The 144,179-nt window shown below is 33.2% G+C and overlaps 4 protein-coding genes and 1 long non-coding RNA gene across 5 annotated transcripts in view; all 5 read left to right on the forward strand.

Annotated features, from left to right (window-relative positions):
- LOC123553199 (uncharacterized) overlaps nucleotides 1-624 on the forward strand; it is a 1,402-nt gene extending 778 nt beyond the window's left edge. The window contains exons 2-3 of the long non-coding RNA XR_006686672.2: nucleotides 49-166; nucleotides 505-624. This is a non-coding gene — a long non-coding RNA (uncharacterized LOC123553199). The remainder of the gene's footprint in view (nucleotides 1-48; nucleotides 167-504) is intronic.
- Nucleotides 625-24,411: 23,787 nt separating this feature from the next.
- LOC123553171 (ankyrin-1-like) lies at nucleotides 24,412-74,040 on the forward strand. Its single transcript, XM_053524210.1, has 15 exons — nucleotides 24,412-24,907; nucleotides 30,082-30,194; nucleotides 30,860-30,916; nucleotides 32,533-32,795; nucleotides 40,190-40,373; nucleotides 45,963-46,196; nucleotides 51,553-51,645; nucleotides 52,537-52,625; nucleotides 52,815-52,955; nucleotides 58,857-58,968; nucleotides 59,874-60,013; nucleotides 66,335-66,447; nucleotides 72,400-72,615; nucleotides 73,369-73,427; nucleotides 74,011-74,040. Exons 2-15 carry the CDS (start codon nucleotides 30,135-30,137, stop codon nucleotides 74,038-74,040), a joined length of 1,791 nt encoding a protein of 596 aa, XP_053380185.1. The 5' UTR covers nucleotides 24,412-24,907; nucleotides 30,082-30,134.
- Nucleotides 74,041-75,682: 1,642 nt separating this feature from the next.
- On the forward strand, nucleotides 75,683-94,520 carry LOC123560740 (transient receptor potential cation channel subfamily A member 1 homolog). Its single transcript, XM_053525112.1, has 8 exons — nucleotides 75,683-75,873; nucleotides 76,215-76,358; nucleotides 78,250-78,450; nucleotides 81,110-81,280; nucleotides 89,959-90,027; nucleotides 90,525-90,731; nucleotides 91,511-91,665; nucleotides 91,878-94,520. The coding sequence occupies exons 1-7, from the start codon at nucleotides 75,736-75,738 to the stop codon at nucleotides 91,643-91,645; spliced, it is 1,065 nt and encodes a 354-aa protein (XP_053381087.1). The 5' UTR covers nucleotides 75,683-75,735; the 3' UTR covers nucleotides 91,646-91,665; nucleotides 91,878-94,520.
- Nucleotides 94,521-111,911: 17,391 nt separating this feature from the next.
- On the forward strand, nucleotides 111,912-114,142 carry LOC123553164 (uncharacterized). Its single transcript, XM_053524211.1, has 3 exons — nucleotides 111,912-111,998; nucleotides 112,978-113,184; nucleotides 113,966-114,142. The coding sequence occupies exons 1-3, from the start codon at nucleotides 111,912-111,914 to the stop codon at nucleotides 114,110-114,112; spliced, it is 441 nt and encodes a 146-aa protein (XP_053380186.1). The 3' UTR covers nucleotides 114,113-114,142.
- Nucleotides 114,143-140,325: 26,183 nt separating this feature from the next.
- Nucleotides 140,326-142,670, forward strand: LOC128548768 (leucine-rich repeats and immunoglobulin-like domains protein sma-10). The gene has a single exon (XM_053524212.1). It carries the CDS (start codon nucleotides 140,679-140,681, stop codon nucleotides 142,668-142,670), a length of 1,992 nt encoding a protein of 663 aa, XP_053380187.1. The 5' UTR covers nucleotides 140,326-140,678.
- The last annotated feature ends 1,509 nt before the right edge of the window (nucleotides 142,671-144,179 follow it).

Consider the following 144,179-nt stretch of genomic DNA (forward strand, 5'->3'; position numbering starts at 1 on the left):
TTCAATGAAAAGATACGCTATCTAAACTTTTTCACATTTGTTTTTCAGCAAAAAGTGAGGAGGATGTTATTTACCCCTAACCACGAGGGAGAAAGAAAACAAGAAATAGAGAAAGAAGAAAAGAAGCAGGATGTGCTCTGGCATGCAGGGATTTTACGTATAGCGAGTACATGTTACTTCAGCATTTATTTATTACAAACGTATAGTAAACAAGTTTTCAAGGCTTTTCAAAAATGTCAAAACTATATACAACTGCATTATGTCACATATGCGATTTAGCCACTAATTTCTGGAAAGAATATAAATGTCAAAGGCTGTAAGTTGTAGCATCAAGTCACATATGTTATTTAGCCACTAGGTTCCGGAATGAATATTTTGAAAACGGTAAAAGGAGTACATTCGTTAAAATATCAAGTCACATATTTTATGAATTATCTAAAATAACACATGAGCTAAACATCAGTTTTATTACTTTCATAAAAGATTTGTTTCTTTGTTTTCTAGGCTATGGCGTTAAGAAACATTGATATAATAGAAGAAAATATGTTAAGGTTATCAAATCAGCTGAAGATAGTAAAACACCAAATAAGAGAAATGAAAGATGATTTTTAAATGTGAAAAAAAAATGAGTAAAATATAATTAAATCTACAAAGTTCGTTGACATTTTCTTTACCACTTATTTTAGTAAAGATCAAGTTTCCGCCTTACCGCACACAGTGTAATCTACACCGATTGAATAGTCAATTGTGAAAAGGTTTAAATATAACAACCGTTAAATTATCACTTGTTATTTGATCCGCTAGTATTATGATACTGATGACTTGTTAATTGAATAAATTTCTTTACGTTCAGTATAAAGTGGAAATGGGAGTGGATTACGGTTATTCAGTTAAGAAATCTATTATGTTAGAACAATAAAAAATGATTATGAATAATAGACATTTGCGAATTAATCCGATGCCGAATCCGAATCTGACTTCGGGTATACTGTAGGGACTTTCTCAAAACATTTAGTGGTTCAAATGATAAAAATAGTTGTTGACTAACATTTTAACATTGAGCTGTTTTTTTGTTTTTTTTTTGATTAACCATATATTTTTGTGCTCCCTGGAGGACAGTCATATAGTTGTCGCTTTGTCCGTCATTCCGTCACACTTTTGTCCGGAGTATAACTTGGAAGGTATTAATGGCGTTTAATTGAAACTTCACATAATTATTTTTCTGGAAGTGTTATCAAGGGCTATTAACGTAGAAATGGTAAAGAGCGTTATAGGAGCTCACGGTAACTTGTCAGACTTTTTGGTGCGAGCGTAGCAAGTAAGAAAAAATACATATTTTATATATTTTATCCAGAACAAGCAATAAATTACTTATGCGAGCGTAGCGAGCGAGATAAAATGCACATTTATATTTTTCACACAGAACAATAGATAAATAACACATGTGCGCGGAGAGAGGGAGAGGAGAGAGAGGAGAGAGAGAGAGAGAGAGAGAAAATGTATATTTTATATTTTTCACCCAGAACAGAAGTCAAATTATTTGTGCTCCGGCGATTTTAGGGTGGGGGATGGGTCAAAGAAGATCTCAGAAGTTTACTCTGTTGCTGTTTGAGGAAACCCAGCTCCACGCCCTGGCAGTCACATTCTTTAGACTCACAAAAGGAACGTTTTCATGGAAACATATTTAAATCAGCTTAGCACTCTTGTAAAAGGCGATTCTCAAAAAATCAGTTACGGTTATAGATTATAAGGGAACCATTTTTCCCCTCAAGGCCATATTTACCATATTTAACATAGCCAATGATATGACGGCCACCCAATAAAATGTATGCAGAACAGCCATATATAATAAGGAAATCTGAAAGATTCGAATATTCTATACAAGTAACTTGCGGTCTGGACGTAATGAAATTAGGTTGAAGGTAACATTGCTTTTATGTAGTCCAAGTGTTGAAAAGGGAGTAAATAAGGAGAATAATTCTTTATTTGGTTTGCCATCTCAACTCTGCATAGATGACCCAATATTTCATGTATTGAAAGAGCAACTACAACATGTACAGAATTCTTCTGTTATGTTGATAATCTGACTCTTTGATTAAGAAAAGATCTCATAACAATAAGTAAGGGCTGTGACGGATGTACTGGACATTATAATCACAGAACACATCGGATGATGTGATTTATAGTTCAGATTTTGGGAAAGAAATAAGAATGTAACTATAACACGTTTTCGTGTTTTGCAAAATTCTTCATGGAACCTATTTAGAAAATTAATTTTTATATACATAATGACGTAAAGATCCGTAAGAGTTAAAAAAGAAACATTTTTATTTGCCCCACAGAACTACAAAGGTATCCGGATAATATGCATCCCTTATTTAAAACTTAACAATGAATTCACTTAATAACGAACGGAATGATGCCAGAATTAGGGAGAAAGATGTCTACTGTCCGCCCTTTTTGTTTTCACGGATAATAGGTCATAGCGTCTGAGACATGTGGCTTTTTCTTAACACTTAACAGAATAGTGTTAACCAAATTTCATAACGACCAAACATTATGAGGCCTAGAAAAGTGTGTGCTTCTGGTTTCCCGACCTACACAAATTAATGTAACCTAAATGTTTTATGGCCCTTGAGAATATTTAACAGTCTTTGAACAGTGTCAGTGATGTTAGAATTCAACTTACTGATGCTCTAAAGGCACACTCTCTTATTTTTATTCATTTTATGAAACAAAAATAATTTCCGAAAGGTTCAACTCAATTGAAAATTATCAAAAACACCAAAATTACCGACCTACCTGCCCAGTTTTGTGAGCATGTTACCAGAAAAAGAAACAACTTGACATTATTTTGTTAGCTCTAACTACTAAAAACAATAGATTCAAGTTAAAAACCTCATATTAAATCGACCAACACTTTGCTGATATTTCTGATTGATTTAAATTATAGCACATAAATGTTTTGAGATTATCCCTCAAAAAACAATATGAATATCGGATTACAATCTCGGAGTCGGTATCGGATTAATTCGCAAATGTCTATTAAGATATTGATACTTTCGCATCCGATTAGATTAAACAACTGAAATTTGACGTGGTGCTTTCCTATATTGTATATTATAGTATAAAATTACTTTTTCTTGTGTTCATGCATGTGTGAACCCTGTAGATATTTCTTCTTTTAAAATAATAATTTGCCGTCTTTGCCAAAGTTTAGAAACTACCAATTATTGAATCGAAACTTTAATTATCGAATAGAAAATGATCTACCTAAGAAAAATAATGCTCAAACTTATATGATTTGTTTAGAAATAAGAAGTTTCAAATGTTACTGCTGTTAGATTTGGCATTTAGCCTACACAACGTTAAAGTACGCGCATAAATACAGGGGTGAACGGTATGTAAAAGGTCTTGGTTATACCTGTCATATTGCTTTGAGAAACTTCTCGTTCGGTATTCATTTACCTTGCGGTAAACGTTTTCCATATCACCCTCTCATAAATGCAATATCTATAAAAGATAACTGTGATATGTGATTATCATGTTAAATACACGGACCACTTTAAACAACAAGATAGTGAAAGTACCTTTCCAAAACATTCCATTTCCAACTGAGTGCATTTTATATTCATAAAATGGTATGCTCGTATACAAGGTCGTTGTATATGTTAGATACACATAAAAACCTTGTTCAGTTTGTTTTGAATATGGTATAGTTTTCATCTTATTTTTTTCCCTGTTCATAACGCCATACTCCCGATGCATTTAACTTAAACAGAACTTAATGGACCAGGTTATACCAAGTAAAGAATGTACACAATACTATGAATACTCGTGTGTGCTGTATTTAACTTCATTTTGTCTATCGATTTCTGCTAATATTCACGATTTCCATCTTGAATTCCGATTTTACGTTATAATCTATGAATTCACGATTTCACGAATTCACGATTCAAAATAAATTCACGATTCTTGATTTCACTTTATATGTTCCGATTTTTCGATTCTCACGATTTCCATTATGAATTTAATTTCACATTTCTGCTTCCAAATTCACGATTTCCACTTCACTTTTTCAGATTTTAACTTACGAATGCAGTTTCAATCCACTCTGTGAGATTACGTTCACTTCATGTTCCACGAATTCACGATTTGGGACTTTATTCAGATTAGTTCAGATATCAGAGTTGTTCCATTTCGAATCAGATAACGAATTTAACTTCATAATTACGATTTCCACTTCACGAATCACGTTTGGTACTTCATGATTCCGATTTCACGATTTACTTCACAATTCACGAATTCAACTTATGAATTCAATTACTTCCGACAATTTCATCAATTCATGGATATTACGATTTCCACTTCACGTAATTCACGATTTAAGCCACTTCAATGAATTCACATATGTTAACGATGTCAATTCATGAATTTACGATTTCCACTTCACGATTTACATCATGAATTCAAAATCACTCTGTCATTCACGAATTCACGATTTCACGATTTAACTTCACGAATTCACGATTTACTTCATGATATTACGATTTTTCCTATTAAATTCATGTGTCAATCTCACGAATTCACGATTTACTATTTCAACTTCAACAATCACATTTCACTTTCCGAATTCGTATTCACATTTCCACTTCTGGTTCACATTTCACGATTTAATCTTCATGAATTTACGATTTCCTTCCGAATGTAGATTTAATCTAGAATTCGATTTCTTTCGAACTTCTGCTAACTATTTCACACGTTAATTTAATTACGATTACTAAGATTAATTCAAGAATCACGATTTCCAAATTCACGAATTACGATTTCACGATTTTAACTAATGAACCATTTCATCATCGTGAAATCGGAATACGGAAGTGGAATATCGAAATATGTATAAATCGTGACTTTGATAGGTGAATCGTGAAACTGAATTTCATTGATAAGTATCGTGAATATCATGAAGCTGAAATCGTTTGAGTATTAATGAAGTTGAAACTTCACAGGGTCTTCGGTAATACTAGTCATAAACTTAGTGTGGGCTGTAATTATTTATGGCTTGTTAGTTATAAGATACTAAATTGTACGATATTTCGTTCTTTTATAAGAATAAGCTTATTCTTCGGTAGTAGATTATGAAACGTTCGAGTGAATTAATTATTAAATGTCATTAACTTTTAAAACATGGGTTTGGTCATTGCTGCTCCAACCGGCTAGTGTTATTTTCCTTTTGAACCAACACTATATGCTTATTAAATACCATCTCTATCTCGACTTTTTATCGAATCATGCTGTACGATGCATGCAGTTATAATCAATACACATACCGCTGTGAAGTACAGTTGAAAAGATGAAAGTGTGTCCTTAAATAGACAAGTACATGAGGGTTTAGTTCAAGATTAGTTCAAGAGTAGTTCAAGGTGGTTGCATTTGGTCTTGAAATAGGAACATAATTTATAAAATCTAAAATATAATTATACCAAATGACCGGAAAAGTGGGTCTTACATAGTGTGCTGCTCCGTTTCTACTTATAAAAAAAACAAAAATAAATATATATAATTAACTTAGTATCCGTATAATTTCCAGATAAAGTCAGGCGGTTATATTCAGCATTCCATTCTATTACAAATCATAAAAGCCACAATTTCCAGAAGTTAATCACAACTAATGTAAAACAAGACGGCAATTTTGTAAGTTTTAAGTCGTTTAAATAAAATAAATACTGAAAATCACCTACTTTGAAGATACAAGCTATTAATTTAACAGGGTTACTGTCACGTTACGTCATGATCTTCTGCTGTACATATTAATGTTTTGGGCCTTATTTAACAATTTAGTGTCAAATCAGAAACAGGTTTACGTGATTATCGATAATAGTGTAAAACAAAAACCAACTTTAGTTGTTGTTAATGTTGTCATACACCAATTTCCGTTTCTGGATAGACATGAAAACATTAGATGCTTATGACATACTACACACTTATCTGGATTGTGTGATACCTGAAGCTAGATTTGCTATCTTTTGATAAGCATCGTTGTCTAAACTATTTGAACGATGATAATTTAATTTATAAGGTTAACATTAAGAATTATATTAAAATGTGATAATAAACAGAAATAAAAGAATATGAGGGTTGTCCCAGAAAATGGCAAACATTTTTATTACAGTTAGTGCTAGTCAGCGCACACTTAATTTTACCAATACTTTATTTCAAATTAATGTGACTGTCCCGATATTATGCATTTCATACAAATAAAATTTTATCGTCGTTAAGTATTCACTGTCATTCATTATATAAAGAATACTCAAATAATTTTAGAGGTATTCAATTTTAAACTCTATAATACTGTCGAGTATACATTGAAATACCAACAGTTAAAATTATTATTTCATGCGTCGTATATTTTTGAAATACTAAGAAAGAGTCACGCTTTTCTAGGACAATCCTTGTATATAAAGACCAAAAAAAAAAAAAAAAAAAAAGAAAAAGAAAAAACGTTTTCAATATTTCAATACAAAAGTCCAATTGAACCTTTAAAAAAAAAAACAATTGGATTTTGGACAAAGATGCTCAAGTCTTTATATTTTAACTCCCTGGGGCCGCAATGCGACTATATGCGTTATATTTTCTATCCCCGTAGCGTCAATATCCGACTATACCCGTACGCGCGTTATCGGGACTCCCAAGGACGGCGATTGACGAGTGTAGTCAGGGCTCCGAGATTATTCTGATTGTGACATGCACTTGTTAATTTTTGATGGCAAAAACAAAACTATTTTACATACTGGGTATTATTTCTTAGATGTTATAACTAGTGCTAATTAGTTCCCTTGTTAAAATAAGTGTTTACAATTATGCGGCCATGTAAAGGCGAAATCCACTGTGTTTCGTTCATACTGTATTTCAGAGGAGTAAAATATAATGTCGTCTGCCAAAATTCTTTCTTAAAATGAAGAAAATATTCATTATCATGCAGCTTCTGACATATCAGTTCTGTCCGATAATGATTTAGACGACGATCAGTTAAATGAATGGTCGGAAAATGTTAAGCCTTCTGAAATATTCGTATACTTTCATCTAATACGATAAAAACGGAAAAACATGAACACAAAAAAAAACATATTTTATAAAATATTAACACAACGTCATTACATAAACATGATTGCAAATTTAATAATCTTTCAAAGGTAGATATTATAACTTAACTGCCTCAGCGCGTGTCACAAAACGTTTCTGTACATGTATACAACCATGATCGATATTCACACAAAAAAGGGTGTCAAATTTAAGTATGCTAATGTATATACTCTTTGTAAATATTGTACATGTATTTCTATCTATTGGAATTCAATGTCTTTACGTGTGAAAAAGTAAGCGTACCAGAAACGTTCAAATATTTTCAACGCAGTAGGTTCGTTAAAATTGTGAATATTTCGAAGTGAAAATATTTTTCTATTTGGATATAGGTTAAGGATGAAAAAGGATATAAAGTATTTTTTTCAAACTTCGAAGATTTTGTAAGTTTATTTTAATTTATTTTAATCACCCATGATTCCCTGCATAATTTCAATTGATTTCATGTGCTTGAGATTGTGATTAAAACGTTACGTGGTATTTCTTATCTCGCCACAGCACATATGTTACAATATCGGCCTCAGGGAGTTAATATTGTCTAAAATATTTAACGACAGTTATTCAATACATTTTTAAGACTTCAAGGACCTCCGTAGTCGAGGGGTTAAGGTCGCTGACTTCAAATTACTTGCCCTTTACGATGTGGGTTCAAGCCTCACTCCAGGCGTTAAATTATTCATGAAAGGAAGCAATCCAGCTGGCTTATGGAAGGTCAGTAATCCTACCCAGGTATCCGCTCCTGGTGAAATAATGCCCGGAGGGGCACCTGGGGTATTCTTCCACCATCAAAGCTCGAAAGTCGCCATATAACCTATAATGGTGTTGGCACGACGTTTAACCTAAAAAAATAAATAATTTTGAAGACTTCTGACTCAATGTGTATTTCATATTGTACTTTCAACTCTAAGAAATTTACCTATACATCAAATGAATTTACAATACACGTTTTAATTACGAGTTGCAATACTGTCCAAAATGAAAATAAGAGTTGTTGAAAAATCGAAATATTTAGCATAAAAAATGTTCTATGTTCTGTATGAAATTATGTGTGTAAACATGATCATATCTTAGCGTGGTGTAAAGGCAATTAATTTAACGTATTTTGCGAAACATATATAAGAATCGACTTTGTAAAAGGCCTCACCGTACCTTCAGTCAGCTGTTACATTTCTACCTCTTCAGAACGTTCGGCATGTCGTTTCTTTGTGCTAATAAGTATACTGTTTATTTCTTCAGCTTAAACATTTCAGCTTGGTTGGTTCTAATACTCCCGTTTTATTGACTTTGGTTATTATATAAATCACCCCTTTGATATGGTACCTGAGTTTTTATTTTGTCCTTCCAGCCATTTCTGTGATATGCAGGCACCATAACTCAAAAATGTGATTTCTTCACGGAGGTGTATAACTAGGTTTCATTTCCACTACCGTCCGTCAAATCGAGCCAAGAACATTTTCATTCATTTCATGCTTGGCGCCATGACGTTTTCTTATTTTACTTTTTTTTTTAATAATATGACCAAATATGCTGATGAGTCTGAACAGATGTCCTCTCTATACATGCTGAACAGACATTGAATACGTAGGTTAAAACGGTGAAATTTGCCTTTTCTTCAACATTTTTGTGTTTAATTTAAACTATATTTACGCAAGGAACCTCACTCTACATAGGAAATCGTAAAACTTGTATTTAAGATGCGCTGGACGTCAGAAACATTCGTAAGCTCGTGTGTACAGGGGACTAGGTATTTAATGAAACATGGTCTAACGAACAAAATAATTCCAACTCACCAGAACTCGATGCGGTGTAAAATCGGTGTAAACAAGGACCATACTGGTCAATATATCCTTGGATTGATAATATTGACACTTAATTTGGCTTTAATATGTAAAGACAGATCACATAACAGGAAACAATTTGTCCTTTGAAGTCGAACGTGTTTTCGGTTATGATCCGTTTGACGTAAGTTTTTCCATTTAATTCCGAAGAGAAAACATTCAATGGACAGGAAAGTACCCGCTTAAGGTAAAGATGGTAATTGTAAATTAGTTTAATCATATTTTATTGCTTTCTTCTCATGGTAATACAAATGTACAATATATGCATACAAAAGGCGAACTAAATTTTAGGCATGGATATACAGATTAAATATAAATGCTAAAGGGTCGGGCCACAAGCTTCCCAGTAGTCATACTGCAGGTAACTAAATGAGCACAATTTTCGTTGTATTTTCGTAGCATTTGGATGCATGAAAATCAGAAATATTTGAACTGATAATGAAGTTCAAAACATATACTATTATATAAGAGGAAAAAAAATAAAACAGAGAACACTATACAGTAAAACCTAATTTATAAGGAACTCTGGTATTATAAAGAACACTCGGTTATATATGGAACAGTTTTCAGTTCCCCGATCTAATTTCTTCTTTATTGAAATTGAATGTAAAAATCCTCGGTTATAGGAAACTCGGTTATAAAGTACATTCGGTTATAAGGATCCCTTTTTCCAGTCCCAACGAAATCTAATGGAAAACACCTCGGTAATAGCAAACAGACATAAAAAAAATAATTGAAAACTGGAAATAAACAGCAGAATCGCTGATGACGTCTGAGTAACGCCAGCACTTACATGAGCTTTCATGCACACGAATAAACACAAATTATTTCATTTCTATGATATTCATGGATACCATTAATTTTAAAAAGAAAATATATAATAGCATCATTAACACTTACCAAATACTAGAAGATGGTAGACTTATATTTACTCAAAAGTATGTACTAGAGCTACATGTATTAGTTAACAATAGTGAACGAAAATATGTCACGGTCATAGTCACGGTCATACTATCCTAAACAAATGTGCTAATTACGCGTGATTAACAATGGCAAACAGGTATACACAAATGCTTGTAAATTAGCCTCTGGTCCGAGTACAAAGGGCACTTGCAGAAGTAATGTTCTGCGTTTTCTAACCGAAATCCGCAGTTACATGTAGAATTGTCCCGTGTAATGTAGGTCCGCATTGAGATAGCTACAATTGTTTCTGATTCTCGCATGGTGTATTTGAAGAAATCTGTTACCAAATAGAAAATAAGACGGAACTTCTGGCGGTTTGAACAATGTTTTAAGTTTGAACTTGAACGTTGAAAGTGTTTGATTACTATGCGTGTCTATATCTAAATTGTTCTACATTCTAATAGACGATGGTATAACTTATTTAGAATAAATTTTTGGACGTCGAGCAACTGTGGCATAATTATCATTATTTATTTAATTATATGTATAAGTGCCAAGAACTGTTTCTGGAAATATAAAATTTAAGTAACCATGTAATTCGTGATGATTTTATTTAAAATCTAAAATTAATTTCTGCATTTTCCTCTTGTCTGACAATCACACACATCCAATTTCATAAAGAAGTTTATCTACAGAAACAGATCTAGTTAAACCAGTCACTATTCGAGCAGCGTCATACTGAATACTTCCAAGAACAAAACATATTCTTGTATAACGTACAGTCAATTATGGCCCCACCTGTTGGTTACAGTTTTTCTATAGTTTTATATAGGGAAAAACGTCTTGTCAAAAACAAAAGAGCCTAGGGCTTTGATATTTGCTATGTAGCATCATATAGTGGACCTCTAAAAATATTGTTCAAAAGGATTCTCCTAAAGTGAAATATGACCTGGCCCCACCCAGGGTGGTCACATGTTTTATATAGACGTGTATAGGAAAAAAACTTTAAAAATATTCGTGTTTGAAACCACAAGATCTAGGTTTTTGATATTTAGCAAGTTGGTAACATTGTCTTGTGGTTCTCTACCAAAATGGTTCAAATTATTACCCTGGGATGAAAAGGGGCCTTGCTACGTGGGTCCCTAGTTTTACATAGACCTTTATAGTAAAAGAACTTTAAAAATCTTGTTTTCTGAAATTGCAAGGCATAGGCTTTTGATATTTGGTATGTTGCATTGCCAAATGGTTCCCTCCCAAGATTATTCAAATTATGTCCCCGAGTTGAAAAAAGGCCCACCCAGAGGGTCCCGAGTCTTACGAAGACTTACATAGGAAAAACATTGAATATGTTCTTGTCTGAAACTGCAAGCCTATGCTTTTGGTATTTGGTATGTTGCATTTCCCAGTGGTCTACTACCAAAATTGTTCAGATTATCCTCTCTGGGGTGCAAGAGGCCCTGCCATTTGTTGTTTCAAGTTTTACATAGACTTACGAGGGATGTTCGAAATGAATTGCTTATTTCTATCTGGAGACTTCAAATTTCAAGTTAGCCCAAAAGGGCTCATTTCATGCCCTCGAAGTACTCCCCGTGGCTAGAAATGCAAAGTTTCAGCCGATGTATCCACTTCTTGAAGGCGTCACGGTACGCTGATTTGGGCACAGTAATAAGGTACTGATGAATGGCAGATCCAAGTGCCTGTCGGGACTGGTATTCCCGCCCAGCAAGGAATGATTTCAATTTCGGAAACAAAAAGAAATCACATGGGGCAAGGTCTGGGGAATACGGGGGGTGAGGCAAAACAGTTACTTTTTCTTTCTTCAAAAACGCCGTAACTATTGCGGAGGTATGAGCGGGGGCATTGTCATGTAGAAGACGGACATGTTTAAAACCAGTGGCAGGGCGTCGTTTCTGATAATACTTTTTCAGTTTCTTCAGTACTACGTCTTTGTAGTACTTTCCGGTGATGCTTTTGCCCTTTTTCACCGGCACTTTTATTGCGACTCCTTCACCAGAGAAGAAGATTGCATACAAAACCTTCTTTGCACTCAAAGAACGTTTGGCATTTATTGGGCGTTTGCTGTGTTTAGTGGCCCAGATCTTATTGCTAACATTTCTGACGGGCTCAAAATAATGGACCCAGGTTTCATCACCTGTGACGACATTGGCAAACTGCTTTTTGTCATATTTTGGAAACATTTGAAGCAGCTTTTTGGCCACTTTAACCCGTTGCCTCTTTTGCTCATCAGTCAACAGATGTGGCACCCATCTAGCAGAAATCTTTCTGACTTTCAAATGCTTCTTCAAAATAAGGTGAACCGTTGGTAGTGATATGCCTACCTTTCGTGCAATATCACGAACTGTAAATCTGGCATCTCCTTCAATGATTTCCTTTATTTTGGAAACGATTTCTTTACGAGATGCAGATTTTGGCCTACCTGATTTCGGTGCATTTTTGATGGACTCTACACCAGACTCAAATTTCTTTTTCCACCGCCGAACTGTGTCATAAGACACACAAGAAGGTCCATAAGCAGTAGAAAGTCCAGTCATCAGCTGCTTCAAAGAACAACCAAGTTTTGAGCGAGCTTTGATGTAGGCCCGTTTTTCATCTTTCTTGTCGACGCTTCTACCAACCATTTTTACTACAGTGGTCAATGATTGCGTGTATTCAAATGGCAAATTTTATGTCTTACACGTAGTCTAACATGTACATTTATACACCGTTGTGTAGGTATTGAATAACCCTATACAGGTAGATTTTGGTTTTTATCGTGCCCCACGTGGATATCGATCTAGAGGACAATAAGCAATTCATATCGAACACTCTCGTATATAGGAAAAAATTTAAACATATTCTTGATTGAAAAATCAAAGCATACAAAACTTAAAATATAGGAGAACCACTTCAAAAGTTATCAGATCATATTTTCCTGGACTGTTTAATTATATTTACCAGATGATCCTAAGTGATAAGGAGTCACCCGACTGTGACTTTGACCTACTGACCTACTTTATTGTTTTTAAGATACAGCCTTAAAAGTTTGATGATATGTACAGTTTTGCACACCAATCTTAAAACACACTTTCAGTGGCCATGAATATGGCATGCTGACCTATTTTTATTTGCTTTTTTTGCTTTAGCAAAGAAATTTGTTCAAATATACATGTATGTTGATACTGATCAAAAGAACTTGCTAACAAATAGAACGGAACGTAAGAAATGAATCGCTTTTGGAGTTCATGCAAAACTAGCGACGGAATATGACCGGCAAATTAACCATGAATCACTTTCGCATGAATTCCTAAAAGATAGTAAACCTTTGCAAATATAAGCAGATGCTGGTTTTTAAAAGCGCCCGTGTAGCTTGTCTTTTCCATAGGGAAATTATTTTGTGATCTACTACCAGGGAACACTGTTTGGGCAAAATCCTGATTTCTTTTACACTGCAACATTTAAATGTATGTACAATGTATGTGAAGTATTCTACCGAAATCTACATGGTAGACGGCGACGAATTTTAAGTTCCAAAATAACTTCATCATTTCAGTTGCCAATGAATTGGTCATGAAATATGAAATATTTATAAAAGCCTGATTTGGGGGTTTTCAACCTGAGGAGATATTTCACGTACTGTCCATAATTAGTATTCAAATAAACGTTTGACGTTTACATAGAAACGAGTATGGCAATATTGTTGGACACAAAACTTAAATACGAAATGATTTTGATCAGATACTGTCAGGATATCATGTTCTTTTGAAATGATACGCTTATTTTATATTTTTGAATGGGTCTACAAAGTTTTAAGAAATGTGTCAGTTTTATAAAAACATACTTTAGTACAAATCATCAGATCCTATATGATACATATACCTTTCTCAATAATATTCATTTTAAAGTTTTAAAGTTTGCATTTTGAAAATAAAGACTTACAAATTATTCCTACCAATCTTGTAAAGCATTATGTTCAACTGTGGAGAAAAGTATGAAAAAAGGTTGCGCAAACTAATGAGTAATGGCCCTTTGAAATATGCCCACATCCTTACAGAATGTAAAAGCGATAACACAGTCATAAACTATCTTAAAGATTCTATTTTATACACACTGATTCAATGTCACAGAATAATTACCCTACAGCATCTACAAAGACTGATTATTTATATAATTGTTTGAGCAAAGCAGGTGAATCATGCATCCCTTGTTGATCTTTAATATGTTTAAAAGTAAGTAATTAAGGCAAAATCAAGCTCTGTGTGCTATTTGTTTATTGAGAAGTCTGGCTTGTGTATTTATTTTGATATATCTTTGTCAGTATAATTTATTTGTTACTTTGATTGTACAGAACTTGATATAGTGATAAATGATACCGAATCATATTAGTGCCACATTAAATCCCGCCCTGCTAACATGCAACAATGCGATAATTGTACACCTCGTCTAAACTGTTATATATATGATATTGAAGTACTCTCGCCAGATTTTAGGACGATACTTATCGTCTTCTTTTATTCTTGCATCGGAGCTTAAATAATGATACATAGTTGCGAGCATATTTATATTAACCTAGCTTTAATTCAACATGTTCAACGAAAACATCTTATGTTGCCTTTATATAATTTAAAACCCGTTTACTATATTTAAAGACACATCTGACAGTTTCCTATATGCATTTGGACAAAAGACTTCCTATGGACAGAATTTCTTTAAACTCTGTAAACGGACTAAAAATCAAGCTTAAAACGGAAAAAATGTATTAAAAAGGTATCGGTGCTTGAACTTCAATTATCTGCCCTTGAAAATAGATTTTTTAAGTATTTCCGACTTTCAATGGCAGACAATTCCTGACTAAGGCTTGGTGCTTTATTTTATGTCTCTGTTTTTTATTTGATTCTCTGTCAGTAAATACAGTTTAAAGTAGAAATTCTATCCGTAAGAAAAGTTCGCCCCATGATAATATGGACACTGTGGCAAATGTCACTGACTATGAACACGACAAAATGATACTTTAAAGTCCTAGTATTTTTCATGAACCAAATTTCTTTAAAGTTTATATACTGAATTCAAATGAAGTCTAAAACAGAAATATGAATTAAAATGCAAAATTCCCCTGCCTTAATCCTGAATTATGTGACCTTGAAAGGGGCAGATATTTCAAGATCAAGCACCGGTACCTTTAATTTTCAATACATTTTCCGTTTTAAACATGATTTTCAGTCAGTACACAACGTTTAGATAAATTTCGTCTGTCAGATGTGTCTTTAAACAAGCTGACACTTTAGTTATCAAACATAAATGTTTTTCTAGAAGTAACGATGTTCTTTTTCAAAATATGTTCAGGCGATTGTTACACACGCACACACACACGCACACACACAGCCGTATTTTTGAAACATGAATATTTCTACCTGTAAATTTTAACAGTATTTCTGGACATATTCCACTGACAAGTCTATTACAGCTGTACTTAAAAAATGTTCAGGTCTTTAACAGACGTTTTACAGCTGCAAAACAGGTTTTATATTTTCCTACATCTATTACTGTTACGAAATATAATTTTAGCCGTTAGGTAAATCACTTGTTGCTATCTGAAAATCTTATAAATAGATGATAGCTTGTTTTTATTATAATATTTGAAAAAGGTTAATAGATATAAATAAATACTGCAACCACACTTATCCAATGGAGGACAAAAAGGTTATATATGAATGCCAAGTGCGCTATATCTTCCAATATCAGTAATATTTAATTTACGTATTGGACACAATGTTATGAATAGAAAACTAGCTATACAATAAATGAATTTTATTTGAATTCGCTAAACGATTATGACAACTATCTCTCTTTGAATTTCAAATTTAATAAATATATTTTAAAACGCCCATCCCAAGCATAAAAATCAGTGGACTGCTGTATTAGTAATAAGTTAATAAAATTGAAACTGTATCTCGAATTTATATGTACAACTACATTACAAGCTACGAGGGTAAGATGTTTGGCATACATTTGTAACATAACCTTGACGTTAAGCCACCAGTACGAATTTTTAAAGGTGTATAAGACCTGTATTTTTGTTCAAACATTCCCGATTATTTCAAACTTACGCCTGTAGATTTTTTTATAACAACATTGATTTCACAGCTGTAGATTTCAACTTACAGCTGTAAAACGACTGTAAAACAGTTTGAAATATGTAATGAGCTACAGCTGTAAAAAATGTAAAAAATATTACAGCTGCAAAAATGAAAACGTTACAGCTGTAGAAATGTTATTATAAAAATCTACAGGGGCATTATTTAAAGTGGCAAAATAAGAGGTACAAAAAGTTTTAGGATAAATTGTAATAATCTGAAGAAGGGTAGCAACTACTATAAAAATGGCAAAATAACTGTTAAGTAAAGAATAATATGTAGTATGTTAACAGTATAGCAACTGCAAAATCCAAGAGTAGTAAACAAAGTAGAAACTGTGCAGATCTTGTTTATAAAACTTTCTTTGTCGTGAAAACATATGACAATCTTTTACTTATTTCTTTTAAACTTATTGGCTTCCATTATAGTGTAAATAGTTAATGTATGTACTAATATATGTCCTTTCACAACTATAATAGATAAATAAACAATTGTACTCACTCTATACCGCTTTAAGTTCCAAAAGTTTCGAAAAGTTGATGTCTGTGTGAATTTCAGTTATATCCCGCCAAAATGCATTAATGATGGCTGATATGTTTCCCTCCAAAATGTTACAGCTGCAATTTTGAGATGACAATTTCACAGTTGTAACTTTCAACAGTAAAACATTTACAGTTGTAAATTAATACCTTCATGTCTTACACCTGTAAAATTCAATGGTATTTCTGATCATTTTTCCATTTACAGATTTGTACAGCTTTAACTTCAAAATACAGATCTTTTACAGACGTTTTACAGCTGTAAAACAGGTACTATTTTCGTACAGACAGATACTGAAAAGAGATAAACGAATGTTCGAATTTCGGATTAACGCGAAACAGAACGGACATTTACGACCTTTCAGTGTACATACCTTTTTACTAAATAAAACATTTAAGACACAATACAAATATCAACATATTGGTTAATTATTTCAGGTGGCTATATACAATCATGTTAACAAACTCACTATGAAACCTATCTAAATTGCCCAGTAAACAAAAAGATAAACACAATTTATGAAAACAACTTTCAACTTTATTTCTTTTACTCAGGTCATATGAATGAAAACATGAGGTTAATAATTATATAAAATCAATTCAACATTTAAAATGATGTCACAATCAAACATACTGATGAAAAGGAAATTTCTTGTTTAACGCGAGAAAGTATCTTTAAATATGTTAAACACATTTCAATTATTAATTGATAATATGATAGTTTTAACAAACAACTTAAGCGTTAACGGGCGGTCGTCACAACAGTTTTATTTGTTTACATAACGTTTAAACCTTAATTAACAGATACAAGTTATTTTTACAACTTTGTTATACATAGTAACAAGGAAAGACAGCAAAACAAACACGACAAACGTGTATAATAATATAAATCTTTGGTTAAAATATTTTTTTTTAATATGTGTTCAAATATCTGGATGGATTGGGCACATCAGCACGCGTAAATTCGGGTAAGTGTAAATTATATCTTTCATAAAAAATGTGTTCTTTTCAAAGTAAATATGTATTTAAAGTATTGGACCCGTAATAGAGTATCTCCTTTTTGAAGAGTATTCAATTCCTGCCATAAACCTACTTTGACTGCAATTTTTAGGGGGGCGTAGGTTCAAACCCCACCGGGACCATTTTTTTTTGCATGTTTTCCTTTTTACTAGTAAGTTTTTACTTCTTTCAAGACAAATTATGGATGAATTGTACAAAAGTGGAAAATTCACATTTTATAAGCGATCTTTTGCTGTTTAATTTGAATTTACCTTTAAATCAAGCGGGTAGAATTAGACATATTTAAAAATACTGAGTTACGTGCGGTAAAAGTTCTCTAATTTGCCTTCATTCGTTAGATTACATGTTGTGGAAGAAATGCAGGTAGGTGTTACTATTGCCCAAAGGTTATTTTTGAATGAAGTGAGCAAAATTCAAAAACAGACCCACCGGATTCGACCTTAATTTTTCAATTTTTGGAGTTAGAATTCTAATTCTGTCTCATTAAATCTGTTTACTTTAAGCACCTTAGACAAAGTTATTTTTAAAGTTTTATTTTGTGTTTTAAAATTCTTTAGCAATAGTTTGGTGTTTCTTTTATCAAAATTAATGTTGTAATGAATTCTCTGCAAGCGATTAATTTTGTCTCTTCTTGAGCGTGAGAAAATACCATATACATGTATTATATAAAATTTACAAAAAAACGGCACGGTGAAAGTTGTTTAAAATTTGCAACACAGTGTGAAACATGGCCAGCTTTAAGAATATACAAAGCAAATGCCATTTTTAAAACATAACTATTAGGGGTCCAATACCTTAACAACGTGTAGTTGCAGTTCAGTTACCAGGGTTTTTCGTTGTTTTTTGTTTGTTTTTTTTTTTTTTGTTTTTTTTTTTTGCTTTAAGTTTTTTTAAGTTTTGTTAATATTAATAAGAAGTCTGATGATCATTTATGACCATGGCGGACAATTTTAACCCGATTCATTGTCTAAGATTATTTTTTAATTCATGTATTGATATAATGTAAACATTCCTAATCCTAAAGTGTTTTTTTAAATACATAATAATTCTTTTAATCTAAATTCATGTAAACTCACGGATATTTTAATATGTTCTCAGTCAAGAGTGAAAGTACAAAATATAAAATATATATTGTTCGGGAATAAAACGTTTTTGGAAGATTTGTTCAGTTCATTAACGACCATGTGAGTTGCGTTGCACAAAAGGACCTACAAAACACAGCCTGAAAAAAATATGATATTTATCATTACTTTGCCAATGAAATGTTTTAATGCATCAAGGCATTTAAAAATTGAAGCGTCTTATTTGTGTGCGGACAGTTTATGAAGCACAATTCGTTGTGTCGGTATGGAGCGCGCGATAACGCGCCATAACGAATATCTGAAAATTTTGAATGGCGTTTGACATTACGAAATGTGCTACATAACCGTGCTCACGTCAACGCGATAACGAAACATTACATTTCGTCTTAGCGCGCGAAAGGAACTTTTGTTTATGGCGATCACGCCATTGAGAATTAAAATGTTTTGTTCTCTCGCGTTTTATGTTTCTTAATATCGAATTGCTAGTTTTGTTTTGTTGCGTTTTGCGCGCCAATAGGTCGTCCACATAGGCATACTTATAGACAGTAGAAATACATATTTTTCATTGTATAAATTTTCAGATTGTGCGGAACATGCGTAAATCACATTTGAAAATTGATCAATCATCTATTGAAAAAGGACCCAGGGGGTCAATTTCCAACGGGGTCAATATTTAATGTTACACCTGCGAATTACGATAGTGCCCGCCTATACTTGAGACAATGCTTGGAGAGGTACCTTGGTTCTTCCTCACCATCAAAGCCATACTTAACTTACGTTGTGTCTGAGTAACCTAAAACCTAACAAAATATTTACTAATTCGAAAGTTTAATTTTCTATCTAGCCTCCTTATCTTCAACATTGGAATGTTCGTCCGCCTGCCAGTAGTTCGTAAGATTAATGTGTTTTTATGGTAATATCTACACACGCTTTTCTATATGGTACTTGAAGGTACCCAGTTTATCGAATCGAGCAAGTGTCAACGCGTAACATTGTATTTACATTTTCTTAAAATTACCTTGCTATACAACTATGTATGAACTAACCTGGCATCTAGAATTGCTCCAGAATGATAACGGATCTTTGTTTTAAGATCTATTCAAACCCTAATTCCATATGTCCGTGTATAATATGGACATATCTTCTTGTCAAAGGGGCTCTAACTTGGTCAAAAACCTTCCAGATATGACCTGTTTTCAGTTTGAACACTATCCGGTCGCCTTCTATGAACTTTTGTCGCCCGAGCTGTCTAGGTACCTGATCATGGTAGTGAACGGTTCTATGCCTACACGTTAATGGATAAATCTCCTTGCCATATAGTTTGAATCGGGTTGAGAATCTTTCTGACGTAAGCAAAGACAAAAACTGATACGTGTAAGTGTAAATATCACCAACCTGGCACTAATGCTCGCCCATAGACATGGGAGTTTTAGTTCAGCTACAAAAAATGATACGACTTAAGGATGTACGAGCGAATTTTTTCTAACGTTAAGAAATTTTTCTTACCCTGTGAGCTTGAAGAACACTAGTTTCTAAGACAAACAAGAGCAGAAAAGACATAGGCCACCGAACTCGTTTTAATTTTATAGGGTATTTTCTTCACCCACTGTTTACGCATTTCTGAAATTTTGTAAAATTGAAAAATGTTGGTACTTTATAAAACATATAATATCCTATTTATTCTTATAGGGATATCAGGTCTTACAGGTTAATATGAATATATGGTGATGTCAGTTTTATATAAGCATAAATGTCAGTAACAAATCTCTTTAATTTTTAGATGTTGACATAATTACCCCACCCACTTTATTTTCAATGGAAAAAACGTATTTAGATCTACAAAAAAAATCTGACGTTAAGATTTTCAAAATATTTTGCAGCATTAATGATACACAAAAATGCTTCAAAATGGAAAGAAAAAAAGTTGGGGTCACCGTGCATCTAAGAGATTTATCAAGAAAAAACTGTTAAAAAGTGGTGAATTTTGATATTTTTGTTTTAATTTATATTTTCTAGATAATATAAAGTGCTATCTTGAAAACTTTTATTTTCTTTATAGCTTAACATTATATGTATCAGTCAGAAAAATATCAAAACCAAACATGATCTACTTTAATAGATATTTGAAATTACCTACCCCTACCCCATTGTAAATCTTACGTCAATTTTCGGCAAATGTCAGCCAAAAATAAGCGTGAAAATTTTTTTTTCGCAAAAAGCATAATATATTTGGTTAAATGGTACATTATTAGCCATATTTTAATTATTTAGCATTAATTTTTGGCAAAACTTTTGTTAGAAAGCAATATTCGAAGAAACATTTTTCAAAATGGCGGATATCCTGGGAAAAAACGCTCGTACATCCTTAAGTCAATTGCAGAAATTTTGTTTTTCTTAGCAAACTACTGTTCGAATAGAATCCCAGTATTACTGCGACCGAAAATAAAAAAATCTGTCGATTTTGCTACCTTCATTTGTCGTGTTTGCCGTTTTTCACCCACCCCTGCCATGCCGCGCTAAAGCACAGAACGTCTGATGTTTTGTATTAATCAAGTTTTACGCATCGCCCTTGTCAGTCAGTATTTTGTCGACAACTGGAAAATACATGGCAAAATACAGTCATGACAAAGTTAACAATGAGATAAGGGACTAAAAATTGTAATTCTACCTAAACGTATGTCAAGAATTAAACAAAATATGTGTTTAATAATGGTCCATCTGCCCTAAGATGCTATCCGCAACCATAATTCATCTAAACCAAAGCACTGGTGTATCGAAATGATGGCGAGATTGGACAAGTGAGTGCGTGAGCCGGATTTCACGTTGAATCGACACAAAAAGGACTTATATTGCTAAAAAGAAGTTAAACTAAAAACGTCAACTGTCAAGCACCTCTAAAATCATTGTGTAAAATGTATATGTAAAGGGTAAAATTATTTGTGGCAAAAAAAAAAACATGCAAAATATGTTAATAAAGAAAATATTGCAGATTGAAACTTTTTCAAACAACTCTTTGGAAGATTAACGTTGTAGTACGTACTGTGCTGTGGAGGAAAGTCCACACAGTCGATTAACATGTTTGATAGTAAGCGGTGTTTGACGTGGTACACATTCAAGTTAATCGGCTTTGTTCAGAAAATAAGAATAAGTCAAACGTGTATGACCTATTCGACAACGACAAAGAAGAACTCCCTCTCTGTAAACAGATCTGTTCCCTTGGTGCCATTCGCCTAAAACATGAAGTTTACTGAACCAAGCTGTGTTTTATGATGAAAGCAATTTAGATAAAATGTATTTATTTATATTTGTCTTAATATCAGTATACGGTAAAATTAAATTGTGACAATGAAAAAAAATCTTTGCTGCAGTATCAGCATTTTCGTTTCCATTAATGCTAAAATATATTAGAATCCAATAGAATAAGAAAGACTTTTTTGATATAAAGTGCATGAACTCTTATCAATATTATTCGGTTATAAATAGACCGTACAACAGAAAGTGAGTTGAAAAAAAATAACTTTTCTCCATTATACTTTGATACAAATATCAATAAATAATAAAAATCAATAGCTTTTGCCACAGCTGAAAATATTGTTGCGTTTTTGCTTTTTTTTTTTTTGGCAAACGATTGATGAAGATGACTGACAGCAGCTCAGCCAACCTTTAAATCAACTTTTCGAGCCGTCTGTTTAAATTAGGAAATAACCCTTGTAAGTTGACTTGATTTCATTATATTTGGATCTGATTATTTAAAGTATCAGATTCAGACTTTTTAAAGGTAGTTTTTAAAACAGAAACGATGTGTAATGGAAGTAAGGTCCATTGTAGTGTATCAAAAATTTCCTTTTATATCATCGAGTTCAAAGTCAGTTTCTTTCATTGAAGACTTTATCCGAAATCCTTCAGATTTGATTTGTTTTGGATTTTTCTCATATAAATTGAACTACTTGCAATGTTTATATTTCACTTTTGGTGGAAGGTTAGTGACCTTCTGGAGGGGGATAATAAACTTGGGTTCAAAAATGATTTTATAAGCAGGATTACGTTTGTTTGCAGCCAACCTAAAAAAACAACAAAGACAAATCATATTGTCTCGGCGTGTTTAATGAGATGGTTCGTTTGTTTCGACATATAATCTTTCCGCAGGCGATGTTTTAAATGCACTAAAAGTAATGTGAAGACCTGAGTTATGGACGGTTTCTATCATTTATAAAGAGGTTTTCTCGCTGAACCATAAACACCACAGACGTTATTTAGCTTGGAACTAATCAAAGTTCTACAAAGTCGTAATACCGTATAGCGGGTTATTTCTACGGGGGAAATATTTCTTTCTGCGTTCCTGCGGTCTCTCGGTAGTATTGCTAAAAATGTTTCCAGCAGAATATTCATCAAGCAAAAATTTTAAACGCAAAAGAAACTCTGCATTTCATTCATCAACTTTGTTACGTGAAATTTTATCCGAGGTAATACGAAGTTCACAATACCTCAGAAAACGTTTTTCTTTTTTTTGTGAATTTAATAAACTGAGTAAAATTCACTTGTCATTAATAAGTTATTTTTATTAATTCTTCGTGAAGATCTTCCGAACTATGCCTTAGTTATCTTTATACTTGTGTTACTGTTATGCCGATATACCGTAGTTTGCAGCTGTAGAGTGTACAATTAGTGTTGGACTTATATTTGTTCCATTCACATGTTATTATATCCTACTTTGTATTTATTAAAACCAATGCTAACTTTACAGCAGTTACCGGTAACTTAATTTATTTTTCTCATAAGCTATCATTCTCACGACGTCCGATCATGTTGGGAGTTACCTCCTCCTTGGTATCGAAAACACAGAAATTTCTCTTCCTTTTATGTGAAAACGCAAAATTTAAACACGCAAAAATTTCTTTCAGAATTTCTGGGACCAAAACGCAGAATATTTTGACCGCAGAAATAGCACGCTATATGGTAAACCGTACGACTCTCCATTCAGTATATGAAATAACCTTTAAAAACTCAATGACTTCAAACATTTGGCTTTTAGATATTTTACATTATGGTATTAAAGAAAGCTGTTTATGAAAAATAATACAAAGACATTTTCCTTCGCTAACAACGGGTAGTTTTATACCATTAAAGAAAAGCTCAAGGTCACAGTGTTTGTTTTCATAATTGACAATAGTTTTTTTTTTTATTTGAAACCATTTACAGTTGCCCAAGTTTGAACGTTATAGAAACACTGTGAATTGGCGTATTTTTCGAAAAGTAATATATAAAGAATCTTCGACATATAGTAAACAATCTATCCCTAGTAACAAAAATTTAACAATATTATTGATTCCGATTCAACTAGACCGGTGAGACAACGATGGATCGTCGTCAAGACAATATCAGTAAATATTAGTTTTGTATAACGTGGAATTACAATCATATCTATTTTAACGTGTTTAAACTACGTTGAAAGGTTGAACTGGTTCTCGTTCTGTTATGAATGAGCTGATTCATTGTACAATAAAAATCTAAACCTATATTAAAAACATGAATATCAATTTCCAAAACGTATTATCACCAAACAAATTAACATATCGAAAAATAATTATATCGTATTGTAATTGCGTGACAATAGATCTTATATCAACAATTCCTTTCATATCTGCGTTCAACGTATAAATAGCAGACCTATAATCAATAAAAATCCTAATGTTGTGGAAACTTTAAGACAATCAATAATCTCCAATATCATAGTGAAGGAACAGTTTCATATGAGTGAGTTATGGTGATTTTATCTTCATTTCTGCATACAATACGCCATAATTCGTTAACATAAAATAGCGATTTCGGTGAAATGAATGAATCGGTGTTATAGGAATATGACATTACTAATTTGTATTCGAGTATTTGTGTTTTATCTAATATATCGATAACATTTGATCAACTTTACAAAGATCTATACATGAGGAATTCCTTTCATCTAAGTTTACGCGTATATTAAACATAGCTGCATATAATGTACAGTGAAACATCGCGCGCTCGAACGGTACTGGAATAATTAGCTCGAGTTACATGTAACAGTGGTTCTCGATATCGAACAATATACATGATACAGAGATTTCCCTGGTTCTGATAATAAGTTCGGGCAAAAGGTTGTGTACGAATTATCCGATTTGGAGAGAATGAAGTCTGACTGTATTCTGTTATAGTTGTAAACAGAGTACATTTAATCTCACATCAGACCGATGTAGCTGGATAAAAACTTGTACACAATTGTAAGTAATTGTCATTAATAGTCGGCTACATATGGAACATTGAGGACATTGATAAACATGTTCTTTCTTAGTCTTGGAATTTTAACATATTGCAGCATTTCCTGATTTTCAGAGAAACGTATATGTTAGAAGTTATAATGAATAAGACAATACGAGACGATACTCACATTTACGAAGATTTTGGAACTGTAACTTGCCCGAAAATTCTGTTTGCACCTGTTTCTATAGATTTCACCGAACATAATATGCCAAAAATTAACATAGGTGAAATTAAACGAGTCCAACACTCAGTTAACATTAAAAATTAAATTTTATTAATCTTTAGAATGAAACCGATAGTTACAAAAGCACTTTCTGGTCAATAGTGGTTTTATGACGATTTTGATTACGTTATCGCGTTGTTTCGATAAATTTCAAGGGTGATCTTTAAATCGAAACATTATTTCAATATGAAGACAAGCTCTCAATTATCTCAATATAAAGGGTCTGCCATATTTAGTAAGTTAATTTGCACGATGCATGAGAAACGCATGTGCAACAATATTAGCACGTTTTTTAAATGTAGAAATTTCTAGCATTACTGACGAAATCCTACTAGGTAAAACACAATTCAAGGATATCGTTAAATCTTTGACAACAAGTAACAAACGCGCACCAACAGGTGAAACGGATATTAAACAAACAACAAATTTCCAAAACGGTTTTTCAATTGATTGTAACATTAGCGGTTTAATTTCGAAAGAAAACGACGCCGCGAATAAGTAATAATCAAGAGTGAAGATTCTTGGTTAAAACGGTCAAATAAGGTATACAAATGCAAATTTTCCATCAATAGTAAATATGTACTGCACAAGATTAACACTCAACATCGCTTTATTTGGAAAATTATTGTAGAATACAATAGACACTTGCAGTTGCATATACGAAGTCTCCAGTTACAAACATTCCAGAACAGCGGTTCGAATTCCAATTAAAAGCTCTTGTGGTCAATTTAAAACCAATTAATAACAGTGAGATTTTTACGTAGTTAATGAACTTTCAGTAACAGTACATGACACAAATCTATTGAAAAGTAAACATGCATTGCTTAGGTGCCATGCACTGACACGTCAGATCCCATTTCAGCAAAACGCCTTATGCTGTTACTTTGGCCAGAAAGTCACCATCAAAAATAAATCAATATAAAAAGCTGCATTGTGCCTAATTCAAAATGCTGGCATGTGAAATTTCGTGTAAATACCTGCATTATTGACAAAATAGTAATACAATATAAACTGACCGATTAGGATTTTGTTGAGTGTATTAATTTTATTTAAACGACTTCAAACAGTCACTATTTGCCATCTTGTTTTTCATTTGTTGTGATTAAATTCTGGAAATTGTGTTTTTTATTCTCCGCCGATGATCTCGGGAGGGAATTATAGAAATGGCCTTGTCCGTCCATCAGTCCGTCCGTTCATGCGTCCACATCCATTTCTCAGTAACTAACACGTAGTATTTCATGAAACTTGAAATAAACATGAACTCACAAACTGCGAGTTTTCTTTTGGATTGGTCAGTTTGCCTTAGAGTTAATTCCCTTTATTTAATGAAGAATGCCCAAAAATTTCGGCTCGCAGCCATATCTCAGTAACTAGCGGGTAGAATTTCATGATGCTTGAAATAATCATGAACCAACATACAGCGATGATGCCCGTCAAGCTTTTGTTTTCTTTTCTGATTAGTCAATTTCTCTTACAATCGTTTCTCTTGATTTAAAAAAGCCCCAAAATGTCCTAGTAACTATCAGGTAAAATTTCATAAAACTTGAAATAAACATGCACCAACATACAAGTTTTTTTTTATTGGTCAATGTAATTGCCCTTTAATTGTTAAAAAATCTAAAGATTTTTACATAACAAACCAACCAATTGGTAGAATTTCATTAAACTTCTTTCATTTGTTTCCATGAACATGAACATATGATGCTGTGTTCCCACACCGGGACACCACCTTGCCTTGGCTACATCTCCCCCCCCCCCCCCACCCCATCCCTCCCAAAAAATAATTCCTTTGTTCAAACCTTCCATGAATATTTATCAACATGCAAAGTTGTACTGTTCCTCCACCTCGTCGTTCCTTAAGCACCTCGTCAAAATTGATAGTTTTAGTCTTTTAATCGAATCGGATGCGAAAGTATCAAGCTCTTATTCTAACACGACCAGCAAATAACCTACATACATGTAGAGCAAAATCTATCTCGGGTTATTCTGCAATATACCACTCGCGGGCAATGATGTCATCCGATTTAGGTGCGTAGTACGGTCATAAAAAGTAGTTACCACATTTTTCTAACATTTTTGATACAAATGTACTAGTATGTCGTGTTAGAATCGGAATAATAAGTTCCCAAGTGTGATTTATCGTAGAATAACCCGAGATTTTCGTTCTTATACGAAACAATATATCACTCAGGCCTACGTCCTTCGTAATATATTCTTACGCATAAGAATTCAAAGCTCTGGTTATTCTACGATAAACCACTTTTGGGAACTTATTATTTCTTAAATAGCAAATATGAAAAATAATATCACGTGCGCAGACAAACAGAAAAAGCGCTATTGCTTATGTGCTATAACATTAAGGAACATATCGCATGCGCAGAACAGAACATAACGCATGTGATAGGCTTATGATCTATAATTTCATATCACATGCGCAACAGTGCTATTTTGGATTTCTGCGCATGTGAATACTAATTGGGTGATTACATACTTTTGCACTGATAAAAGATTGCAACGATCAAATATGACGAGGCGCTTATGTACATAATATAAATATAAATTTAAATTTTGTTCTAGCATTCATGCATGTTTGAACCCTGTCGTTTTAGTTTCATTTTAATGGTAGGCTCACCCTGCAAAATGAAAAAAGGAAAACACATCTTTGAAAACATATTTTTATTTCAAATTGTCACCTTATGTATGATGATCGGATGGAAAAATGATAATCTACGGAAACGAGATATCACGCATACGTTTCGTTTCAGTAGAAAGTAAGAAGTTATCGGGTTTTTGTTTATTTCGAATATTACTGATGTTGGTTTCTGCTCTGACGCAACAAGGTGAAACATATGGAATTTTAGATTATGTGACTTATCATATTGCCAACGAAAATTCGCCACAATTTTGGTGTATTCTAAAGACAAGACTCTTACTTCTTTATTGGATATGGTGTTAAAACTAATCATTTTCATTTTCCTGTAAATATTAATTTTTAATAAGTTTTCGGTATGATAAATTAATATGAATCAAATATGAATATAGACCTCTCCTGGTTTCATAGTCAATATTCATATATCTCGAGGTGAATATTTGCAACATGCTGATACATTCATGCCTGATGGGACCGATCACACCTAAGACGAACGGTCAGTCAGTGTTTAATAAGGGTCCACCCAACTTTTTAGGGGTAGAATAGCACTATACCCCCGGTATATCGCTAAAATTTCCTTTTATGCTACCAACAACGAGACAAAAAATGTACATTTAAGTGTTGATCAAGATAAAACAACCAACCAAGCTCCCATGTCTCGTTTAATTCTTATCCGAATTTGTTTACAGTTCACAACTGACACTTGTTCGCCAATTTATTCATCCATTTTCCATCATTGCACCTAGAGCCACACTATCAAGATGTCTGTTAAAGATAAGTCTCATCCTTTAAATTAATCTGAGTTTCCGTGATTTCTCATTATTTTCCTTGACAACTGCTAGAATTTCTGACATTTTACACAATACCGAATAAGCGAAAATATCACTGTAATCTATGAAGACGTTCATACCGCTCAGTCATACATGGTTATAACATGAACATGTCAGATGATTTTTTTGGTCAAAATGTGAAAAAGTTGTAATCTATAACTCTGATGTAAAAAAAAAATGGCGCCTTTTAAAAATCTAACGGAAGTGACTTCTCCGTATTGGCCCTCTCTTTTGAACCAATCAAAATGCTTGAATTCCGTATTGGCCATGTTTTTCTCGTATTTCCCTGTTTTTCTCATATTGGCTCAGTTATGTTTTGTATTAGCTCTGTCTGTTTCATATGATGTTTGCAATCGATGTAATACAGTGTGTAATATTGTAAAGTTGAATAATAATACATAATACGAACTTATGTCATAGCGCATCTAACGTATGGGAAAGTCAATTTTTCTGAATTTAATTATGCATGTATCCCTTAATGCAAAGTATCTCTTTGTATTTAATGTATCCTCGAGATCCAGTAACTTTCATAGACGGACAATATAGCTTCTCTGGTCCCAATCAGTTAATAAACTAAAATGTCACGACTGTTTTGTGAGGCATGAAAACGGAGATTTGAGTGTATATATGCAAATGTTGAACCGGTACGAATGTGTAGTACAATTCAGGTTCGTATATAAGGGCTAATCTTATTAGTGTTTAGTGGACCTGCTGTTCGTTTATACTGCTAGGCGCTTTGCCATAATTGGTCCGGTATATTTTTCTTAAATTTTAATAGAAAAGTCACAAGCTATTTTGTGGTGTTGATTTAGTTTGTATAAATTCTTTCTACTATATACAATTTTACATAGTAGAGACAATTTTAACAAGGTCTAAAATGTCAACTGCGCTATTTCACCAAAATGGAAACACCCAAAAATATTCAGTATCTATTCCACTTATTAATAATAATAATTTAATCGGCCTGTTTAACATGCATGGTGCATAATGTATTAGAGAAGGTTTACAACCTCTAATTTTGTCCCTTAACTGTTCTTTATATGAAAGTCGTATTCTATCCGCTTATCCTGATCACATTTTAACACACAAAGACATCCTCTATGCAACATAGATATTCAATAAGCTTTTATTTTCCAATGTATATTTTTACCAAACGATGGCTTAATCATTTCTAAGGTAATATGTATTAATTAAAATTACATTTCTGTAAGTAAAAAAAAAAAGAACCGCAAGCGGACTGTAAATACCCTAGTTGTCTGAATGATTGTAATAGAAATTGCCATTTTGCCAGCGCAATGTCACATGTATCGTCTAAATATCTAAGTGAAATTTAAAGTGTTTCTTTAGATATACATACTTTTATCACGCACGTATGTGCAATATGTTTGTACGTGTATATGCGTAAAATGTCATGTTTTGTTTCACTAATAGCTAAGGAGAGATTTCCTGGAAGAACAGAGCTCCCCGAACACAGTCATTGAGCCATGCAGCGCAAAGTAGGCCCATACAAGTTTAGTCAGGATGTTTCGATGGTCAAACAACAGGTACAATTTAATTATATGCAACCGAAACATATTATGAACAATTTTCTTACATTACGGATAATTTTGACCTTTTACATGCAGCTATGCGCATTTTCTCTGACTGAGGTAAGATCAAGAATTTATAAAAAGATCACAAATCTTTTATATGGCATGCGAATTGCACAAGAAATCCAAGAACGTATGTTCTCAGCTGAGACCGTAGGTTCTCGGCTGAGAAACTAGATTCCCGACCGACAACCTTACTCCAGATCAGTGTTTCAGAGAACCTAGTTTCTTAAAATATGTGTGCAAATGGCCCAAAACATGTGCTTTCAGTCGGGATCATACATGTAGCTTTTATTTTCAGCCCCAGATCATAAGTGTGTGATTCACTGACGTTCTGATGCAATTGTTATCAAACCGAAAACATAGGTTTTTATTTGCTGATAGGGTGTGACGCATTCTCGGCGCCCTGGTTTCAATTTGCTAATTTTGTATGAGAGACGGAGTGAAAAGATCAGTACGATATTTAAGACACTTGACCTGCTGACTGTCGTCACAAATAAGATGAAGAATATTGATAATTTGACCAATGCAGTTATATTATCTTTAATTTGAAAAGATCGCACTAAAAAAGAAACTGTTTTGAATGAATATTATCATTAATACGTTCGATCATATTCCAGGAAACAGAAACAAAGACTAAAAAGGATGAACGTGAAAAAATTAATGAACTGTTCAAGGTATCTATACTTTGTTTTGTCTTTTGAAATAAAAACAGTGTTTCTGGACAAATCCTTTGAATGACACCGCAGCTACATTAATAGTTTGTGTGTAACTAATGTGGAGAATATAATCATCTATAATCAGTTGTAGCACTCATTGGCATATACTTTCGCATAACCAAAAAAAAAAAAAAAAAACAACACCATTATGATCAATCCGAAAAGGGTTCCCAGTGACATGTAATGCTATTAAAATAGTTTTTCTCAATACACCATCAATACTATAAATACTAGTAGATTTTAGGTTAAGCCCTATATTTTTATATATTCGAGACATGATGTAACATGTTATGAATATGTATTACAAATATTGCTTGTATCATAGCTCGGTGTTTTTTCTTAACAAATTTGGTGCAGGTAATTCGTAAACACAGAATACAGGGTGCGGTAACTTAAGTGTGCAGGTATTTAATACCCGCACGCTAGTTACCGCACTGTTGGATAGGAAAGTATGCCAGCGTGTCTGGAACAGTAGACAGCGAAGTGTATTTTTTGATGTTTTGCTCTAGCATTGTTTTACTTATTTTACCTGGGCTTTACACATTTGTAAAGCAAGGATTTTAAGTACCAATTACACTGCTGTATATGACAATGTGGAACGCCTACAACTACCATATATGGATGGATATGATACAAAACAGAAAGAACATTAAAACTCTCGGGTAAACGATTTATACTCGGGGGGCTACAAATCGTTTACCCTCGAGTTCCAATGCTCTTTCTATTACTCATACATCGTTGGCAGATATCAGAGCACTACATGTTATACTGCAATCGATAAAATTAGGTCTCTTCCAGGATATGCATTTGTATTGTATGACAATACTGCATTCACTTGTTGTAGTTGCAGACGTCGATATCTACTGTTATTACATATGTATATCAGGACAGTTCTGTTATTTATTTTATCATATTTTTAATCTACATAATCATATTTTTGCTCTTGAAAAACAATGTTGCTTTCAGATTCATTGTCAATAAAAATATTCTGAAGCAATATTCACCCTTATATGAATACTTGGTGTGAGGAGGTGTGCTCTCGTAAAACGTATTATCATTTGAGCCGCGCCATGAGAAAATTAACATAGTGGGTTTGCAACCAGCATGGATCCAGACCAGCCTGCGCATCCGCGCGGTCTGGTCAGGATCCATGCTGTTCGCTTACGGTTTCTCTAATTCCAATAGGCTTTAAAAGAGAACAGCATGGATCCTGACCAGACTGCGTGGATGCGCAGGCTGGTCTGGATCCATGCTGGTCGCAAACCCACTATGTTGGTTTTCTCATGGCATGGCTCATTTATAATGAATCATTTAAAAAGTTTTCATCAAAGAACATAAGCTAAATTTCAGCTAAATTTGTTAACTATTTTATATTAATATAAAACAAAGCCCACATCTTTAAGTACTTTTTGATGAATTATGTTAACTTTGTAGTTTACTAAATTCATGACCATCTACGCTGGAAGCCAGCTATTACTTTTATTTTGGTGCTTTATAAACACGTTAACCTTAATCATTTAAGTTAATATCATTCCTGAGAAATCCATGTAAACCACTTTTTGCCTTTAAAACAGAAAATAAGAAAGGGAGAAATCAAAGAAGTGAAACAAATGCTAGATGAACCATCAATAACACTAAATTCTACGGACAAAGATGGAAACAACCCACTTCACGTCGCCATCGATGCCAAAGGAAAGGCTTGGTCGTTATTTAAACTATTACTTGGAAAAAGCTCGGAAACCAATACAATTAACATGAAAAACAAGGAAGGTTTTACACCACTGCATCTGGCGGCAATTCACAACAATGATGAGATTGCAGTGCAACTTATCGAGAAGTAAGTTACTTGTCGTGTTCAATTTTGCATATTGGTATAAAATTATGCAACGTTAAAGCGTTTTGTCAAAGTTTAATATAAAATATCAATATAGAATTATAAACTTGCACGTAATAATATTCTCCGCCCGAGTAATTAAAACTATGCTTTAGTGATAATGATTTGATTGTAACACTAGATATATGAGAACGATTGACAAGTAGCTTCTGTGTATAACATGTTGTGAACACGAGGCTCATTGGCGCTGTTTGAATGATCTATTGAAAATCAATTAGTTTTTTGTGATAAATTGTACATAACCGGCACGATTCGAAACATAATGGGATAAGAACTGTTTACTTTATTGGGTTTATTGTCGCACCGGCACAATTTTAGGTCATGTGGCGACTATCCAGCTTTTTAATGGTGGAGGAAGACCCCAGGTGCCCCTCCGTGCACAATTTCATCACGAGCGGGCACCTGGGTAGAACCACTGACCTTCCGTAAGCCAGCTGGATGGCTTCCTCACGTGAAGAATTTTACGCCCGAAATGATTTTTCGAACCCACATCGATGAGGAGCAAATGGTTTGAAGTTAACGACTCTAACCACTCGGCCAAGAATTGTTGACAGCATTAAAACTAAATATGAAATGTATTGCTACCTATTCATCTACCGGTCAAACAAAATTCTAATATAATCAGACAGACATGTAATTTAGAGAAAAGGTATTAAGAAAATTTTCCAAAAGATATTAACGAACCTATGTTTAATTAAAATATTTAATTTCAGTATGACACTAAAATAATTTATTACATCTATTTTAATCATCGGAAAATTAGAGTGAAAATATAATATAGAATAGTATTTGTACAGGTAATCTTTTATCTTATACTAAAACAAACAATTAGAATTGAGCCGTGCCATTGGAAAACCAACATAGTGGCTTTGCGACCAGCATGGATCTAGGCCAGCCTTCGTATCCGCGCAGTCTGGTTAGGATCCTTGCTTTTCGCTAACGGTTTCTCTAATTGCTATAGGCTTTGACAGCGAACATCATAGATCCTGATCAGACTGCGCGGATGCACAGGCTGGTCTGGATTTATGGATTTATGCTGGTCGCAAACATCATATAGTATCTTTACCGGTAATCGTTATTCTTATAATAAAAGCAAACAAATGTTATCCTTTTTATATCTTTTGATAATTGCTATACTTGCTTTACCCGTACGGAACGTTCAAATGGAAATCATATACCTGAAGCCTTTACGATAATTGCTCGTTAGCACAATGCTCAATAATCGGTTTCTCAGTCACGGCTATAGGTAACTGTTTCAAAACTGTTCTGGTACATTTTATATAAAGTGTTTAATAAATGCAAATAAACAATACGCAAGGTAGCAATAACAATTTAGCACATATTCATTCCAGAATTCACAGTAAAAGAAGCCTTATCCATTTTTACATATATGAACAAAAATCTGTTGAATGATTGCTTAAAAGCATAAAACGCAAACACGAAATAAAATAGCTGATCCGGTTTGATCGAATCAGTACATGAGAAGTAGTAGAATGTGCAACATCCCTCAAGACCCCTAACACTAAATACTATCATGTAAATCCTGTATTATTTGCGGTGTTTTAATTATTGCTATCTTTCGCGAATTGGGTGCATCGCGAAATCATGAATTCGGGTAAATATCCTTCCATAGCATACAGACTTATCTGAAAATATGTCCAAAATACGGTCAAGTTCAGAAATGAATACTTACCGCCTGTACATCAATGTTTATTGAATGACCTTCAAATCGTTTCACATTTCAATATATCATGAACATCATGTAGAGTTTACTGCTTAAGGTTAGATTTACATGTAGCTGGCAGTATTTAACGGAGAGTATCTCCTTGATGCACTTCGTATGTGTCAAAAACAGGCAGAGCGCGTGTTGACCGAGGGAAGATACATATCATCCCTTATCCTCTCAATAAATCTGACTTTTTTAAACATTTTGTTTAGACAGTAATAGGGATTAGCGGACAATTTATCACACCATTTTACTTTATACTTGTACGTTAAGTATTTATGAAATGGCTGTAAGAAACTTTAAACTTTTTATCAGCTATCAAGTGTAATAAGAATAATCGTCAGTAAATTTATTAAAGGATGTAACGGCTCATAATTCTTTCAATCTGTGTGAATAAACTGACCGATTGCTAATAAGAATTAACCGTTACGGACCATGTGTATACGAGTCTTTGGCATTCAGAAATTCGGCACGGTACTGAAAAATTGGCATTTATATAATCACGACTTCTGGATTTGAAATTTCGCTAATATAAGATAAGAACCTTCGCAAATTTAAATTTCTGATCCTTCCGTTGCTAATTCATAAATCCGCGAAATAATTCAGGGTGCCGGAATTCGCGAAATAAAGATCACGCTAATATAAAGTGATTTACAGTATCTAATGTTCTCCAACACAAGATCTGTGCAAGAGGAGGCTTCTTACAGCCAGCGTACGGTACTTTAAGACTACTGCTGTAATAGATAAGAAAATATGTAAAGCATAACTACACCACGTAATTTATTTATTTTTTGAGGTGGGGGGTGTTACCGTCGCAACGCAACACTTATAGGTCACATGGTGACTTTCTGGTCACCTAGGTAGAACCACCGGCCTTTCGTTAACTGACTCGTTTCGTTCCTCACATGAAGAATTCAACATGTGGAAAATAGTTATGTACCAATGATCTGCGTCATAGGTTCATGTTTAAAAGGTCCAGTAGAACAAATTTTACCGAACCTAGTACTATGGACGCATTATTAAATATATCTTTGGCTAAGACTCTAGTCGAAGAAAAGGAGAATGATTTACTTTATGTAATTAAATACAAATACATAATGCACCTCGCTAGAATCTTACTTTATTGCTTGATTATTGTCTAGTAAGTACAGACGCACAAAGCAACTACATTGTACTAGTTAGAATTAGACCTTTCTAACGTAAACGTAATTACGAAACGGAATACTGAATCCGTAAAATTTTTGGCTAATTTGTGGTCTATGGGAGACAATTTCATCCAATAGTAATGCAATAGTAACCTCCCTTAGACCATTCTTTGCAAATAACATTTACGGATTCAGTATTCCGTTTCGTAATTACGTTTATGTTATAAAGGTCTAATATTAAATAAGAAAAAAGGTAAACTTAAATCGTAATCATTACATTATTCAACAAATACACAACACGTTCTGCAAATGTCTATCAATTTCAAACGACAAAATTGTTAAAAGGTAGATGCATGAAGTTAGAAGTAAAATATATAGTGTTGAATTCAATAAATGAAATTTTCAAATCGTAGTTATTAGTGTTTATGTAAATTTTCGCAATATAATGATAACAGTTAAACATAAGATATGAGAAAAAGGGGAATGAGAAACGATCTGTTACATAAAATGCTATGAAGTGTGTTGATTTAATACAGAGATATATTATGACAGTTTCTTAAATGATTGTATAAATCAATTATTGTATATTCCATTTCTTGAAAAAGGAATTATAACAAAACTTTAAAGAAAACAACAGTATGATTTACTAAAGCAGTCTATGTCCAACATGTCAAAGCTAAGAAATACATGTACTTCAGATATGTATGTAATTGCAAACCCTAATATTGTCATGTCAAGCTCAATTTCCTTCAAGATTATTAAGAACTTTCGAGGTTTTGATAAGAAAATACTTTTATTGTTAAATATACGATATTGATAATTTAAATCAATGCCTCTTACACACATTTTGAATTTTGATCTATCTGGTTGTGGTGTTTTATTTACATGTGGAAATAGTAAAAATATCGTTCAAATATAATTATTTATTTTGCCTCATACAAGTATCCTACATTTCTATTGGTCAATGAAGTCGCGTGGAGACATGATATATTTCATATCCTGCAAGCTCATTTCAGATAATTATCATGACTTTTGATTAAAACAAAATGGCTGCCACATCGCTGGCGTACTTGAATCAACTCAGATTATAAACTAGCTCCAGTAACAACTCTATCGTTTCCGAGTTTAAATTTAATGTTTTCTTGCCGTTTTCATCCCATTTAGTTTCGGCTCGTGAAGTCTGACAAAGGTTAGCCGGTGTAATAGCGGAATAACTCTGTATGGGAGACACGTAGTTAAAATCTTGTTTTAAGTTAAGTCATCGTGAAAGAAAGGAATTGACATATGTGTTACTCAGCAGTAATAATCTGTGTAAATGAGCTTTTGTGTTTTGTGATAAGATCAAAATACAGGTCATTATTCATTTTATGGCTGGTGTTAATCAACTATAAACAAAACATGATGACCAAAGAAATGGTTGCAGAATTCAGTGTTCACTGTAAGTAGCTTTGTTAATTTACAAAATGTGTTGATTCTAGCATGTAAGTAAATGGTAGTCGGCAAAATAAAATCGTTACACAGCTTTTTGTTGACATGATAAGGGATAAACTTTTTTTTATTTGTACTACATACTTTGAGTAAATCTGTTTTTCTCCGGTTTCAATTCATTGCTTTATACTTATTATCGTAGAAAAACCGTGGTATTTTTAGTTAATTGTTACTGAAGTTATGACAGAGTAATGTTTTTATTAAAGTTAAGTTTAAGATTGATTTGAAATTTATAAAACTAAGCCGTACAGCTTTAAAAAATTCAAAATAAAGGCATAACATAATTACGTGTCAATAGTCAATGATAGTAACATTATAAAATTTAGCTTACAAGTTAATCATAGATATATATTTATTAACTCGTTAATTGTTCCAGTTTCAAGAAATCCAAACTTAGTTTACCTTTTTAATCAAGTGTCAAATGTTTGAATATGTGACATATTGGTGAATATATGAAACGTTTATTCTTTAATCTAACAACACGTTGTGTTGGTACAAGTCACTTTAACTCTTTTGATTTAATAAAAAAAATTGTAGCAGCAACGCTACAAAACATCTACTTCTACTAGAGTACTCCTCAAAAGTCAATCTCTTCAAGTTACAAGGTGAGCTTTTGTGATCGCGCAGCGTACGTCGTCCCTCCGTCGTGCGTACGTGCGTCCGTGCGTAAACCTTTGCTTGTGATCACTCTAAAGGTTACGGTTTTCATGGGGTCTTTATGAAAATTGGTCAAAATGTTCACCTTGATGATATCTAGGAAAAGTTTGAAACTGGGTCACGTGCGTTCAAAAACTAGGTCAGTAGGTCTAAAAATAGAAAAACCTTGCGACCCCTCTTCATGAAAATTGGTCAGAATGTTCATCTTGATGATATCTAGGTTAAGTTCGAAAGTGAGTTACGTGCCGTCAAAAACTAGGTCAGTAGGTCAAATAACAGAAAAACCTTGTGACCTCCAAAAGCCATATTTTTCATGGGATCTGTATGAATGTTGGTCTTGATTATATTTAGGTCAGCTTCGAAACTGGGTTACGTGCGGTCAAAAACTAGGTCAGTAGGTCTAAAAATAGAAAAACACTGTGACCTCTCTAGTGCCATACTTCGGAATGGGTCTTCATAAAAATTACCCAGAATGTTTCTCTTGATGATATCTATGTCAGGTTTGAAAGTCGGTCACGTGTCGTCAAAAAATAGGTCAAATACTGAAAAAACTTTGTGACCTCTCTAGAGGTTATATTATTCATGGGATCTGTATGAAAGGTCGTCTGAATGTTTATCTTGATGATAAATATGTCAAGTTTGAAACTCGGTGAACTGCAATCAAAAACTAGGTCAGTAGGTCTTAAAATAGGAAAACCTTGTGACCTCTCTAGAGGCCATACCCTTGAATAGATATTCATGAAAATTAGTCAAAATGTTCACCTTGATGACATCTAGAATAAGTTTGAAACTGGGTTACGTGCCATCAAAAACTAGGTAAGTAGGTCAAATAATAAATAAAACCTTGTGACCTCTCTAGAGGCCATACTTTTCATGGGATATACATAAATGTTGGTCTGAACGTTTATCTTGATGATATCTATGTCAAGTTTGAAACTGGGTCAGCTGCGGTCAAACACTAGGTCAGTAGATCGAAAATCTTTTGACCTCTCTAAAGGCCATTTTTTTCAATGGACCATCATGAAATTTTGTCAGAAATTTTATCTTGATGATATCCAGGTCAAGTTAAAAACTGGGTCACATGAGCTTAAAAACTAGGTCACTATTTCAAATAATAGAAAAAACGACGTCATACTTAAAACTAAGTCATGTGGGAAAAGGTTAGCGATTCATGATTATCATGGTCCTCCTGTTTAGAATTTTTGTCCAGCTCGCTTGCGAATGCGAAGACATAGTTGTCCAAATGGCTGTTTGGCGTATGTACTTGCGTCCGTGCGTCCGTCTGGATGTGTTTGTCCGGAGTCTAACTTTAACATGTATGGAGCAGTCTTATTTGGCATGAATGTTAACCGCATAGAGACGGAGTGTCACCAGAAAACCCAAAGTTTCTATCTGAAAGGTCAAGGTCTCAGCTGGAGGTCAAAAGTCCTGCCAGCTTTTGTCAAGTCCATAACTTTGATACGTAAGGAGCAATCTGTTTTGCTTCTGTGTTAATGTTCAACTATATAAGACGGAGTGATACGCGCAAACCTCGGGTCCCAATCTCAACGGTCAAAGTCACACTTCGGGATCAAAAGTCAATTTAGAGCTTGTCCGGGTTGTTACTTTGCCATGCAAACAACTTTTTTCAAATGGTTTAAATGTTTGCTTTAATAAGACAGAGCGTCGCGTCGAGATTCCTACCTCCAAGGTCAAGGTCATACTTTAAGATCAAAGGTTAGGATATGATGATGTTAGTCATTCTGATGACAATTGGCGTGCTCGACATGTTGCTCATGGGCATCTAGTTTTAATATGCTTTTTGTCATACATTTTTTCTCGTGTCTTTTTTTCGACAAATGATAATTATTTATGTATTTGTATAAAAGTTACTTGCAAAAAAAAGCACATGATCGTTAATGAAAGCAGGTGCACGGTTAATAATCATTAACATCAGAAAGAATTTGAAATACCTATTTGTCTTCTTTTATAGGTAATCTGTTAATAATATATTAATAACGATGTATTTTTTATATTTAAGTACACGATTGTGATACAGTGAACTGAATCAATGCTACATAAAGTTTAATCTTTATCCTGCTTAATTTCTAAAATGGACTGGTCTGCCATCCGATACATATCTATTATATATTTATTATTCGTAGTGTTCACTGAAAAATTACTTACCGAGTAGTGGAATGTGCAGACCATGATCAGCCTGCTGGCAGATAGACAGAAAATAGAAAAACATGTTTACTTACTATAACAAGGTTAGTAGTCATTAAAATTAGTCATCTGAGAAAAGAAAGTGCCAATTAACTGACAATATCTAAATGTTTCAGGCAAGCTGACATGAATAAAAAAGATAATGATGGATTAACACCCATTCTAACGGCTGCCAGTTGCGATAGCTCAGAAGTAATCGAAGTGCTACTTCAGAACGGTGCTAACCTAGAGGATAAAGACCATCAAGGGAATACGATTGTTCATTTAGCGACGGAAAACGGCTGTGTAAACGTTTTAGAAGTATGTTCTTTTACAAGTGTATAAGTTACGTTTATGCGAAATCATTCATCATTCATTTCTAAAAATGATCAAGATTCATTTTAGTCTAAAGTTGTTTAGAAATATAAAATTAGCACCATATTTAGTCCTTACAATTACATTGCCGCGATAATGAAAATTGTAAAGGTGATTTTATTTTCTCGTAAGTCTTCAACCAAGAATACGAGGGGTGTTCAATATGTAATGTTGCTCTGTTTGTAGTTCCGTAACCTCTGATCATTTTTAGATGCGGATTTTGGCACACAGAGCAATTTATTGGCAACGTAATGCTATATACATTATAAAAAAATCGGTAGATTCAAAGTAAAACTTTAATTATTTGAGTGAGGTGTACTCGGGTATACTGGACAATTTTATGTCCAAAACATTGAGTTTGTAATATGCAATTCCTTGATTCTACTATTCAAGAACTAGAACTAAAGTTCATTTTTCAGTTGAAGCAGATAAAACGAATCATGATCTTTACAAAAACATATGAAAACTAAAATAAAAAAAATTATAACAGTTTTAAATTGAGTATGTTTATTTTACTCGAAAAAAAAAAATGATGAGTACAAAAAGCTCAGTCTGCATTTTTGTCAGGCGCGATAATCATCGTTTAAAAAATTCTTGTATTTTAAATTGATACTAGTATCTTAATTCTCGATTGCGAAACTAGTTCTTACAACTTTGATTCGTCGCTTCCAACACCCATTCCAGATGAAACGAAGCTCGAGTTTAGATTTTTTAGTTGTGTTGTAAAATTAAAAATGCAATGAATAGTTTAACAAACGCACACTCATCACAAATAGCTGTACCTCGTAGAAAAATTATTGCATTTTGTGATTTTACAAGTTATTCTATTTTTTTGATACTCTGAATGCCAAGGACAAACCTAAATCATAATTTTGGTCCAGTATACCTGAGCACACCTCACTAAAATAATTTCATTTTTACTCTGAACATGCCGATTTTTATATTTTAAATATCGTTTTATTGCCTGGCCAATACATTGCTTTATAACGTGTCGGAAACCGCATCTAAAAATGATAAGCGGTTACTGAACTACATACGGAGTAACATTACATATTGTACGCCCCTCGTATACCAAATGTGAGATTTTTGCGAGTGGCGTACATGTTGCTTAAGTATTAGTTTGGCCTTTTACTATAACAACATGTATATCAAATAAAAACCTAAAACACGAATAAATCATGCAATGAAAGAAGTGACATTTTAATTGCAAAAGCACAACTTCGGCATGTTTACAGAATAATAGTGGCAAACAACTTCGGTCTTTAGTTCATGTGAACCACACATACTTAAAAGCAAATCTAACGAATCATACGCATGTACTCATGGTTGTACACTACGTTAACAACGAAACGCCTAGAAAATTCAATACTTACATGTATCACAAAAATGTTTTCTTCTTTATTTGAGATGTACCAATTTTATCGCGAAACTTGATGCAGATAGCATGTTTTAACAGTTGTTTTTAGTTTCCGTTTGGTACGTACACATTCTTCGCTCATCTGAGCATAGGGTGCGGGGTGTAAGATGTTCTAATCCTGTCCGTTATCTGTCAGCAAATTGCTTCTAACATTTATTTTCATTTCAATCATTCTTCAAAGGAAAGATCCTCGGTTGTGTGCCCTATCAGAATTACTCTAAGAAAATTATCCTTTGCAAGGCTCTGGTTTTCCATTGTACTGTGAAATAAAAATGTCCAGCAACCTATTGATCAGAGTTAGTAATGAATTTACTCAACTTCTGTTTAAAGGTTGGTCCTCTTCAACGATTGCTAAAACTATATTGAGTAATCATGAAACAACATCATCTCCTTAACCACTGGTTTGGTTTAAAATAGTTCCACTGGCATAATTATTTTAAAACCCAATTACCAAGATTGTTCCAATTATTACGATTCATATGAAAACATGACTGTCATTAGCCGTGGTAACTTAACCCTATATGTACATATTGAGAAATTAAAGAAGGCTACTGTCAAAAACGTTTGGCCCAATTAAGACATTCTGTTATACAAATATTCTTTGGTTGATCCTGTGCACTGATTCACCTACAAAATAATTTACACTTTGTCACTTATCATTATATGTATTTCAGTGGTTAACACCAATGTTACTTCATTATCGTTCGTTTTAGAGTTTTCACATCAATAAGGTTCTTCAACTCATTCAGGCCTAATCCCTTGAACATCCGTGATATGCGATAAGCGCTCCAAGTCGGATCCCTTATTATTGAGTGATGATAACGATATAGCGTAAGTCGGGTCCCGCATAAATTCGTGATCAACCCCTTGTTAAAAAACGTTTGATTGGTTTAAAATTATAAACACAAAGGGTTTTTTTCAAATATTTAGCCAGTCAGATAAAAGCTTTAACTTCGAAATGATATTAAAAATATTTTGATTGGACAATCTGTTTTATTCTTATGTAAATGCGGGAGTTTCAAAACGGAAGAAAAACAAAAATTGTAAACATGGCGAGCTTTCATGACGATGATTTTTCGGATATAAGCGACAAAGAAATGGTATATATGATAGGATTTAATGAAACCGTGAATGATTCAGATATTTCTATGTCTACTGATGATGATTCTGACGACGATTTGCCTTTTTTTACTTAATTCATTGACAGAATGTGAACCGACGTGACGAGGAAGTGGGGTGGGGTACAAGAATGGAGTGCAAATTTTAGACTGATAAATGTTAACGTTTTCAGTGGAAATCCGGACCTTCCGGATGTAAATAAAATTGAAATGGATTTTTTGAATTTATTATTCACACCCCAGATGATTCAACAAAACGTGGATGAGACCAACAGATATGCTACAAAAAAGCAGCTGGAGAAACCTGATGATAAATGGAGGAACGTTACATTTAGTGAAATAAGTGCCTATCTTGGATTTCAGATTGTGATGGGGATTATTGCAGTACCAAATTTGAATATGTACTGGAGTAGTGATCCTATGTTTAGTCCATGTGGAATAAAAGAGAGAATGACACGCGATCGGTATGATAAAATCAGTAAGTACTTCCACGTAGCTGACACATCATGCAATCCGGCACGCAGACAACCAGGCCATGACAAACTTTCACATGTTCGACCGATTCTAGAAGCCGTGCGTGTAAATGTGATGGCCAATTATAAACCGCACCGTGAAACGAAAGTTGATGAGGCTATGATTGGATATACCGGTCGCTTAGGATTCAAACAATATGTGTCACTGAAGCCGACTAAACGTGGAATCAAAGAGTTGGTAAGGACGGACCCTTACAATGGATATGTGAATGACATTCAAGTGTATTTAAGTAAGGAGAACCGTGACGGAGACAAGGGTTTAGGGGAACGATTTGTGATGGATTTAGTAACACCAATTTTGAATCGCGGGCACCATGTGTATTGTGACAATTTTTTTCACTACGGTAGGACTATTCGAAGAATTACAACAGCAAGGAACTTACGCGTGTGGAACATTTAGATCCAACGGACGAGGAATTCCGGACGAAATAAAACAGCAGAAACTGAAGGAACAAGGGACACCTATCATGATGCAGAAAGGAAACATGGTTGCGACAGCTTGGAGGGACAAGAAGACCGTATTAATTTTATTTACAAACTTCGATCCAACAACGCCGAGGATTACAGTTCAACGGAGGCAGAATGACGGAAGTCAGAAAGATGTTTCTTGCCCGGAGACCGTACGAAATTACACAAAGTACATGAACGGTGTTGACCATGCGGATCAGCTACGGACAATGTACAGTCACGCGCGCAAGTCAGCCAAGTGGTGGAAATATCTTTTCTGGGTTTTAGTTGATCTTGCCATAGTTGAAGCCTATATTCTGATGCAGGAATCACCAAATCACCAACAGAAGACAAGAACAGGAAAACCTAAGCCACTGACACAACTTGGTTTTCGAAAGAAACTCGCTAATTAGTGACTTTATGCAGAAAAGGAAACGCGACGTGCTCAAGGAAAATATTCAGCTACAAGGCAGGATATGCTTGCCGCCTATTTTGGGAAAAAAGCGAACCTGTAAGATGTGTTCAAAAAATGGAAAGCGACGCGAAACACAGTATGGTTGTGAAGGATGCGGATGTAAATATGTGTGTTGAATGTTATTAGCCGTACTACGCTGAAAATTTTTTGGAAATAGTGCTCAAAATCAGTGTGTAAATAAATTTTATCTCTGAACATCAAGAGGGCTTGTAATTCATTAACTAAATATTAAATAAAATAAATATAAATATAAAAATCTATAAATTAACTGCACTGACTTCTCTATTTACTTGTCTATAAATTATTTAACATTTCTACATTTTAAATAATTCAAAATAATTACCTGCCGTTTTGAAAATGTGCTAAATTAGATATAAGTGTTTGTTGAGCCTACAGTGCAGTGTCGCGACTAGTTAAAAAGTGAAAGTAAAATTGTGTGCGTTATTCATTATTCGATATGTGGAAAATACAGAAATATATAAAGCGTAAAGGAAAAAATATATAGTGAACATCAAGGAGTTGGAAGCAAATTAAAGCATTAAGTACCCACTTCCCTCCAAAAGAAAAAAAAAACATACACATACATATTGTACATTACTGTATATAAGAGAAATGATTTGATTTGACAGCATGCCCAGATCTTTATTGTAATTAATGTTGATTGGCAATGCGGATATTCAATAGCGGAAAAAAGATGATTCAATATGCCTTGATTTTTCTTTTACATTTTTAATTATGCTAATCCAAGTAAACTGTATGAAATAATATAACTCAACCGGTTTCATCCGTTTACGGGATCTTCAGGAGTAATACTGTACTGGTAACGACGTCGTTTTATTGTAATAAGGGACGTTGCTCTTTGGAGTTTTTCAAGGGACGTCACATTGTAATTATTAATGTGTTATTTTGTATTTAGTTCTGGACAAAAAGTATTAATTAATAATGTCTCTTTTCTCCTTCTTTTAAATCTGCCTGTTTTTTTCTTTGTAATTTATAAATTGGCATTATTTTAAATTTTTGAGGTAAATCTTTTGAGCATTCTGCAATATGGCGACTGAAATGCAAAATAACACATTAATAAATAAAAAGTGACGTCCTTCACAAGTATGTCCAATATGCATATGAATTTTGGTGAGTCTGTCTTTCATAATGACCCAGTAACAACCTTTTTTGCATGACATATGCATGTTGTTCTAAAGCCTTGGACAGGATTTATCAGTTTATTACTTTTGCTGTAGACTCCAGCTATAGATAAACCCTAAGACTCTTATCAGGCCTGAATGAGTTAAAAAAGACGGCCGCTAGAAGGTGTTGTTACTTTAAATCACTGTTTCAACAATTATCACTAAATTCCTTGCGCGACCCTCTACTACATGTAACATTTTTAGAGTTATCTCGAAAATATGAAAAAATTAAAAATTGTCGGGAACGGGATTTATCTGCCATGATATGATTATATTAATAATGAACATGCTTATGAAATTTTGATTTTCTTATTTTTGTTTGTTTGATTATACTGCTGACGTGCCATTCCTTTTAATCCAGCTACTGTTAAACAGAGAGAATATGACACGCTACAAAAAAATTAAAAAAATGTTGAATGCTGACAAGGATGAAGAAGCACCGTGCCAATGTGAAAACTGCAAAGACGAAGACTGCCAAAACAAAGACTGTGAAAACGAAGACCGCGAGGACAAAGAATGCGAAGACCGCCAAGATGCAAGCTGCGAAGGCAAAGACTGTAAAATCGGAGAATCTGAAAACAAAGACTGTCCGAATGTATGTATTATACATTTTTTAAACAATGTTAGTTGAAAATTAAGAAAACTTGAGAAATTAGTTGAATAGTTTGCGTTATTGTTTTGTCACCCAAGTGAAAGTTAGCTTAGATTGATGTTACAACATAGATAATCGTAGGGAAAGTTTCTTCAAATTACGTAAACTAAGCTAAATGTCTTAGACCCATAGTCGTGTAGAAAAATCCTATAATCTACGTAAACTATGCTAATTGTCTTAGAACCAGTAGTCATAGACAAAGTTACTACAATCTACCTTAACTTTGCTTAATGTATTAGAACTATAGTCGTGGAGAAATTACCTACGATCTACGTTAACTTTGCTTAATGTCTCAAATACGAGGAGCGTTCAATATGTAATGTTACTCCGTATGTAGTTCCGGAACCGCTTATTGTTTTTAGATGCTGTATTCGGCACATTATAGAGCAATGTATTGGCAACATAATGCAGCATAAATTTGGTAGATTCAAAGTAAAAATATAATCAATTGAGAGAGGTATACTCGGGTATACTAGGCACTTTTATGTTTAAAATATTGCGATTGTAATATGCAATTCCTTGATTCTACTATTCAACAACTAGAACTGTAGTTCTATTTTCAGTTTAAAGAGATAACACAAATCATGATCAAAAACATATAAAAACTAAAATAAAAACGTTTATAACATTTTTAAATTGAGTGTGTATATTTTTACTAGAAAAATGATAAGGTGAGTACAATAAGCCTCTGCAGGAGTGATAATCATCGTTTAAGCATTCTTGTATTTTAAGTTGATACTATTATCTTAATTCTATATTGCGAAACTAGTTCTTACAATTTTGATTAATCGCTCTCAACACCCACCGCAGATTGAATCTACCTCGAGTTTAGAACACAAACCTCATAGAAAAGTGATAGACTATTTTGATTTTAGAAGTTATTCTATTCTATTTTATCCGAGACTTTGGATGCCCAGGACAAACCTAACTTATAATTATGGTCCAGTATACATAAATACACCTCACTAAAATAATTGTATTTTTTTTTAAACCAGCCGATAACATTTTATAATTTATATAGCATTGTGTTTTCAATAAATTGCTCTATCACATGCCGAAAACCGCATCTAAAAATAACCAGCGGTTACGGAACTACATACGCAGTAACATTACATATTGAACGCCCTTTTGTACCCATATTCGTAGAGAATGTTCTACAATCTTCGTTCACTATGCTTAATGCCTTATTTATTATACCAATAGCCGAGGAGAAAGTTCCCACAATCTACGTTGCCTATGCTTAATGTCTTAGACCCGTAGTCAGTCGTAGAAATATTGTCTACATATCTCTTTACCTATACGTAATATCATACACCCAGAGTCGAAGAGAAAGTTCTAAAATGTTCGTAAACAATGCTTTATTTTTACACCCTGCGTCGAAGAGAATGTTCCGACAATCTACGTTAATTATGCTTGATGTCTTACACCCGTGTGTGTGTGTGTGTTTGGGTTTAACGTCTTTTTCAAAAATTTTCTAGTCACATAAACGACGGTGTCTACTTGTAGCAGTGAGCACAATGCCCAAATTTATAGTGCTGCCTCACTGGAATATCACGCTGTAGACAGCTGGCGTGATACCCCACCCAGTCACATTATACTGACACCGGGCTGATCAGTCCTAGCACTATCCTCTTAATGCTGAGCGCCAAGCGAGGAAGTTATTAGTACCGTTTTTTACGTTTTTGGTATGACGCGGCCGTGGATCGAACCCACGGTCTCCCGCACTCGAAGCGAACGCTCTACCTTTAGGCTACCAAGACGGTAGTCGTAGAGAAATTGCTTACAGTGTTCTTTAACTAATATGCTAATTGATTACACATAGAGTCGAAGAGAAAGTTCCTACAAGTTTCTTTAATTATGCTTACTTTTTTTCACACAGGGCCGAAGAAAAAGTTCCTATAATCTTCGTAAACAATGCTTAATGTTTACACCTAGAGTCGAAAAGAAAATGCCGACAATCTACGTTAATTATGCTTAATGTCTGGGGCCAAGAGTCGAAGCGAAAGTCCTAAAATCTACGTTAATTATTCTTAGACCCTTATGTAATCATAAATCTACGTTAACTTAACTATGCTTGATGCCCTATAACCATAGTTTATAATCTACGTTTAAGTTATAACCCTGGTTAGATAAGGTTCCGTAGCGAATAAAATAGGAATGTCATTTTTCTAGTTTCCGTTAACGAAAACATTTGCTTGATGAATTTGATTGTAGATCAATATATTCCGCCTATGATGACGGATATAAAAAAATTAACTTTCGATTTCATTGGCACAACCCCAGTCATTCGAATACGTCCGTATTACGTCCGTATTTAGTCGAAAACTACGCTAAAGGAAGTGAGAAATCGTATCGTCCTGTAATAATGGTGAAATAACTCTTATATAGCTATTCATTCGGCACAGTATGGGGACCAAAAAGGTTTACCATGCATCTCCTCTAGACCTTTTTTCATAGGTACCAAATTGTTCGGCAGGACCAACTCTTTCAAAATATAAATTTTCACAAGAAAAATCTTAAACTGTTCCCATGGCAAAAGTTCATATTTAAAAGGACAACCGTACAGATGATAAAACAGTCATATAATGGTGAGTTTAGGTGAAAAAAAAAACAACAATAAAATGGGGTCAAACTGGAGCCATTGGCCTTTAAATAGCAGCATTTTATGTTAATTAACCAATTTGCATATTCATGAATATTAATGAGAATTTTACAAAATGAAAAAAAAATTGTTAAAAATTCAAATCAATTTAAATGTACCAAACAGCTTTGGTAAGGTCTTAAAGTTTCTCGGTGTGTTTTAAAACATTATTTTGTTACTCGTGTGGTATTTTCTCAATTAATTTGCATAAAATGAAGCAGTGTTACAAACAATGAATAAAATTCTGAGACAAATTAAACTAAATAAAATGCTATAATTAATTGTTATCAATAAAATACCAATTTCTATGTGGTCTCTAATGTTTGCAAACATCGCGTTAAAACTTTTTTAAAGGGGAAAAAATGTAACATACATTACACATGCTACATTACCATTTCAACAACATTGTTGTATCAGTTATTTAGAAGATATTCCAGAAAGTTAACATATTTAATATTACTTATTTTGCACTATAATAGCACAATATGCTTCTTTTTGTCAAACAGTGTGGTTTTTTTCCGTAACACACTTTAAAATAAGTTACCACAATCACTGCTTTTTTAAAAAGTTATCTAAGAAGAAATTGAATCCAAAATTGTCACATACTGATTTATCTTAACTGTTAGTGGCAAATTTTGAGAAGGGAGCCTCCATGGCCGAGTGGTTAAGGTCGCTGACTTCAAATCACTTGCCCCTCATCGATGTGGGTTCGAGCCTTACTAGGGGCGTTGAATTCATCAAGTGAGGAAGCCATCCAGCTGGCTTACGGAAGGTCGGTGGTTCTACCCAGGTGCTCGCTCGTGATGAAATAATGCACGAAGAGGTACCTGGGGTCTTCCTCCACCATTAAAGCTAGAAAGTCGCCATATGGCCTATAATTGTGTCGGTGCGACGTTAAATCCAAAATAAAAAAAATGAGAAGAGTTTCTGCTGTTATTTCAGAAACTGCCTTAAATATATATTGCAACATCCATGTAACTGTAATTATAGATAGAATTTCAATAAAACATACAATAATATCCATATGTGCGTTCATAATATTATTATCATACAGTCGTCCTGTGAGAAAAATTCAAATTTTATAAAAAGTGTGTTTTTCTAATTTAACAATAGTAGCATTATATGAACATGATTATACAAAATCAACCATAGCTCGATAGGGCGAATCATAGGGCCTTGAGTCATATTTCCGGATGAGGTCATTGCTCTCCATGACGATTCAATAAATACATCGTGTCTGAAACCTGTATAATACGGGAAACTTAGCACTTGCCTGTAGCGAACTGAATAGTTCCGTTACAGAATCCAGGGACACTTGTTAGGTTTACTAAACATTACATGACTGAATTTCTGTTGCAAAGCGGTGCTCAACCGGAACTAACAAACAAAAGAAAATATACAGGTATTTAGGTAAACACTTAAGATTTAAAACTTTTCTTTTACCAGGTTAAAAAAATGTTTAAATGATACCAAATAAAAATATATAAGAAATAAATAAAACTTGATAGAGATGTAATAAAGAAAACCTTTTTTATCTTTTTGAAATATTTACAAGAATGACAGAATGTACAAAATATATTTTTAATATTTTAAATTGCGTTATGTGATTGAGCATTAAGAGAAACACTTCAATGTTGTTGTTTCAATGTTGTTAGATTTTCCTTTGCCCTTTTGGACCATGTTTACTAAAACAGAATTCCTCTTAAGCCAGCGCTAGGGGTAAGGTGTGTTTCACACTTCATTACCTCTCATAAACAGGCTTGACCCAACTGAGTTTGCTATTTATTTGCTTAGTTGCCTTCTTTGCTTCTAAAGAATCTTCGTAAAGTCAATTGCAACATGTTTTCAGCAACTTCGAAGTGTCGTTAAGAAGGCACTCAGTATCTTCCTAGAAGTTTTGAATAGCCTTATGTAAATGTTTTCTTAACAATTTTGGTTTTCAAACACATAATATTGTTCACATTTTTGACAGCTTTTTGCAATTTCATCAATCTAAATCTAAAAATTACTTAATGTACCTGAATATTTCATTTTGGTCTTTTTCGGTTCTGCTATTCAACATTGATTAAATTATGAATAAGCCCATATATGTCTCAATACAAAGCATGTTTTTCTCAAACTCAAAACAACTTGCTTTATTTCTTACATAAATATTCTCTTACTTGCATTGCTTCAAACTGATGGAGTAAGTTTTACGTATGTAAGGGTTTTACCTGGCGGGGATTACTTTTATTTACACTTTCTTGTGACTTTGGAACATGGTGGGGGTAAGAGTGAGGTTAGGTGCACCATAAACCGGTTTAAACTCCCCAGTGGTGTCCCAATGTGTTCCTATATGTGTTTGTTTTGTCCTTTTGTGTTTCATTTTTTTTGTGTTGTGTGCGAGGGTTGTTCGTGTGTGTCTTTTGGGAGGATGTGGTTTTGAAAGTAGCTTTCCCTGTAGGATATTCTTCCCTGTTTTAGTATCAAATATTATGTATCATCTTTTGCCTCAGTGTATATATTTATTTAATGCATATATACTGTTATAATTACTGATGTAGAACAAAAATTTGCATAAACATGAATTCAGTTACCTTCACATACTGATACAAACGGTTTGGTGTATAGTTCAGTTGTGCATTTTTATAGACTTTTAAAACTTCTATTAACTGACAGTGTTCAAAAGAAGACTCAAAAAGCATAGACAAGGACTTTGCAAGAACTCCGATTGGGCTTGCCGCTTATTACGGGTACCTGGATTGCCTGAAGGTACGTTATAAAATGATATAAATTGACCCGGATTATTTTAATCTATTTCTCATGACAAAATAGGGTATGTTGCCTTATCAGATTAGCATTACATGTGGTACAGTGAAATGAAAAGTTATTGTAATGCAAAAAATTGCTCTGGTTGACACTGGAGCTATATAAATTGAATTGCTTTCTAAATCCTATTAGAAGCTGCTCATATAACATATCCGTAATATACATTGTAGAAATATTGCTATATCTACTGCAGCTATGTATTCTCAAATGGAAGCATGGTTTAAATCAAAATATATATTAATCTTGTTGAAAGCCGGTTTTATAAAGTTAAGCATAGACACTAACATCATTTTCGAAATTAGCATCAGACATAAAAGTAATGTCAATCAGACATGCTCAAATGATTACTTACATAACTGAATATATTCTAGAAAATTATAATACTTTCTCATATTCATTTATTCAAAGTATCAACACATTACTGAAATTGGGCAGGAATACTGCCGATTATGTAATCATTCAAAGAAAGTAGGACATTATTTTATTACAAAAACTTCTTAAAAAGTACAATGACAAAAGAGTGATGTCAAAGTTGAAGCGGATGGAAATATTAGGAATGAGGACAACTTACTATGTCAATTCGTATTTCCCCGAAATATTTTATAAACAAATAACTGTACATGTAATGCAATAATACAATTTTAAATCAAACTTGCCGGTACATTAAGTTTAAATGGTATTACTTTCGTGTTATTGTTACACATTCTAAATCGATCCTCATATAATCCTATTGTCCTTATATACTCGAAGCAAGTAAAGTGTATCATTTAAATAATCTTAGTCGAGATTTTTGAATTGTATTGTAACAACAATTTAATAAGTTTTATATAACAGCTTTTGATCTTGCATGGGGCGAACGTACATGAGAAGTGTAAAAATTGGAAAACAGTTCTGCATCTTGCAGCAGCACAAGGAAATACAGGGTAAACTTTTGTTTAGTTATGAAAACGTATTTTTCAAGGAATTCAACTGTAATACGCCATTTACGTTAAAAGAACTTGGTGATTTTAGAATTTCAGTTTAGTATTGTTTGTACTGTTATCTGTATTGAAAATAGTCATCCAATCTTTATAAAGTTGAAAATAAAGACAAACTTTATTTCTGTGTTTAAGTGTAGTAGAACAGTTAATTCAAGATGTGCCAGTGCTGATGTATGAGGAGGACGATAAACAACAGACTGCTATCTATGATGCTATTAGATATGATCAAATAGTAGCGAGTCTGATAAAGGCTGGAGCCTATGTCAATTGGTGGTAAGTTAAGCAATTATAGCGGCATTCTTACTTATTAATTCGTAAATTTAAAACGAGGTACTATTTCGTAATAACGAAATTTTATTTCGCGGAAAAGTAAATATTTAGTTACAAAATTTAAGTTTTAAATAGACAATCTTTCGTTAAAACGATTTGTATTTAACAAAAGTTTAAAACGTAACACAATGTCGTTACAGATATACTGTACTGTTATTTCGTGAAAAAACGCAGTACTACTTCGTAAAAAAAAATGTTATTATATAATACTTCGTTCTGACGAAATAGTTTTCCTAGAAACCAAATACTTTTTTGGTATAAAACATTAAAACATAATATAATTTCTTAAAACCGTAATTATATTTCGTAAAAAAACGCTATGGTATTTCGTAATTACGAAATATATGTTTAGAATCGTAATATCGTTTTATTTACTAGCTACATTTCGTTATATAGAAATAGTTTTCGGAAAAAACAATACAATTTCGTAAAACCATAATGTCACATTTTAATGAAATTATTTTGCGTCCTTATGAAATACGTTTCGTATTTACGAAGTGATATTTCGTCATTACGAAATATATGAGGTCCCGGGTGAAAACATATGTCTCGTGTCACTTTATGGGCATCGTATTTTTCAAATATTGTAGTAGGATATTACTAAATGTTATATTTTGAAATGTTGACTTTAAGACAAAATGTATTTTCCTTTGTAAAATTAGGGCCAATAACAAAATTTGAAGGAAAAATTTAATATATTCACATGTACGTAGAAATACTGCATATGTTCTTATATATATTGCCGTTCGATATCAGTTTTTAAGGAATTGAAAACATTACGCACGTGTGTATTAAATGCTCATCTTGCACTCTATATCTGTTATCAAAATCGGACATATTTTGAATGCATAAGAATTAAATCACAAGACTTAGTGAGTTTATCATATTTGCATTCGAACCACTGCCTTTTTTATTAAAACTATTTGATAGTTTGCAAATACTTTTACAATTTACAGTACTACATTTATCTCAATACGTCTTTCAACAGGCATTATACATTTCTAATTAAGTTCATGCGGATAGAAAACATTGAATAAAGAAGTCTTCCCATAATTATAAGTACTTTTTATTAAAGACTTAAGCAGCACTAAAAGTAACAAAATGATATTGTAATGATATTTCAGATCTGATAATAGAAAATACTGTATTCAATATTTATCAAGTCCAAATAGTTACTAAATATATAGCTAGTGACTTATGATGACACTCGAATGTACAAATAGTGAAATACATACAAAGGCATTTGAGCATATAAACTACGTAAACACTGCTGTCTGGACATTTGGAACGTGGGTTATAAGTTATATACTGTTATAATAGTAACAAATATTATACCCCATGATCAATATTTATTGAAATACACGGCTTCAAATATACGACCAGATATATGACACAGTTGTTGAATTGGCCTATCAGACCGAGTATGGTAAAGAGGCAAATATTCCCCTGGGTGTAAAATTGTTTCTTACCTGTAAAGTAAATTTCAGTTGAAAATTGTTTGTTTTTGGAACATTTCATGAATTTTGGAATTGTATTTACATTCGTTTAATTTTTTTCAATTAATATTTTGCATGGCCAACAAGAAAAAGCGCCAAAGTAACAACATTGTTGTTTATGGAAATGGGAAATGTTCCTTATATGACATCACGATTTTCTATGTTTACATATATCAAATGTATAATTTATTAATAATTGATTTCTGACTTCATGCGAAATGAACGACAGAATAAATAAGCAAAGTAAAAATGATACACTAGTGTTAGTGTGAGTCTTGGATTTGCCGATCCTATTCTGTCGTTCATTTCGGAACAGTTATATAGCATCGAAGATTCATCTATTTGGTGTTTGCTTTAGTTTATCATTTGTTAATGATATTTCTCCAAATGTGTTCTTCAACTAAGAATCTAATAATATAGAAGCTTTTCTTCACTTTAACCATTACATTTTGTCATATTTGCTTTTCAAAAGACAACTGCCATGCTGTAGCAACGAAATGGTTTGATAAAGTTTTGAAATTGTAATTTCATAATCAATAACTGGCCGTCCACAACCTTCAGTTATTTTTTAAAATTTCACTGTTCTTTCCTTTTTGTTTTGGGCGTAACTCCGTTTTATTTAACTGTGTAATTGTTTTTCAGTCATGTAAAGGCGGGTAATAAACCTAACCAGCGTTCCTGGATTCGATACAAGTCAAACTTGTTCTCCGCAGTTAAAAAGTAACTGCTAACTTCCCCACTTCAATCAGAAGTGGAGGAAGAATGATTGTAGACAAAATGTCTTTTATGAAATCGTCACGGAGAACATACGCCCCGCCCGAGGATCGAACTCACGATCCCACAATTTGTAGACTAACGCTCTCCTTATTGAGCTAAGCGGGCGCCATTTTGCTGAGTCATTTTATTTAAAAATTAATGACAATTGGCCTTTTATCAATTTTATTATGATAACTACACCATGCTTGATTTTTACTGCATGTCTATAAATTCGTGTAGGTTATCGACCGAGTACGAGGGCTTTCTCTCACTACTGGATGCATATGCCATTAAAAGGGTATTGAAATTGGCCTTATTTTTTTAACGTTTTAACAGTTTAACAGGTAACCATTAAAATTCACCCATTACTTCTTACTATTTAATGGGATTATCGTGGCATGCATCAATGCGTATTTACCCTTACAAAAATAATGTAGAATGATGTTTTCAAATCAAATATTATGTTTCATCCGACTTCCTTTGAAGTAAATCCGATTTTTTGTAGGAACAAAATTTGGCAAACTATAGACGATGTGTGTGTAGCATGTATTTATTGTGATTAAAGTCCATTTTAGAACAATATGGGACTGCAATTATAAGCATTCAATGGGACGACTGCAAGCCAAAAGCAAACAACAATAAATTCTTGTGCTTCTGAAAATATACGAATCACATTTTACAGAATGAAAGATGTAAGTGACATCAAACTGCTGTTGAGGGCCATTAAGTTTACTCTTAAATGAAAATGTACAGAACCTGAACATATAATGGACATTAAATCAAATTTAAAGGTCATGCATAATTCTGTTAAATTCAAAATATACAGAATTGTACTATGTTTTCAAAGCCATTAGCTCATTTAGCTACCAAACAAACTTTTAAACGGCATGATTTATGGTCAAAAATGGGTGTTTAATGGTATTTTAACATGTAACCCATTAATATTGTGAAACATGTTAAATAAAGTGATTCAATAATTAATCGGGTTAATTATCCGTTTTTCTTATCTTAATGGCCATTTTACAGGGTTTTAAACCATGGTTAATGGTATGTGCATCCAGTAGTGTTCGAAGGAAAGACCTGCGCACGGGCTTCTTGTGAACACCGAGAAGGCGAGGCGGTGTTTTAAAAAGCCCGTGCGCAGGTCTTTCCTACAGAGAAAGGCCGATGTTCGATGTCGATATCCGACATTCATACCGTCACTCATTCTCAACATGTCCAGTGACTCAATTCTGACGAAATTGTATCGCAGGCATTAGATCTAAAAATGAACTTGAGGACAGAAAAAATTGATTGACACACAATACATACATGTAAAGAACTTATGTTACTTTTAGGAAATTACATTTTATGTTCAGAAGTTGTGTAATCGATCTCGTTCTTTAGTTTATATAGGTGAAGAAAGTGGTTACACTGTACATGTAAGCCCAGGTAGGTTTATGCAAGGTTATACTAGCCTGCCTGCCAAAAACAGTACTTCAATATCGGTAGACAACAATAAACCTAGGAAAGTAAAAATAACTTTGACTTTTTGTAAAAATAATATGTACATTTTTGACAAAACAAAACACCAAAAGCCATTGTCAAAACTGGTTTGAAAAACTTTTACTAAAGCGTCCAATAGGGTACTATAAATATGGCACGCTTTGCTTCACAACCTTTGACAAATTTTAGTATTTATTAACTTCAGAGATACGTGCCCTTAACCTGTTTTGTTTGAAATTCCACATATTTGTATAAAACAAACTAAAACAATTTCATTTTGTTTTCGCTAACATTTATTATCAACATGTGTAGTTGTGTCCCACACTCGGTCACCCCACCTCCCTTGTGACACCTCTTCTACATTGTTTTCTTTCATTTCTTACATTAAATACCCAACACGACCTAGTGACATACTTGTATCACCCACAAAAACGTCATGAAAATCATTCTTGGCCTAATATATGTTCAATTTTAACTAAACTTTTGTATATCTATTTTTTTCATGCAAATCATGTATACAGTAATTACGATCATGAAAACACTAAAGAATACAGTTATTTTGTGGTGTGTCTTTAAACAGTCCATGTATATTTATCAACTTGTAAAGTTGAACCCTCTTCCCACCTTGCTCCTCCACACAGTCATGCCCTCGGCAAAAATCCCCGACCAAACTCCCCGCCCAGGGGCCTCCGTGGCCGAGTGGTTAAGGTCGCTGACTTTAAATCACTGCCCCTCATCGATGTAGGTTCGAGCCTTACTCGGGGCGTTGAATTCTGAATTCAATGAAGTGCGCTGAATTTTAAGGAAGCTGGCTTACGGAAGGTTGGTGGTTCTACCCAGGTGCTCGCTCGAGATGAAATAATGCACGGACGGGCACCTGTGGTCTTCCTCCACCATCAAACCTGGAATGTCGCCATCTGACCTATAATTGTGTTGGTGCAACGTTAAACACAACCAACCACTTATCTTGATTATGTATACATCTAAAATGCACTTGAAACGAACAAATGTTACTCTAATATGCTTGTCTATGTTAAACGCTCTTACGCTAGAATAACGTCACGTTAACGTGCGGTGACGTCAAAAGTTTTTTTGCGACAAAGAAAGAGCGCTTTTATATTCAGTGTACTGTTTTAGATCAAGGACATACTAGAATTAAAATGATTTATAGCAAAACCGTAACACTATTTGTACACTCGGGCTGTAGTAGTTCGTACAAATAAAATCTCTCGGGCTTCGCCCTCATGAAATTATTACGCCTGACGTATAACCGCCCATCGTGTATTGTGTTAAAACACTCTTTTGCTATAAATTATTTCTTAAATACAAATATTCACGTTTTATTTTCTAAGATCCGTTTATTAACCACTGCCTATTGTATTAGGATATCAAGGACAATCATGATAAAATCACCATTAAAAGCATGTTTTTTGAAACATATTGATTTGTTTGATATATGTTATTTCACCACCTTTTCACGTGTCCAGGTCTAGGTCAGAACAACTAGACACCTGCACGTGAATTCTTTTGTTCAAAGAGGTCCTTCAAAAAATATAGACATCTGTCTAACAAAAGAAGTGGTATGTAAGTTTATAAAACATGAGTTGCAGAATTATAAATCTATAAAAAATTATTCGATTCTATGTTTTTTATTAATTGTCTCGCAAACTTTACAGGGCTTAGTTTTTGATTTTACAAAACCGTTGCCAACTAAATATGTTCAGAGGACGAGTGAAGTCCATCAATTACGCGATGACTTAAACAATAATTGATCACTTTCAATTTTATTCGATAGACTCTGCTGACGGTCAGCCATTCGGGGACCATAAAACTTGTTCTCTTACTTTCTCATGTAATTTGCCAACGTACAAATTCAATGTTGAAATAATAATGTCACATCTCTGTGCCTTTACTTTGTATAGATTGCTAGCACCTAGCAAATACATTTAAGGTACATGTACATTGACTAGCAAATTATTGTTATATTTTCGCTTTTTGTCGTGTGACAATTGGAATTATTTCCAAGGATCACCATACACATGTACCATGCTTTTCTCTCCTTTACTAAAATTTATGAAAATAAAATGTCTTAAAATTCTATAAACAGGGACTACCACACCAGAACCCCTTTAAGTTATGCAGCAGAGAAAGGATTTGTAGGATCTACAAAGATATTGCTTAGACATGATGCGGACTATCATTGGCTCGATGTTAACAAGGTAAAATTTGATTTCAATTTGAAGTCAGCGACGTTAATCTCTCGTCTTCGGAGGTCCATAACAAAGATAAAATAAAAAAAAAAACAATAACTAATATGAGATGACTGAGGAAAAGTATGTAAACAAAATAACCACTTAATTATATGGAGATAATATAACAAACAATAATTCAATAATGCTACGTCGGGTTCAAGTACTTTACCTAAAGCGTTTAGTAGTTGTCTGTCCCGATATACTAGACCTTTCTAACGTAAACGTAATTACGAAACGGAATACTGAATCCGTAAAATTTTTGGCTAATTTGTGGTCTATGGGAGACAATTTCATCCAATAGTAATGCAATAGTAACCTCCCTTAGACCATTCTTTGCAAATAACATTTACGGATTCAGTATTCCGTTTCGTAATTACGTTTACGTTAGAAAGGTCTACTAGTCAAATGAGATTTTCGCGCACAGCTTTAAGGGCTTTTTTGAACAATGCCTCATAATCATGTGTAGCTTTTATGATAAGGTTTGCGCGATTTATGCACAAATTGCAAGTCAAATACTATTGAAAAACAAATAAGTTATACCTATTCCTTGTTAAGTTTAATGAAGGGCAATTAGGTAAATAAAAAGATATTCAAACAATAAATAATCATCCGTTACGCATTCAAACTATTTGGGAGAATGTCGTAAAGTTTGGAAAAAAATAAGAGAGCTGTTGAAATATTAGTATCCACAAATGATATCCCAAAATGGTGATTGTCGGGATAACTCGTAACTGAATTGTGGAACAAAAGTTCTGATATGGCCAGTAATTAGTTTTTTTTACAATTTCTTGTTATTCAATGTAAACTGCATAAAAGAATTGTAAAAATAAAAATAAAACCTCTGTACTTTCATTTCTTTTATTTACTAATAGAGGCAACCGATCCATTATGCTGCGGAAAATGGCCATTCTGAAGTGTTTCGAATCCATGCATCAGAAACATCTTCAGAATATACAGCGAGAGATGACAAAGGAGAAAATTGTTTTGATTTGGCGATTAAAAACAACCACGTGTAAGCTATATTTATTATTATTTACTTAAACAAATACGCACAAGTTTGTTTTCTGTGCCTTTATACATAAAAAACGTTTGTTTTGTCATCCTCTACAAGGTAATAAAGTTCAATTAGTTCGATTTGTATATTTGCTAGTTTGCTAGTTACCATATACATGTATGTATATACTTGAAAAAACTCTATCCCGATACCTATAATTCACACACATGTTCTTGATGCAACTCTCTATAAAAATGTTTAAAGTACCATATTGGTAAAAAAACTTGGGCTCTAAAATGCGTGGTCATTTTATATACATGTAATAAAAACATTGGTAATCTTTTTGTTACAACCATCTGTTGGAGTTTTATGTACATTTACACTGGTGGCTCTTAACCAACAAGAGACGTCAAAGGACAGCAATGCTCGAATATTCAACGGCCGTCTTGCCTGCCCGCTTAGTGCAGTTTGTAGAGCGTTGGTCTACGGATCGCGGGGTCTGGAGTTCGATCCTCGGGCAAAGCGCATGTTCTCCATGACTATTTGATAAATGGCATTGTGTATGAAACCATTAGTCCTCCACCTCTGTTTCATATAGGGAAGTTGGCAGTTACTTGCGGAGAATAGGTTTGTACTGGTGCACTGGTAAGGTAAACTACCCGTTGTTACATGACTGAAATACTGTTGAAAACCGGCATTAAACCCAAAACAAACAACAAACAACGGCATTGTCACTCGAATGAAAATAAAAGTTGACAAAGTGGAATAATTCTGTAAAATTGCGAAACAGGGTTAATGTACCTGTAAAATGCATATCAGTTCATGAGAACGGAAAATTGTTTGACATTTCAAAGCATTCTCATTAGTGGGTACAGAGATACCAGCTCACATTAGAAAAAAAACTAACAAAAAACTGCTGAGTCGAAAAGGGGAATAATTTTGTAAAAATGCAAAGTAAGGTAAAGAAACCTGTGCAATATAAGTCAATTTATCACAATGAATAAGTCTGGGAAGATTCAATACATTCCAAATGTGGTTACTGAGATGCCAGCTAACATACAAAAAGCTGTTAAGTCGAAAAATGGGCGAAATTTTGTAAAACTGCTAAGTGGAGTTATGAAACCTGTGCAATACGTATCAGATTATAACAGTGAACAAGTGTATGATGTTTCAATCCATTCCCACCAGTGGTTACTCAGATACCAGATTACTTACAAAAACTAAATAAAAAACTTCAAAGTCGAAAAATGGGCATACTTTAGTATAAATGCAAAGTAGAGTTGGTTAACCTGTGCAGTTCATTACAGATTATGACAGTGAACAAGGGTTTGTTGGTACTGAGATACCAGCTTACATAAATTATAAAACCTTAGCCAAACTAGTCGAAAAAATGGCATAATTTTGTAAAAAGCAAAATAAAGTTATGGAACCTGTGCAATGTAAGTCAATTTATAATTGTGTGAAGTTTCAATCCATTCCTATAAAAGGTTACTGAGATACCCGCTTGCATACAAAAACTTAACAAATTCGTGATGCAGACGCCGTCGCCGACGCGGACATGGACACAGACCCCGACATCGGCCCAGTAGCTCTACCTATACTTTAAACAGTCGAGCAACAAAAATGTTAAACGTATTTCGAATTGTCAAACAAAATTTAGTTAGCAGTGCACAAATCTACAAACACCAAATACCTACATCGATGGTCCGATATTTAAAATAATTTCACGGATGTTTAATGTACATTGGGTGACCTTAGCAATCCAAGGTTGCCGGTGCTGGTTTAGTTTTCTTTATATTGCTCTATATTAAAGTTTGAATATCTTCTCCGCTAAATATAAAAAGTAGAGAAAAATAAGTTTAGATTTCATATGGAAAACTGTGTTAAATGTGGCTACAAACTAAATGCAAAGAGAAGGCTTCTTCATATTATATATCTCCGCGGTCGGCCACAAAATAATATATAAATGCAATCGTATTTCCTGTTGTTGTATTTTTATTGAAATGGTACAGTACTATAAGATTCTTTCACTGGTTGTAAATGCAGATGGGAATTTCCGGTCTTGACAAGTAACAATGATTTGTTTTATCAGTTGCAGCGTAACGTTACGGATTTGACAAAATAACGTTTATTTTAATCGAGAAATATACTATAAAGGAAAACTGTCGAGGTATTGGAGTTTTATGAATTGAAATTAAAGTGTACGTCTGATATGCGAAAAAGGTATGCAATAATTAAAGTAGTGTTCACTCATACACACAAGTAAGTTTGCCTAAATCAATAACGTCTGAAATTTGAGCTGAGAAACAGTATTTAAATTATTCTTGCACTAGTAATCAAGTTAACCCAAACATTTTCATATATGAATAAATTAGTACAATTTTACTTATGAACAGATAATCAAAACTTAAATATTCTTTTAGTCGATGATATAAATTTACTTCTGATATAAAAATGTTTTACACTATGTTTTTCAGCTCGCTTTGTGTATTCTATACGCTTTTTTAAAATGCTTTGTTGGCGCTTACATAATTATATAAATATTAAATGTTTGTTCATGTACAAGTAAAGTTTATCAACACGGTTCTAAATTAGGGATGGAAACCAATTGAAACCAAACGTTTTGTGGTTATGTATCAGAATATAGTGGCTTACCATCTGCTATATAACCATACTACTTTTTCTTACACCTTACGAACGAAAACGTACTGCATATTTCACAATTCATGTGTAAAGATAATACTTGTTGCGTATAATTTATAGATAAAACATTTGATGACATAATTATGTAAACTTCTCGATACTCTAGATGCATTTATTATAGTATGAGTGTCAAATAGACATAAAAGTGAATTCTGTTTACAATGAACTGTTTTAATTAATGTAAATTGTTTTAATGTTTTTGGAAATTTGTGTCTGTAAGGATAGATAGAGAATATTAGGTTACTGTCTGATAAATTTAAATTTATTAGGCGAGTTGAAGAAAATATATTAGGCGAGGCTCTGCCGAGCCTTATACTATTTCGTAGACGAGCCTAATAAATTTAAATTTATTCAGACAGTAATCTAATATTCTATTTATCCTACCTGTTCAGAAAATTAGGAAAAAGTCGTTGGAAAGAGCAACAGCGTGCAGATTTGACGTCATATAATATAACGTTTGCTAGCGTAATTCAGTTCTAGGAAAATTGAAAAAATGCGATAACTTTTTTGATTCTGGATAAAAACTTTTAATTTTACCACTTATTTTCTTAGTTAGAACATTTCCAATACTATGATAACAGTTTCAATGAAAAGTTCGGAAAATGATTGCTTTCACCATTTCCGGTTGAAGTGCTGTAAAAGTGAAAAATAGCAATAACGTTTTTGTTTCAGGACAAAAACCTTTGATTTAACCACTCATTTTCCAAGCTCAGACATTTCCAATACAATGGTGATGATTTAAATGCAAAATTTTGATAAAATAAGTGATTTCAAACGTTTAAGCAAAAGTGATATCTTGACACTGACTAAATAAAGCAAATTTTATTAGGCAGGCCGATATTGTGCTATATCTTATATGAGGGTAGAATAAAAACGATTATTATATCATGCTAATGATATTTTGAAATATCTCAAAGTAACACTGTACTAAATAAGGATATATCAAGAAAAATATTTATGAAGATATTGATATGGTTTATTGATATCATTTGATACTATGTATATTTCTAGGTCATGTCGAAAAGAAATATAATAAAATGTATAAAAGTCACACCATGCGGATTGAAACGGTGCATCGAATGCAGAAAGGAATGTTGAAATTTATGTGTGTGTAAAATATAATAGTTTTCGCATGTTAATAGACAGATATACCAAAATAGAATGATATATTCAAAGTAGATTAGGGGTAAACAATGTCCACCATGCACCCGTTTGACCCGTTTATTGATGTCAAATTGTCCAGTAGGACTAATTGTTTTGAAATAGAAAAACTATTCCTCTCAAAAATTAAAATTGAACTGTGCATGATTTTACTGTTTACAACCAAATCATTTATTTTTTAAAATGACAACCATATAGATGAAAATTCAACATATATTGGACAGTTATTGGTTATAAAACAATAATTTAAAAGTGAAGCTATGACCCTGACCTTTTATAATCAAAGAAACCAATTTGCATTATGTTAGAAATTTATTGAGAATGTTACAAAATGACAAAATTGTATTAGAAAATAAACTATATATATATTTATATATTAAATCCTGTCAGTTTAATTTGTACCAAATGTACCAATCAATCTAAATTCGGTCTTAGATACACTCACTGTTTTCTATTACATTTACTGCAATCTAAGGATGATCAGCAAATTTGCATAAATGAACCGTTGCCACAGAAAAAATGTCTTAAGAAGTAAGATTTTACTAAAATCTGATAGATTTATATGATGGTTAAAATCAAATCATAAATGAAGCTGCTATTTTGCAGTTAAGGTCCACATAGCTAATTTTGGCCCTTTCAGGGACTATAACTCTGAAACCCATAATGGGATCTTGCCGGTTCAAGAAGGGAACCAAGATCGTTTGGTAGTACAAAATGTGTGAAAGTTTGTTAAAATAAAATCATAAACCACAATCGTGCAGACAAGAAATTGTCGACGTAAATTCTGACTCTTTAAGGGACAATAACTCTAGAACCCATGATGGGATCTAGACTTTTCTCAAAAGGAAATGAGATGTCATGCTAATTCAAGCTTTGTACAAGTTTGATCAAAATTGCTGTGATCTCTATTGTGTTCACAAGATATTGTGAACGGTCGGACGACAGACGAAGGCGAACGCAAAAGCTCACGGGAATGTTTGTGACTGAGACTGAAATTTAATTACCAGAAAAACCAGAAACCGTTTCTCTAAAAGTCTAAAGTCCCTCAGTTTATGAACCTTTAAACACGTGGTTTTAACATTACTCGGTCTGTTTATAAAAAAAAATGTCAGAAAGAAAATGCAGACCTTAACGCTCTTGCTGAATGGCAAAAGAATATTAAAATATATGCGTGAAGTTAAAAAATATCTACTTTAACATAAATTATTTGCATGATTAACGGCGATAACAATAACATGGCAATTTTTCACATGTTTAAACCATAAATCTACCTGTCTTACATAGAAATAATCTCCCTTTAATAAATATTCAGCCCGATTCCGTGTCCAGTCTGTAACATTGTCGTGCACCAACGACCGGAATAGCATGACGATATTTTGGGGATAAGAATCTCAAATCGATTCATCTTCCTTTTTGAAATGTCATCCTTTAGGACCAATTCGTTTCACTCATCCCGGGAATTGCCGGTCACGTCGCGCAAACACGAACATTTTGGCGTACGCCGGCCACGTGAGCTGCAAATAGAATATAGATATTTTTTCCGTTTGTTAGGATTTTCTCTTGTGGCCTGTGCCAAATAAGTAAGCAAATAGTTCTTGCAGTATGTTTCTACATGTACTGGAACTAATCCAAATTTCCAAATGTTTATCTAATTTTATATCGCGAAAATATATGATTTGCCGCTTTACCTGTCTCACAAGATCGGCGCACATGGCGTACGCCGGATAGACCTGGGCAGTGACGGCAAGACAAACGAACGACAAACGCCGCAAAAATGAAACGAATTGACCCTTATTGAAAATCCATCGGGATTTCCTGTCTGGTCTGTATCTGAATCATTGGTGGATTTAAAAAAAAATCATGGTATCAGTGATCAGTATTATATGTGTCACTGCAAATAAAACACAACATAACTCCTCATTTCTTCTTTTTTCGTGTTATTTCCGTTATTATAAATGCTATGTGTTTATTCTTGTTCAACTCTTAACGCTAAAATTACTGCGGGAAATGTATGCAAAAATATACACAAAAATAGGACGTTGGAGAACATAGTACACGACTTTAGAAAACTTATTTTGTCTTAGTTATATCTATTATTGACGTCTTACAGAAGGCATGAATGCAAAAATACTCTACAGAAGAAAATTTGTCAAATTTGCTTACAACATTGTTTAGTTACCAACATTACATTCATTTCCTATCCTTCATGCCGTCTCCTGCAAAACTGGCTCATTAAACAAGCAACTCTCTATCAGACTCATTTATTCATGTTACCTGTAGGGTTAATAAATAAAAAAAAAACTATAAATTAATAGTTTAAGGCAAAGTCTTATTCCCATTTTCAACTGATTGAATGTGCACTCTAGATAAAGAAGAATTCTAACAAGGTACAATTATACACTGTATTTCATAAATTATGCTGTTAAAATAGATTAATTGATATTAGCAATGTTTGTTATTTCATGATTCTTTTAGAGAAACAGTTTTGACTATGTTTCAAATGGAAAGTGGAAAATGGGAAGACCTTTTGCGTAGTAGGTCGTCTAAATTTGACACACCGATGCGCAGACTTATCAGAGAAATGCCAGGTACGCAAAAATCATTTGATCTTTTTTCTATATAAAGGTAATTTCAGGCTTCTAAAACTTAAAATATCACTCGATATTGTAGATCTGTCATGAAAAAGGTAAAATTTGTCTGATTATAGAAACTAGTGGGCATCAGTATGACTCTTCCTGGGACGGATACATCGATTAGAGAAGTATAGCACATGCAGAATTCAAGAGTATGGTACAAAGTAAAATTTTGTGCATCAGATATTGTTTATACATATGTTTTTGTCATAAAGACACTTAACAATCAAATATAGTGTAAATAGTTAATGGATATACTTATACATGTCTTGTTACAATGTTTACAGCTGTAGAACAGATCCTGTTTTCGTACAGGATGTTCTGTTATATTTTGAACTTTGCAAATGCTCAATAGCATTAAAGTAGAACTTGATATAAGACAAAGTCGGTTTCATATTCTAATAAAGAAAACTGTATTTATTTATTTGTCCAAAATACAAGTGTTATATCTGTATTGACGTATATTGTCATATTACTGTAAAATCTGGTAAATAAGCGTATACGCTTATAATAATTTTAGTGACACTTTTATGCGCCTATTTTTGATATGCGCTTATACTTATGCCAAAACGTATACGCTTATATTTAATATGCACTTATAGACAAGCCGTGTGCCTCTACTTTTGATATATTATGAATATTATCATTTCCTACATCTGTATAGAAAACGAAAGTAAAACATGGCCATGGACGTGCGCAATGAACTACTTCCTTTCATTGCATAGGCCTACAATATTTATGCATAATGAATTACATAATCTGCAAATAATGTTCAGTCTCTCTGACCATTCAATAATTGTCCAACACTAAAATTGTAACATTTTATCCATATTCTTTTCATAGATTTACAAAGGAATGACAAACTGTTATGACAACGCAAACAACTTTTTCTGGTATTCAAACATTTTCTGTTAAAAAACATGATTATCTTAAACAATTATCATTTTATCACTGACAGACAATAAACGTTAAAATTGTTTAACACCCATCGGCTATTCAACAGGTAAAAACACTTGTCACCTGTATTTATCATAAACAATTACGGTATAATACAGTTTTTATGCTGCATCTACTGTTTGTTTACCAGTAATTGGATATGCGCCTACTTTCGAGACAAAATTATTGTAAGAACATGACATGCGCTTATTATCCCATACGAAATAAAGGTAAGGCCGTATGCGCTTACTTTTGATATGCGCTTATATTTGAATACGCACTTATTTACCAGATTCTACAATTTTTTGTTAATAATCTAAAAACAACGGAGGTTTAATAGTTCTAATTTGCTTCCAAGTGGAGATTTTGTTTTCTCAAATTCAGTCGAAAGTCGAATACTCATTTTCACTAAGCAAACGTTAGACGTGACTTAAAGGTATACACGCCATAATACCGCTCGACCAAATCAACAAACCTTGGTGATGTATTTTCTTTAGAAATACTTCCCTTTTATAATCCGTTTTCTTACATTTTTTTCATATTTGCCGTCAAAATGAAATGCTATTAAAATTTAAGCTATTTGATTTTGATATATTTATAGATGTTGTTAGCTATCAACATCCGTAGATGTTTTAAAAATGCAAATTTTAATCCACACATTATGTTTTAACATGTTTTGTATACAGTACAATACTGATTACATATTATTGATATTAGAACATAATTTTATACCGCAGAAGAGTAATGGATAAATCCGATTTTTCTGATAAGGAATGAAGAACAACCACCTTGGATATTGTTGCTATGTCTCACAAGCTTTCTCTTAAATGGGGGATACACATACCGCTATGACGGATTCTCTTTTATGAAGTATCTAAATCTTCTACACATTGCTGTAAAAAGATCAAAAACATGTCGGATTACGCGCTAAATGAATCATTTAATAACTATAGTTTAAGTGGAATTACAAATGTATATGCATTTTTCAAGTAAAACTCAAGCTTAAATAGATGTGCATGTACAAAGGTTGGAGGAAATTATAGCTTTTAACCCAACATACTAAACTCTTCCTGCAACCAGTACAAAATAACAAGTTTTTTAAAATATGACTTTTCTTATTTTGATTGAGGCAGTCTTTTTAAAACAACGTTAAACTGCAAGCAGGAGTTGCTTCCCTTCTAATTCAGAAACTTCTATTTTCAGGTAAGGGATATCATTGCGCAGAATATTGGAAAAATCTATTATTTTATCCGTCCGATTTCTTTAGTTTCAAAGCATCAACTTCAAATACTAATGCGGCTCTATCATAAATTTAACACATCTAATTACACAGCAATCGAAAATTTCTTTTATAGAACACTCACCTAAAACAAACTATGTGCAGTATTAGATGCGAAAAATGCCACTTAAAGGTTACATTAATTCCATGAAGAAAAGCGATGAAATGTAGCTGTTAAATGTCGGTGCTGATAAGGTATTCATAGACATGGAAGAATTTGATAAATTTGTTTATTTTGGGTAATACTATAATACATATAGTAAAAAAGAAATCATGACACAGTTGCGTCCTTGCAAAGAGGAAATTACTATTAATAAATTAAAGTTGAATCTGTTGATTTAACTGTATAACATCTGCGCGTTGTAAATTCTATATGTTCGTGCATGACATGTTTGCTTTTAAGAAACCGATATATTATGATTCTAAATTTCATTCATTCTATAAATGCGAATAAGTACCATGTGTATATGTTTTAAATGTGAATTGAATTCATTGTATTTTATTTGATTATGTTGTTTTCTTCCGGATACACGACTGTTAGCTACAACATCCTTAAGTGTGGACATTCTGCAATATTTGTGTATACCTTCTGAAGAATTGTACCGTGGTTTGAAAAAGTTAATTTTGGCAGTGGGTATCACGGCTATCGCCCGCTGCAAACGACAGAAGGAAGCAGATCGATTTTCACATCAGTGTTAATCACAAGGAGAGGTTGCCTGTTATAAGTTGTAATTGATAATACATGTTCTTATTGAAAAGCAGGAGAAACAAATCAGCACGAGTTAACATGTGTCAATATGCGACTCATTTATTCATGTTATTAAATAAATTATCTTATTATTTGATCAGTCAATGCTACACACTGACATAAGTTTTATAAGCTGTACACAATGAATTGTACGGACATCTAAATGGTTATTAGATAAAGAAGCAATAGGATCATTTAACGCATGATAATTCTATATTCATTGAGATTTATATTTTGAAAACAAGAACATTAAGAAATATTTTATGTCTATACATCATTACCGGATTTTCTGCTCATTGAGATATTAAAACACTCATGCACTCATGCACTCGCATACACGCACTCATTGAAATTATTCCGAAATATATAGATACGAAGTTGAAGAAAGATGCAGAAACACCTTATTCAGAATGTATGCCGATTTCCATAAAAAGTCATATTTATATTTATAAAATTAGATAATTCATGTATCTGAATCAGAACATCAACTAACGTTAGTTAGGCTTTATTGTTCTATGGCTGCTCTTGATTCTAGCTGCAATTTTCTAATTGTGATAACACAAATAACATCATTTTCATGACCATTTTCCTTCGCTTCAGTTGGTTCACGCATGATCTGCAACATTAGATAAGGTAAGAATCATGAATAACGCATTTAACATTACTTCTGATATTCTTAAGGAAAAAACACAACAAAAAATCAAACTGAATTCAGAAAAATCTAGCATTTAAATTCTTACAAAAACATCTGTTGAGTCTGGCTGAAAATAATAATTATAATGCATTCGACACTATTTCTGAAATTCTTAGGAGAAAAACAGTCAGTTCACGAATAATTAGCATTAAAATCATTAAAGAAAATGTGTAGCATGTGGTTGAAATTTGGATATCGCCGTTCACATGTATATGCTTTTTTTTTTCCTTTTTGAAATTCGTTTTCTCGAGTTCAATATCAAGTGAAAACCATATTCAGACACCTGTCTGAGAAACAGTTCAAAATAGCTTTAATTTCTTGAAATGATATACTTGATAACTGAATATTCTACATCGGTTTTCGCAATTATTTATTAAATGTGGTCACTTTCTTTCTTATTTTTAGATATATAGTCATATTTAGATTTTGTAAGCACATGGCCGCGTCGAGAACGTAAAAAATACTGTTTTTATTTACAGCTGTAAATGTTGTAGGTATTTAGTTACGGTAAGCTTGTGAGACACAATGGCGCCTGAGCAACAAAGTCTACGAATGGACGGATAACGCTTTATCTTATTGACCAATATTATTGATTTGACTGACAGATCGGATCCATGCATTGTCATCTGTCAGGATGGCAGTACTTCATTTACATGTTTAATCAGTATTAAACCATTCGTGTTCGTTTTTAGCTCACCTGAGCAATGCTCATGGTGAGCTATTGTGATCACGCTAAGTCCGTCGTCCGCTGTACGCAGTGCGTCCGTCCGCCGTCAACAAAAGATTTCTCCTCCAAATTCTTTGAATGGATTTTAATGAAACTTGGCATGGATATTTCATAGATGGTCCCCTACCAAAGCTGTTCAAACGGTTCCGCTTGGTTTGACATATGGGCTGCCAGAGCTAAAATAGAAAATCTTCAAACGACATACCCTTTCAAATCAATGGTACTATTTTGAAATATTCCAACACAAATGGTCATTATGGCCCAATTTTAAAATGATTTTAAACAAATGGGGTTTTGTGTGATCTTCTTCCTAGATTGTATAAATAATTTTGATTCGTCTTGTGTCAAACTGCTGGCCCGATCTTAGAATAATTTTCCACAAATGGTCCTTGTGTGACTTTCTACCAAGATTGTTCAAATTGTAACGATTCGTCAAAACATGGCCGCGAGAGGGCGTGGTCACTTTTTACTGCATGTATATTTAGTGAAAACTCTAAAAATCTTCTTGTGTGAAACTTCCTTCCAGTTTTTAGAATAACTTTACACAAATGTGTGAGCCTCTGCCAATATTATACACATTTTTCTAATTTAAATAAAAACATGCCCCCAGAGGACGTGGTCATTTTTCATCAACAATATCTCCTCCAAAACCACTAATGGATTTTGATGAACTTTAAACAAATGATCTCTCGGTAGCTGTCTTTCAAAGATGTGCAAATGGTTACGGTTCATTGCATATGGGTCCTTTTGGTTTAAAATAAGTTTTTAGCTTTCAGATTTAGAAATCTTTCTCTCTAGAGCTTAGATATTTTGCATGTAATACAAGAGTATGACTCTCTACCATACATGTCTAAATTATTGCCCCAAGGTAAAAAAAGACGGCCAGGCACCTATGTCTGACATGATCATACCATAAGCTTTTACCGAAGAAACTTTGAAAATCAATAATAACAGGAGCCTTTGCATTTGACCTGTGATATCATATAACATGTGATATTTGTAATTTCTACCATAATTGATCATATTATTGCACTAGGTTGCACTAGGTTCAAAAAATTGTGTGACATGTATAGGCTGACATAGAAGAAACCTTACTGTGTACTTATACAAACACTCTTGAAGCCTTGTACACAGGCGAGCGCTTTAGGATCAATGATCCTATTTGTTTATTTTTTCGAGATTTACGGAACAGGAACTAACACATTTTCTGAAATCGTGTACTCATAAAAATGCATGTTCATTTTAGAGAACATCGAAAATTAAATCCGATGAGTAAAGCACTCGTTTTTATCTCAAAAAATACTATGCGGGAGCTAGCTTCTAATTGGTGTATTTAAATGATAGAAATATACAGTCACATAAAATAATTCTGTACAACAAAACTATTGTAACATGTATATGTATCACAAGCTACGGGAGACTTTTACAAACTTTTACTACAATTATTTTACAATATAATTGCTTCTCAAAACAATATTTTGTTCGAATATTTGTTTTCGAATTTTTCAATTTTAAACTTCAAGACGTCGCTAGAGTGGTATTTGATAAATGCGTGAGGACCGATGGTAATGGAGACAGTTTTGAAGTAGAGTTCAACTATGAGTTTCTTGACGACACACTTCATCTTAGAAAGTGGACAATAAGTGATATTAACAACGAAGATGACGGAGATTACCAAAAAGACGGAGATGCCAAATGTAACAAAGATGTCAAAGGTGATGGAGATGACATAGACGGCGGTAAGGAAATAATTGATTTATCTATCACTTTTGCAGCGCTCCAGATAGGTCATGCCAATATCCATTCACTCATGTAATATACTTTTAAAGATTACTGGTACGTTTTGCTTAACAAAATGTCAAGTATCGTGTACGTTAGCTGTTTTTAATGTACGTAAATCAGTTGTTTGTTTCAATTCATAGGCTACTGGCCATTGTCAAGATTAATACATGTATTCAGTATGTGCCAGTCAAATATGGTTCTATGGTATACATATCCTAGCTATACCAGTGCCAATGTAATCTGCAATAATAAAGAAATGTAGACATGAAATGTTCTGTTATTTCGATTATTGACAAAGGCAGTAAAGATGCCCGATGCTGAAGGTGTCCTTTTAGACATATAAAGTCGCCAAAATGTGAACAACTGCAACGTTCTTAAGTGTTGACACCAACATTTGATTTCAGAGAAATATCTTAAGCACTGGAATTTCTTTTTTTCAAATTGTCTGTAGCTTTTGTATTGTGATAGAGATATAAAGAAATTAAAACTCATACTTAGTTCATTAAAAGTATAACGAGAAGACCTGGCTACTTCTGTGATCATTTTATTTCTTTGCCTTTTATGCGGTATGTCGTTTTCTTACTATGGACTTTCTGTTCTTTATGTGTATACTGTTTGATAAAGGTGTATTTACAATAGTTATAGTTTTGACATATAACATTATCAAACATGATAAATTGATGCCATTTTCACACTGTTTATTATTATAGAGGAACCGTACACAGACGATTTAAACTTAATTAAAGCCAACCATCCATTGATGATCATGGTAAGATAGTTAACATTTAAAGTTGTTATGTTTTTTTTTAAAAGATTTTATATCTTATAGTATACAGTCTTACCTGCATTCGCCTGTATGTAGAGGACAGTAATTGTAGGTCCGACAATGGAAATGTCCTATAAAATGAAACTCAATACTTTGTCTAAAATTCATCAAAAGTCGCTATAACGGTACTGAAAATCTTATCTATAGCATAAAATTCTTCCTGCCGGGGCCTGATAATTGTTCATGGTCATGGAAAGTGTCTCAACGTATTGAATTAAACTATGCATTTCAGTCGAAGTAAATCTAATGTTTGATGTACAACAAAATGTTTAAATTTGCTCAACTTAACCATACAGTTTATTATTAAAAAAATACGCATTGGCTCATTTCAATTTTAAACTTTACTTTATGCGGTCTATCTCACTGATGTTGATATTAAAGTCCCTTTCATTCAAAGTAGTATTTCTTATATACATTTACCGTCTTCAATAACAATACAGAAATATCACAGCAAATCGATTAAAACTTGTTCCATATTGTTACAAGATATTGATAAATTGATGGTATACTTAATGTTTATTTTCAGCATACATTAAGTACAGGTATGAAAACATAGGTGACCGATTAAAAATGTCATGATTGTAGATAACTTTTTCAATCATGTCACTCAGATAGCTAAACTAGACATCGGTTGACATGGAAAGCACCAATGCAAAGCTGTTCGGTAGAGCACTGTTTCAGCATAGAAAATCCCCTCTACTAATGCTAAATAAGATACCTACTCACATATATGAACTTGACAACAATTTGCTTGGTCATCTAAAAATAGCGTCATTATTTCTTTGAAAGAGCAAAAGAATCTTGACACGTGTGCACTACATGTCGGCTAATCAGAGTGAACAATTTTTTTAACTTAAATTTCATAAAAAGTAATATGCGGGGTACCTGCTTACTTAACAAAGCTATAGCAAAAGGTGTTAGCTGTAACAAAAAGTGGCAAATTAAATTTAGACTTGCAGATCCTTTCTTTGCATGTTAGATCATCACAACTGATAAATGAGATGCCTGCGTACGTTCAAAAGGTCATGCCTTTGTAAAAAGATCAAACTAGAATTACGGGAAATGTAATCGTCACATTGAACAATTTAGTTTTAATAAATTACCACCAGTCATTGCTGATATAGAATTTTACAAATAATTAACAACGAATACTTCAACGAACGGATGCGTGTAATAGACCTTCGTATTCTTCGAGTTGTCGTGGTAATTCATCTGATGGAATAGTGAAAATAACAAAATTATTTTAATGAGTACAGGGGTTGCTTTTAAGTTGGAAGGTGAAATGGCAAATAAACGTTTTTGTTTATTTTTAGTATATATTCTAAACATTTGCTAATTCCTCTTCTAAACAAGGAATTAACACATGTAATGATTAGATAAACATCAATTATAAAATGAAATCAAATCAGCCTCGAGACGGTAGATTGAACTCAAGGTTTCAAAAAAGAACGACTTGAATATCTAACCGGTCTGGTACTCAAACGTACTTGCTGCTTTTGTTTTGTTTGTTTTTTTTATCACTTTTGATAGGGATTTATTGTGCTGGAACTCGAAATATTTAAAACAATAAAATATTTTCCAAGCGATTATACGTTTATTATGACAATGTGTACTTTGTTCTGTACGAAGTGCTGGTAGAATTTCAGTGACATTCCATTGATTAGCTGGAGTGTATGTAGTACCAGAAAGTTCTACAAAATAAACTACAAGGGGCGGGTTCTATTTCTATTTAACATTCAAACCTAGTTCGGGCTTGTACTGACTGATTTGTATTACGATAGGAGTTTTGCTTGAAAACAAAAAAAAAAAAAGACCCAAGCTGGACAGCTTTTTAGCCTTGCTTTCTATGAGACCTTTTGTCAAAATGAGCGGCAAACTGTAAAACAACTTTTGCAATAGATAAACATAAAAATACTCTTTCTAAAACGAAAACTTTTTATATTTTTATGATAGTATCATACATTTTATGTTTTGACATGTATTAAAGTTGATAGTCCAGTGGAAAATATAAATATTATTTAAATATAAAATGGATGCTAGATCTTTTCAAAAGTTTTTTTTTCCAGAAATGTGTTTGGGTAGTACACGGGAAATATAGGATCTGTGTGTTATTTGTCTTTTAACGAAGTCAGAAATTATAGATAATAAATTGTAGTACATGTATTTGTTGTGCTACAAAACAGCTGGTAAACGGACAACTGAATAACATGCTATCCATGTTTAAAAATGGTTAGAAATCTTAACTTCTCAAATGTTTGATTTCAGTGTTTCAGCTGACGCTATGAAAGTCTGTTTAGAAGATAATGACACATATCAGAGTATTCCAGTCTTTGCGTCATACGCAAAATATGGCGTCATCATTATTGCTTCTATAGAGTTACTCATAGAGGTATAATCATGAAAATATTGACTGTATTCTAATCATTTGTAATCGCATACCACTTTACATTGCTGGCATAGTGTAGCACCTGACTACTGTGTTATTTAGTGTTCTAGTGACAGCTTGTTGAAGTTGTCACGTTTGTTTTTCATGATGATTTTGTCGTAAATTTAGGTTTCTACTCCTAGTCAGAGATAAAACAGTGTAAGATTTAGTAAATCTAATAATAATAAATATCGTTTTATCGATAAAAAATATGAATCCGGAATCACCTCGCAGTAGTTCTTTTCTTTACCTTTCAAATGAGATTGTAAACCTCAAGATAATAGTTACTAACCTTTAACCTTCAGGTGGTAGAAATGAAGCAGATGTTCTCGTGCAAAGTATGGCTGTATTTCTTAGAAGTGGAAAATGTGATTGAATGGATAACGTGTACTACTGCCATTATTTTTGTAGTGAACCTAAATGGTTGCAGTGATACAGGATTCAGGCCTGTATGCTATTTTCATTTTCAATGACTGTGCTTTATATTTACAACCATATGTTGGGGAGCAGTAGTTTGAGTACACTTATTTCTTTAGAGAGGTAAAATCATATGGTGTTTAAGAATTATATGAGCCGTGCCATGGGAAAACCAACATAGTGGGTTTGCGACCAGCATAGATCCAGACCAGCCTGCGCATCCGCGCAGTCTGGTCAGGATCCATGCTGTTCGCTAACGGTTTCTCTAATTGCAGTAGGCTTTAAAAGCGAACAGCATGGATCCTGACCAGACTGCGCGGATGGGCTGGCTGGTCTGGATCCATGTTGGTCGCAAACCTACTATGTTGGTTTTCTCATGGCGCGGCTCATATATTACAAGGCGATCTTGCAGGCTTAAATTTAGAAAACACCTAGTATGCAAAGTAGTTACATGTAGCCTTTTTCCGCAAACTATCAGAAATAATTTATGGAGTAGCACGCCTCGTTTCATACTAAAGACTCAGTCAAGTTCCATTTGAAATATTTTTAAAATTGATATCTTAATTCATATTAAAATAAATACCATTACAAGTTTAAAATCGGTCTATTAATACTCGTTGTGCGGAATACTAAAACTGATAATTTGAATAGTGTTTTCACATTTTGACCTAAACATAATTATTATATGAGCAAAATGGCGCATTAGCTTGTCATGGATCAGATATGAAAACTGATCATTTACACAACCGCGAAAATAGTACAAAATCAAATTCGCATGTATATAAGGACAAACATAATTCACTATAAAAATTTTATAACATTTGTAACATCTTTGAAAACATGACGGATACACTTGATGATGTTGACAAGTGATTATATGAATATTAAAGAGGATTTACGGCTTCGAGCAATGACCCGTTTGGATAAGCTTCATGTTTAAGTAGACGTACATACGTAAAAAATAAAAAAAAAACGTTTCTGTTTTTATAATAGGACATTCAAAGCAACTATTTCGCTTTATACGTCTTTAGTTATGTAGGATGATTTTTGCGATCATTGTATATCACAGCGAGAGATAAGGAAAACAGATTATAAGCATTGACCTCATCCGGTGTAGAAATACTTTCTAGTATATTGTGACAGTCACTAAGGTGGACACAATGTGACCATAAACAAAGGTCATGTGATCGCCTGTCCAGTATCTAATTTGTTTTCTTTCTAGAAACTGCCAAATAAGATGCATGATGGAACTAGTTAATACTCTTACTCATTTAAAAGCGTAACAGAAATGAAAGATGAGAGAATTTTTTAATGAAAACTCCCACCTGCCTCTGCTTGGATTTGAACCTGGGTCGCAAGGGCGGAAGGCCAGTGCTCTAACCACTGTCCAGAAAGGTCGACTCCCTGACGTATTTGTAATGAATGCAATTTGGGGAACTATATCCCGGATGCATTTCAAATGAAAAATCCTAACTGCCTCTGCTGGAATTTGAACCCCGATCGCACCGATGGAAGGCCAATGCTCTAACCACTGAGCAAAAGTGACGACCCCTGACACGGGTTTTAAAGACTGGTTTTAAATGTGAGGTTATACTAAAGTGGCTGTAACAATACAACAAAAATATCTGTGTAAATAGAAACTAGCATGCTACATGTAATTACATTTATAAACAGAAACACGAAATAAGGGAAGCGAGTTTATTCCAACTATGAATCTTTTTTAATTTCGTATATTTCTTGCTATAGAGCATAGGCATATTTTGCTGTAATCATTGCTAGATACTATCCTTTCGAATTTATGTAAGCTTTATTGATTACAAAAAATGATAATTACTGTCCTCTTACCAGGTTTTATTCTGCTTTTAGTTCAGATATTTCCTTTGGCTCGACACTCCGTTTTACAAACGTATGTATATATTGCAGCAGTGGCAGTGGAGTTGCGGCACAGTATCTGTCTTCCTTGCTTGGATAAATATGTTATTCATTATCCAAAAATTCGAATGGTTCGGGATTTATGTTGTTATGCTGTTTCGAGTCGCGAAGGTGTTCATGAAGTTCTTCTTAGTATTCTTCCTTCTGATCGTTGCGTTTGCTGTTTCTTTCCATGGCCTTTTTCAAAATCAGGTAATACACCTTTTAATGTAATATTTTTATTTTATTTTGTGCGTTAACGTTAGTATCTTTATAGGGAGACTACACGATTATGTTGTGTAATAATAATAATAATAATACTGATAATAATTGTAATAACGATTTTTTAGAGTGGAACACATACAAAATGTACTTGGCTTAAACAATTTACAATATTGTCCACATATACAACACATATACATAATATTCATTTCTGCAAAAAGACTAAAGATTATTGCATGACTAAACTCTGTAGTACTATGTAGGATCGAAATTTTTCTAACAAAAGAAGAAAAAGCATAGGTCACCGAACTCGTTTTAATTTTATAGGGCCTTTTCTCCACCCACTCTTTTTGATTTTTTGTAAAATTGAAACAAACGGTTGTACTTTATGAAACATATAACATCCCACTTAATCTGTAGGGATTTCAAGTATTACATGTTAATATGAATATACGGTGATGTCAGTATTATAGAAGCATAAATGTCGCTAACAAATCTCTTTCGTTATTACAACTTGACGTAATTACCTCATCAACTTTATTTTCAATGGAGAAAACGTATTTAGATCTACACAAACAAATTCTGACGTTAAGATTTTCAAAATATTTTGCAGCTTTAATGACACACAAAAATGCTTTAAAATGGGAAGAAAACAAAATGGGGTCACCGTGCATCCAAGAGATTTATTAAGAAAAAAATCCCTTAAAGTGGAATTATATGCATTTTTCAAGTAAACATCAAGCTTAAATAGATGTGTATGTAAAAAGGATGGAGGAAATTATTGCTTTTAACCCAGCATACCAAACTCTTCCTGTTACCAGTACAAAATAATAAGTTTCCAAATAGGACTTTCTTATTTTGACTGGGGCAGTCTTTTAAAAAAAAACCGCCAATCTGCAAGCAAGAGTTGGTTCCCTTCTACTTCAGAAATTTCTATTTACAGGTATGGGAGATCATTGCGCAGAAGATTGGAAAAAGCATCAACTTCTAATACTAATGCGGCATTATTGTTAATTTAACACATCTAATTGCACAGATTTTATTGAACACTCACCCAAAACACTATGTGCAGTATTAGATGCGCATAATACCACTTTAAAAACTGGTTAATTTTGATATTTTTGTTCTTTTTTGTTTTAATTTGAATTTTATAGATAATATATAGTGCTACATGTATCTTGAAATCTTTTTCTTTCACTTATAGCTTAACATTATATGTATAGGTCAGATATCAACGACAAACCTGATTTACTGTAACAGATATATGAAATTACCTACCCCTACCACATTGTAAATCTTATGTCAATTTTAGGCAAATACTAGCTAAAAATAAGGGTGAAAAAATGTTTCGCAAAAAGTAGAATATATTTGGTTAAATGCAGTAAAGCTACAAACATACAGGCCACATACACGCGCATTCATACACAGGGAAGGTTGTGGGGTGGGGAACAAAAAGAAGGATGACCGATATATTTTATTTGCATTGTTTCAGGAATTTATATAAGGCTCGTTACAGCTTCTGTAATCTAAAAGAAACATGAATTAGCATTGTCTTTTTATCTATGACTTTTTTTATTCTTTAAAACTTGTTCGGATCAAGTGAAAACAAGGTTTTATTCAAGAATTTGTCTGATGAACCCGCCAAGTACAAATTAATTTTGGAGATAAAATTAAACAAGACTACCAGTACAGTGCAACCTCCGTAGAGCAAAACCCTTTGGAAGACGCAGTTATTGACCTCTGTTGAGAGGTTGTTGCTCTACAGAGGTTAAATCGATAGTAAATTTCAGCTATGGGAAATTTTGATGATGCTGTTGTAGAGAGGTTTCTGCTGTAGAGAGGGCCGCTCTGTAGAGGCTGCACTGTAATTATTTTTACGTAATGCAAAGAATCTTTTTTCTTAGCAAGGTTTTTACTACTGATCTTAATTACAAAGTAATAAGTTCATTGTTACGTGGCAATAACTGACAGAACCTTTTTCTTATAGTTGAGCTTCCGAGTATTTAAATTTCATGATACGTTTTATATGATGATTTCACTACCAATTTTCCAGTATTGTCAAACCCATCTGTTAATCCTCTTATTTATTTATATTTTATCTTTTTCCAATAATCAGTGTTAATTGCAAAAGATATGTTTGCAACATTATAATACAACTAAACTTAAGAAATCATCTTAAAGAAAAATTCTAACAAATATTGTAATTGAATAATCAAAGATTGTTAATGATAATACACACCCTTTGAAAGAGCCAGATGCTTTATCGTTTTAATATAGACTTGTTATCTCTTGTTCTAGTTTTCAAAAATTAAAAAATCGTCTAAAAGTGTTCTTTTTTTAAGTTAAAACTAGGTATATAGATGTGGCTGTCCACCATTATTTTCTGTTTCCTACAAGACAAGAACATATTATCCCAGAGATTTTAAATAAGTAAATCATGTGTGAAAAATCCTCTTATGTCATTTTCATTCTAATGTGAATAATACAAATCTCTTTTACACTTTTTTACTGCCATATGGTTAGCCACAGTGTGCTTAAATTTTTAAAACAAGGTATTATTCCAAGTAAAAATTTTTCTAAAGGCTTGGATCAATAAGAACATTCGGAAGTAGGAGAAAGAGGCATATAGCTTTACAGTATTATTTTCTAGGAACAATTCAGTACAGTTTGGATCTCTGTGGTGAAGACAACAGCGATGATGATTGGCGAAATTGACTTTGGTACCATTTTTTTTGACGAAGTAGTGCACTATGAATACATCAGTTATATGTTCTTCTACATCTTCTTGATGTTTATGACTATTGTCCTCATCAATCTACTGGTATGCTATTGAATTTCTATTCTTTTATGAATTACGTGCTTTTCTACTTCTTCGTGTTATAATTAACATATGCATATATTGAAGCATCTTTCGACTAATGACTAATTGCGTGAGACCTGAATCGTAATTGTCAGAAGTATACATTTCTGGGCGTAAAACATTAACTAAACCTTGCTGTATGTATCTAAATGATTATCTATAACTTCATCGAATGCTAGTGTCTGCATTCATTTGACGGAAATACCTATAACTTACTATGTCACGCTTTGATGATGAAATCCTCTAAGTAAACACACGACATGAAAATCGACGAAATAAAAATGTGCATTATCGTAATGCATTGGAAGACTTAATTTGTTGTTTTTGGAAACTTAAACTTGTAGAAAATAACAGTAGACTTGTATGTTAAAACAAACCTTAAAAGTCTACAAAATGTAAAAGAGGTTCTACCAGGTAGACTGTGTTTTTTGAATTGTTCAATAAATATTTATTCCCATTAAACAATAATCACCGGCATAAGGTTATTAAACACACATAATCACATGCATAAACACACGCACACACACACATACGCACACTCACACATACACACACAGTGAGTGTCAGAGAGAGAAAAAGGAAGAGTCTATCTTTATAAGGAACTATAGAAAAAGAAAAAGGTTTGTTAACTTACATAAAAAAGGTACGCTTTTTTAAATATAAACCTACGAATTTACTCCTTTTTATACGCGCGTTTGAAAACGGGACGTATTATGGAAAGACGGGCGGGTGATCGGGTGGCGTCACACAGACCTTGTCCGGAGCATATCCTCTACATGCATGGAGGGATTTTGATGAAACTTAGAACAGTTGTTCACCATCATGAGACGGAGTGTCTTGTGCAAGAAACAGGTCCCCAGGTCTAAGGTCTTGGTCACACTTAGAGTTAAAAGGTCAAATTCAATAATGCCTTTGTCAAGTGGATATCTTCTTCATGCATAAAAGGATTTTCATGAATATTGGCACAATTGTTCATCATCATAAGACGGAGTGTCATGCGCAACAACCAGTTCTCTAGGTATAAGGTCAAGGTCACACTTATAGTTCAAAGGTCAAATCCAAGAATGACTTTGTCCGGAGCATATCTTCTTCATGCATAGAGGGATTTTGAAGTTGACACAATTGTTCATCATCATGAGACGGAGTGTCATGCACAAAAACCAGGTCTCTAGGCTTAAGGTCAAGGTCACACTTAGAGGCCAAAGGATCAAGAATGTTTACAAATGCAAGAATGACTTTGCCCGGAGCATATCCTCTTCATGCATGGAAGGATTTTGATGAAGCTTGGCACAGTTGTTTACCATTGTCAGTGGGAGTGTCATGTGCAAGAAGCAGGTCCCTAGGACTAAGGTCTAAGGTCAAGGTCACACTTAGAGGTCAAATGATACAAGAATGAAAACTTTGTCCGGAGCATATCTTCTTCATGCATAGGACTTTGGTGTAGCTTGGCACAATTGTTCACCATCATGAGACGGAGTTTCTTGCGCAAAAACCAGGTCCCTAGGGGTAAGGTCAAGGTTACACCAAAAGGTCAATGATACAAGAATGAAAACATTTTCCGAAGCATTTCTTCTTCATGCATTGAGGGATTTTGATACAACTTGACACAAATATTCACAAGCATGAGACGGTGTGTCATGCGCAAGAACCAGGTCCCTAAGTCTAAGGTCAAGGTCACACTTAGAGGTCAAAGGTCAAATAAAAAATGTACAAAAATGACTGTCCGTAGCTTTCATACTTCATGCATGGAGGGATTTTGATATAACTTAGCACACTTGTACACAATCTTGAGACGGAGTGTCATGCTCTGGTCTTTTCTTTTGAATTACTTCCCTTTGTTGTTACTATAAATAGCTTATATTGTAAATGTTTCATTACAAGTCATAGGGAAAACTCGAGACCACTTGTCTGTAGTACAACATGCATGTTATATCCAATTCTGAGGTGTATATTGTGCTATCTCTACCTGGTAATGATTTTTGTGTGGACTTGTGTTTTTTTATTTATTTTTTCTCTCTTTAAAGATTAACTTCCCTTAGTTGTTACTATAAATATCTTACATTGTAACTTTTTTTTTATAATTGACCGTTGGGAAAAACCAAAACCACTTTTCTGTGGTACAACATTGGTGTTACTTTCAAATTTTGGGTGTATTTTAAGGTATCTCTACCTGGTATGGATTTTTTGTGGACTTAGAAAAATAAATGAATTACAATAATTTATTAAAACAAACGTTGTAAACAACTTGAAAATTAAAATTCTATTTGCAAATACAGGTGCTAATGTAATGGAATTTGCTGTGACGGGCGTATATTGTGACATTCTGGCACTCTTGTTGCCATTTCAGTGTCTCTTTTCAAACATAAAAAGAACCATAATTGTGCCTCAATTTTATCTAGAATTCAGAACACAGAATTTAAAACATAATAATATGTTTAACATTGCATTGAAATATGCTACATCTTTTATGTGTATAATTTTATCAAAGATTTCCATACAAGCTTTTCCGTTCTTAACAAAAAATCAGTTTTCAGATCAAATTTTGAATATTTTTGGGAAATGCTGATCATCTTATTTTGACGATAAAAACAATTTCTACTTACTTCATATGGTTATGATAACTTATTGACTGACCTATAGTATTTTGTTTGTTTCTATATCTGCATCACTCGCAAGCAAACAAGTTACTTTATGCTTCCTGTTAGTTAGAAAATAATTGAGTATTCAATTTGATAAAGATGTACCTATATAATTAAATATGTTTCTGTTTCAAAGACGAGTAAACAGAATATAGCCGACATAGCGGCATGCAAGAAATATTGAAGAGTTTACCCGTGTAAAAATAATGACAGGACCTGTAGTTATTCAAAAATTACTTTTAAAGTTTGCTAATAGAAAACATGTTCTACATGACGTCACCAACGTTATTCATTGTAAACATTTATACCGCTGATGAAGGCATTGCAAGTCGAAACTGGCTGGAAATAAATCAAAAACCAGTTTGAATTTGTTCTTCCATTTTTAATGTACTAATGGAACTTTGTCTCATAAACTGATTTCAGTTTTATGAAAATACCAGCGAGCACTTATATTGTATTATCATTCATTTGTAGTTATTATTTTAAAATATTTTTAAGGCAATGCACGTACAAGTTCTGATGAATTCCACATTTTTTTAAATATGCAGTTATATGTTATCCTCTTCTTGACATTCATTGACGGCCTAAGATAATTCTAAACAAGAAACGCGGCAATGCCACGAAACCAGGTTTTCAACACTTTTCATAAGAATAAAAAAGTATACTGAAGCACAGTGCACAACTTTAAAGCACAACCCTAACCCTAACCCTATTTTTAGTAACAATGACCTTGACCTTGATCCCAGAAATCCCAAAATCAATCCCAAGCTACAACTTTATATAAGTTTTCTATACACCAAGTTTCATCATGATAGCTCATTCCTAAGTTAAGTTATTGACCGGAAACCCTTTTTCTATTTTAAGTAACAGTGACCTTGACCTTGACCCCAGAAACCCCAAAATCAATCCCAGCCTTTATCTTAATATAAGCTATATACATACGAAGTTTTATTCAAATATCTTTACCGAAACAAAAGTTATTGACCGCAAACACCAGTTTGACGCCGCCGCCCGCCCGCCCGTCCGCCCAACGACAAACCCCAATCTAATAACTCAGGTTTTCGTTGAAAACCTGGTTAAAAACGAAGTACTGTAAACAGGTAAATGAATGCATCATTAATCAGTTACCGCTGGCAATTACCGACCGGTAGTGGATTTTTCTGAAATTGTTTCCTTTTATTTCTCCTTTCATTACATCTTCTTTTTAAAAGCATCAATTACAAACTGTGATACATACACCGTTGAAATCACAAGTGGCATTAGTAATAAAAAAAGGAGAATATCTTAATATATACAAACATGTATGAACAAATATTTTACGTATCTGCATACATTGTCTTAGACAATTTCTATTTGAATTATGTAATTATAGTGGACGCAACTTGACCCCGATGGTTGACCTTTGTATTATAATACATAACGAGGCACAACCTATTATTGAAAAGGTGTCTACGTAAAACGCGGTATACAAACTCATTCCATTTAGATATACACGGCCACCCTAAGCACCCCTTATTTCTACAATGAAATAATCGATATGAATAATCGGCCTAAGGTCAGCCATCGCGGTCAAGTTGCGACTACTATACCATCAAATAAAATTTAATGAGCATGATATGTATGCGATACAAACTTTTCATCACTATTCTTTTGTATTCTTTCTTTATTTGATTTATTTTAAAATATTTAATTGTATTGCTGTTCTATCATGAAGCTTACTTCTAAATAGTCGACACAAACTATTGTTATTACAAATCAGCTCACGCGGAAAACCCAACATTCTGTTTTTCCTCGAAGGAAAAATCTTGCTCAGCGAGGAACACTGTGGAAAATGGTTTCGTATACGGGAGTGTACGCATTTCGTATACTCCTAATATACGGGCGTATACGTAAACATTTTCCCGTATATGGAACATTCCATATACAGGAGGGGCCTCCGTGGCCGAGTGGTTAAGGTCGCTGACTTCAAATCACTTGCTCCTCATCGATGTGGGTTCGATCCTCACTCGGGTCTTTGAATTCTTCATGTGAGGAAGCCATCCAGCTGGCTTACAGAAGGTCGCTGGTTCTACCCAGGTGCCCGCTCGTGATTAAATAATGCACGGAGGGGCACCTGGGGGTCTTCCTCCACCATTAAAGCTGGAAAGTCGTCATATGACCCATCATGTGTCTGTGCGACGTTAAGTCCAACACAAACATAACATTCAATATACGGGAATCCCGTATTCTTTAACTGGACATTCATGTTTTTCTCACATGGATCCGTTCATTCATAGTTAGCATCAATCCGTTTCAATAGTTTATGTCAGTATTCAAAGTTAGGAATTGTCAAGGTCCAAAAGTATGTTCAAGGCGTAGGTTTTGATCATACATTCAGGAAAGATACTTTTATATGATATTCGTATATTAGACATATACGGGACCGTATACTCCCGTATATGCATGTATTTTTCGCAGTGGAATTCCTCCGAGCACTGCCTTATTCTGACTCGGAGTACCAATGTATAGTTTTATTACTTTAGCGGAATTTCGTCGAGTCACTCCGAGAAATTACTTGAAGGAACTCCGAGTCAAAATTATACAGGTAACACTGTAATACATTTCGATATTTTATGGCCACTCCACGCGAGTCTGCAATAAACAATTTATTAGTCATTTCGAGTGACGCGAGATGATTTCATGAAACTTCGAGGCAGTATTCCCTTACCTTGATGGAATTTTTAATAATTAGCCTGTTCTTTTAACTTAAATTTTGTGAATTTTGTTATTAAAATTGTTTCCGACCATACGAATTAGTTTAAGAAGTATACTTATGTAAAATGGATTAAATTATTAATCATAAAAAATTAAATAATTTTTCAAATGACCGCCACTAAAGAAAAGTGATTTGTTAAATTGTAATATAGAAATAATTTCTGGTAAAATGCACCAAAATCAAGCATAATTTTTAATTAGATATACAGTTGAATATCGTTACCTCGATACCGGTTAGCTCGATACTCCGGTTAGCACGATGTATTTTAGTCGGTCCCGATTTTTCTCTATATATTCTAATGTAATTATTTATCATTACCTCGATATGATTACCTCGATATTTTGTTTAGCTCGTTGAGATTTTTCAGTCCCGTCAAATTACCTGTAATGATTTTTACACCTGGTTTCGTCGATATCACAGCGTGTCAAAAATATCCATGTTTTCTGTTATGTGTGAAAAGCAAACTATTGTTGTCCGGCAATGTATTTATCATAATCAAGTTAGAGTGTTTGTTATTTAATCTTTAACCCAATTCAAATGTTAAGAGGTTTGTATTTAATTCCCAGTAATTAGTCTTATAAAACAGCGTGCAAGCGGGCAACTTGTTTTCCAATATAACAATTAATTTGGATAAAATGATTTTCTGTATCTGCCATTTAGGACTGAGTAACAATATGCGTATTGCACAGGCAAATTTTCCTTATTGAATCAGAGTCAAAATGACTACTCAACTTGGAACATTACAGCTGCATTCAGTCCTGTTTATGGAAGGAATAAAATGCTAATGTTTACACGTATGTTTTGAAAAAGTTAAAACTTAAATATAAGTATGTACTATTTAATTAAGATGTTTATTTGTCAATAAAATTAAAATCGTATTTACGTTATATTATTTCTTTCCCCTTTCAAACCCTCTGAAAAAAAGCATTGGATATAGTGAAAATAAAGACGTCCGACACAAGTACAAAATTGTCCCAGACCGTCTATATCGTTACGTCGAACTTCGGATACGTCGATGCATTTTTTACAGTCCCTTGAATATCGAGGTGACGGTATTCGACTGTACTTTAAATTAAGACCCGCTAAAAAGTTCCTTGTTAAGTGTGATATTGAAATACTTTCTAACTGTTCTGTTTAAATAAGAAATAAATTATGTAAAATAAACAATATTATTTTAAGAATTATATAAAACTCAACAGACTTTCAAATAACTGGCGTGAAAGAAAAGTAATTTATTAGATATCAAATTAAAGTAGTTTCTGACAGTTCAAATTAAATTCAGAAACAGAATTATGTAAATTAAACAAAATTAGGTACTACATAAAAATAGGTAAACTTTAAGATAATGTCCGTTAAAGAACAGTGATCTTTTATTTAAAATTATAGGAGAAATGACATCATGAAAATTCATCTGGAATGAATTATAAAAAGGAAAATAATTGCTACCGTATCCACGTATCCATTCAAAAAGTCATAAAATGTTTTAAATGAACAGAAATAGCTGGTTTATTTAAATGTGAAATAGATAGATACTATTATACGAGGTATGTTCGAAATGAATTGCTTATTTCTATCTGGAGACTTCAAATTTGAAGTTAGCCCAAAAGGGCTCATTTAATGCCCTCGAAGTACTCCCCGTGGCTAGAAATGCAAAGTTTCAGCCGATGTATCCACTTCTTGAAGGCGTCACGGTACGCTGATTTGGGCACAGTAATAAGGTACTGATGAATGGCAGATCCAAGTGCCTGTCGGGACTGGTATTTCCGCCCAGCAAGGAATAATTTCAATTTCGGAAACAAAAAGAAATCACATGGGACAAGGTCTGGGGAATACGGGGGGTGAGGCAAAACAGTTACTTTTTCTTTCTTCAAAAACGCCGTAACTATTTCGGAGGTATGAGAGAGGGCATTGTCATGTAGAAGACAGACATGTTTAAAACCAGTGGCAGAGCGTCGTTTCTGATAATACTTTGTCAGTTTCTTCAGTACTACGTCTTTATAGTACTTTCCGGTGATGCTTTTGCCCTTTTTCGTCGGCACTTTTATTGCGACTCCTTCACCAGAGAAGAAGATTGCATACAAAACCTTCTTTGCACTCAAAGAACGTTTGGCAATTATTGGGCGTTTGCTGTGTTTAGTGGCCCAGATCTTATTGCTAACCTTTCTGACGGGCTCAAAATAATGGACCCAGGTTTCATCACCTGTGACGACATTGGCAAACTGCTTTTTGTCATATTTTGGAAACATTTGAAGCAGCTTTATAGCCACTTTAACCCGTTGCCTCTTTTGCTCATCAGTCAACAGATTTGGCACCCATCTAGCAGAAATCTTTCTGACTTTCAAATGCTTCTTCAAAATAAGGTGAACCGTTGATAGTGATATGCCTACCTTTCGTGCAATATCACGAACTGTAAATCTGGCATCTCCTTCAATGATTTCCTGTATTTTGGAAACGCTTTCTTTACGAGATGCAGATTTTGGCCTACCTGATTTCGGTGCATTTTTGATGGACTCTACACCAGACTCAAATTTCTTTCTCCACCGCCGAACTGTGTCATAAGACACACAAGAAGGTCCATAAGCAGTAGAAAGTTCAGTCATCAGCTGCTTCATAGAACAACCAAGTTTTGAGCGAGCTTTGATGTAAGCCCGTATTTTGTCTTTCTTGTCGACGCTTCTACCAACCATTTTTACTACAGTGGTCAATGATTGCGTGTATTCAAATGGCAAATTTTATGTCTTACACTTAGTCTAACATGTACATTTATACACCGTTGTGTAGGTATTGAATAACCCTATACAGGTTGGTATTGGTTTTTATCGTGCCCCACGTGGATATCGAGCTAGAGGACAATAAGCAATTCATATCGGACACTCCTCGTAATTATTCTTTGATTACTCTTTTCGCGTATCACTATGAAAAATATAATTCACTTGCTCCATGTTATTTGAAATCTGTCTTTGAAGGTACTCGAAGACCCAACTAAATTTTTGATACCGGGTAATATGTATACGTCTCGGAGTCCTTTGAAGGAATTCCGAGTGACTTCGCACAAATCTTCGGAGTCAGGCAGCGAAGGTTTGTTACGGAAACTGGATGTCTCGATGAGTCGGAGACATGGTGCTCGTACTTGCCGTCCTCCGAGGATCGAGTAAAATGGGTTTTCCGCGTGAGTTCATCTGTATATTGACCGGCTGCAAAACGTTAAGCCAAATGACGCATCATCATTGCTTGTGTTATTTAAGGTCGGTTTATCTGTGGAAAATATACAAGAATTCCAGAAAGAAGCTGATCTCACCAAGAAAGAAATGCAAGTGAGTATATCTGAAGTATGTATAAAATTTGGATTGTCTCGAAAAAATCGTCTACTGTATTTAGACCGGGTGAGTACATAACCGCATTGTCTTTATTCTGTTTTCAGCCATCGTTACGTGGAGGTTAAACACACATTTTCCTTCCTTTATAGGCAGCGGGGAGTTTTCGCATTCCAATTAAACTTCAACTGCACCTAAATAAGCACCTAAATAATTAGTGTCTGTGATGCAAAGCTAATGTATCAAGACCATTCTTTTTTATTTTCATTATGTGTTGAAAACAAACCAAAAATATTGCATTGAAACCATCAGTTTTCCTTTATTTGCTAAATTATAAGTGTGGTATACAATTATGTAATTTATGTTAGACATAGGTTGTTTTTACTGTATTCTAGGTAACTTCCTGTTTTGTATGCGTTGTTATAAAAATGTCTTTACTTTCAATGGAAGGTGCCAGAAAATTATAGCTCACATTTGTACTCATGGTTGAATTTCAGGTAAAGTTTGCCTTGGAGGTAGAAAGAATATCAACATCTTCACTTATTTTGAAATGTCTGAATTTCCTTCGATGTAAACGGTCTGCAAACAGTCTATCGCAGAAGGAGAAGTTTTGGCCAAATAGACAAACCTGGCTGCAAAGGAAATTGGCAGAATCATGGAAGTTAACTGAAAAAGATATAAAAATGGCTTTAATACCTGAGAAAGTAAGAATTTGCGTTTACTTTAATTTATTAATTTATCATACGATATAATAAATAGCCTGATATTATCGTAATTAAAAAGCAGAGGAAATAAACCTAACCTATACAATCTTCAAATAGTGGAGAGACAGCCGGTGCACAGAATGCACCTGAGCTTAGACATATTTTAATTTCGTTTAAACAAAGTCATTATTCCCATGTTATTTACAATATGCTTCAAATATTTTTGAAATGCACAATTCTCGTAATATGGATGAGATAAATCTATATACAGTGCTTTTATGCATATTTACCCTTTTCAGTCAGTATTTACTTTTACTCTAGGTAAACGATGAATATGTTTAAACAATATGTTTTATGTCAGAACACATAACATATTTAATATTAGTGAAGTTTGAGCTGAATTCCAGTTATACCTTTCAATTGTAACAGCAATAGGTATCTTAAAATGTTATCCTTGACGATTTGATAAAAGACGGTGTGTCTGAGATCTTCCGTCATCCACCTATGATTCATTTTGAGAAATAGGCAGATTCATTCGGAGAATAGGCTAGTCTTGTACATAATCCAGATACACTGGTAAGGATAAATTGCCTCCGTTACATAACTAAAATACTGAATGAAAAAGTAAATCCATTCATGACTCAGTTATGTCAAATCGTCACTGAGAACTTTTACATCAGTATCCCGAAGTGGGAGGATTTATTGAAATGGGCATCTTATTGGCATATCTAAGATATATCATGTCAGAATTTCGAATTATTTCATTATTTGCTATATAGGATGGTACTTCAAAAGAAATAGCTCGGTTGGATACTAAATTTAACACACTTGAAACAAATCTGCTAAACATGGACTCGAAGTTAGAGAAAATTTTACAGTGCCTAAGAGATGATTGGAGCAGTGATTACAATTAACCGAGTTACGTTGAATTCAGGTATGTAATATTATAACTAAGAATCGTATAAAATATTTCCTTCATCTAAAATAATTTAAAGTAAATATGTATTCTTAAATTGGCACATTATTAATTGGTATATAAAGGTTTGATACAATAGTTTCTCAATTTAAAAAATGTCAAAATGTACAAAATAAAAATCATCGCAGAAAAAGGGAATCAGCAGTAATACTATCCATTTTATATTGCAGATGATGTTCTTATTTTTCCTGACACTATTATGGAATATATCACCTGACGTTAGAATATGATTACACTTAAAAATATTGTTGCAAAAATATATCATGGACAACATTTTAACACTCTTGTCTGTTACATGAAGATCAAAACGCTCCCATCCAACACCACATTACGTCGCCTTCTTCTCCGAAAACAATTTCAAAAACATTTTTGCTTCTCCTCTGATCAAGACCTTTGAGCGTATATTTTCCCATGCGGAATTCTTGTTATCATTTTAGCCTGCAGTGTCTGTTGTGTATATGAGTGTTTATATTGATGTCTCCACCACACAGTGGTGTGGGAGACATATTGATTTACTCCAGTCTGTATGTGTGTATGTGTGTGTGGGGTGGATGTGCGTTTGTGTGGGTGTGTGTCCCAAAGCTTGTCCGCACTTTAAGACAAATATTTCTCATCCGATCTTCCCCAAACGTGAACAAAATGTGTTTGACCATAAGACCTCAGCCAAGTTTGATAACTAGCCAAATCGGCTAAGAAACTTCGGTATTATGGCCCTTGAAATAATTAATGTATCACCTACACTCATAAAAACGCTGAAGTCTTCATTCTCAAACATGCACCAAAAACCATTCATTTTGTCCGCACTCTAAGTCAAACATTTCTTATCCGATCTTCCCTAAACTTAAAAACAAAATGTGTTTGCTAATAAGACCTTGGCCAAGTTTGATAACTAGTCAAATCGGTCCAGAGTCTTCGGAATTATGGTCATTGTCGTTAATTAATTGAACAACTAGACTCATAAAAGTGCTAAAGTCTTTATTCTCAAACATGCACCAAAAACAATTCATCTTGTCTGAACTCTAACTCAAACAATTCTTATTCTATCTGCACCAAACTTGAACAAAATGTGTTTGCAATAAGACCTTCGATAACAAGATAAATCGCCCCAGGGTCTTCGGAAAAATGGCGCTTGAAAATAATTAATTAATAACCTAGACTCATAACGTCTTCATTCTCAAACGTGCACCAAAAAACTTTCATCCTGTCTGCGCTCTAAGTCAAACATTTCACATGTGATCTTCACCAAACTTGTCTCGGCCAAGTTCGATAACTAGCCAAACTGACTCAGGCACTTAGTAATTATGGCCCTTGAAATATTAAAAATCAGCATTTTTGCAATCTGATTTTCACCAAACTTAAACAAAATGCGTGTGACCATAAGTTCTCTCCCAGGTTTGATAACTAGTATTGACACTTGAGAATTATGGCCCTTAAATTACTGAAATTCAGCCATTTTACTCTTCAAAGGTACATATTTTGTGACTAAACAGTATATGAACACTGACTTAGTGTTTAGGTGATAAGGCAGTTGTGGGAGACATGCGCTTTTCTCAAAAACAGCTCTAGTAGGTTTTGATTTGCTGTTCATAAATGTTAATGTAGAACATTTATTTATTCTCAAGTATTACTTTTATTTGATATCTACATATGGGCCTTGTATCTGAGTTATTCATTTTAGTTCAATTCATTAGCTTTTATTTTGATAAGTTGGATGTTTATTTAAATCAATCAAATCATTGCATAACTTTTAAAGAAATTTAGGAATCTGCTCAATGTTTAAAAACGACAGTAGGTCATGACAGTCGGTCATAGGTTGTTTATATTTTATAATGAACGAATAAAGTACTGATATTCATCTTTTATATTTTTTTTTCTCTGTCAATACTTTGGCCAATGCAGTTATTTTTCTTTTTACTATTACGCTATTTAGTTTTTGACTTGGCTATCTAGCCCGTTTTGAATAAAGAAAGTGTTTTGAGAAAATGATAATATTATATCGGATGCTCAGATTGGATTTAAAAAAAATGGTATATGGTTGCTCCTTTGCTTTGTACTGCTCAGCATTAGTTAAGTAAAAATAAAAGGTATATTGTGTATACATATATTTAGATATGAAAGATATTTTTATAAGATAAAAATGTTTTTTATGAAGTTAAGTTTATAGTTACAAGGGATATGTAGAAATAGGTTGTCAAGTGTAACGAATTGAAATTGTTCAAAAGGAATGGAATATGCGTAGAATTTGTAAATTATTAGAAGGCTAATAAAGATTTTGTTTTGCCAGATTATGTGATAGCCTAGCAGCTAGTTGTCATACTTGTAACTTACGATAACAGGTATAATATATTAATCTTCAATGTCTACTGAAAAACAATATATTCAAACAATGGTACATGTAATTGTTTTGGTCATTTCTCCGTTATTTGGCTTTAACTTCTATACATAATGTAAAAGTAGGGGGTAAGTATATTTCATTTCCATTCAATGGTAGAGGCTTAAAAATTTTGATTTTTATATTTTTCCTTTCTGAAAGGGTATTATTTATTTTGTCATTCTTATCCTGGAGGAATTAATCGGAATATGTGTATCAAACTATCAGTGTTTTCTTGTCATCTATTTGTCACTATCAAATGTTATCTGCAGACAGTTTTCAATAACTGAATGGTTTCTACGCTTTTTAAGATTGAGAAATGATCTGTATGCTACACGATCATTTTCTACTTAGAATTGTAAGGATCTAGATGTTAAACAATAGAAATATGAATTAATTGTCATCAGGTGTAAAAATAAAACAACAAGAAAGTACAGTTGAATTTCCCTTTGTTTGCTCTATAACGGCTGTTCGTCACATTAAAGTAACACGACGATTGTTGATCCGCCAGAAGGAACCATAATTCTTGAGAAGCAGAAGTATCCTAACGATTCCGTGTTCAGACATGCATTTCTAATAAATTACCACCTAATTGCTTGTATGTTAATCAGATTCCATACCGTACGGCTAAAATTAAGGTTTTGTTTTATAAGCAAAATCTGTTCAGATGCCATTTAAATTCATTCCACTTCTACATGTTTGTGACTCTAGACCATCGTTTCCACCACCATTGCACGAACATTTCCTAAAATGTCTCATTAACACTCGTGTGTAATTGTGTGTGTTCGTGAACAAAGTTTGAATTGGGCAGTTGGACAATGTTACTCTATAAATAAGTTTTTAAAGTACATGTAACAGTAATTTAATTGTTTTACTATTAAAATAACTTTTTTATCTTTTTTATCAAACATGTATGATAAAATGAACATAATTTCTGAATAATTCTCAGAATTCTATTATGCATATGTTAAATGTACTTCGTGTTCCAAAAGGACCAGAAAAAATAACACTTAATCCACCTACGTGGATATGTTTTACAGCGCAATATATTTTCATTGAAAGTTTGCGATTTTCTTCTACTGACTCGGCCTTTAAAGTCAATGTCATTTATACTGTGTGTAATATCATATTTCACAGCAGGCTATTTCAGCGGTAAACTATTCTGCACTTTATAGCGCGTGAAAAGTAATACAACAAACTAGTTTATCACATTACTTTCCAGTGCTGCCGCCGTTAGATGGTGTATATGATGCATATTTGCTCCTATATGTAGAGGTCCCTGCAGTTACAGAAGTTTGCGGGATGGACGGAGAAGAGATTACATGCCTTATTTCATTAATTGCTTCTTAAAGCACATTCTCATCAACTAAACCCTTTAGTTCACTATCATTTTTAGGAACAATAAATCTATCCTTTCTCTTTAAGTATCATACTACTTATTCTACCGTTTTTAAGTCCAACAACATTTGTACAAACTACAACTGCAAACTACGGTATTTTGATTCCATAAATCATATTTGAAAAAAGGAAACAAATGGAGCAATGTTTTAGATTACTGTACTTTATTTGTTTCGAACGTTAGATTTTATCTTTACTTATTTCATTATCGTAAACTATAAAGTTGAAAAAAAATATAAACATGTTTCCGTATGCATTTAATCTGTCATCTTGCGACAACAGCTTTTAACCCTACACTCCTTCCCCGCATCCTCGTCTTCAATAAACCGGGTGAACATTGTATTAAATAGAAAAAGCCTTACATGCCAAACCTAGCGTAATGAAAAGTTATCTATTCGGCTTAATTCCATAACGTTAAAAAATAATATGATTGCTACGTGTATTCCGTTTGCTTTAAAAACACATTTTTAAATATATCTGTGCCGGTTGTCTTATAACAATATTTGTTGTAACTTTTAGGAAAAACACTTTCAATTTCAAAATCCACAAGCAAACTAAAGAAAACGCCATACCATTACCATCGTTAGTAAATGTCGCTTGCAGATTTGGACGCGTAATTTTCAGAAAAAAATGCAAGAACTCAAGCAGAGGAATTCATGTAGATGTAAGTTTAAATACCTGTAGTTTTTTGTTTATCAGAAACTTAATTTGCGCTCTCCGGTCTGTTTAGATCTGACCTATAACCCAAAGCCTCCAAAAGAAATGATGTTTTCTGACTAAACAAAACGCAAATTTTATACGTTACATGTCCATACAGTACTTTCGGTACTCTGAATCTAACCCCAAAAATGATCAGTTGGTCATCATTTATAGTTAATACGTGTGACGTTTTGTTTATTTACACTTAATTTATACCGTGTATAGATTGAGAAATAACGTCTCCAAACTGTTACGTTCATGCCGCAGTCATTTTGTTTTGGATTTCCGACAAAAGTTAGCACCAGTATATAACAGTTTTAACATATGGGAATGATGTGATGTGTGCACAGTAGATATCCGCTTAAAGTAACTTTTGTTTACATTCATGTGTTAAATATGATTTATTAAATAAAAGAACTTTTATCCTGTGAAAAATTAAGAAACATATCTATATGCAATGGATATATTTATCTTAAATCTTGAGTGGCGCTAAAATATTAAGATGAGGTTAAAATACACCGAAGTTTACTGTAATTTTAGATAATCAGTCCGTGGCCTTTATTACCAGGTTGCAAACCAACCCTTTTTGATCCGCCGATTAGTACAACTGTTACAGTCGTTTTGATACAGTGCATACATTGTCGGAAATGATTACAAACCTGGACCAAGAATACTTTTTTTTTTGCTTAAGTGGACAGCACATATAGCATTAACCTTGTTGCATTTTCAAGACCCAAGTCTACTCGCACACACGTATGCTCGCAAGAATATTATATGTCAAATTCCTCTTTTGCATCTCTTTGAACATTTAAAGAAGTAAAGGATTAGGCCACACCAAATTGATAACTTTGTCAACGGATTTCCTGCTCTATTCTTTTCCAGAATGAAAGAAAAACATTTTTTTTTAAATCAGCTTCCGCTCGCTTCAATTTTTGTAGACTTGTTTCAAAATTTTAGAGTGGGCCTTTTTCACTGTTTATGTGCCTTTTTCTCTGTTAAGCGACATGAATTAAACAAAATTTGATACTTTTAATCATAATGGTCCATTAAATCACCATGAGAACATGTTTGAAGCTCTGTATTGCAGTAGTTTGCATAATTGACAGCCGAAATAACAGTTAGACTGTGTAAATAATTCTTAGAAAGTTTATATTTAAAACAGTGTCATCTATTAAACTAAATCATATATAATAATAACACAAGTTTTGCTTCGATACTTAAAATTATACACTTATATCAGCAATTACTTAAACAGGTGGTATACTTCAATTTGGACTACACGCCCAACTTGTTATAATCATCCCATCAAACTTATGAAGATTGAATACTGCTTAAGCCGGTGCCGGGTTGGGTTGGGGGGAGGGGGGTGGGGTGTGGGGTAGGCGGTGTTGGGGCGTGGGCAGTGTTGACTTTTCCATTACTGTTAATGAACAGACTCAATCAAACCGAGTCTACAATTTTCACTGTTTGCCTTGTTCTCTGAACTTCCGTGGGATCTACTTTCCAGATTGGATACATGTATTGTTTTCGGGTGAATTCCAAATTTGACAATTTTAACACGTTTTGTACACATGGAAGAATAAAGATCTCTTACTCATAATCAGTCCCTACATCCGTGATGTGCATATTTTACCTTGGGATCAATAATGGGTAAAAACATGTGATAAAAAATGAACAAGTCTGTTGTGTAGTCTGTTTGTGCATTCTTAGGACAAATATTTAGTAAGGACAATGAAATCACATACATATGTTTGTGTAATACAATCCGTCAGCTGTAAAGTTTATTTAGGACCCAATCCTTTGACTTTCGAAAATTTACCTATTCCATTATATTATGTAGGCCAAGACGCATAAACTATTGTATGCTTGTCCTACAGTTTACCCTCATAACTTGGAAGAAATAATGTATTGTTGACATAACTTTGATTTAAAGAAATGGTACTTGGCTTTTATCAGCTATGTAAAATGAACACAATTTTCTGGCAGGGAATGGATACGCACAGTCATGGAACTTAATTATAGCGAAGTACTCCAACAAAGCTTACACACTCTCAGTCAAAGAAACATGCATTAGAGGCAGCTTATTTTTTTATTTTTCAAATAGGGTCGATATTATGCTACTGATTTTTAGACCTTTTTCTGATTTGTTTAATGGGTATCATCAGATTTATTTATCTAAAAGAAACTGAAGATGATAATACATTTATTTTGAGACCTCAAAAGCATGTCTTTCCTTATATGCCAAAGTTAAATATTAAAAACAAAGAACAACAGAAACTGCAAAATTACATGAATGTACAAGCAAATTGGGCCATCTGTAAATGATGGGTTTCCTGGCATTTGGAGAAAATGCATTGAAAGTTGAAAGTTGGGAGTAATAACTTTCGTATTCTTAAGTTGTGGAGAAACGCATTGTTTATGTAGCAAGGGCACTGGTTTTCCTACGATACAAACTAAGCAAAAAGTCCTGAACACTACATATATGGTTGAATTCTTGAAACCCCAGATTGATGAACAATAGTCAGTAACAGGTACCACAGAAGAATAATACATTTTAGAATATGTCTTGAAACCTACATCTTTATTACTTTGAATTTTCGATATGATTGCACCTAATGCTCGACCTCCTGACTTTGCAAGTATATCAGCAGTATGTGAAAAGTCTAAATGTTCATGTAAGGTAACACCTAAATATTTATACATCGATGTATACGAAATACACATATCTCCTATTCTAAATGAAAAATTACTTTGCCTTTTACTTTTATTTCTAAAGTGTATAACCTTTGATTTTGAATCATTAATCATAAGTCTCCATTTTCGGCACCATTCATTTAAAAAATCTAACATGTCTTGCATATCAGCTTCATTTTCAGATAGCAACAAAATATCGTCGGCATAAAATAAACAACAAATTATATTATTATTAACTTGACACCTTTGTTTAAACTTTTCAAACCTTCAATAAGATCATTGATAAAGTAAGCAAAGATTGTCGGAGAGCCGCTGTCTCCCTGTCTGACGCCCGACAAGGTCAGGAACCAGTCACTTAACATACCATTAAGTCTAACAGAAGAAGATGTATCGGTCAAAATAGCCTCAATAGAATTGTAAAATTTACCATTGATATTATTTGACAAAAGTTTATATAAAAGTACTTTGCTGTCAACAAAATCAAAGGCCTTCTGTATATCAATAAATGTGCCAAAGGTATCTTGCTTAGAAAGAAGTCTATTTCTGATCATTGTACATGCAGTATAAACATGTTCTTCCCAGGTCCGTTTAGAACGGAAACCATTCTGTTCATCAGCGAGTATATCTTGATCCTCAATGTATGTCTTCAATCTATTATTAAGAACTGCTGAATACAGTTTGCTGACAACTGACAATAAGCTGATTCCCCTGTAATTCAAAGGCACACGTTTATCTTTGGTAACATTATTGGGGATAGGAGAAATCATTGCTCTTCGCCATACACTTGGGATAATATCCGTATCAAAACACAAATTAAACAATGAATATAAAACATCTATTATTATAGGAAACTTAAAAACTTCGTATGGTATTTTATCCCATCCTGCACTTTTACCATTTTTAGCGTTGTTCACAACTTTTTCAATTTCAGAAATTAAGAGATACATTTTCTTGGTACAGAGGATCTAACATTTGATCTTCCATAAATCTTTTATCAGACAGTATTTGTTCGAAAAATTGCCTGTCGAAAGTTTCATCATTTTTTGCACAGTTACATAAATTTTCAAAATCACTCGACCATTTATTGAAAACAAAATCCGAATCATTTACCACATTTCCGTCATTATCATAGACCTCCAATGGAATAGAACTTTTGCGTTTCGGGCCTAAGTTTTTTAAATGCTCCCAGAATGCCCTTGGGTCATCGGTACAAGTACTTTCAATTTTAATTGAAAGGGACTTTTTATGATTTCTTTCCGCTCGTTGTAAACGTTTTTCAAACAGATTTCTAGCAAGAATGTACCCATTCTGTAATTGTAGACGTGTTCGTCGATCCCCTTGAAATTTTACATAAACTTTCTCAGTTTTGCGCACATTTTGCCAAAGACTTTCTATTTCGTCATCCCAATAAGGCTTGAAACTTTTAAATCTCATGCGTGTTTTCTTAGAACAATCAAAGGATGGTATATGGTCATTCATTTCTTTTATCAAGATTTTACAGAATTTCTCGTAAATGCTATTAATGTTACACTGAATTTCTCTGCATAATTCTATATTCCTTATCAAGCCAAGAAATGCTGTTCTTGCTAAATCAGACGTCAAAAAGTCATCGGGGATCCTTTTCAATTTATAAACTTTTGTATTAAAATGCGAGCGTAACTGTTCCTAGGGCGGTGCATCTAGATTAACAGTTTTATAACTATAGGTAAACCGTAATATGTAATGGTCAGGTAATTTACTGCGTTCACCTATAAGTGATTGGAGATTATATTTATTCACTAACGAGGAGGGGGATATAACTGCGAAATTGTCACACGAGTTAAAACAATCATGATGGACACAAACATAATCGACAACAGACTTTCCGCGGGAATTTACAGATGTGAAATTGTCTCTAGATTTATTGAACCGGTTATTTAAAGCGCACATCTTCGAGTCTACAAGAAAATCAATGAAAGTATGTCCGTGCTAATTTACAGTTTTGTCCAGACATGACCTTGCAGGATTCCATCAACATCTGAAATAGTGTCCGATAACTCTCCAATCCGAGAGTTTACATCACCGCAAACAAATATCGCATCACTTTCAGTCAGCAAATAAATTTGACCAAGTAAATGTGCATAAAAATCTGTAGCATTTCGACCCCATGGTGAATTTTCCGGTGGCAGATATACAGAAAATATAACAATTTTATATTCGGTTGCCTTAGAAACTAAAGATAGGCCTAAAATGCCTTCACAAGATTGATCTACGACTTCAACGTTAAATTCGTCATATAAATGGTTCTTCACAAAAATACCTACACCTCCTGAACCCTTTGGTTCATTCAGGTGAATTAACTGTCTTTTATGTGCATAAAAACGGTAACCGTCTATTGAAAGAGTTTCATTATTTTTCAAATGGGTTTCATTGACACAAACGATATCAGAGTTAGTGTGTGTAATTATCTTAGATCTTAGTGCATGATTCGATCTAGTCCAACCTGTTGCATTTAAATGTGATATTGATATGGATTTTTCATTTAACCGGGCGTTGGATTAATGGTCACCCCTGCTGGAATTTCCACCTGGGTTGCCCCGGGACCCATTTTGGGGTGATGGGTCCTTTTTCACTATACGACCGTTACCTGTTACGCGGAATTCCCATTAGGAAGCTCCGCCAACAACGTTTTTGCATTCAATTCAAGAATACGTTCGGTATGTGTCTTACTGCCGTACAGATACACATTTCTGTACACTGTGCTAGATTTTAATACTTTTTTTGAACGGAGCACTTCGATCTCCTGATCAAGACTATCAAATGCAATTTTGAGTAACGGTGATTTTCCTGTATGCCTGTCGGGACAGCGATCTGCATCGGTAATTTTCACCTTAGACGAAATTTCCGTTCCAAGAGCTGAGATCAAATTCTTGGCGTCGTCTAACGGTTGTCTTCCACGACGTACAGGAATGTTTGTAGCGATAATTGTAATGTCACAGTTATTAACCGATTTATCCTGTTGTAAACCTTCGTGCAATTTGAGCGAATTCATCTCAAGTTCACCATTTAATAAAAGTTTTAAGATTGCTTATATTAATATGCTTACTGTGCTATGCTTTGCTATGCTTTGCTTTTGTTATCATATCATGCATGTTATTGACTAGTCGGTTTATATTGTTGTAATATCCGACTTTAATTAAAATTTACTTGACTTGACTTGACCTGTTATTGAAAACTATATAGAAGATGTAGAATATATTATGTTATATTTTTTTAATGAAGTCAGGAACTGGCCCTCACAGGAAAACATCTACATTCCATATGTATGATACAAAAAATGTAAATCATGATTGATTAAAAAAATAGATTAACTGCACTGTCATATTGAAAACGTATGAAACAAGTGGTGCTGATTACACACCGTATGTATGTCAAAATATGGAAAAAAAAAGAAAACAGAATTATTAAAACAATGTAGTAAGACTCCACATTTGCTAACATTCAAAGGTTTTATACGACTGGAAGCAGAATATTACAAAAATATATTTAACAACAATATGATGGCGGGATTACTGGGCTACAAGCTTGATATTAGAAAAAAAAAATGTTCAGCTAAAACAACTTCGCAACCATTGCCGTGGTTTTCAAAACATTTTTGTGGCGCGATAAATACTTTTTCGAATTTACGTTTGGCTGAAATAAAATTATAAGCTGCATAGTATATGTATCAAAAATACATATCAGTAGTGAAATTACTATGATATTTAACAGGAGACATACAGCGATTTAATCCACATAAATGAGCTTGCCTGATATAGTAGATTAGAGAATGAAACTTTTTTTTAAAGCAAACTATTTTGATATATGAAAAATATGAAACAACATTCAATTAATTTAAGTTGTTGTTTCTTATATATTAAGCTTTTGCATGAGCAAAGTAAACGATTTTCCTAAGCCATTTACAAACTGTACTTTCTACTAAAAAGAAAAATACTTGAAAAATAGTGTCTAACTGTCGAGAAAATTACACAAATCAGAATTTGCCTTTATCAACAATTTGTGTTATACTAATGAAAAGGACATTTTTGATAAAGTGTAAATTTCAAACACTATTTACAATATGACACTTTGTTAGTCTTCTAATACTAACTATAGCTGACTTGTTTGATAGAGTATTTCCTTTTAATATTTTGTTTAAGCTGCCTGGAGTGTGTGTTTCTATCTAAGTGATGTCAAATGAACGGAAAATGAGGTCACATTAGAATCTAGAGTAAATGTTACATTTTAAGAAATGTTTAATGACGACAAAATCGTTATCTTAGCACAATAAATAACTTAATATTTTGCACAAAAATGATTTTTTCCATGTTCGGTATACATGGACTGTGAAAACATTGGATATGAGTCCAATGAAAAATATTTTCTATATTGACGTCTGAATTTCATATCGGGTGCCTGAGGTTACTAGTATTTAACGTTTGTCGTCGCATTAAGTGTTTTGTTTCAATCAGGTATGTTTAGATACGTATTTAGTTAAAACGATTATTGGCATTGAACTGGAATACACTTGCTTATCAGTAAAATTATTCTACGCTCCTACATCGCGCAAGGTTACCGTGAACTCGTGCATATTTACGATACAAAGCTACATGAAAATGATCTATAATTCAACGGCTGCGCCCTCGTGAAATTATTACGCTCGACGTATAACCGCCCATCGTGCACAAATAGTGTTAAAGCAATCGTTTGCTATAAATTATTCCTTAAGTGAAAATGGAGATATTAACATTTTAGATAAGATTCTTTGTTTCCATTTAGGGAAATTAAGTATAACTTAACGCAACAAAAGATTACACTATTGATATGTAGAGCAGAATAACCATTTATTTCATCATAAATAAAATCATTTATATAATCTTAACAGTGCACTACTTTTGTAGCATTCTATTAATATGTAAGACAATAACTTATAAAATCCATGTAACTCAATCAGTCAGGCTGAACAAATGTTACAAGATGTAGTATTTTAAAGAATACAATAAGTGTATTTTATTACTATAAAATTTTTCAAACCAACCTTATAGTGGGGATTTGAATCACCTTTGGTGATAGCTCTAGTAAGCGAATCCCAGAATACACAGACTGTGCGGAAATTACCAGAGGGTAATGGAAACTCAGACACAGATGTAGATTTCTGTAAAATCATTTTACGATAAAATAAAATATCATCACTTCATGTACAATAGTTTTGAGCAATACTTTCATGAAGTCGTGGGGGTAATACATTTTTACTTTAAATCGTTTTGCAGAAAGGTGTGACATTTTGAGAAAATTTTTTGAGAAAAAAATTGTACGTGAGAACTGACTCCAATAAAACGATTATGATATTGTTAACTATTTACATATATGGATTACATAATGTACAATTGAGATAATAAGTTTTTGATGAACTTCCTTTCATGGGAATGTCCGTAAAATCGAAACTCTTCGGCAAATAAGGAACTGCATTAGAAGAACTGAACCTGTCAAATAGCAATAACTGTTGGTAAGATAAAATATCTTTAATATATTTTAGATTTCGTTTGACAAATTCTAAAAAAAAACACATTTATTACCGTCGTTTCTCAATTGATAAGATTAAGCAAGAATATTTTCAAGTTTTGAACAATGATCCTTAAATGAATGTCACATGATTAAACAAGTATATTTTGAGAAATGTATCCGGTTTTATGTATGCATACAAAGATGCTTTTCGAAGCGATGATAACCATAACATTTGCGACTTTATCAACACCAACAAACCCTTTAATCTCTCCCAAATATGCAACTTTATACTACATTTCATGTTAAGATATAAATGCCTAGAATCTGTACCCATGGTATCAAACACCAACTGAAATAATCTTGGGATTTAAATGTGCCTCAGTATCAGCAAGCTGTATCGCGCATTCTAATATGCTTGTCTCTGTTAAAACACTCTTACGCTAGAATGTCGTCACGTTAACGTGCGGTGACGTCAAAGTTTTTGTTGCGACCAAGAAAGAGCGCTTCTATATTTTATCTACTGTTTTAGACTAAGGACATATTAGAATCGAAATAATTTATAGCACAACCGTGTTTTAAAGACGCTCGCTACAGTTACGTGTTTTTTTCTTCTCAATAATAGATTTTGATGAAATGTTTTGTATTAAAAGATCATGTTATAATAAGATGTATTGAAAAATGAAGTAAAAATACCAGGTCGCCAGCTTTGTTACAATTCAATTTGCCCCTAGATATGGTGCTATTTTAAACATTTTTCAAAATTTCTGTAATCCTAAAACATCTTTCAGTAAAGTACAATAATCAGCATAAATTTGATTATCTAAGCATTTTTATAACGGAAAACAATATATCTATTTAAAACCTGCACAGAGAAATCAAAAGAACATGATTTTGTAAAGAAAGGAATACTTGTTCAGCAGACCCAAGGGCTATTTTTGCATATTTTTGTCAGTTTTAAGTTGGCACTTCTGCTATTTTATCGAGTTTCACATAATAGAATTTAATCAGACACTTCAAATACCTTTGGTTATGTCTACCTAATCTAAAACAAAAAGAAAATTGATAGGTCATCATATTAGATTTCGCTTAAATCAAATTACAACGTGGTGGGGTGTGGCGGGCATTTATACAACGCAGGTTGGTACGAAATACTCTTTTAGTGTTTGAGCAAATGACTTAGAAATATATATTTAAAATTATCAAACGGCAGATTTCTTAATAAGCGGATTTTAAGGTGTTTCTGAAGCGTTTTGATAGCATAGAACGAAGAAAGTTTCCGCCCTTTTTTAAACAAAACCTGTAGTTCACGAATGTACGGTACGGGTACGGTACGGGATTAGAAACAGCTGTGACTCAATGCAGAGTTTGAACGCTGGTAATAAATAACAGACTCCAGTATATGTCGGATTGAAGTAATTTGAACTAAAAGTACTTTAAATGTATATATTTTGTAACCATGGTGATACTTACCCTAACCTTTAGTCAGTATATTAAACATTTTGTACATTAAATGCATGCGAACATACAATACTTTGCCGTACGCGACATTAGATAATCACTTCCGGGCATGCGCAGAAGACCGCACCAAGTCTGCAGTGAGCTACATCGAAACCAAATTGGCACGGTGTTGGGGTAAATATCGACCCGTCTGGAAAAACTGTAGCGAGTGCCTTTAACACTTTTTATACACTCGGGTGGTAATACGTCGTACAAACAATTATTACGCAGGACGTATAACCACCCATCGTGCATAAAAAAGTGTTAAATTAATAGAAAGTTCATGCCAAAAAGGGGAAGGAGTATCATTTGATTGTATAATATTATTTGTATTTGAAAATCCTTTCTTGAAATTTCCCCTTCACAATAACATGAATCCCGAATTGCCACAAAATATCATCCTAAAATATAGAATATCCTTTTTGTACAGAACTAGCTCTTATGCAGTTTGTAATTACAGTCAAACCTGTGAACAAAGACCACTCTTCGGAACAAGCAAAAGTGGTCTTTGTTCACAGGTGGTCTTTATTCGGGGGGAAGGGTCACTTCTCAGTTAGCCATTTTCATGCTGATAAAAAGTATTTTTTCAGCTTCTTGCTTTCTTTATGTTCTATGTATTAACTCGGTCGGTGCAAACTTGCAAATTTTCAATCAAGCAGTAATTATTATGTTTGCTATAATGCGAAAGTCGCGAAAATTCGGTGGATTTCAAATATTTTCATGCCGGAACGGTCCAGCTTTGTCGTTATTGGGGGGCAAATATGAACCTTGGGAATGAATTAGGCCGGTCGCTGGTCGCTGTCACCAGGTGGTCGCTATTCACGGCCTTTTTATGAGCATTTTTCTACGGAGGGATCAGAGACCGGTCGTTGACGACAGGTGGTCGCTATTCACGGGTGGTCGCTAGCACAGGTTTGACTGTATCGATTTTCAATCTGTTTTATATGATTGTTAATAAAAAACTGTGTGAGAATGGTTTGTAACAGTAAAACAGAAAAGTGGAAAACAACAGGTCGCCCAACAAGACATAAACGAAAATGCTGCAGGCTCGGTTTGATGCACAAAACATTAATATTTTTTCCTCTTAAAGACACATCTGACAGATTCCTATATGTATATAGGCAAACATTTTCCTACATTGGTGGTCATCTTGTGGATTGTTACAGAGATCCAATCTTAAAAGTGTGATAATTTCACTTCTGAGTCATTAAAACATACATCTCATATATACAAATTATCCAAAACTTCATATATCCGAGTACTAGTCTAATTTATAAATACATAAATTTTCACGACACTATTTTTCCTGGTTTAAATTGTGAGTCATTAACGATTTATAATTAAATACTGATTACTTGTTACACTAGCCTTTTTTGTGAAATAACAACAATATATATAAGCCTTTTTTATATTTTTCTCAAGTTGTTACCATGGCAACATTGACACAGGACCAAATTTTCAAGCAAAGATATATTTAAAAAAAATACAACTGTACAAGAACTAGGTAAAATCATATAAATACCATATATTTTGAAGAAATGTTGTAGAAAACTTATAAAAAAACAGTAATTAAAGCAAATCACGGATTAACATATATTCCCCACCAACTTAAAATGAAAAGAGACTAGCAGGCCTGAGTCCATATACAATAAAATGATATTAATATAAAGACAATTAATGGCATCATAAACTAAACAATTGTAAATATCACTGAAACTACAAATATAAGAAGTGAAAATATACAGCTGCTGTATCAGTTTTTTAACCATTTTTCGCATTATTTTGAAGAAATTGTGTTTTCAATAAATGTAAACACTCTTGAGAAAACATGTCTTTATTTGGTGTAAAAATGTGTTTGCTATTGTTTTTGAACATCAAGATTAAAAACTTCACTTAAGACATTTATCTAAACATTAATCTAAAAATTAGCCGGTAAAAATTTTTTGCACACGGGAGGTCCTTAGAGACTGGAGTATTTGCTAGCTTGTAATAAAGAGCATGTAATTCTCTTTCAATCATTTTTTAATGAGTTTTAGGCTCTTGGCTTGTTTTGGATTTTGAACTTATTTAAAGAGAAAAGAAAGTTCTACGTAGGGTCTTTCAAAGTGTTGAAAGTAGACTAAACTTACACTAGTTTTGCTGAGGCCCTACTAGAAAGTTTAGTAGTACATAATAAAATGCATAAATTCCATCGACTTTAAGAAACGTTACCTCAGATATTTTAGATAAAGTTTGTACTCAATGATTAAAACTTGGTTTACACTAAATTTGATATAGAATATTAAATGTATATCCAACAATAATAAATTACAAAAACCTAAATTGATATCACATAATCATGTTATTATATTATTATATTTATCATATTCATCATTTCAGTTAATCATTTTGAAAGTGTTTCTTATGCTTTACACATTTTGAAGCATTTCTCTGACTGTTGAGGAATACTTTGCTGCAAATAGTCTAATACAAAGGTTCACTGTCAATAAATGTAATTTAAAATTATATTTAGTGGATGCGATCATTGCTTTATGTACAGAATAAAAAATGCCAATATAGAATATTATTCTATACCTATTTTATCCATCCAATCGCGAACGTTCATTTGCAACACGTGACCGTACAATATATTGCAGTATTTGGATGCACGTGCGTACAAAAATCCAGTATTTTCTGTATTTGGACGCACGTGCGTACAAAAATCCTGTATTTTCTGTATTTGGACGGTTCAACAGTCCCATGTTAAACATAAGATAAAGCCCGAAACGCGTGAAAATGTTCCGAATGTAAATCGGATGAAGTAGGCGCTCTATGCACAGAGTTTGATTATGCGTCTTGAAGTCCGGATTTTATTTGAGTTTTTTTTTTGTTTACAACACACAAAAACGATTCAAGGGTAACAATACTATTTGATTTAGATATTCAAACGTTCGTTAATAATCAAAAACTTAAAAATACAGTAAAAAGGATCATCAGATGTTGGAATATTTTAAATGTCGCTAAAAGAAGCCGTTTCTGACGAAACCTAGAAATTGGTATCAGCATTGACTGTCTGAATAGCTACCTCAGCAGTTTTTATTTAACGGTTAAGAAACAAAATGCAGAAGATTATGAATGGCAGCGGAAGGGCGGTCAGCATCCAAAACATGTCTGCTCTATAATTCAGTTTTCGTCGGATCTTGCTAGAGTTAGAGTTGCGGGTTTTGCTAGAGTTATTTTAATTTTAAATGCCAATCTATAAATATACATGTATAAGAAATAAATACTAATGTGCCTCATATCTAAGATAAACTCTGCCTGACCTTACATAAACAGCTGGAAGTCAGTGATGTTACATGGGCTGGAATACCTAATCATTGACAGGTCTTATATAATCTAAATGGCAAGTGTGAATGGATAGAGGATGAATGAGAACAGCTTGATCATTGATAATTCATCCGCATTGTTTATGAATGGGACTACTTTGTGTAGCACATGAACAAATTCCTTTGGATGTGATTTGGAATCAAATAAAGATCCTACGTGATTGTCAGAAATACACTTAACTTTGGTAGCGGGATAAACCCGCAACCAAAAACACAAAAATAAATGGTCAGTATTTTCTTAATTTTGTCCTTATATCCAACCAGTATCAATTAAAAATAAACAGCATGAAATCTTCATTTTGTTACATGTAACTACCTATCATCTTGGACGCCATCTTGAATATCTGTAATGAACCACGGTAACTGTAACTGCATCAAGCAGTTCTGTAATTTAGAGCATCTTACGAACATTTTTACAAAGAACCTTTGTTTACAGGCATAGACCAAAAACCTCCTTAACAAGGAATAGTATTATCTGCCATTTGCTGTACTACGTATTTTTGCGTACATTTTGAAAATATATTTGCGGAAAATAACGTTGTAACTGCATGAAACAGTTAAACGATTTTTTTGAAAAGAATAGTTGACAATGAGAGGGAGCAAAGAGAAAAGAGAAACATAATACTATCTTAAACACTTTTGTAATGATCTTACGCACAATACGAAATATAAATACCGGGTGTAAATTGTCGCCCGCGCAATATACAAGAACGGAAATACTCATGGAAAATAGTCCAAATCTATTCCACTTTAACTTCATCTGTATATATATATGAAAATAGTATTCTATCCGCTTACCCTGATCACATTACACCACATAAAGACATACTTTTGTGACATAAAGATTCAAATATCTTCTATTTTCCAAGGTATATATTTACCAAACGATGGCTTAATCATTTCTAAGGTAATTTGTATTAATAAAAGTTACATTTCTATTCATAATAAATAAAGAATCGCAAGCAAATTGTAATATATCCTAGTTTCTGAATGATTGTACCTTAATTTTGTATGTGATATCTTAGTGAAATTTAAAGGTTTTTTTTTAGATCTAGAGGCTTTAATCATCATACTTGTATGTGAAATAAATTTGTACGTGTATATGCGTGAATTGTCATGTTTTATTTCACTGATAAAAGGTAAGGATAGATTTCCTGGAAGCATAGAGCACACAAAATACAGCCATTGAGCCATGCATCGCAAAGTAGGTCAACAATATTTTACACATGATGCTTCGAGAATCCAAGAACAGGTACATTTTCATCATATGCAAAATACAAAAACAAATGCGTGTGTGTGTGTGTCGTGGTGGGGGGACGTGTATCCTGGGAATCAAGTCTGAGAATTTTATCTTTTTTGGGAAACTTGTTTTCCGACCGCAGCGCCACCAATATTACACCCTACGGGTGTATGATAAAGAACGGTAACTTTTGAAAGCAACAATATATGACTGAAAATTGAAACGGAAAAGACTGATCGAAATCGTTTACTTACGAATGTTTCTGAACATTCGGGCCATGGACAAATACCTGTTTGTACCTACCATGTCTTTTCAAGCAAGAACAGGTTCTATTTCTATTTTCCTTTCAAATCTATTTCTGGCTTGTATTTACGGGTCTGTATTACGACAGGAGCTTAGCTTGACAACAACAAATCAGACCGAAGCTGTCAAATACACGGACGGCTTTTATACCTTGCTTCTTGTTCGACCTGCTGACAAATTGAGTGGCAAGCTGATAACAAACTGTTGCAATAATTATCCCTAAAGAGACTCTTTGTGAATGGAAAATGTTTAATATTTTTATGATACATAATAAGGAATAAAAAGGAGGCTAGATCTTTTCAAAAGTACTTTCTTTCCAGAAATGTGTCTACGTAGACCGCAGGGAAATATTGGAGCTGTGTTTATTTTGCCTTTGAACAAATGCAGTATTACAACAGTGTTATCAAATATATTGTAGTCTTTGTTTTGTTACAAAAAACTAGTAAACACAGAATTCCAAAAAGGTATTGGACGATTGACATGTAAAGCACTTCAGTTTTCGAAGTCTCTGTCAGTGTGACCTTGACATTGGAGATGTCATAAAGGGGTAAATTATTGCTGAAATAAATATTTACTAAACATAAAAATTATAGAATGTGAAGAAAATGTTTTGACTACAATAACTCAATGACATCATTAAACAGTTATCACTGGAAAGTACCGACCTGTGGTGGGAGTTTCTTAATTTGTTTCTTTTTTATTTTCTCCTTTCATTACATATTCTTTTTTAAAAGCGTCAATACATACACCGTTGAAATCACTAATGATATTTGTAGTAAAAACAACTTTTTAACATCTATTAACAAATCCCTTACTCATTTGCAAACATTGTCTAAAAAAAGTTCTGTTTGAATTATCTTTAACATCAAATAAAATATAAATGACCATGATATGTTTGCGGTACAAACTTTGCATCACTATTCTTTTGTACTCTTTCTATAAGTGATTTATTTTCAAACTATGTAAATGTGTTGCTGTTCTACTAATATCTTGGTCAAAGCGTTTAAACCAAAGGAATAGATGAATCATGAATTTCATTTCTAAATAATTGGTACCAACAATTGTTATTTCATTGAATTGCTGAAGCTATCTTAAGCCATATGACGTATCGAAAATGCTTGTTTTATTTAAGGTCGGTCTGGCTGTGGAAAATATACAAGAGTTCCACAAAGAAGCTGATCTCGCCAAGAAAGAAATGCAAGTGAGTATATCTGAAGTATGTCTAAAAGCTGGATTATCTCGGAACATTATCTAGTCAGGGTGATCTCTTTAATCTGTTTTCAGCCATCATTATGTGGATGATTAACCAAAACATTCTTTACTATATAGGCAGCAGCGAGTTTTTGCATTCAAAATACACTTCACATTTAAAGTTCCCATGGAAGCGTCTTGGTGCCAACAGGAAGATTTTTATTTGTATTATGTACAAATTACTATGACATAATAACTAACTTATACGTACCACTTATTATCTCATACGTATGACCTAGTAACTTAGTGATAATACTTAGCAAGCGATTTACGACATGTTTGAAGGTTATAGTATCGAATAAGCTGTGGAGTCAGGATCAGTTGCAGAAGCTTTCTTCGTGTGCTTATTCTGATAAAACATTGAGTTTCATTTACTTCTACTGTGATATTTGACAGTTTGGAAAGAAAAAAAATGGATCCATCATGTTCTGTTGTGTATTATTTTATCTTTTGTTTGTTATATAGTCTATTGAGTGTCGTTTATAGCAGGCATAGTTACTGCATTAGATATCAATTTGTTCACAAATGTGATATTTCTTCAAAGCAAAACATGTACATGTAATATCTATACTGAACATGATTTATTAGTGGTGTACATATTGCTTTGAATTATCAAAGCCTTTTACCAGTTAATAAGCCCCTGAAAAAATTTGTGTCTGTTGAGCAAAGCAAATGCATATTTTTTTAATCTTAATTATGAAAATAAACTAAAAATATTACATTAAAATAATCAGCTTTCCTTTTTTGCTCAATTCTCTAAGAAGTGTGGTTAATAATTAAGTAATTTAGGTCTGAAATAGGTGTGTGGTTGTTTTTACTGTATTCTAGGTTACTTCTTGTTTTGTATACGATGTTTTAAAATATCTTTGCTTACAGTGGAAGCTGCCAGAATATTATAGCTTACATTTGTACTTATGATTTAATTCCAGGTAAAGTTCGCTTTGGAGTTAGAAAGAATATTAACATCTTTCCTCATTTCGAAAGGTCTTAATTTTCTTCGATGCAATCGGTCTGCAAAGAATTTATCGAAAACGGAGACTTTACGGCCAAATAAACAGAACTGGCTGCAGAGGAAAGTTGCAGAATCATGGAAATTAACTGAAAAAGATATAAACATGGCCTTAAGATCTGAGCAAGTGAGAGTTGCGGGTTTTTTATTTTCATTAATTTAACATACGATATAATAAATAGCTTGATATCAATCTTACTTTTAAGTAAAATAGATCCAACCTTTACAATCGTCAAATAGTGGAGAGACGTGCTCCTGAACTTAGACCTATTTTAGTTTCGTTGAACAAAATTATCATACCAAATGTTGTTTAACAAATGCTACAATTATTTTCGAAATGCACAATTCTCGTAATATGGATGAGATCATTTTTTTTACATAGTGCATTTATATTCTTCACTATCTGACTGTATTTAACTGTTTCAGTCAGTATTTGTTTGTGCTGCAGGTTAATGCTCAATATGTTTAAACAGTATGTTTAATGTCAGAACACATAACATGTTTAATATAGGTTAAGCTCATTTTAAACAGCATTCAAGTTATACCTGTCATTAATAACAGTAATTATTCTGCACAGGTAATTTACAATGTTATCCATGACAATTTAATAAAAGACATTGTGTCTGAAATCTTCCGTCCATCACCTCTAATTCATGTCGAGAAGTTGGCATTTACTTGCGGAGAACAGGTTAGAATTCCCGCCGTTACATAACTTATACACTATTAAATGTAAGCGCAAACTCCAAAAAGAAAATGCTTACATGAATCAGAGATGCCAAATCATCACTGAGAACATTTACATCGGTGTCCCGAATTTGGAGCATTTATATAAATGGGCATTTCATCGCGATATTTAAGATACAAAAAGTCATCATGAAGAATTTCTAATTGTTTCATATATTATATAGGATGGTACTTCAAAAGAAATAGCTCGATTGGAAACGAAATTTAACACACTTGAAACAAATATGACAGTCATGGACTCGAAATTGGAGACAATTTCACAGACCCTAAGTAGAGTGGAGGAGAAGTGTCGCAGACCTGATAACAATTAACCGAGGTCGACTGAAGGCAGGTGTTTAATATAGTTATAAGAATCTTAAAAAATCTTTAGTTCATCTGATATAATTTACAGTTATTTACAGTAAAATGTGTATTGGCAAGCTGACACATTATTACATGTAATAGGCATAAAAAGGTTTGATACATTAATTTCTCAACATGAAAAAGGTCGAAATGTACTGAATACAAACCATCGCAGAAAATAACCATATCCATAATAATAATATCCATTTTATATTACAGCTGAGGTCCTTACGTGCCCTGACGCTATTATGAAATAAATCACTTGGCCCTTGATTATATTTCAGCTTAAAACCTATTAATTGCTCAAATATATCGTGGACAATATTTGTATACTCATTTTTTGTCTAAATGAGTAAGCTACCTGGATGAAAATAAAAACAGTAAACATGTGCAGTATTTCCATAGTAGTATAACACCAACATGTCTGTTCTTGAGGTTGAAATGCGACGGTTTACCGGGAAGTTATTGTATCTGCATTTTTGTAAATTTTACAGGAGAAAGAAAAAACTGTGTATTTTCATAAAAAGAGATAAGTATTACAATTATCAGTAAATCATTATAAATTGAAATAAAAAGCGTATTGGCTTTTGTAATCATGCATTAAATAATTTGATTTTAAAATTTAGCAAAACATGTCAGATACAAATAGTTTTATGCTCAAAATGACATTCCTGAATTTAGAAATGTTACCGGGAAACTATTGTATCTGCAGTGTTCATTTTAAAATTATTTATTTTGGTGTGCAGTGGCATGGTGGCAGATTAGTCATGTTTTTTTTAAGTGAGTAATTCACCTTTATGTGAACAATTATGGGACTTTGTTCTCTGTTTACCTGTATGCCATCATGTTTGCTTCCTTTTGAAACTCAAAATGTTAATTTTCATAGTACAGATATAAAATGAAAAGGCGACTAGAAGTTTTAACAGAACTTCAGTTTTTTACGATAACTTCAATAAACTTTATTAATATTTATTTTGAGTCTAGAATTTCAAATAATTACAGGCATTAAAAAGAAAAGCCAGAAAGCAAGCCCATGAACACACGCAGATGCGTTAAATGAAGTAGTAACTTTGTCATGTCATGAACGAAGTCGTAGTTAATAGGTCAAGGTCAAAGAAAGGTTTAATATGTCCGCGAAGGTAATGCCTCAAAACTTGGCATATGAGGTGATATGTTGAGCACATGAACTTGGTCGGAAGGTCAAAGGTCCAGTTCTTAGATTGAGTTCAGTCATGAAATCCATCCTTTGTGTTGATTTTAAACTTGGAATATAGGTGGTTGGTAATGAGACAAGGAGTGCAACGTTCCACATTACTCCTCCGAACACATTAATCCCGCTCCGCCAGCCCCCTCCTAATGCCACATTTCGCCCCCATCCCTTACTACGAAACACACAATCAAACACATTTTTACTTTCTCCTTCTCTGATCAAGAACTTCGGGCTTATATTGCCCATACGGAATCTTGTTTTCATTGTATCCTGCTTTGTCTGTTGAGTTTATGAGTGTTTATATGTCAATTTTAACGTCAGTTTGTGTGTATTTTAATGAACTTTCTATAAATGTTCTTTATAAATGCTCTATCTTTTATTAGTACTGTTTAAGTGGGGTAGTTGGAAAACTTTCCAAAGGAGTTTCATTTTCTGCATAGCTATAATTTTTATCCTACATAATATAATATAATGAATGAAAATGAAAATTATATAATCCGGAATTTTTCATATTTGGCCAATAAAATGAAATATTCTTTGAAATGAAATGATTTAATTTGCATTAGAAGAATATCAATAAAAATCTAATTGTGTTGAATTTCATATTTCTTCTGAACTGTGTGACACATTTTTGAATATCCATCTGTTCAAAAGTTCAAAAAGATAATTCATTGCTTTTCAAAGGGCGTTAAATTAATTCTAGCTACAATGCCGCAACTCGAAATATCAATCTTTAAAAAACACTCTTTTAAATACAACAACAAGGCGGCATCGATTGTATAAAGATGTGTTTACAGCCAACATTTTACATACATGATGCGCTTTGAGCTGATACAGTAATGTAATCAAAAGGAAATGAGTTACCGTGCATAAATTAGTTTCAAATTGACAGACTTACGGCGCGTCACCGTCAAAAGATGACACCTTCAAATCATTTAGAGACATTTCAGTGGGGGATTCTTCCTGATTTGGAAATCGGTTCATGGAATTCCATGCTTCCCGAGCAGGAAACATTTTACAGAATATATATAGTAACTCGTTTTCCGTTCGTAAAGCAAATTTTTTATTAAAATTGTGTAGACTTGTTTCCCTCAAAAGGCCCGCTGCACCTGAGCAAAACTTGTGGCATTCGATGAAATATGCCGAATTAAACTTACAATATTTACCTGACTTCCAGTGTTACAATTATTTCTTTAGGTGTTGTCAATGTTTTATAACTTTTAAACTTTCTGAGACAAAACAGAACAATATTTATGAGAAATAAACAAATATACTTGAAACAATGTAAGGGTACTATCTAAGGTAAATAATTTTTTTTCTCAAAAAACTCCATTTAAATGATTGTAAATACATAAAATACAGAATTTGACCGGACTTTCATATTTCCTACCAAATTTAATCAAATTATGGTCATAGTGTTACACTGAAACTTAATCATATTAGGTTTATAATCATAATTATTATGAGTAGTAACTAGTAAGTAAGCCAAACATACCCCTTTATTGCATTCAATCAGAATTGTGACCCCATTTCCACTTTCTTTTTTCAGCATTTTGTTCAGGTTCGTGCAAAAGCTTTTAATGATATTTACTATTGCATGAAATGATTTTGGGCCATAATATCTTTAAACTACATAACATTCATAATAAGAATAACATTTTTATGAGTATCAACTGTGTATTTGTCAGAATTAGGCGTTGAAGCATCCGAGAATATCATTTTGTTTTAGCAATCATCAAGCAGGATAATGTTAAAAAGTGTTCTGTAATAATTAATTTATGAAACTTATGTGCTCTATAAAAAAGAGGAGCAATCCAATATAAATCTATTTACACTATGAGCTTTCTAACTTGGAAATTAAGTTCCGAATTCGGGAAATGCTGAAATTAAGTAATTTTAGTATAAAAAAATCTAATAGGATATAAACTAATTTGAAAGTTAGAAATTTAGATACATTTTTCAGGTTTACAACGGTGTATTTCTGTTAGTGATGTCATGCATATTCTTATGCACTTGCTTGACCCTTTGAATAATAAAAGTAAAAAAGGTGAATTTACTTTCCGAAGGAGAAGCAAGTTACTATATTTAGCATCAAGTTTCCCTCGCAAGAAGTAGGAAAAAACCCAGAAGCTGGCATATACAAAGTCGGAATTTCGAGTTGCTTAATCAAAATTTCAAATTACTAAGCCGAAATTTCGAGTTGATAAGTCGAAATTTTGGGTTAAGTTACTCAAACTTTCGCATTAAAAAACACGAAATCTCGGCTACGTATCTTGCCCTTTTAACCGCAAAATTTGAAGGTCTGTCCGTCTGTCAAAGGCCAAAAATGTAATGGAAAACATTTGACTCTTCGAAGAGGAATCATTTATTTACACATCCATATTTTGTACACAACATGTAGCGACTTGAACATATACTTTTAGTGTGTGTATCCGTGAAATATTGTTAAATAGTTCTTATAGGAGACATATTGGCCCGTTGGGCCGGGTGTTTAAAATTTATATTGCTTTATATGTATATATCATTACTATACACATGTCACTATAATAAAAGATGATCTTATCTTATCTTATCTTATACTACCATACATCAATTTATGACATATTCCATAGCTTCTAGAACTACTCCAGATTTCAAACTGTATCCAGGATATATACCTTCATTTACAGATATGAGGAGTGTTCGAAAATATTGTGTATTGTGGTCTGAAACCTTGCTAACTGATGGAAAACGTGCATGTTGTCATTGCATATCCTCAAAATATTGCCCTTAGTGAGAAATGCATAATTTTAGTCTATAGATCTATTTCTGAAAAGCGTTACGGTAGGCTGATTTTGGTATACTACGGAGGTACTGATGGACAGCAGAACTGAGAGCTGGTCGCGATCGATATCTACGACCAGAAAGAAATGTTTTCAGTTTTAGAAACAGAAAGAAGTCGCATTGCGCAATATCTTGGGAATACGGTGAATGTGTTTGCACAGTTACTCTCTCCGACTTCAAAAATTGTGTTACTGTACTGGAGGTGTGCGCTGGAATATTGTTATGCAACAGTCTACCATGTTTGAAACCTGTGACTGGCAAGACATGTCTTGTAGTACTTATTTTTTAAGATAACGTCTCGGTTGTAACTACCGGTCATACTTCTATCCTATTATACTGGAATCTGTATTGCTATATCTTCGCTGGTGAAGAATATGGCATACAAAACTTTTCCAACGTTTGGCCTTTGGCCATGTTTAGCGGTCCATATTTTGTTCCCAACCTTTCTGACAGGTTCAGAAGAATGCACCTAGGTTTCATCACCTGTAAAAACATTTGCAAAAACCTTTTGTCGTATTTTGGGAATAGTTTTAGCAATAATTTTGGCAGTTCCAACACGTAGCTTTTTTTTTGTCGTCAGTCATGCCAACAATGTATGCGATATCGCGTACAGTATATCGAGCATCATTTTGAAGAATGTCTGTGATTTTCAAAACAGTTTGGTCACACGTTGCTGTCTTTGGTCGACCTGACTTTTGGCATTTTCAACAGACACTACACCACAATTAAATTTCTTTTTCCACGTCTCATAAGACACCTTACTAGACTCATAAACAAGAGCTATTTCGGCAAAAATGCTTATTCAAAGAACAACCGAGTTTACTGCGAACTTTTATATATGACCGAATTTCTTCAGTATTTGTTATTCGTTTTCCAACCATTTTTGCTACCATGGTCAACGACTGTCCAAATTGAAATAACGACAACTCGGTAAAACAGTTATTGGGTGGATACATGTATATACCATTGTGTAGATATGGAATAGAGGTAATCAGCTGTATAAACATCGACGTGAAATTCCTCGTGGAAATGGCGGGTCACAACAATAACAATCCTCGTATAGTATGTGCAGGAGGTAGGGGCTCGAACTAGGTCGAAAACTATACAGGCATAGTCAAAATAGTGAATTATTATAGTGAATGATTGAATACTTCCCGTTCGCCTTCTATGATCTCTTCTCAAAATCTAGATCTATCCAGTTACCCGAACTTGGTCAGATTCATTACTACACGTTCATGTATGGTATGTTTATATGTCCTCGCCTTATAGGCCCAAACTAGTTGGATAACCTTCCAGACTTAAACATGGTTTAAATAGTGATAAGATTTAATTATTATTATTTGATATAATTAAACGCTGCCCGGTCATCTTAATCATATATCCCTGTAAGTCTACCCGATGGATATACTAGCTACCTAATCTTGGCAGGACCTATATATCAACGTAAACTATTGTAGTTAGTAACTCGAAATTTGGAGATACGTAACTCGAAATTATTTTGACATAGAAACTCGATATTTCGACTTAGAAGCCAGAAATTTCGACTAAGTAACTCGAAATTTCGACATAGTAATTCCAAATTCCAAATATTAGACTCGTAAATTTCGAGTTAATAAATAACACATGCCTGGCACTAATGCTCTTCCGTATGAATGAATGCATAATTGAAATTATTGATATTCATCTATTTTAAAATCGTTTTTTTTCTTTTTCTTGATACTTGGGCCAAATGTAGTCATTGATCTTTCAATATTACACTAGTTAGTTTTTACTCAGTTATTAACCCCCATTTTGAATAAACATAGTGTGAAAACAATAATATTATATCGGATGTTCAGATCGGTTTAAGAAAAGGTCATTACATGACTGTTGCTTTGTTTGATACTGTTGAATATTATTTAAGTAAAAATGAAAGGTATATTGTGTATGCATATATTTAGATACGAAAAAATGTTTTATACGATAAAAATATTTTATGAATGAAGTTTGAAAAACGGGAATGATTAAGAGTTGTAAGGGAAATGTATCAATAGGTTAAGTCATGTGTTACGAATTGAAATTGTTCTCTTGAATAATTTGAATATTCGGTAGAATTTGTAAATTATTATTTGTTTTGACAGTTTTGTAATACGCTAGCAGCTAGTTGTTATATGTAAATTACATAGTAATTGTGTTGCATTAATTACAGTATATACCATTAACTTAAAGTATATCATATAGAGTTTAGGATTTTGTATGCAATAACACTTATTATACAGGTATGATATTAATATATAAATATCATATGGCAGCGTATGTGATATTGGTATTGTCAACCCAAGAGCAGAATATAAACTTGTTTATCATACTTCACTTTTGTATACGATGATAAAAACCCATTGCCCATAAAAAAAATATTATGACTATAAAAACATTTGAAACGTGACCGAGCGAAAGTGACTGTCAGGTCATGTGACCGCGCTGATATTTTGAATGTCATATAAGGGCAAATAACTGCTTCAATGTATTCAGCCAAATCATGAAATGATTGCCTCCCTTGTGCACATATAGTAGTGACGTCACTGTTCAATGTATAAACAGACAATTCACACGAAAAGATAAAAGATTTGCTTTTTTATGTAGTTAATTTTGTTTGGCATAATAAAATAAATATCATATGGCAGCGTGTGTCACATTGATATTGTCAACCCTCGAAACCGAATGCCGCCACTCGGCTTTCGCCTCGGGTGACATATTGCCCTCGGGATGACAATATCAATGTCACACACGCTGCCATATGATTTTAATATAATGTCTACTGAGAAAATAAATGTTTTCATAAAATCATATTTTGTCATTTCTCCTTTATTTGGTTTTAACTCCTATAAATCAAGTACAAGTAGAGGGTAAGTATATTTCATTTCCATTCATTGAAATAGGCATAAAAAATATTATATTTTTTTTCTTTCTGAAAATAAATATTTCATGTTTTCTTACCAATCCTGGAGGAATTAATCGGAATATGTGTAGCAAACTCTCAGTTTTTTCTTGTCATCTCTGATTTATTTATTACTGTCAAATGTTATCTACAGACAGTTTTCAATAACTGAGCGGTTTCTTCGCTTTTTAAGATTGAGGCAGGATCTGTATGCTACATGATCATTTTCTACTAAGATTTGTAAAGATTTAGATGTTAAACAATGAACATATGAATTGATTTTCATCAGGTCAAAAGAAAGCCCAAGAACGTACGATTGAATTCCCCTTTGTTTGCTCTGTAGTGGTGGTCTTTCGCATTTAAGCAACACGACGGTTGTTGATCATCCAAAAGAAACCATAATTCTTGAAAAGCAGAAGTATCCTAACAATTCCGTGTCTGCACATGTATTTGAAATAAATAACAATTTAAATTGCTTGCATGTAAATCAGAATTTAGGTATTTTTAAGCAAAATCTGTTCAGATTTCATGTTAATTTATACGTCCCACTTTAACATGTTTGTGACTCTAGACCATCGTTTCCACCCCCATCCCCCAAACTTCTGTATGATGTGTATACACATGTTCGAGCAAAATGGGCGATTTGGGCAAGAGGACACTGCTGCTTTATAGATAAAGTTTCTCATTATAGATACATGTAATAATAATTAACACTTAAAAACATTTTATCATAATTTTTTTTTTTATTTTAATCAAACTTTTATGACGAAATGAACAGAATTCCAGAATAATTTATTTAAATCCCTAGGCAAATTCTTATGAACTAAGTCATTATAATGACATTTTAATAATTTACTTAGTACGCCTCTTCGAACTTTTCATATCAAAACAGCCAGTTTATGCTTTGACTAAGAAAAAGCCCAGTTGAAACCAACGATCATATTGTTTCTGAATTAGTGAAAATGCCTTATATTTTATAACCAGTGCAAAGTAGCTTTTCAGCCGACATGGCTGTTCTATTCATCAAGTTCTACTCATTTATGATGCGTTTATTATCAACACGTTACAGTATTTTAGCCGACGGCTCTGACTTTGTCAATTTACGTCATTGGACAAATTGATATAATTCACCCAATCTACTGCGAGAACCATGTTTATGCTAAGGCATGGTTGTGTGATAAAATTTGTAAAAAGACCCTTTGGAATAAAAAAAATGCAACCAAGAAGAATAATAGCAGACTCGGTTTTATTGAGTTTGTTCATGAGAGGTAATGAAATGTACAACACCTCTCATGCCCCCTAGCACCAGCTGTTTATCAGCAGCATGACTTGCTTTATTAAGTCTTCGATGTTTACAGATACGTCTAGGCAATACGAGATTTTCCATTTTACATTTCAAACAGATGACCATGATATACACTAATTACTCTTGACATATATATAATATTTGTGTTATAGACCAGAAAGATACCAATTTGATTAATTCCATAGTAATATATGATTTATTTGATAAAGATCGCCGGCTGTCCGAACGAAGCTCATATTTCAGCTTAGAGATTGATGTATTGGCCCTAATTGTCTCTGCTCTGTATCAATTATAATAAAGCGTGTGGTTTTGTAGGTATTGGTTTCAGTGACTAAGATGTCATAGTAAATGCTGGTCAAACAAAGTTGGAATATTTTCGCTGTAAATTGGAAGCATTTAGTACATGCATTAATCGAGAATATCTATAAAGATGACTTTATTTTTTTTTTCAGATCAAAAGTCATCATTTTATATCAACCCCAAATAGTCACTGGAAACAGTGAAAACACAATGAGCAGTTTTCACTGCTATCAGTGTATCTTGTTAAACTTACTGTGGTGTAAGCAAAGTGTATATATCAGTTCATGCACACACACACACGATATTTATGTTGTAAAGTTGCAGTATCTAGAGCTTTTGCTCATTCAATTGTGTTTACATATTATATTTAATTTCATGCTTTTCTCTTTCATATTGTGTTGTACGCCACTGTATATTGGCGATAGATATTTATTTGTTTATGCCAAATAAAAATATTGAATTGAATTGAAAACATATCCCCCTTTTATTATCACGTCAAAAATAGAGCAAAGTCAGGATTATTCATACTATATAATATGAATGCGACATATGATATATAATTATTTCAATTTCCTGTACATCGCTACAGTCAACTATGTATGTGTACCAATGACAATTCATTCAAGTTCAAAAGACTTTTGCGGGAGAAAATTCCATCGTTTGTGCGTGTAATTTCACTAAATGTTCCTTTTCAAGAACGATTTGCGACTCACCTTTAATCCGAAAAGAATATATCAGATGGCAACAAACTGACTCCAGACATGTCCTTCTTTTTCCTGTAATTTTACAAATGCAACAGTATTTTTCATGTAAGTCTTTCGAAACTAGCGAAAAAAGCCACCGGTTGGTTATCTAAAATTACAATAAACTTCGGAGTAGTTTAACCTCATTCAAACTTAGCTTTTCGGTTTCTGTCTAGATGTAAGATAAATATCCCCATTGCATAAAATATAAACATTTTTCTGAGTCTTTGCCAGGATAAACGTTTATTTATTCTATAAATCATATCTTACACCTGAACGTAAACCAAACTTTCTTGCAGCGGATATGTGCTCCTCAAAAACCGGAAATGTTAACAATTTTTGAAAAGCTGTTGAAGTTTATTTTGCTTAAATCTGTTATTTTTGTGTTTAAAATCATCAGATTAATCCTTGTTGCTACCAATTTCAACATTAGAATAATTGTAAATACTAGCAAAATATGTTTTGAAACAAAAATTATACATACCAATTTCGTTATGTGAACTACGTTATATAGTGGGTGGATACATACCTGTATGACAACTACAATTATAACATTGAATACACGATTCATTTTTAAACATTTAACTGAAATAATCAAAAAACTGTTTAACAGAACATATTTGCCATGGACATATATTTTTGTCAGATGTTTTAATTTTAAAATGTGACTGTTTAAAACAATATCGTTTTACACATTTTTCTAAATATCTTATTCTGAAGTTAAACTGTGGACAGCAAAATAATTTTTCAATACTGGACACTACATTTAATTACAGGTATTATGACTTCACGTTATAAATAATCTAAGATTGGGATTTAGAAGAAGCAAAATCTGAAATACACGTTGGGACAAAAACAAATTGTGTTTGGTAACATAATTAACCATTCTGCGTATAGTTTGCAGACTGTAAATGTGTGACTTCTATTGTTTTTCGTTGCCGTTAATTTATGTTACATAATCTTTCACAGGCAAATAGTTTCTTGACAATTTTATATAACAGTACTTTTATACAGCTTATATTTTCACAGAATTCCTATTTTACAGTATTTCAAGAAAAATTGACTATGGATTCAATACCTGTGATGTAAAGAATCCAGCTGTTTTTATTAGTGAGCATAGCTAACGCTGACTAGTTATAAAATATTATGTAACTAGTAAGAAGTGTAACAAACATTTATGTATAAGGATTTCAGTTGAATGTGTTCTGATCAACTATATGCTAAGTGTTACTTTACGCGTAATATCACAAATAAAATTAGCCCCATAACGTAAAGAAATGTGACTAGATGTAACTCAATTAAAAGAACAAGAAACAAAAGGGCATATAGCTAATTCCAACAAGTACATGTATTTGGTAACGTAGTTCACAAAAATGCTTATTTGTAAGAAATAAATATCCTTATGATAGAAATAAAAGTTAAACATGTGATATAGTGTTTAAGTCTGTGAAACAACAATGCAACTATTTTCGGAATTAATAAAAACAACTATGATCACAAATATTTTTTTATGAAGTAGGTTACCATTTGGTAAACTACGTTACCATCTCCAGCATGCTCTCCATGTTTCAGACCTATGGTTGCATATAATGTAGCAGTAACACACCACAGAGTCATCATATTACCACAAGAAAATGTAGAATATTAATATTTATCAGTAGATTAACTTGCCTGATTTGTAACTAACCGATGACTGGTTAAATCTGATTGTTTGTGTTACTTTTGTTTGATAAAATCACACACTGGACGCACCATCTTTGTTTACACAGAACACCATGAAGGTTGCTGTATATGTGTATTGCTCCTCAAGAAACTAGTCCTATGATTAAGTATTAGACATTTTGCTGTTTTGATAGTAACGTTGTTCACAGTAAGTAACGTAGTTCACAAAATTAGTTTAAGTCTGTCTGACTTAATAAACATGATGCACAGTAAAGCATTTTTGCTTTAATATTATACTGTTCACTAATATGTATGTAGTGCGAAATAGCCATACCGTTGTTGTTTTCGCATACAGCAGTAATCTATGGTAAAGTACATATAGTTAACAAATAATGTAAAATATCGGGATATCGATTTTAATGGTATTTTTTTGAAATATTATCAATGAAATATGAAAAAAAAATTCATACTGTACCATTTTTATATTTTACTGTTTTGAGACTGATCATAGTACATATCTATGCAAGTACTAACTTTTAAATGTTCAGCTCAAAATGGTAACGTAGTTCACAGGAATGTCTGTGAAATAACAATATCACTTAAATTTTCTATGCTTTTAAACTGCTCAAATATTTTTGCTAAGTTATATTTGTACATGTCACTATATCCAATGACATGCAAAACCTGCATACAAAAAGCAAATTCCTACCAGAGTTTGTAGATCAAAGTAATTAAGCTAACCAGAGTTGTGACAGTGTAGTTTTGCCAATTTTGGACCATAATAGTTAACACAATATTATAGAAGTGGCAAAACTAGATAATGACCCTAGCCTTAAATAAAAGCGATCGTATTATACCTTCTGCTCTTAAATATCGAAGAATATGCTCGGGGGCATAGAGTGTTACCCTGTTTGTGTGTGTGTTTGTATGTTTGTCTGTTTGTCTTCGGGAAACGGTGATGTTCGTGTCCGGACCATAACTTTGAAATGCATGGTCAGATTTAAAAAAAAAAAAGAATTTAACACAAATGATAAGCATGGATAGACGATTTGTCATGCGCAAAAGCATTTCACTAGTGCAAAGGAAAAGGTCACAGTCCTCGGTTGAACTTTTTTGAATCGAGCCAATTTTCACTACATATGCAGACTACTAAATTTTCTGGTTTCCCTACAATATTTTTTTTTAATAAATAGGGCCAAGGGTACATCTTTTAGTTTGTGAGCAGTACCATGCCTGTGACCTGTCTCATGTTGCGGAGGCATCCGTATCTGTGACAGATTTCTAGTTTAATGTACGCTCTATGCCCATATCATGTTACATTTCACATATTAAAAATTTTAGTATGATGCTTGCTTTTGTCGGAAACTTAAATAAGGCTGTGGAAGATAATACCAAAATGGAGACGTTCTTTTTCAATCAATAAGGTAGAAATTAATTAAAAATTAAAATGGTGTCCTCTGGTTCATTGATGGTCATATTTTGAGTACCCGAAATACTGTACCTATATACACCTATAACGTATAACATCTTTCTTTTAATGGTAAGAAAAGAAACAAAGTATTTTTTCTTTGCCAAAATAGTTGGGTGAAACTTGAGGATTATATGTCACTTCTAAGTCGACCGGAGCACGTATCAGTCGACCGCGCAAATTAAGTGTGAATTAAACAAAAAGCTATATATGAAAGGTATATAAACCTATCTTTACATGAACTCCTCTGCTTGAGTTCTTGAATTTCTCTCTCAAATTGCAACAGTTGCCTCATCACCTTATAATCGTAGTCGAATTTGGAGAGGCACTGACCTGGCTCAAGAGAATCAATGTCACACTTTGACTGTTTACTCAAAACAAGTATCACTATAATCCAAACAATGACATATTTACCTCGATATGTTTTCCAAATAAACATGATTTAACAACTATATTGCAATAAACCTTTTCTCAAAATATACAAGACGAGAGTGAATGTACGTATCTTTACATGATTTGTTTATGAGTTTTATCTCTGTGCTGCACACCACGTCAGCAAATTTTACTCACTATGGGAGGCCGCTTTCACAATAACATTTTAATGGGTAGATTAAGTAGCCGAAACATTATTCTCAAACAGAAACCATAATTGGTATTTGAGAATGAAGCTGAAGAATTTAAAATGATATGGTTTTAAACGAAGTGTCACCAGAAATTGTCAACTATGACAAGACTAGTATGAAGGGAGCTAATAAAATTTACAAAACAATATTTCAATGAATATGTGAGTCGAAACACAAATGACAAATGAATATTAGGGTCATAAATCAATACATAAATTGACAACACTAAGTTTACATCAATTTTTATCATTTGCTTTTTTCCAAGAGAAGCGAGTAAATTGACGTTCCGGCCAAAAGTCAAAACTCAGACCGAGTGCCAATAAGTTTGAGTATTGGATCGGCAAGCCATTCAATAAATGTTTAAAACATGACATAGAAATTGATGCTCACTGTTTAAACCTTTGACTTATTAACCCTGTAAACATGTGTTTAATATTAACCTGTCATATAGTACAAACTATGGACTGGCGATTTATTGGAGTCATGTAATAATATAAATTGTTATGATTGTAGACTCGTTATAACTGCAAAACTGTTTCAAGCTGCGGATTTCTTTGAGATACTGTTTTTCTTCCACTCTAAAACTGCCGATCACTGTTTGTCACATTCTTATACAGAGAGAACATATTTAATGCCCTAACAGATTATTGATATATGTTCTTCTTCTATAGCCAGAGACAGATTATTATAATCCTGCAGGTAAGACTTTTATTAGCTCACGCAGATAGGTGAATTATTGAAAAATCACATTCCTCACACAGAATTTCCGGATAAATCAATCAGTTCTTTCATTCTCGGTCTATTGTAAACATAACCGTCTTGATTAATAGATAAGTATTCATGATAAATAAATTCGTCTCAAGTATAAGGCAAGCGGAAACAACTTGGTCAAAAGCACAATGAGATTAATGTTTAAGAAGTCTGTATTAGCATGCCATTAAAATTTCATTCTTCTTGGCCAAACATTGCACTTCTGTTTCAAGACATATCTACAGATAAAGTTTCTTCGTAAGCAATATATTTAGACTCACGGTTATCTATATTTCAAATAGATAACATTATAATAAGTTTGTAGTTTAAAGTGTTATCCTTACATTGTTTCAAACTTGTAGTTCTCAGCTTTCTTTAAGGTAATAAAAGCGTCAATTATCAAACTGTGTCTTTTCTTAATAATGACAAAGTCACGCTTAGGGTTGACAGTCACACAAAGAAATGGTTAAGAACAAGCCTCGGAAAAGCATTTCTGAGCAAAGTTTGATGCCTTTCAAGACGATTTTTGTCTTATTTACCGTTATAAAAAATACGTAAATTGGTGCCTCACGTCTGTTAATATCATTTAACTTATATTTTGGGTGAGGGTGTGAAGTGGTTAAGGCCGCTGACTTTGAAACACTTGCCCCTTACCGATGTTGGCTCGGAGCCAAACGAGTTATGTATTGACTTTCTTGGTGTGTTCAGATCGCCAAAAGTTCAAACTCAGCAAGAGTCATATAGAATTTGTAAATTAAGAAAGGGCCATAATTTTAGGGAAAAAATAGCCACAAAAAAGTCCATAATTAATGGTCATATTCACATTAAAGTCACATCAAAGTTCTTCATTTGTGAATATTGCAGCATATCCTTTGAATAGTGTTTGAGGAATTGGACATACGAGATTTTTTTATCTTAAATAAGTTTCTATACAGTAAAACTATCAAAGAACCATAATCAGTCTTATAGTATGAGAGGTTTTGGACACACAAGATGTCAGGACGGACGTACGTAGCTCACCTGAGCACGAAGAGTTCAAGTTGAGTTATTGTGACCGGTCATTGTCCGGCGTGCATCGGTATCCGTCGTCCGTCGTCCGTGTATCGTCCATCGTGCGTCGTCCGTCAACATTTGTGAACAATCTAGATGCCACAGTTGTATTCAAATTCTTATGAAACTTAATCAGAATGTTTGCCTTGATGGTTGCTAGGTCAAGTTTGAAACTGGGTCATGTGGGGTCAAAACGTGGGTAATTAAGCCTAATTATATATATAATGGGTAACTAAACATCTTGCTAGAGACCACTATTGAAGTTTGAAACGCATGAGAGTTGGTAAGAATGTTTGTCTTGATGAATCTAGCTTAAGTTTGAATATTGGTCATCTGGAGTAAAAATTTAGGTGACTCGGTCAAATCAAAGGAAAAGCGTGTGAACCTGTAGAGGCAACAGTTGTGATTCAATCTTTATGAAATTGGTCAGAACGTTTGTCTTGATGATCTCTAGGTCAAATTTGAAATCGAGCTAATTTACTCAATGTAAATCTGTTGAAGACTGTTTATTGTTCAGTGCTAAAACACGGACTTGTTGTGCTGCTGCAGCTCATCTTAGATTAATGGCATGCAGATTTCACACATTTGTGCCCATAATCAGAGACTAGCAAGTTAAGTGTTAAAGCTATGGTCGTCATTTAACCTGAGATATTCGCCATACCTAGCCATTATATTTGTGTGCATTATTTATCATATTTGGTTTTATGTTGCATTTTATGCATAATAACCTTTATAATTTACACGGACCCTGTTCAAGTTAAAAGCTTACGACGATAACAATAGCACTGCATAGATCTGGGATTCACCCAGTTATTTATTATAGCGCACTGTTCGAGGTCTCTGACCGCTTGTTATTCAACGGTAGCAGATGTTGGACGAAACCTTTTATTTGCTATGTGATCATCAGCAAAACCTAAGACTGATTTGGATTTGGAAATGACATCAGAAAGGGTTCCAGAATAGATTATGTACAGTCATGGCCAAGGCAACTGCCTCTGGGCACACTGCATTCAAGCTGGCGGTGTGATGAATATGTATCCTTGACATTAACCTTACAAGTACGAGGCCTTAAGAAGGAGTCTACCATTTGAAGAGCTGTTTCACAGACATCATACTATGCTTTTATTACATCTAGCAGAATGCTGTGGCCGACAGTGTCAAATGCGCACTTAAGTCAATTGCAATAAGAGCTGTGACTTCTTGTTTCTCCATACCACTTAGAAGATCATTAACCGACCGATGCCGAAGCAACCCAGATTCACAGAAGTATTATTTCCTATATGCAGACTGGTTCTTAGGCAGAAGACATTTTTGATTTGCATGTTTGTTTAATCTGTAAAGAATAGCTTTCTCAATAAATTTTGACAGAAATGATAAGTTACTCTCAGGGCGATAGTTAGAATGCTCTAGTTCAGGACCTCCTGGTTTTAGCAAAGGTCTAACAACATATTATTTGTATTTCACGGGAAAAACAACTTGTTGTAATAAGAGACTCACCAGTTTAGTGATAATAGGGAGAAATTCGTCTACATGTGATTTCAGAATACGTGTTGTCAAAATATCTAGCTCTGAAGATGTGATATTTATTTCACTAATGAGATTTTTCTCTCCATCTTGCGACATCGCAGTAAATTTATCTAAAATTTGTACATCCCTTACTTGAGGTTTAAAGTTTCGGTATTCACTTAGGATTTGACGTAATTTTGAGATTTTTTGCCATGAAAAGATCAGCATTTTTGCGGCCAATAAATTATAAGACTCTCATTGAGGCAGTTGGTTTTCAGATTTGATACTTATCCATACAAAGACTTCAGCGTTCACTATCTTTACACTCAGTGTTACTCTTTTGACGTTTGAGTTCAAAACTGTATTCGTTTTTTACTGCTTTATACGAGTCCAACTGCTCTGTTTTACCGAACATGTACTCTCAGACTTTGTAACTTGTTGTTTTAGATGTTACAAATTTTCATTGAACCATGGTTTGGGTGCTCTCTGAATTATAGAAGTATTTAACTTTTGACAAGTTACAAAATTCTTGAATTCCTTATGAATCATTTAAATATACAAACAGTTATGTTTGTACACAACACGTCATCCCTAATCGATGTGGGTTCGAGCCTCACTCGAGGCGTTGAATTCTTCATATGAGGAAGCCATCCAGCTGGCTTACGGAAGGTCGGTGGTTCTACCAATGTGCCCGCTCGTGATGAAATAATGCACGGTGGCACCTGGGGTCTCCCTCCACCATTAAAGCTGGAAAGTCGCCATATGATCTATCATGTGTCGGCGCGACGTTAAATCCGAAAACAACAACAACACGTTATCATTAGGGCATTATATCTTTTTTTTACAGCACAATCGATGTGAAAGGCAAACTTTTCATAATTTAACCATTCTTCAAATCTGTATTTGCTGTTGATTAAAGGATTTCTTCATTTCATTCAGCTGCATAACGATTTAAAGAGACAGAAAACATTGTTTCTCCTTTTCGCTGGTTTATCACATGTTTCAAAGAAAATTTATCTAGTGTCTCAACGTTTCATACATAAAAGAAAAACAGTTTTCTTATTCTCTCTTGCTGAATAGAATGGTTTCAGGGAATTCTGCTTTTCCCTTTTACTGCTGTATTATTTGTAATGACTATTATGTGAATAGGAGATAGAATTTCTTTATCCATCAGACAGTTAGTCCGTCCGTACATCAATCGATTTAGTCATCCATCAATCCATCCATCCATCCATCCACCTACCTACCTACCGGTAGGTATAAACGGTGCAAAGAGAAGAACCCTGATATCCACGGTAACAAGGAAGGCAGAAAAGGCCTCAAGCTGGCTATGAAGGAAGAGAGAAGCGCAATGGAAGGGCTAGCTGACTCAGGGCCGAGGCTGAACACCGGTACGCAGTGTTTATTACTGTATGAAGACATGTAGAGCTCCCATTATGTAGCCCAATGTGTGCAAGGAATAAAAGGACATGCCTGTAAATAGATGTAAAAAAGAATATTACCATATACACATAGGAATTATCGTTAGGCGAGTATGTCATATTGAAATTAACTGTTGTTGTTGCTGCCAGCGGATATAAACATTTATTAAGGATATATCAGTAGTTCACATTTGCAACTTAAAAAGCAATAGTACTGAAGATTTGCACTGTTTGAAAAGCTTATTTTTAATGATTATACACCTCTTCTTGCCTCGAGTATTGACGACGTCCGTAAATATCAACGTCTACTGAATACGCATAATGTGAGCAAAATTAACTTATTTCAGTTAAAATTATTTGCAAATGTACGTATGAGCAACTGATCAAATCTTGAAAAATGGCTCCATTTCGCTTTAATGGAACGAACTCAAGAAATGTAATTTCGAATTTGACAGAAAGAGCCTAAAAAGAAAAAGAAAATCCCAGATTAATAGACCTTGAACAGACCTGCTCTCTAATGAAATAATATCTTTAAGTGACAGGTTAAATTCTCCTGTTTTCAAGTTCAATCAATGCACCAGACAATATTCTGTGAATTTCGTTTCATGGAATATAAATACATTTAACACTGCTTGCTTGCGCTTCTGAAAACATTTAGATAAATTCCCACACTAGCTTTTCTTGATGAATCAAACAATTTTGACATATTATTCTCAGACCATTGAAAATAGGTTCCTTTATTTGATTAAAAGGATTTCTTCTAAGTAAGATCGTCTCTCGTATTTGGCTTAAATATGTCGATTGGTCTAAAGCTCCTAATGTTGCATTGGAAGCTATATCCCTCACGACAGGACAATCATTTTTCATTTTGTCAAGCCCTAGACATATTATGTAAAACATACGCCTTCATATGTATCGCTGCTTAAATAGCTGTTTGTTCAGCAACAACTTTTTCCTCAAGCCTGGCTGGGTATTTCCGATTTGTATATCAACTTGTCGTCTGTTTCAGTAATCGTGGCCAGTATTGACAAAAAACCGAATTTTTTATGTAGTATGTATCAAATAACATTGACTTTTAAAGACCAGTTCAATAGAAACATGAGTACTGTACCTTCGTCTGCAATCTTGTATTTGACTCTAGTGGATTTTGCCAGGCATGGTTACCACAAGGCGCTTGTGCCGGGTGTGATACAGTCTTGCAAAAGGACAAATTACAAAACATATATTTTTTTTTATTTTGTCAAAAGTATGCACCTTTTTAAATTAGAATATTACTTAAATAGGTGTTTTATGAGTTTTATATAAAACACAGTGAAATTATATTTAAATTCGTCATTTACATAATTTTATAATAGTATAGTAAATAACTGAGCAAACTTTATATGCTTTGCAAATAACCTAGGAATTCAAAGGACGTGTAGAATAATTTACATTTCTCATTTTAATGATGTTCCTGTACATTGTATCATTTCAAGTTTACTATTGAACATATACGTAGAATACTTTATATGCTTTGCAAATAACCTAGGAATTCAAAGGATGTGTAGAATAATTTACATTTCCCATTTTAAGGAGGTAGGTTACCTTTATATTTGTATGCGCGCATGTCCTACCGGAAGCTAACGTGACGATTTACGACGACGTTTACGACAAACTAAATGTGTTTGTATATTCATTCTTCTGAAAACAAATCATGAACCTGTCTTCGATCTTATGCTTTATGGTTTAATAATGCAGAAATAATGTATAAATTGCCGCAGAAACGCTTCAAAACAATGTTGCCTTAAAATGACGTCATTGACGTCATGACGTTACGTGTCAGTTATCGCGCAAAATTGATAGGTTTTATCTTGAAAGTACGTAATTCTGTGCATTTTCTTTATTTTAACTATTTTCAAATAGCCATTATTTGCTGAAATATTTTTTATGAGTCTTTTGCTCTGAATAATAATCAATATTTTGCTTCTTTTATGTAGTTATATTGAAATGATATGCGGAATGTAAGAAAATGGATGATGATAAGCAATGTTATTTGGAATATAGTTAGGGGAAAGGTTACTTGATACGGCCATTTTCAAATAGAAAATCTAGCAATTTGATTTGTAATACCTATTTTTCAGGTTCCATTGATAATTTGTTACTTATGTACTAAAACTAAGATCTAAAATTGTTCAAATTTCAGTAGAAAATTGTGGTTTCTTGAATTGAATTGATGTTACCATGGAAACGAAACCCGTGACCTATGTATCTAAATGTAAAATTGAAAAGCGTTGACACTGGTCTATTTAAGAAACACAGCTTCGACTTTTTATTTTCATTTCAACAATATCCATTAGAATAATAGCAGCACGCTGAAAGATTTTTCCATGAAAAATTCCAGACGAGGGGTACTGCTGTAAGTATTCTAAGCCGTGAAATTTGTTTGAATAAATGCAAATAACACGAAAATATAACTTACGTTAGAAATAATATGCTTTAAAGCTACATCAACTGGAAAGATAATCTTATTCAATACTTTTTATAAGAAATTACGACAAAAAGCAAGACATAAGCTATTTTAAACATATTTGTTGCCATGGTTACTTTAATTTTAAGAAAAATAGGGTACCATGTAAAGTGCTTGGTATTTTGCTAATAATATTACCCAAATATTCCATGTTAGTCATTAACAGAATGTCACTGAAGCCGTCGAAAACCCCTATTTTTATACATAGTTGTTTAAAAATGAGAGAAAATAGGTTACCATGGGAACACGAGCCCCGCGACATATACATTTTAAGCTTATATTAGAAAGCTAACGTGCATATTAGTAAAATTATCAATTATGCAGACTTCTACGGATATCAATGAAATTAAAATACACTAAACAGTGTTAAATATCCGTATTTTCCTTCTTCTTTCAATATGAAATACCTTTGGAAGGTCATGCTCTTCAAATCTGGATAAAAAATTAACTTGAAGAGACAGAGACAAACGAACTTGAGATTGTAGCAGTTAAAACTTCATATTACACGAAATACAAAAGAATGCTGCGGTTCAACTAATCTGAATTTACCCTTGTAACAAGGTACCTACCTCCTTAAGGATGTTCCTGTACATTGTATCATTTCAAGTTTACTATTGAACATATACGTAGAATACTTTATATGCTTTGCAAATAACCTAGGAATTCAAAGGATGTGTAGAATAATTTACATTTCTCATTTTAAGGAGGTTCCTGTACATTGTATTATTTCAAGTTTACTGTTATACATATACGTAGAATATTGACCATATACACCTTCAGGTGTTGTTGCCGTTGTTGTTAACTGCGTAACTAACACAGTAGATACTGCTACCTGTCTAACATATTATACATAAAACTTAAGTTATGCCTTAAATTATTTTCGTATTAGTAATAAATGAATGAAGGTCGTTCCAACATTGTCACGGACGAAAAAAACATCTGGACGCATGCTCTTTTCAATTTCTACTTCCGGGAATGTCGAATTTAACATGTTGCAAAACGTTGAACATTCAGGTGAGATCAATATTTTTAAACGATTCATTCCACAATAAATATTGCTTTTAAGAGACAAGATGTTGGGTAAGGAATTTAAATCTTTAATTTATTTATTTTCATATTGCAAAACAAACTTAAATCAAATTTTAAGGTTTTGCATCATAGATTCATATCATTCCACCAAAGAGATTTCATTGCAGTGATCATCATCCATTGGCAGTATCCATAAAAATGATATTAGGCGTTTATGCAGATGCTACGCAGAGCCACATTTTGAAACAGATTCCGTATATGGTTACGTAGCAGGTGTGACAAATACAGCTGTTTATAATGAATTAATAAATTACTATTTAATGACATAATAAATTTTATTAAAGACACCACAGAATGAATGTATCCAATATTGATTCCACGATGGTAATTATACATGATCTGCTTTAAAATATTGAGGAATGCAAGAGTCTAACTTGTTTTTACAGTAAATTGTTACACATTCACAGCGACGTATACTAACATGTATAAGAGGCCAAGACAGCGTGTTTTATCAATGTAGCAGTATGGCCAGTAATTAGTGCATTCTAGTTTTTGCAATTATTTACCTACAATTAACTATACTGAAAACAATTGACTGGATAAAGAATCTGAAATACCTAGCAGATAAAGTGGCAAAAACACATTAACGCAGGAAGACCCTTTAATTGTCTACCAGTCCTCTTGTCCTCTTCCTACTAGATGGCTGTATTAAACCTGAATTATCTAAATGTTTTCTATGAAATTCATGTAGGGGAAAATAACTCACTAGGTTTTGGTTTGTCTTTAAATTACCTTCACCCGATTTGTTCTATTACGAAATTGATTCAGTATTTGAAAACTAAACAAGGAAGATAGTCTGTCCTCCGTTTGTAGTAGATGATGGTCACGTTTTAAACGGAGTTCTTCAGAAATGTGGGAAAGACTATTGCAAAATGTCTAAAATGGGTGTATAAAGCTTTAAAATTGAATATATTCATGAAAACATTCTGTTCAATTTCTATAAAAGGATACCGTAATTTGCTAATTTTAGTCGTTAAGATATTGTCTACCTTTTTTTCTAGAAGTGTGGGAAGGCTTATTGCAAAATGTGTTCAATGGCTGTATAAAGCTTTGAATATGCTCATAAAGAACTTCTGATCAATATCTATAAAAGGATACCGTAGTTGGCGATTTTCAGTCGTAAAGTTATTGTCTACCTTACGATCAGACATTGTTCACTAGGTAACTAAAATAATAAAATCTGTAAAATGATCTTTTGGAATCTAAAAATGCAACCAAGAAGAATAATTGATTGAGTCTGTTCATGAAAGGTAATGAAATGTGCACCCTATAACCTGCTCAAGCGGAACTCTATTACACATATGTTAAATGGACTCTCTGATCTCAAAGGACCAGGAAATATAATAGCACTGAAATAAAAAATAATCTTACAGTGAGATATGTTCAAAGACACGTATGTTTTCATAATCGATTACTCTGACATTTTAAAGGAAATGCTTTTTATAAGCAAAATCTTTTAATCTTTATTACTGGACCGCTAAAAATGCATTGTCGCGTTTTAAACTTGAAAAAAAAGCTTGTACCAACAATAAATCGAATTCCTTGTAGTTGTACAGTATTTTCATCATGTAGAATCCAAAAAACATTTCATTGATAGGTGACATTGACCGTCGTCATTTTGCTTTAATGTCTGTGACGTCATTTGAATTATTGTACAATAGGAACAATAGAAAAGACCTCGTTGACTTACGATATAAATCATATTCATTGGACAAAATAAAACTTACACTATTTAAGCGTTGATTCATTTATCTACGCAAGTTTCATTATGTTACTGGTATTGTATATTTATAAGACTTACTTGATTCCCCGCTTTTAAATGGACCCTCTATGATTCTAGGAATCAACACATCCGCCGGTAAGACCTTATGATGCATTTTCAAACACGACTTTTTGTTATATTTGAACTGAGGCATATATTGATGGACAATTCAATGAATACACTTTACAGTGACTTTAGACAGGCGTACAATATTTTGCAAATAATCGCTGTTAAATTCAGTTGAATGTACTAGAAACGGCTTAGGTAGACACAACTTCATTAATTATGAGTTCTCACATTTGTTACGGTGCGTCTTATCAAGTCCTTATCCTTCCGGATGTTATTTGCTTGACATCTTTTTATTCTCAGAAGTGCACAATTTATTTTCTAAACGAGAAATGTAGTGTTAGTACTATCTTGAAATTGTCTTAAAATAAAATGTCCTAACCGATTCAATTTTAATCCTAAAGGCATGTCCATCACGCGTCGATACAGATGCATATTTGGCTATGACGTAACATGCACACTACATTTGGGATAAAAGTGATATTTCAAGATCATTTCTGCGTACAGCTAGTCAATAATATCGCAATAAATGTGCATGTTGAGAAACTAAAATATATTTAGAGTGTAGTTTACTAAAGTGTTGTAAAGATGATACTAAAATAGTGATAGTTTTTTTTTAACCAATGATTAAACTTGCTGAGTTTCTCTTTTAATGAAATATGTCATACATCAAATCATTTGATACCGTGGTTATCAAGCAATAAATGAAGGATAGTTAAACGTAGCTGGTTGCTACTACATGAGGCCATGAAGTGATCCTGCGGATCTATTAGAGAAAAGACAGCCTAACTGAGCATGTAAATAATATAAATATGTCATTTAATGATAAGAAGTACATACATATATGTTTTTGTCCCCTTGTCGCGTTAAAGCAACATACTTGTCGGTATTTTTAATGGTAACTTTACTATCTTGCAAATATCAGAAGTTACAATTAAGAAAATCAAACATCAAATTGCTTTCTTATATCAAACGTCAATTATCAGGAGATTTGAACTCCAGACACTGCACAATTTCTGTCAGACTAAGTATTACGATATCAGGTCTTACAGAGTTATCAACATGCTACTCTCAGGAAGTTAAAGCATTTACAGTTGCAAAATTCATTGCATAGTTATACTTACTTTATCAGAAAATGTTATTCTTGTTGACAATGAGACAAGCGGTTTAAATTTGCAACCAGAACTTAATCGTTATCATACTGAACACGACTGATTCTACCATTGTTACCGGTGTAGATTAGGATCAGTCTGCACATCTGTGCAATCTGATCATAATCTGCACTCTTCGCCATTCAGTCAGCATCTTTTTGGGAATCACCCTTCTTAAACATTTAATGATACTGTCAAAGTTGAAAGATGGAAAAGTTCATTTTAGCAAAGTAAGGCTTAATCCATTTTCTACTCTTGCTACACATTTGCGTTTAGAATCAAACGATGTTATACGTATACATAAATATACACGTTTGAAATACTGCTTAGTGTGACAATTCGAAATAATGAATTTTCTGATTATCCCATTAAGCGAGGAAAAAGTAATGTTTTGTGCATTTAGTAAATTAGTCCTTCAAGTGAGTTTACATGTGATACTGTACTTGTTAGAGAGAACAGAACATTCATTTCGATAATATATTCCTTATTTAATCATATATTTAAAGGCGCCGTGTTCAAAAAGCGTGGCAAAATGCTGTTACGAATTTGATAATCGAAATTAGGAAGAGAAGCTCTAAAGTTAAATATCATTTAGTTTCTTGTTTGAAAACAAACAATGACTAGTTTTAGGCTATATGTTTCATGTACTTCAAGTCTACAATATCTTGGAATCAAATCTTCTTGATGGTACGGTATACGTAAAGGTCTTGTGTACCGCGACCCGAAATTTCCAATACCAGCTTGAGTATATATAAATATTCACTTCGGAAGAAAGTCTCTCAGAATTACAGAAGATTTCCCATTAAGTAGACAAATAGGAGATTCTGAATGTTAATAACTATTAAAGGTATATAGTGCTTAATGTACATTTTTGTATTGTTGAAACGGATGTTTACTACTTCAATACAAACTGTTGGGATACTGTACAAACGTAAGCTATTTTTCATTTATTGCTTGAATAAACAATATGCTGTATTTGCAAATATTTACCTAAAATATTTAGTCAGTTGCATGCATCTTTAATAACATGCTTTTAACTTTGTCAACGTCAATGATAATATTTTGACAATATTGTGGCATAGACATATCTACAGTAAATTAAAAAAAAATGTGTTTTACATGTAATACATATATGAAATAGTCAGGAGATCACATATTTCTTTAAATATTTACATTTGTTTCGTATTATTTTACATCTATGAGTATAATTATCAAAACTTTGTCGCTTTCAGCAGAAAAATATTTATAGAATGTATTTCCTATAAATGTCAATATTGTATGTGTGAGATATCTTCGCTATTGGTATAGCACAAAGTATAATAAGTTTCCGTGAATGTTTTGAAAATATATTTAACACTTTATCAGATGTCAGTCAGCGTGCGGATAGTTATTTTACTGAACGTGGTCCACAATCCTAGAAATTCGTTGTTTTGTTCTCTCAGCTATTGCTTGATATAGTTATTTTGAATTATAAATAAAGTATATTAATATAATCACATTGTGCAAAGACTATGCAAATAATAATATCTCAATAATTTCCAATATCAATTTCTGTGTTCTCGTCTGCGATTCGCCTGCAATTGCCTACACTACTCTTCAAAGCCCCCTGCTCTTTATCATCAAAGTTAAAATCAAGGAAATAACTACGTTTTGAAAGTTCATTTATAGAAAAATTTCTCGCTTCAGAACCACAAAACAGTGAATTACAATACAAGTCTCATCTGATAGATGTCTTGGTAATGTCATACATGTTTTATCTGTTCGTTTTTTTATTGCAGGGAGTTATCCTGGAATTATACCAGATATTGTCTGCGACACGAAGAGCAAAACGAGATATACTGCTTAATAAGTAGTTTTCTCTCTATGTTTGATTGGCAATCTGACTTTCTTATAGCATTTTGATGGTGAACATAGGAATGACTGACTTTAAGAGCTAGCACTGGGATACAACTGGTATTCTGAGGCAATAAATGTCAAATATTTAACAAAAGTTAGACTGGATTCATTAGAGAAATATTTAATGAAAATATTCTACGATAGTTTTTTCTAAACTTTGACAAGGAGAACTACATGTAATACTAAGTACATCAATATGATTTGAATGCGACAAGGTTTGGCTCATATGTTTTGAGGAACGGATACGAAATTACGAATATATTACTGTAAGCAGTTCCACATTTTCATGACAAAAGGTATCCTATCAAGTATGAAACTATTGTTTTATCTATACGCTTTGTCAGTGACATGCAAAATGCAGGACATGATAGCTGAAATGAACGTTTCGTGGACAACAGATTCTTATGTTGTACGTCAAACTCAAGAAAAAAGGTGTGATTTTGCAAATGGAACTGGCAGCTATGCGTTAGGACTAGAAAGAAATACATCGGGTCATGGTAATAACATATATAACAATGAGATCTTAGTAGTTAATGTATCAAGCTGTGGATATGGGACAGTGCAAAAACATATCTGTAATTTGTGCTCCTTACCAAGAAATGTGTCTATAGACATGTCCTGGAACAATATATCGATGCTAGATGACAAACAATGTAACTGTCCTGTCATAAAGGAAATGGATTTCTCAAATAATGAGCTAACAGTGCTAAGAGCCAATACATTTGTTTTCATCCAATACGTGGAACGAATTAATATGTCCGGAAATCATATTTATCAAATACAACAACGTGTTTTCAATAAACTGAGACTGTTAGAAGTGCTTGATTTATCAAATAATGCTCTAAGGAGGATACACTTAGATACATTTGATAACATAAGCTATCTACGTATATTGAATCTATCGGCAAACAAAATACACAGCTTACGGCCTGGGACATTTTCAGCGCTTAGAAACTTAGAAGAGTTGGACTTGTCAAATAACGATATTTATTCGCTAAACAGTGGAGTTTTTAAGGGTCTTGAAAATCTACGACTTTTAAATCTCGCTTTCAATAAGCTGACAAATCCAAAATTAATCTTTTTGTTTCCCTGTGTCAATTTATCTTTATTTGACCTGAGCGGAAACAATTTTGTCAGTTTTGGAGAAGGATCTCTAAATGTCTTTCACATATACGAACTGTTTTTAAATAATTTACCAAGATTAAGATATATAACGAATGGCGCTTTTCGCAACGGCGGTCGCCTTACAAAAGTTGACCTGAGCAGGAACAAAAACCTTATTTTTATTGAAGAATATGCCTTTCAAAATATGCAAGATTATATCACATATGATATTAGCTTCACCTTGTTAAAATCATTTCCAAAGGTATCAAATAATATGAAAATAAAAGCAACAGAGACTCCTCTGAGATGCGAATGTACCCCAGTAGCAGATACATGTTCTCGTAATGATTCGTCAAAAGATGGTAGACAAACTACACACGTTTGTGGGCCAAGCATTGTTTCACAGATAGCGGACAACTATTTTGTATACGTTGGCCAGCGTCTTGAAATAGATTGCTTTGCAGTTGGAGAGCCTAAACCACGTGTGACATGGGAAAGAATATATTCTTATCCGAATGGAACGTTAAGTAGTATAGACCAACTAGCCGCAAGATATTTCTTAAATCTATACATTTTATCGTTAAATTTCGAAGGCAAATACCGATGTGTTGCAATGTCAAACAGTATAATAGTCCATAAGAATTTTAATATATACGTAAAACAAATAGATATAGGTATAAAAGTATTGTCACGTAGCTCTCACTCAATACTTGTTGCTTGGAACAAGACACAACATGCACAACGTCACGTCCTTTTACATCGTGCATTTGAAACAACTTCTGATTATATTATTGAGAATTTGAATGAATACTGGAAAGTATTTATAGTAAGGTATTTGCAGCCATTCACAGAATATGAAATATGTATAGCCTCGTTTTCAGACATAAATGATAAATCGTGTGTCAGAGTGATGACTTTAAATCAACAAAAGCAATCAGGATCAGGTGGAATTCGTCATAATAACCTCGCAATAACATTTCTTGCTTTATCTGGAGTCGTGTTTGGTGTTTTCATTTTGGCAACTATGTATAGGTGTCTACAAAAAATCCGTATCATTTCAAGACAAAATATTTTCATTGTTGCTTCAGAATCACGCGAATGTTTTGCTAACGTAACGGAATCTACATTTACGTATGAAAATCACAATACAGAACTTTTGGTTGATACAGCGTAAGAGCAAATAAAACGGGTTTCACTAATAGACACGAAAGTACGATTTGTATTTCTATTAAACGAAGAAGAATGAAAATATGTGTTATTGTGCATCAGATCAAAGTTTGTTTGTCAAAATTACTACGTCATAGCGTCAGATATAATAGCTGTGCGGTGGAATAAAAACGCTATCTTACCGCTATATGTAAGGTGGATATTGTCAAACATATAGATAATAATCCTTGATATCGTGTATAAGACCAAATCATTAATCTCAAACTTACAGTGATTTCTTGTTAAATAAAATCAATGTGTGGAATCCCGATGCGAAGGACTTATATCCACTGGATATATTTTTTTTCTTATTTTCTTAAATAATGCTTCCTAGATTTCTATTTTTATCTTATATGTCACCTTTCAATTTTGTTAGCTCGCCTGAGATACATACGATGTAAATGTCTGCAATGCTGCATTCTTATCACCTTTATAGCAAACCAGTTCTCACCTTTGTAACGAAATTCAATTCAGTTCTCCTTTATAACGAGGTTGGAAATCCTGATTAAATTAAGGCTAAACAAACAAAGTGATCAGATTGAACACTATTTTTATTTTTTGATAAATCAAGTTGTTTACAATAATATGTCATTATCGCTGGATTTTTATAGAAGTAAAAGAAATTGCATTTAGGCACCTTTTATAAATAATAAATCATATGTTTTTAAACAATGATATCACTTAGGCCTGATTAAATTAGGGCTAAACAAACAAAGTGATAAGATCAAACAGTATTTTTATTTTTTTAATAAATCAAGTTTTATTACAATAATATCTCATTATTGCTGGATTTTTTATCAAAAATGAAAGAAATTGCATTTAGGCACCTTTTATAAATAATACATCATGTGTTTTTGAAAAATAATATCTCTTTATCGCTGGATTTTATCAAAAATAAAAGAAAATGTATTATGGCCACGAACGGGGCACTATATATTCCCAAATCACAGATCTTAATACTATAATCAGAATTTTCTACAATTAATAAAGTTTTCTTATAAGTCAGTTCACATAGCACATTCCATAGTGTCTATTTAGAAAGGTCTCTTGCCAAACACTCTGTTCATCCATCGTGCCCATATATTGCATTTTTAACATATAGAATCCTTCTGTCCATATTTCTTTTTTATTTATCAAAAGTAAAACTGAACGCTTCTTTAATTTCTAAAAAAATCCAGAAATGATCAATTTTTCTGGTTTTATTTTGTTACTTAGATAAAAAGATCATAATAATTGAATAAAAAATACTTGTCATTTCTCTTATTCAGTTTTAAATTATTATTTTATTTTCTTTAATACAGGTGAGAGTTTTCTAAAAGGGGTGGGAATTGCTTTGCTGTAAGAGCTATAATTTAATTTGTCAGGGCATTACTCAACATGACTGAGCAATTACAATTAGTATATTATCTACTGAAATAATTTTGTGTATATTCTAAAAAAAGGTGCATTTCAGTCGATAAAATACGAAATACAAGAA

The sequence above is a fragment of the Mercenaria mercenaria genome, chromosome 15 (assembly GCF_021730395.1).
Source record: "Mercenaria mercenaria strain notata chromosome 15, MADL_Memer_1, whole genome shotgun sequence".
In the NCBI taxonomy this organism is placed as follows: Eukaryota; Metazoa; Mollusca; class Bivalvia; order Venerida; family Veneridae; genus Mercenaria; species Mercenaria mercenaria.

Coding starts and splice junctions, on each gene's coding strand:
- LOC123553171 (XM_053524210.1), top strand. CDS start 30,135: ATGCAGCGCAAAGTAGGCCCATACAAGTTTAGTCAGGATGTTTCGATG. Junction 30,917..32,532: donor AAATTAATGAACTGTTCAAG/GTATCTATACTT, acceptor CCTTTAAAACAG/AAAATAAGAAAGGGAGAAAT. Junction 52,956..58,856: donor GGAGCCTATGTCAATTGGTG/GTAAGTTAAGCA, acceptor TTCTATAAACAG/GGACTACCACACCAGAACCC.
- LOC123560740 (XM_053525112.1), top strand. CDS start 75,736: ATGTTTGATTTCAGTGTTTCAGCTGACGCTATGAAAGTCTGTTTAGAA. Junction 75,874..76,214: donor CTATAGAGTTACTCATAGAG/GTATAATCATGA, acceptor TTTAACCTTCAG/GTGGTAGAAATGAAGCAGAT. Junction 78,451..81,109: donor ATGGCCTTTTTCAAAATCAG/GTAATACACCTT, acceptor ATTATTTTCTAG/GAACAATTCAGTACAGTTTG.
- LOC123553164 (XM_053524211.1), top strand. CDS start 111,912: ATGCTTGTTTTATTTAAGGTCGGTCTGGCTGTGGAAAATATACAAGAG. Junction 111,999..112,977: donor TCGCCAAGAAAGAAATGCAA/GTGAGTATATCT, acceptor ATTTAATTCCAG/GTAAAGTTCGCTTTGGAGTT. Junction 113,185..113,965: donor TGGCCTTAAGATCTGAGCAA/GTGAGAGTTGCG, acceptor TATATTATATAG/GATGGTACTTCAAAAGAAAT.
- LOC128548768 (XM_053524212.1), top strand. CDS start 140,679: ATGACAAAAGGTATCCTATCAAGTATGAAACTATTGTTTTATCTATAC.